The sequence below is a fragment of the Triturus cristatus genome, chromosome 11, assembly GCF_964204655.1.
Source record: "Triturus cristatus chromosome 11, aTriCri1.1, whole genome shotgun sequence".
NCBI lineage: Eukaryota > Metazoa > Chordata > Amphibia > Caudata > Salamandridae > Triturus > Triturus cristatus.
In genome coordinates, this window is record NC_140594.1 from 1,041,156,646 (window position 1) to 1,041,300,824 (window position 144,179).

Genomic DNA, 144,179 nt, shown 5'->3' on the forward strand with positions numbered 1-144,179 from the left:
CACCATTAACCAATTACACATACAAAGAATAAAATATAGGTAAAATCAATTGCTACAAAAAGATTGCTTTAAGTAGCACAAGTGTACATTACAAAGTTTATTTTTGCACATATATTAAAATATTCAATAAAAGATACACAACAAAGAAACCATTTGTAGTTAAAACCAATTCTTTGAGAGATAAAAGGAATTAGACATTTAATTTAGTCTTAATGAAGAACACATTCGTCTAGAAGAATTCTTATTGATTGGAACTTGATACTTATTTCTCATTCAGTATCTAATGGACCAGATCAAAAAACGAATTGTGTACACAGTTGCGTCGATGCGTTTCGATGGTGTCAATCAATTTAGACCATCTTTATCAAGGCAATGATATTATTCTCTCGTTGAAATTATTCATATATCTTAAGCTATATCCGCTTATATATAGAAACTCGCCATATAGGAAGTAATTCTATTAAAATCATAGGCTTCCCCTTTGTGTGAGATCGTATCGCTGTACCAATAAGGCTTTCAATTCCAGTTCCTTTAACAATGTTAAGGCTACGTTATTCACGGTTATTTGCAACGTCCCTTTGTTTCTTTTAATTCAATCGGCATAACACCTCCAGGGTCTATATATAGTTGAAGGATATCGTTAATCTGTTCCCAAGGGTATGCCTAGTGTATCTGTATGGGACTTGGATATAGCGTCCCCAACGAGCTCCTCCGGGTGACCAGCCTTCATGCTCGAGCCCCCCAACACTGCCCCAGGGACCACCACCTCCCCGGGGCATTGAATATGGTAATATGGGGGGCCGTTACGGACCCCCGGTCCCGGGGACCACTACCTCCCCGGGGCTATGCAAATGAAGGTAGAGGGGCTGCGCAGCCCCCTCCTGGAGCCCTTGATGGCCCTGGGGACCGCCACCCCCAGGACATTGCCGTTTGTTATGACAGGGCAGGCGATTGGCTCCCACCCTGTCATAGCAAACTCTGCTGTGCTTTTTGGATGCGAGAGCAGAAAACCTGCTCTTTCTTCCAAAAAGCAAAGCAGATTGCTTTTGGGCAAGAGGAGCTGCATGCCAGCAACTCCCCTTGCCCAAAAGCAATGCCGGCTCCTGCAGGAGGCGGGCAGCTGGCAGGACCGTGGGGGCATTGGAGCTCCCTCCATGGTCCCCAACTTGAGGATCGGCCCTGGGGGATGGGGTCCCCGTGGCCAGAAGTGGCCCGGGAAGGGGGCCACGCAGCCCCCTCTCTTTTAATTGATTATTTTTTTTATTTAAAAAGGAAGGCCGGCCCTGGGGATCGGGTCCCCGTGGCCATAATTGGCCTAAGGAGGGGGGCCAGGCTCCGGGGGATGGAGTCCCCGGGGCCAGAAGTGGCCAAGGAAAGGGGGGCCACACAACCCCTCCCGTACTATTTTATTTTAAAAAAAATTAAAACGAGGCAATGCCCCAGGGGATTGGGTCCCCGGAGCCATTATAGGCCTCAGGAGGGGGCCTCCCTCCAAAATAAAAATTTTAAAAAATTCTGGCCAGGCCCCGCGGGATGGATTCCCCAGGGCCAATAGCGGCCCTGGGAAGGAAGGCCACGCGGCCCCCTTTCCGTTATTTTTTTTTTAAAATGCTCAGGCCCTGGGGGATGGGTTGCCCAGGGCCCAAAAAATAGTAAAAGAAAGGGGGGCACACAGCCCCCTTCTACAAATATTTTTTTTTAAATAAAAGCGATATCTATCAGAAGGCCCCGCCCCCTCTTTGCACCCCTCTGCAAACGAGCCCCCTGGCGGGCTCTAAGTTGAGGAATTAAGTCCCCTTGAATACCGAGGGTCCCTGGGGGCCAACTAGTCCACCAGGAACCTCCAGTAAGCGCCACACAGCTGGATTGCAGAGAGGTGTTCCGAGGCCACGCCCCTTTTTACACCACTCTGCCAACTTGGCGCACTGCTGGTTGGGTGATGAGGTCCTCTTGTGTCCTGAGGACCTCATGACACAAGTCGACTTCATCCCCCGAGCAGCAGTGCGCCAGGCGGCGCGTTTGCAGAGTGGTGTAAAAAGGGAGCATGGCCTCGGACCACTCTCAGCAATCAAGCAGTGTGGAGCTTACTGGAGGTACCTAGTGGAATAGTTGGCCCCCCAGGGACCCTCAGGATGCAAGGGGAATTCATCCCCCAACAAAGAGTGCGCCAGGAGGCAGCTTTGCAGAGTGGTGGAGAAAGGGGGCATGGCTTCTGTCCACCTCTCTGTAATCCTACTGTGTGGGACTTACTGGAGGTAAGAGGTAGGCTAGTTGGCATCTAAGGACCCCCAGCAGTGAAGGGGACTTCAACCCCCATCCAAGAGCGTGCCAATGAGTGTGTTTGCAGAGTGGTGGGCAAAGGGGGCGTGGCCTTTTATGAGAACTTAGCAATCCTGCTGTGTGGTACTTACTGGAGAAACTAGGCGGGGTAGTTGGCCCCCAAGGATGTCCTTGGGAGCAAACTACCCCTCTTGTTACCTCCAGTAAGTCCTACACCGTAGGATTGCTAAGACGTCTTTGGAGGCCACTCCTCCTTTCTCCACCACTCTGCAAACGCGCCTCATGGCAGTGGGAGGGGGGATGAAGTCCACTTTACACCTGTGGGACTTTGGGGGCCAAGAAAGCCTCCTGGTACCTCCTGTAAGTCCTACGCAGCGGAATTCCTGAGCACTGGTCAGAGGCCCAGCACCCTTACTCTACCACTCTGCAAATGTGACTAGTACTTAAAGAAGGATCTTTCCACACCTCTGACTTAGAGGTAGTTTTAATCCCCCTGCCCTATTATGTGCTAGGGCCTTACAGATGAGGTCATGCCAATCAAAGGGGTACCCCAACGCATAGTAGAACATTGGAATGTGGAGCACTCCATTGAAGACAATGGAGTGCTCCGTTCTTCTAAGGCCCGCAAAGCAACATTCCAATGTTGTTTTCACAAAGGCCTCTCGGAGACCGTGGGGATTTAAAACCCCTCGAACTTCAAGTGGCCTTTGTTTAATTTGTTAGAACATTCTGCCCTCTAGTGGTAGAATGTTCTAATAGCCTTATAGCCCTTCCTAGCTGGGCTATACCAACTATTAAAGTCCCGCTCCATTGTTAAAGTCCCTCACCTCCGGCTCGGGTCTTTAACGCTGGAGCGGGCCTTTAATAGCCGGTATAGCCTGCTACGGCAGGCTCTAAGGCTAAGGTGTTCCCTAGTGTATGTAGGTGTTTTCACTGTATTTTAAGTATCTTTTAGCATAGCACTGGCTCTTAGTCAGAGTCACTTATCACCAGTACCCGTCAGCAAAAAGTTGGGGGCACAGGATGACTTTGCAACAAGGCCTCTTTCTGCACCTCTGTTGGTTCTTTCTGCATATCTCTTGCTTCTTTCTGCACTTTTCTTTGTCTTTATGGACTTCAGTTGCCTCTTTCTGCATATCTCTTGCTTCTTTCTGCACCTTTCTTTGTCTTTCTGGACTTCTGTTGCCTCTTTCTGCATTTCTCTTGCTTCTTTCTGTGCCTTTCTTCCTCTTTCTGCACGAGTCCTACCACTGTAGGCATAGTTAGAAATTAGCATTTAAAAAACCTTAGAAATTCACTGAAAAAACCTTAGGTTTCAGGGACGTTATAGTTAGAAATTAGCATTTAAAAAACCTTTGAAATTCACTGAAAAAAACATAGGTTTCAGGGACGTTTTAGTTAGAAATTAGCATTTACAAAACCTTTGAAATTCACTGAAAAAACAATAGGTTTCAGGGACGTTATAATTAGAAATTTAAAAAACCTTAGAAATTCACTAAAAAAACACAGGTTTCATTGACGTTATAGTTAGTTGGACATTTCACTCATACAAAACCAGAGAAATTCAGCCGTTATAGTTAGTTCAGCTAACTATAACTCGCGCCCCCGCAATGCACTGCTGATGACGTCACATATTACAGTATTCATGACATGGCCAGTGACATCACTGATGACATCACTGATGACACCACTGATGACATCACTGATGACATCATCCAGTGACTGTGTGTTTCTGTAAAGTCCTTCAGTCCAGCTTGCCTGCAGTCCACTACCCTCTGCTACCTTTGGCTTTGAGCCTCCACTGCTCTTTTTCTGCTTGTTTTTCTGCCTCTTCTCTGCTCGATGCTGCCCTCTGTTTTGCTTGGTTCTGCCCTTATTTTGCCTCTTTCTGCTCGTCCCTGACCTTCATACCCCCTCTAGCTGCTGGTTTCTGACCTTTATCCTGCCTCTAGCTGCTCGTTTCTGACCTCCATTTTGCCTCTTTTGCCTCATTTCTGACCTCTATTTTGCCTCTTTCTCCTCGTTTCTGACCTTTATTCGCCTCTTTCTGCTCCCTTTTGCCTCTTCGTGCTCGTTTCTAACCTTTATTCTGCCTCTTTCTTCTTTTTTCTGACCTTTATTCTGCCTCTTGCTGCTCATTTCTGACCTCTATTTTGCTTCTTTCAGACCTGTATTCTGCCTCTTTCTACCTGTTTTTCACTTTTAGTTTGACTCTTTCTGCTAATTTCTGACCTGTATTCCACCTGCTCCCTTCTGACCTTTATTTTGCCTCTTTCTGGTCATTTCTCCCCTTTATTTTTCCTCTTGCTGCTGGTTTCTGATATCTATTTGCCTCTTTCTGCTTGTTTCTCATCTTTAGTTTTCCTCTTTCTCATCATTGCTGACCTTTATTTTGCCCTTTTATCCTCGTTTCTAACCTTTATTTTGCCTCTTGCTGGTTGTTGCTATCTTTATTTTATCTCTTTCTACTAATTGCTGACCTTTATTCTGCCTCTTTCTACCTCTTTCTGACCTTAATTCTGCTTCTTTCATCTCGTTTCTCACCTTTATCTTGCTCATTTCTACTCGTTGCTGACCTTGATTCTGCCTCTTTCTGCTTGTTTCCCACCTTTATTTTGCTTTTTCTGCTTGTTGCTGGCCTTTAGTTTGCCTCTTTCTGCTTGTTAACGACCTTTATTCTGCCTCTTTCGGCTCATTTCTCACCTTTATTTTGCTTCATTCTGCTTGTTTCTGACCTTTATTATGCTCCTTTCCCCCATGACCGTGGGGGCCAAAACCCCACCTCCTGCAGAAGTCAGCAGTGCTGCTGCACGGAGGTAGCTGCTGGAAAGGCAGCTCACTCCATACAGAAGCAATCAACCTCTGCTTCCAGCTGACATCACTGATGACATCTCAAATGACATCACTGATGACATCCACGTGATAATCTGATGCACCTCCTCACATCCTAATATAACCTTTGATACACCCACTCAAAAATACAGACTACCATTTTCGAGACCATAGACACGCCAACACCTGCTACTACATACCCACTCACTGATTCCTAGGTCTACACACACATCCACTCATTCACCCATACAGTCACTCATACATGCAGTCACTCATCAATACAGCACTATCATATGTACTCATACACCTATACAGACACTCACACACTGCCACTCATCCATAGAGTTACTCACACACCTAGTCAGTGATGCAAAAGAATAAATCACACTCCCATGTACTAACCTATACAGTTATACACACACCACCTCACTTATTCATACAGATACTGGCACATACTTACTCTCTTATACAATCACTGATACAAGCACACACTCATCCATACAGCCACTCTCACAATCCCTCACTCTCACATATCGTCATTTATATACTCCCAACACTCACATATTCTGCCTTTCACACATGTACCACTGAGACATCCATTCACTCACCAACATACCTATGCACACACTCACCCACCCATACAGCCCTTCACAGAGCACTCTTGAACCCATACACCCAGTGAATCACCCACTCAAATATCTATGCACAGATTCACACCTCCCACCTACACAGACACTCAGGCACCCATACAGATAATAAACAAAAACACTTTCGGTCTAACGTTGTATATGACCCTAACACAACAAAAAAGTAGAACTAGAGATGTGATGGAGTCTAAACAGAAAAGTCTAAGTTCCCATCACCCACCTAGGTGGCTTGCTTCATCATCTGGGAACTATGGGAATTACCAGTGAACCACACACCTATATAGAAATGAAGGTAGTGGTTACACAGTTGTCCCAGAAGTGAGTACCAGTATACTTCTTATTTTATAAGAAGCATGGTGACTATTTGTAGGGTGATGGTTGCAGTGCTAGTGATAATGTGTGAAAAAAGTGCTGTTAAAATTGACTACCAAGACACAAAAGTATTTATTTGGGCGCTGTCTTGGTGTCAATATAAAAACAGTGCATGTACAGCTTTAACAAATAACTGTAAGATGTTCAGGTCTACATGTTTCAGCTGGTGGATATTAGAATCCAAGCTTTCGTCAGGACCTTGAATTGTAGCTACTGCAAAGAAAACTGGTGCTAATGAGCAAGAACAATAAACAAAATAGAGGTTGGTAACGATACAACCTGAGTACTTCTGTGAATCCAAAGAGGACAATTACAGACAATGGTACTGAAGAGATACCTGATGAAGACAGAAAAAGACTCACATAAAATCTAGTTTATAAATTTTGAAGCATCGGTATGGTCATATAAACATTTTAGTTAGATGGTCATATTGCGATGCTACTGATGTATCCAACACCCACAAGTGTGTTATACAACTAGAGCCTATTTGGCAAAAGTCAGAGCACTTACCCGGCTTTCTGCGGGTGCGCACCTCGCCTCACCTGGCATCCGCTCAGGGCATGAGGCACCGCTCTGAAATTGAAGTGTGAAGAAGTTTTATACACCAAAAATCAGGAAATGTTGCATCTGATTAAGGTGGTCATACACTCCATTATCTCCAAGTTACACAATTTAAAACCAAGGCAGAACACATACAGGGGCCCCTAGCTAGAGTGTTTAGCTATGGAAACTGCTATCATCATCCTTAGTATGAAAAAGCTCTATAACAGAATTTCATGTATTAACCTTTTATGCCCTCTAAACTATGAAAAGGAACTAGGTAAACACGTATTGATAGCTATGGTGCAGAACAGGAATAAATCTCAATGCGTCTCCTAAAGAAATTACAAGGAAAACTATCCACCACCAAACGAGAGAAAATATCCTCCGTTTAAGTGGAAGAGCATGTCTTTGTCGAAATGCACCAATAAGCCTACAAGGTGGTAAAACACAATAAGCCTTAACCTCGGAAAAGCGAGGACATTTCACAATGAGTAGTATCCCCAGAAAAGCCTCAAATGCCGACCGAAGGTGGCTGTAATCGGACATAAAAAAGGGGAAGTATAGCGTCCTGACTTACCTATCCGTCGGTACCCCTCTCTGGAACCGAGCTGGAAGGGGAGGTAACCGAAGGAGAGGCGGTCCGCTTTTAAATAGACCGCGATATGCTCGCCGCTTGTTACGCGCCACTCGCGCGGAGTGTGTAAACATCAAAGGCGCAGGAAGATGACGTAATCACGTCTTCCGTACGAGACATGACTTTGCTCTTGGGAGATGTAGTGCATAATAATTGAAGCAGATCGCGTGCACATAACGCGATCGTTTTCATCTAAAAATAATGTGTAAACAATGTATAAACACCGTATAAAGAGGAAATTATGATGTCAAATGATTCAACCAAAAGGTATATCGTATATCCTTCTTTATTGTGGTGGAAAATGAAGAGATATAAAACAATACTCATCCTAATAAAGGACAAGAAATTATTGATTTAGCTTCATCATAAAGATGTCAATGTGACAAAAATGATGATTATTGTCTATCCAGTCATTTTGATCTTATGCAAAAACAATGCTTGAAAAATATTGTTTTGATGTTATTTAAATCAAAGAAGTAGTTCGAGGAGCAAGATAAACTGCCATGTAATATAGGAGTACCTTAGAATGACAATTCTATTGTGGTGATACACATCTACTTCATTTATTACAATGATGGCCATGGTATTTCATCATTGAGTCCATGGCGGTCACTCTGAAGTTTAAACACCCATTTTTGTTCCTTTATGAACAAAATGTGTTTTACATCCATAACATGAAATGGAATGAAGGGTTGTTCCAAAATTAACCATCTTAGATCTTCCGGTTTGTGTTTTAATGTCAAGAAGTGATTTGTAAGTCTTGTTGCCTGTTTATTGCGCCTGATAGTGCTCTTATGTTCATTAATGCGCACTTTCATCTTACGAGTCGTCATTCCTACATATCTGCGGGAGCAGGGACACGTAATCAGGTAGATGACTCTTTCTGTTTTGCAATTAGTATGTTTCTTCAAAACCCATGGTGTATCTGTCCCGATATCAACAGTTTTGGTTTGTTGGGTTTGGGGGCACGCTGAGCAGGATCCACATGAAAAATGGCCCTGTACTGTTGTTATTGGAGGCTCTTTTCCAGGCCTGTCTGACCAGGCGTTTAGGGTATTTTCTGTCTTTTAATTGCCTAGATAGTTCTTCAGCATGATGATCAAAGGTTGCTAGGTCGGAACAATTTCTTCGTATAATTAGAAACTGCCCGACAGGTAAATTATCCCGAAGAGACTTGGGAAGATGACTGTCGAAGCTTAGTAATGAATTTATGGACTGAGGTTTCTTGTGCAGTTCGCTCCCAAGTTTACCTTGTATAGGGCAGATCACAATGTCCAAAAAAGGTAATTTGTTTTTAACATATACAACTGGAAATCTCAAAAAGTTGTTCCTAGTGTTCATCCATGCATGGAATTCTAGAAGCGTGGCAACTGTTCCATGCCAGACGACAAAGATATCATCTATGTATCTCTTCCACAACAAAATCTGATCCTGGAATGGATTGTGGTGGTTGAGTACACTATTCTGCTCAAAGAGATGGACATAGAGATTGGCCAGACTGGGCGCAAAAATGCTGCCCATTGATGTACCTGAGATTTGGAGATATATTGTCTCTTCAAACTTAAAAAAGTTTTCCATCATGGCCAATCTGGCCCACTCCATTATGAAGTGTGTTGGTGTTATAGTATCTATAACCCTGGTATCTAGAAGACCTCTGATTGCCTCCAAAGTTTCTTCTTGTGGAATGCAGGTGTATAGAGATTCAACATCGAAACTGTCCAAAAGGTCAGTCTCGATATCAAAGGTGATATCTGGTAATAATCTAAGGACATCTTTCGTGTCCTGAAGGTAAGTAGGCATTTCTTTAACCAAAGGTCGTAAAAAGAAATCCACAAAAGTAGATAAAGGTTCCAGCAGGGACCCTATACCTGAAATAATAGGCCGTCCAGGCGGTGGCCTTTGAATTTTGTGTATTTTGGGGAGAACGTAAAAATATGGCATGATGGGGTATTTGGTAATTAAGAAATCAGCCTCTTGTGGTGTTACCCAACCTGCATCTTTAGCTTCATCTACGAGATTCTGGATTTCCATAGATAATCTCAGGGTAGGGTCTTCAGTCAGAGCACTATAAGACGTAGTATCATTCAATTGTCTCAAACACTCTGCCAAAGATAGATTCTGATAGACATTGTCTCTCCTGGCACTAAGTGGTATTAAATGAGCAGGTGGATTAAAAGTTGAAGGTAACTTAAGACCTGTGTTGCTAGAAGGGCCGTCATTGGAAGGATTCTCAATCACCATTTCTTTAGATTTAAAGAAGAAATTTAAACGTATTTTCCTAAAGAATTTAGCCACTTCACATCTCAGCTGGAATATATCGCCTACATTAGTCGGGACAAAATCTAGACCTTTGTTAAGAGTTTTCTGTTCATCAGATGTAAGGCTTCGGATACTCAAGATTACAACTAGGTCATTGTCTCTGTGCTCGTCCCTGCTGGCTGTAAACCTTTCTTGCTGCGAGTGTTGGGTGGGAGTTGTTCTGTCTGCCAATGCACCTGAACTTGTCCTCTTCTCCTGCCTCTGTTGCGTCCTCGACCTTGTCCTAAAAAAGGCTGTTGACCAAAGAAATGAGGCTGAGGTGCAAAATGAGGCATTGATTGAGGAAATGATGGGTGCTGATAACCCCAAGGAACTGGGGGCCACCACGGACCTTGTTGTTGATAATGGTTTTGTGCACCACGTATCCGATTAGAGCGGTGGTACTGACCACTGCCTCTATTTGGTGGTAGGGTCAAACTTGGAGTGTCCGAATCACTCAAGTAGGTGTCAGATCCTGATGAGGAATAGTTTGAACCATATCTCTTGCCTTTCCTGTTAAATTCTGGTGGGATATATTTATCACTGGTATATGGGTATATTCTTTCTAGTGAAAAGCGTGCTATGTCTTTCTTAAACCTTTCAATCTTTGTCAGGAGAATTGTGTCCTTGTGTTCTTTGTTAAAGCTGTACATGCACTGTTTTTATATTGACACCAAGACAGCGCCCAAATAAATACTTTTGTGTCTTGGTAGTCAATTTTAACAGCACTTTTTTCACACATTATCACTAGCACTGCAACCATCACCCTACAAATAGTCACCATGCTTCTTATAAAATAAGAAGTATACTGGTACTCACTTCTGGGACAACTGTGTAACCACTACCTTCATTTCTATATAGGTTTGTGGTTCACTGGTAGTTCCCATAATTTCCAGATGATGAAGCAAGCCACCTTGGTGGGTGATGGGAACTTAGACTTTTCTGTTTAGACTCCATCACATCTCTAGTTCTACTTTTTTGTTGTGTTAGGGTCATATACAACGTTAGACCGACAGTTTGTGTGTGTATTATCTGTATGGGTGCCTGAGTGTCTGTGTAGGTGGGGGGTGTGCATAGATATTTGAGTGGGTGATTCACTGGGTGTATGGGTTCAAGAGTGCATCTGTGAAGGGCTGTTTGGGTGGGTGAGTGTGTGTATAAGTATGTTGGTGAGCGAATGGATGTCTCAGTGGTACATGTGTGAAAGGCAGAATATGTGAGTGTTGGGAGTATATAAATGACTATATGTTAGAGTGAGTGATTGTGAGAGTGGCTGTATGGATGAGTGTGTGCTTGTATCAGTGATTGTATAAGAGAGTAATTATGTGTTAGTATCTGTATGAATAAGTGAGGTGGTGTGTGTATAACTGTATAGGTTAGTACATGGGAGTGTGATTTATTCTTTTGCATCACTGACTAGGTGTGTGAGTAACTCTATGGATGAGTGGCAGTGTGTGAGTGTCTGTATAGGTGTATGAGTGCATATGATAGTGCTATATTGATGAGTGACTGCATGTATAAGTGACTGTATGGGTGAATGAGTGGATGTGTGTGTGGACCTAGGAATCAGTGAGTGGGTATGTAGTAACAGGTGTTGGCGTGTCTATGGTCTCGAAAATGGTAGACTGTATTTTAGAGAGGGTGTATCAAGGGTTATATTAGGATGTGAGGAGGTGCATCAGATTATCACGTGGATGTCATCAGTGATGTCATTTGAGATGTCATCAGTGATGTCAGCTGAAAGCAGAGGTTGATTGCTCCTGTATGGAGTGAGCTGCCTTTCCAGCAGCTACCTCCGTGCAGCAGCACTGCTGACTTCTGCAGGAGGCGGGGTTTCGGCCCCCACAGTCATGGGGGAAAGGAGCATAATAAAAGTGAGAAACGAGCAGAAAGAGGCCAAATAAAGTTCAGAATCAAGCAGAATGAAGCAAAATAAAGGTGAGAAATGAGCCGAATGAGGCAGAATACAGGTCGTTAACAAGCAGAAAGAGGCAAACTAAAGGCCAGCAACAAGCAGAAAAAGGCAAAATAAAGGTGGGAAACAAGCAGAAAGAGGCAGAATCAAGGTCAGCAACGAGTAGAAATGATCAAGATAAAGGTGAGAAACGAGATGAAAGAAGCAGAATTAAGGTCAGAAAGAGGTAGAAAGAGGCAGAATAAAGGACAGCAATGAGTAGAACGAGATGAAATAAAGATAGCAACAACCAGCAAGAGGCAAAATAAAGGTTAGAAACAAGCATATAAGGGCAAAATAAAGGTCAGCAATGAGGAGAAAGAGGAAAACTAAAGGTGAGAAACAAACAGAAAGAGGCAAATAGAGGTCAGAAATCAGTAGCAAGAGGCAAAATAAAGGGGAGAAATGACCAGAAAGAGGCAAAACAAAGGTCAGAAGGGAGCAGGTGGAATACAGGTCAGAAATTAGCAGAAAGAGTCAATCTAAAGGTGAGAAACAGGTAGAAAGAGGCAGAATGCAGGTCCGAAAGAAGCAAAATAGAGGTCAGAAATGAGCAGCAAGAGGCAGAATAAAGGTCAGAAAAAAGAAGAAAGAGGCAGAATAAAGGTCAGAAACGAGCACGAAGAGGCAACATAAAGGTCAAAAGGGAGCAGAAAGAGGTGAATAAAGGTCAGAAACGAGGAGAAAGAGGCAAAAAAGAGGTCAGAAATGAGGAGAGCGAGGGAAAATGGAGGTCAGAAACGAGCAGCTAGAGGCAGGATAAAGGTCAGAAACCAGCAGCAAGAGGTGGTATAAAGGTCAGGGACGAGCAGAAAGAGGCAAAATAAGGCAGAACCAAGCAAAACAGAGGGCAGCAGCGAGCAGAGATGAGGCAGAAAAACAAGCAGAAAAAGAGCAGAGGAGGCTCAAAGCCAAAGGTAGCAGAGGGTTGTGGACTACAGGCAAGCTGGACTGGAGGACCATCACTGGGGGAGATGGCACGAGGACCTGCTTCCATGTACCCCCTACTTTTCTATACCACATTCCCACTGACAGACCCACTCATACACTCAAGCACCCACTCACAGACCCACTCACGTACCCACTCAGAGACTCATGCACCCACTGACCGATCCACTCACACTCATGCACACTCTCACAGATCTATTCAAGCACTCATTCTCCCACTCACAGACCCACTGAGAAACTCACACATGCAGATACATTCAGAGACTCACACACCCACTCACACAATCATGCACCCACTCACAGACCCACTCTCAAAGGTTATAGGTTACAGTTAGGAAATTTAAAAAAGTAAAAAGTCGAAATTCACTGAAAATAACAAAGGTTACAGGGACATTTTAATTTGGAAATAGAATTTTTTTTTAAAAGTAGAAATCCACTGAAAAAAACAAAGGTTACAAGGATGTTATAGTTACGAAATAGAATTTTTTTAAACTTAGAAATTCACTGAAAAAACAAAGGTTACAGAGACATTATAGTTGGGCTCAGTTTTCACTTGTACAAAACCAGTGAAATTCAGCAGTTATAGTTACCTGAGCTAACTATAACTTACACCCCAGCAATGCAAGCTTATGACATCACATATTACATCACTCATGACATGGTCACGAAAATCATTCATGACATCATTGATGACATCACTGATGATATCACTAATGACATCATCCACAGAATCACTCACACACCCACTCGCACCTCATACAACCTCTCATACATCCACTCACACACTCACACAACCACTCACATACCCATTCACAGACCCATACAACTACAGACACATACAATCACTCTTCACACAGCCACTCACTCGCCCATACAGCCACTCTCACAGCCACTCACAGACCTATACAGCTACTCACACACCTAAAAAAACACTCACATACCCACTCACTGACCCACACAGCCACTGACACACTCACTAACACACCAGTACAACCACTCATATAACCACTCACTCACCCATGCAGCCACTCACACCACCACTCACTCACCCATACAGCTACTAACAGAGGTACTCACTCACCCATATAACCACTCACACATCCATTCACTCATACACAAAACCACTTACATACCCATTTACACATCAATACAATCAATCATGCGCCCACTCACACATCATTACAGCCACTTACACAAATACACACTGTGCAAAATAGCCACACACACACCTGCTCGCTTACCCATACACCCAGCCAAATAGCCACTCACTTGCCCACACATCCATCTACACACCCAGTCTCTCACCCATAGAGCCATTAACACAGCCACTTAACCACTCATACAGCCACTCCCCACACTCACCCTCTGATAGAGCCACTCACACAGATAACACAGTCATGGATACAGCCACTCACACACACCCATACAACCACTCACAAAGGCACTCACTCACCCATACAGCTACTCACACACCCATGTATTCACCCATACAGCCACTCACACACCCATACAGCCATTCAGATACCCACTCCCACACTGATACAGTCACAGTGCCACTCAGATGACATAAATTAGAAACAGTATCACTCAATAGTACTGCAAAAAGAATAGTAATTTAACTTATGCAGTAGCTTAGTATATATCTTTAACTCTCAGAAACTTTTACTAAACACTTACACTCACTGGATGATGACATCAGAGATGTCATCAGTGATGTCATTTGAGATGTCATCAGTGATGTCACTGACCATGTCATGAGTGTAATATGTGAGTTCATAAGTAGTGAATTGCAGGGGTGTAAGTTATAATTAGCACAGATAATTATAACTGCTGAATTGCACTGGTTCTGTATGAGTGAAATCTGTGCCTAACTATAACGTCCATGTAGCCTTGAGTTTTTTCAGTGAATTTCTAAATTTTTTAAATTCTATTCACGAACTATGACTTCCCTGTAATCTTTGTCTCTTTCAGTGAATGTATATATATATATGAGATAATTTTACCGATTCCTAAATACCAAATTTTACCGATTCGTTATTTAAGAAGCGGTAAATAGAATGTAGGTAAAAAATTGGTAAATTTTACCGATTCGGTAATATTCGTTATTATCCATTTGGTATTTACCGAATCGGTAATAAGGCATACCTTCCCATTAATTCCTATGGGCCTGGAGGCCCATAGGAATGAATGGGAAGCCATTCACTATTACCGATTCGGTAAATACCGAATCGGTAATAGGGGGAGCATATTCAAGGGTGGCAGGGTGTCACATTGACACCCTGTTGCACCCCTGAATCGTGCATGTGTGCACATGTTGCGCACGTACATGCCCTAAGGGCATGTATGTCTGCCACATGGCACTTTTAAAAAAGCACAAAATTGCTTTTGAAAAGGTATTCGGAATCTACCATCAACTTGTAGTTGGTGGTAAATAACGAATCCTTAAACCAAAAATGCACTCACTTGAGTGCTCCCTACATAGGATTTAAGGATTCGGTAATTTACCGATTCGGTATTTTACCGATTTCTTAAAATACCGATTCGGTAAATTACCGAATCCTTAAAACCTGCCTCCTACATTAGAAAGGGCTAAATACCGGTCGGTAACGGGAAAATAACTGATTTTCGGCCGTTACCGACCGGTATTTAGCTATCTACATCTGGCCCAATATCTTTTGAGCTATACACATAATCAGGTGCATAAAGTGTTTTTGACCTGTGGCAGGTATAAGAGGCACATTTTGTTTCCATTAAATATTTCTATACCAATACAGTACATCACGTTGAAGATTAGGGTACTAAACCTAGATTTTGTGAAAATTAGAATTAGCTATGAAACACAATTTGAGCAAGTCCTTTTTCATTTAGTGCAACTATTTAATTCAAATAGTAATGCATTTTAATACTTACTTTTAATCTGGATGGTGGTGAAATCCAGAGTCTTTTCTTTATTTTTGTTACTCCAAAAAAAGCACTTAATCCTGTGTAACGAAACTGTGGTCATGTGACCAAGAGCTGGATAGCTCGAAACGCGTCTTCTTTGTGCCCGTGAATAAATAATTACACTCGAGAAACTAGATCGGTGTGGCTCTCCTTCTTTCGAATGGATTGGAAAGATTTTCCTGTTTGATTTCCAGAGCGGTGGCGCAAACTCAGCAACGAGCCCCAGCCCGTTTGGAAGGGAGGAGAATTGCGCTGTGTACTTTCACTTTGACTCGTGAGTCAGTTTTTCTCCACCCGCCGGCAGCACTGAAAAAACTCATCCGGAACACTGACCCTGACTCTCGCAATCACCGGTGGAGACCACGGAAGGTGAGCGATCACTGTGAGGGTGAGAGAGCTGCCAGGGCGCGTCAGAACATTTCGTTTGAAGACGCGATTCAGTTCAAAGACGGTCTGCTGACCGCAGTGTATTGTGGGCAATGGAGTTCCTGAAAGGGCGGAAGGCCTCAGCAGAATTGATTTTTAAGAAAGCAACAACAACAAGCGACAAAAGGGGAGAAAATGACATGAATAATGCGCAAACAACATACAGCCTTAAGCAAAAAGGGAACCTACTTGAAAGGCTGCGCAAAAAAGAACTAAGTCGCTGGTGGGAAGCTACTTCGCTTCAGAATTATCTAGAAGTGGATCGCATACCTAGAGGGCTACGTATTTTTATCGTGCCTACTCTGAACAAACCAAAACCAGAAGTGCTGGAAGCGTGGCTGGACAACACGAGTGCACTGCTGACTTCTGCAGGAGGCGGGGTTTCGGCCCCCATGGTCATGGGGGAAAGGAGCATAATAAAAGTGAGAAACGAGCAGAAAGAGGCCAAATAAAGTTCAGAAACAAGCATAATGAAGCAAAATAAAGGTGAGAAATGAGCCGAAAGAGGCAGAATACAGGTCGTTAACAAGCAGAAAGAGGCAAACTAAAGGCCAGCAACAATCAGAAAAAGGCAAAATCAAGGTGGGAAACAAGCAGAAAGAGGCAGAATCAAGGTCAGCAACGAATAGAAATGAGCAAGATAAAGGTGAGAAACGAGATGAAAGAAGCAGAATTAAGGTCAGAAAGAGGTAGAAAGAGGCAGAATAAAGGTCAGCAATGAGTAGAAAGAGATGAAATAAAGATAGCAACAACCAGCAAGAGGCAAAATAAAGGTTAGAAACGAGCATAAAATGGCAAAATAAAGGTCAGCAATAAGGAGAAAGAGGAAAACTAAAGGTGAGAAACAAGCAGAAAGAGGCAAATAGAGGTCAGAAACCAGCAGCAAGAGGAAAAATAAAGGGGAAACATGACCAGAAAGAGGCAAAATAAAGGTCAGAAGGGAGCAGGTGGAATACAGGTCAGAAATTAGCAGAAAGAGTCAAACTAAAGATGAGAAACAGGTAGAAAGAGGTAGAATACAGGTCCGAAAGAAGCAAAATAGAGGTCAGAAACGAGCAGCAAGAGGCAGAATAAAGGTCAGAAAAAAGAAGAAAGAGGCAGAATAAAGGTCAGAAACGAGCATGAAGAGGCAACATAAAGGTCAAAAGGGAGCAGAAAGAGGCGATTAAAGGTCAGAAACGAGGAGAAAGAGGCAAAAAAGAGGTCAGAAATGAGGAGAAAGAGGCAAAATGGAGGTCAGAAATGAGCAGCTAGAGGCAGGATAAAGGTCAGAAACCAGCAGCAAGAGGGGGTATAAAGGTCAGGGACGAGCAGAAAGAGGGAAAATAAGGGCAGAACCAAGCAAAACAGAGGGCAGCAGCGAGCAGAGAAGAGGCAGAAAAACAAGGAGAAAAAGAGCAGAGGAGGCTCAAAGCCAAAGGTAGCTGTAACGCCCTGAACGTCTCAGGATCGTTTAACAGACACGATAATGAGAACGCAACCACTTGTGAAGGTTTAGTTATTTTAATGAAGGCAAAAATAATACAAGGAATAAACAAAGGTTATAGTCACTGGAATCCTCCAGGCTAAGTACGTTACCAGCCCACAGCACGGATGGTCCTAACCGTCCTCTGCATATACGCCGATCCCGGCGTATGCCAACAGAGGGCAGAAATGAAATGGCCGACAATACCAATCGGTAGGCTGTGAGGGGCACGAAGAGTGTTGGGGAGAATCGAGGAGTCAGGGAAACACCCAGCCGGGGTCTCTACCTGAAGGGAGCAGCCGCTCAACCTCTTCCTCAGACTGCACCGGGACGCGGAGTCACCTCCTGGTGATGCGTCACCGATACCCCAATCACAAACAAAGAAGACTGAACCGAGAGCAGCCGCTCGATCGATCCCGTGGACTTCCGAGTCTGTAACGCGGCAAACACCTCCTGGTGTGCGTTACAGCTGGCAGTCCCTGTATCTCTGGTCGGGCTGGGAGTTACGACTCCAACCAGCAAAAGCGCCACTGCGCTTTGACTCAGCCGAGTCAAAAAGCGAAGCTCAATGGTTATCCGGTAGAGCTTCCGGGTCCTTCACAGGTGACGATGGGGCAAGACACGGCCCAGGGAGTAACGACTCGACCTACCTCCGTTCTTGCCTTACTGGAGCACCACTCCGGAACACTGCTCTTCACTAAGCAGGTACGTCGGTGTAAACACAATATCCGACAGCGTTGTACCTCCCGGTTCCTCCCTTTATAGGGCGTGTTTTCCTTGAGTTATGTAACAGCTCTCCTGTTTACATAAGGGCGTGTTTTCCTTGAGTTATGTAACAGCTCTCCTGTTTACATAAGGGCGTGTTTTTCTTGAGTTATGTAACAGCTCTCCTGTTTACATAAGGGCGTGTTTTCCTTGAGTTATGTAACAGCTCTCCTGTTTACATAAGGGCGTGTTTTCCTTGAGTTATGTAACAGCTCTCCTGTTTACATAACCTCTCAACCGCTAAGCATCCTGGGAGATGTAGTCCGTTTTCGCTGGTTACCGTTTTCCTCCCCTCGCATGACAGGAATTCTTGACAGTAGCAGAGGGTAGTGGACTGCAGGCAAGCTGGACTGGAGGACCATCACTGGGGGAGATGGCACGAGGACCTGCTTCCATGTACCCCCTACTTTTCTGTACCACATTCCCACTGACAGACCCACTCATACACTCAAGCACCCACTCACAGACCCACTCACGTACCCACTTACAGACCCACTCAGAGACTCATGCACCCACTGACAGATCCACTCACACTCATGCACACTCTCACAGATCCATTCAAGCACTCATTCTCCCACTCACAGACTCACTGAGAAACTCACACATGCAGATACATTCAGAGACTCACACACCCACTCACACAATCATGCACCCACTCACAGACCCACTCTCAAAGGTTATAGGTTACAGTTAGGAAATTAAAAAAAGTATAAAGTCGAAATTCACTGAAAATAACAAAGGTTACAGGGACATTATAATTTGGAAATAGATTTTTTTTTTAAAGTAGAAATCCACTGAAAAAAACAAAGGTTACAAGGATGTTATATTTACGAAATAGAATTTTTAAAAACTTAGAAATTGACTGAAAAAACAAAGGTTACAGAGACATTATAGTTGGGCTCAGTTTTCACGTGTACAAAACCAGTGAAATTCAGCAGTTATAGTTACCTGAGCTAACTATAACTTACACCCCATCAATGCAAGCTTATGACCTCACATATTACATCACTCATGACATGGTCACGAAAATCACTGATGATATCACTAATGACATCATCCACAGAATCACTCACACACCCACTCACACCTCATACAACCTCTCATACATCCACTCACACACCCACACAACCACTCACATACCCATTCACAGACCCATACGACTACTGACACACACAATCACTCTTCACACATCCATTCACTCGTACACAAAACCACTTACATACCCATTTACACATCAATACAATGAATCAGGCGCCCACTCTCACATCATTACAGCCACTTACACAAATACATACTGTGCAAAATAGCCACACACACACCTGCTCGCCTTACCCATACACCCAGCCAAATAGCCACTCACTTACCCACACATCCATCTACACACCCAGTCTCTCACCCATGGAGCATTAACACAGCCACTTAACCACTCATACAGCTACTCCCCACACTCAACCTCTGATAGAGCCACTCACACAGATACCACAGTCATGGATACAGCCACTTACACACACCCATACAACGACTCACAAAGGCACTCACTCACCCATACAGCTAGTCACACACCCACGTATTCACCCATACAGCCACTCACACACCCATACAGCCAATCAGATACCCACTCCCACACTGATACAGTCACAGTGCCACTCAGATGACATAAATTAGAAACAGTATCACTCAATAGTAGTGCAAAAAGAATAGTAATTTAACTTATGCAGTAGCTTAGTATATATCTGCAATCTGTGCCTAACTATAACGTCCATGTAGCATTGAGTTTTTGCAGTGAATTTCTAAATTTTTTAAATTCTATTCACGAACTATAACTTCCCTGTAATCTTTGTCTCTTTCAGTGAATGTATATATATATATATGAGATAATATCTTTTGAGCTATACACATAATCAGGTGCATAAAGTGTTTTTGACTTGTGGCAGGTATAAGAGGCACATTTTGTTTCCATTAAATATATCTATACCAATACAATACCTGACGTAGAAAATTAGGGTACTAAACCTAGATTTTGTGAAAATTAGAATTAGCTATGAAACACAATTTGAGCAAGTCTTTTTTCATTTAGTGCAACTATTTAATTCTAATAGTAATGCATTTTAATACTTACTTTGAATCTGGATGGTGGTGAAATCCAGAGTCTTTTCTTTATTTTTGTTACTCCAAAAGAAGCACTTAATCCTGTGTGACGAAACTGTGGTCATGTGACCAAGAGCTGAATAGCTCGAAACGCGTCTTCTTTGTGCCCATGAATAAATAATTACACTCAAGAAACTAGATCGGTGTGGCTCTCCTTCTTTCGATTGGATTGGAAAGATTATCCTGTTTGATTTCCAGAGCGGTGGCGCCCACTCAGCAACGAGCCCCAGCCCGTTTGAAAGGGAGGAGAATTGCGCTGTGTACTTTCACTTTGACTCGTGAGTCAGTTTTTCTCCGCCCGCCGGCAGCACTGAAAAAACTCATCCGGAACACTGACCCTGACTCTCGCAATCAGCGGTGGATACCACGGAAGGTGAGCGATCGCTGTGAGGGTGAGAGAGCTGCCAGGGCGCGTCAGAACATTTTGTTTGAAGACGCGATCCTGTTCAAAGACGGTCTGCTGGCCGCAGTGTATTGTGGGCAATGGAGTTCATGAAAGGGCGGAAGGCCTCAGCAGAATTGATTTTTAAGAAAGCAACAACAACAAGCGACAAAAGGGGAGAAAATGACATGGATAATGCGCAAACAACATACAGCCTTAAGCAAAAAGGGAACCTACTTGAAAGGCTGCGCAAAAAAGAACTAAGTCGCTGGTGGGAAGCTACTTCGCTTCAGAATTATCGAGAAGTGGATTGCATACCTAGAGGGCTATCTATTTTTATCGTGCGTACTCTGAACAAACCAAAAACCAGAAGTGCTGGAAGCGTGGCTGGACAACACAAGTGCATGTTCAAAAATGATGCTGCAGATCAGCATGGGAGGAGCACAAAGAATTGGTGGAAGAGATACAGAAAGTCCTAGATGATTTGGCAAAAGACTCAAACCAGAACGAGGTGAAGAAGGTCTTGTCTGCAGTAAATGAACGTGTCACCAATTTCGAAAAGGATATTATTGCAAGGAAACAAAGAAAATTTGAGAGAGATGAAAAGGACTATAAATCCGGCAGAATTCTAGCTTTTGCAAATAAATTTGACAAACGACGCACAATCCTCATTAAGGATCGAGCTTTGGGGGCTGCTGACAAAGATAGATGGGAATCCGGTACGAGCTTAAGCTCTGAAGTTGGCTCAATTGACAGTAATACCTCCTACCCCACAGATGTGATGTTTTTTTCCGAGGAAATGCGCCTCATGTTAGAGGCGAACGAACAGTCAAGACGTCGAAGAACAAGATATCAAGGCCGCGGAGGAAGAACAAAAGCAAAAGACGTCGGGAACGACGGAGCAAAGAACGACAGTACTGGTGTGGGAATCAAAGGCCAGACCCAGAGAGGAAAATAATGGAAGAACAAGGACAAAAACTAACGGTAATAAACCTTTCCAATAGACAGTTAACTGAAAGTGAAGAACAGGTTCTTAAACTTAGTCTGACTTTTTGCCCAGACTTTCCCATTGACTATGCACAGACACGGATAGATATGTATCTATTTGTGCGTAAGCTAAAACTGTTCAAAATTCATAAGAATAGGCAACTAGGGGGTAAAGTACAGGGAGACAATCCTACCAACATTACCCCTTCCATCGGTGATATAGAAATCCTCCAAACACTTGATAGCCTCATGAATGAACAGCAAACACACACGACACAAACCATGGATTTACTAGATCCCAATATTATCACTACGGTAGAAAATCTAGGATTTAATCCTATGACACCAGCTGTTACACCTTTTAGAGCCAAATCTAAATATCGACCCCAGCTCCCTAGAGATAATATTGATGTCTTTCACGAATTGGTTAACCAGGATGTCCTACAACTCCTTAAAAAGCCCATCATGAGATCAAATCTAACTGGAGTACAAAGGGAAGCCCTAAAGAACCTCCAGAATGATGATACTATTATTATCAAACCGTCCGATAAAGGCGGTAATATTGTTCTCTGGGAAAAGAAGAGTTATATCAAAGAGGCTATGAGGCAACTGACTAACACCACTTGCTACATTAAGGTAGACCATTCTTATACTTTGAAATTGCAGACCAGACTCTTTGACCACCTCAAAGAATGGTCCGATGATAATCTATTGAACTGGGATGAAGTCAAATTTCTCAGAAATGAAGCACCGACTATACCAACCTTCTATCTCCTCCCCAAGGTGCACAAAGACTGTACACAACCACTGGGAAGACCTATTGTGTCCTCCAAGAATGGTCTGCTGGAGAATATTTCACGGTATGTGGACTATTTTCTAGCTGACTATGTCAAAGATCTAACATCATACATCAGAGATACTAAATACTGTCTCCAAAAAATTGAGAATATACACTGGGAGAAGCACTTCTGGTTGGTATGTTTGGATGTCGAAAGTCTATATACCAGCATCAGACACAATGATGGGCTAAAAGCATGCGAACACTTCCTTAAATCCAGAAGTATACATCTAGTAGCTCACACTAAAATGCTGCTACAGATGATCAAACTATGTCTCGTGGAGAACATCTTTATATTTAATGGCGTTCTCTACAAACAAATACAGGTAACTTCGATGGGCTCCTGCTTTGCTCCCAGCTATGCCAATCTCTTGGTAGGCTGGTGGGAGAAGCAGGTGCTCTGGAGTGAAACCCTAGAGTACTGGACCAACAAGTTCAGTATTTGGCTCAGATATATAGACAATGTCTTCTTTGTCTGGGAAGGTACTGAAAATGATCTCCTCAGCTTTGTCAATGAACTGAATAACAACTCAATGAACCTCAAATTTTCTATGCAACACAGTCAAAAAAGTGTAGATTTCCTCGATATTAGAGTCACAGCTCAGAGGGATAAACTTGTAACTGATGTATTCAGGAAGAAAACAGCTGGCAACTCAGTGTTACACACCACTAGTTGCCATCCACGGAATTTTAGGTGGACTATCCCCTTTGGTGAATTTCTCCGTGCCAAGAGAAATTGTAGCTCAGAAGCAGCATATAAGAAAATCAAAACTGAAATGAGCAAAAGATTTTGCGCTAGAGGATATCCTAGTGGTATGCTGAGAATGGGAGAGAGGAAAGCTGACGCAGTAAGGAGGGAGGAGGCACTCTATAAAGCACCTAAGATCAATCAAACTAAATCTGATTCTACTATCAGACTTATCACCACCTACAATTCACAATCCAATTTGTTCAGTCAAATAGTCAGGAAAAGATGGGACATACTACTTCAAGATAAAACACTTAAAGAAAAACTAGGTCCCCATCCTTCAATAACATACAGGAAAGGCAAATCCATAAAAGACCAAATAGTAAGAAGCCATATGGAAAATAAGCAACTGACTTGGCTGGCGAAAAAGGGAGGCTTCCACAAATGTGGAAAATGTACAGCCTAATGTCACAGTGACAATGTAAGCGAGGTGATATTACAGAGAACTAACAGAAAATGGTGCATACGTAAAAACATACAATGTAATACAGAATTTGTGGTCTATGTTATCACTTGTCCATGTGACAAGTGTTACATAGGCTCAACTACCTTCCCTGTTAAGAAGAGGATACTCGAGCATTGGCGAGCCATTACCAGCAAAGACTTTACCTACAGTACTGCGAGACACTCGACCAGCACCATGATGGTGACTGGACAAAGGCCAAATACTTTGCGTTGGATACTATCCCTAAAAATCCTAGCGATGGCAATAGAATTTTGGCTTTACGCAGATCAGAATCCAAGTTCATTCTTAAAGCTGGAAGTGTCGCCCCTATTGGGATGAATATTGATGAAGAAATGCATGTGCATCTCTAATTTTTCTAATTTTTCTATCTGTAAACCTCCTGATGCCCGATGAGAACTTTCTGTTCCGAACTGTTTTTTAATATTCTTATTTTTTCCTTAGGACTTACTTTGATGTATTTCACGATGAAACAACTATGTTATAGAAAGAAACATGTATGATCAACCTGCCTATATCATTAGTGTATAGTTCTCTGAATGTGAAAACTTTAACTAATCATATTTCTATCTCTGCTTGCCTCTATATAGATTGGACCTGATGGAGTGAATGTGTCACCGACTACCGATAAAGCTACGCGCACGGAGATTAGGTGTTTGTACCCATAAACACACTTTCCTCTAATAGACAACTAATTTAGGCATCCGTTAGTAGAACTCTTCAGCTATTAAGTGTTTGATTTAATACCTGATATGTGTATATTTAATAATATTTTTCTTGATGGCGGTTTATTTAGTTTACCTTTTATCTTTACACTTTATAGCTGTGATCTAATGAAGGTACTAGACCTGAGATAATATCTTTTGAGCTATACACATAATCAGGTACATAGAGTGTTTTTGCCCTGTGGCAGGTATAAAAGGCACATTTTGTTTCCATTAAATATTTCTATACCAATACAATACATCACGTTGAAGATTAGGGTACTAAACCTAGATTTTGTGAAAATTAGAATTAGCTATGAAACACAATTTGACACAAGTCCTTTTTCATTTAGTGCAACTATTTAATTCTAATAGTAATGCATTTTAATACTTACTTTGAATCTGGATGGTGGTGAAATCCAGAGTCTTTTCTTTATTTTTGTTACTCCAAAAAAAGCACTTAATCCTGTGTAACGGAACTGTGGCTCTCATTCTTTCGATTGGATTCGAAAGATTTTCCTGTTTGATATATATATATATATATATATATATATATATATATATATATATATATATATATATATATATATATATGCCACCAGATCCTGCGAAAGGAGAGTCGACGCCGTGTCGTTCAGTTAATCCACTTTATTGTCAGCTGGTAATGTCAGACGCGTTTCGCCTGTCCCGCAGGCTTGCTCACTAACATTGCAGTAAAGTTTTTCTTTCAATTTAACTGAAAACTGTGCCGTGTCACATGAAAACTACAAAGCAATTGAGGGTGAAAACAGACTCGTAGTCTGAAATACATTTGAGGCATTTTTTCACATCGTAAAACTTTATGCATTTTCATTCAAAATTACGTTTGCAAGTGCAATAAATGCAAATAGTTAAAAATCCTAATTACCCCATATATTACTGTGCATTTTTATGCTTGATTATAAACTTCATAGTTATCCAAATTTATTTAACCATGAGCGAGCAATACAATCTATGATAATCATGGTGATTATTACAGTGTCTTTCAGATCTAGCCCCAACTATAACACCCCTGAAACCTATGTTTTTTTCAGTGAATTTCTAAGGTTTTTTAAATGCCAATTCCTAACTATAACGCCCCTGAAACCTTTGGTTTTTTCAGTGAATTTCAAAGCTTGTTTCCGGTCCAGGGAAGGCATGGCTTGGCAGTTCGGGCTGGACTGTTCCCATGAGGCACAGGGTCAGACTGATTTGCATATGGCCATGTCTGAACTGGGGTGGCAGAGTGGGCTAAAGAACGGTGATGGATCAAACCCTGATCTGTTGACTGGGTGTGAGTGTTTGATTGGTTCTGATGCTCCGTCCATCACCACCCCCTTTTGTACCACTTTGGTCGCCATAAGTTGGCAGGGTATGCTCAGACGTGAGTCCCTTGCTCACTTTGCCACTGGATTCAAGCAAGCCTGGCTGAAGACGGCTGAAATGCCAGAAACCGGTCCTAGGAAGCTTGTTTTCGGTCCAGGGAAGGCATGGCTTGGCAGTTCGGGCTGGACTGTTCCCATGAGGCACAGGGTCAGACTGATTTGCATATGGCCATGGCTGAACTGGGGTGGCAGAGTGGGCTAAAGAACGGTGATGGATCAAACCCTGATCTGTTGACTGGGTGTGAGTGTTTGATTGATTCTGATGCTCCGTCCATCACCACCCCCTTTTGTACCACTTTGTTCGCCATAAGTTGGCAGGGTATGCTCAGACGTGAGTCCCTTGCTCACTTTGCCACTGGATTCAAGCAAGCCTGGCTGAAGACGGCTGAAATGCCAGAAACCGGTCCTAGGATGCTTGATTCCGGTCCAGGGAAGACATGGCTTGGCAGTTCGGGCTGGACTGTTCCCATGAGGCACAGGGTCAAGACTGATTTGCATATGGCCATGTCGGAACTGGGGTGGCGTAGTGGGCAAAAGAACGATGGATTTAACCCAGATCTCTTGACTGGGGGAGAATGTCTGCATTGTCAGCATTCCGTCCATCATTTGTTTGTTGTAACGCTTTTCGCCCTAAGTGGGATGAGTATGCCCAGTCGTGGGTCCCGTGCTCTCTACGGCACTGGAGTCAAGCTATCCTGGCTGATGACGGCTGATAGCCAGAAACCGGTCCTAGGATGCTTGATTCCGGTCCAGGGAAGACATGGCTTGGCAGTTCGGGCTGGACTGTTCCCATGAGGCACAGGGTCAAGACTGATTTGCATATGGCCATGTCGGAACTGGGGTGGCGTAGTGGGCAAAAGAACGATGGATTTAACCCAGATCTCTTGACTGGGGGAGAATGTCTGCATTGTCAGCATTCCGTCCATCATTTGTTTGTTGTAACGATCATCAGTGATGTCATTTGAGATGTCATCAGTGATGTCACTGACCATGTCATAAGTGATGTATTCTGTGACGTCATCAGCAGTGCATTGCGGGGGCGCAAGTTATAGTTAGCTGAACTAACTATAACAGGGGAATTTCTAGGGTTTTGTATGAGGGAAATGTCCAGCTAACTATAACACCCCTGAAACCTATGTTTTTTTCAGTGAATTTCTAAGGTTTTTTAAATGCCAATTCCTAACTATAACGCCCCTGAAACCTTTGGTTTTTTCAGTGAATTTCAAAGGTTTTTTAAATGCCAATTCCTAACTATAACGTGCATGAAACCTATGGTTTTTTCAGTGAATTTCAAAGGTTTTTTAAATGCTAATTCCTATCTATAACTTATCTCTGAAGATATCATGAAAAGCATTCTTTTTTAAAAGTAGGGTGCACATTAGTTTTGTGGAAAAGCATCTTTGTGATTGGTTAAGAAAAAACAGTTTCAACGTGGAGTACATATCATAGGATAAAATTTGCTCAGCTCAACCACACCTGCTACTTGCATTTGGAAGGCACTGTTCGAACTTAAAACAATCGTCAACTTTTAAGCTGCACGTGTCGTTAAATGTTCAAGAAAATGTTACAAAAAAATATCGTAAAGTTTTTAAAAAGTTATGAACTTTTAAGCTGCACTTATTGTAGAATGTTCTAGAAAGTGTGTTGATAGAATACGTTGCACTTCTGACTTCTATGTGTTGTTGAATATTTAAAAAAACGGTTCATATGGAAAATTAAAAAGAAACCAATAGGGAAGTTTTGAAACCTAAAAGAATCAATAAACTATTCTAATTTATTCTTTACATGTATTTATGTGTGCAGCAACAAAATTATAGACACAACAGCACTCGGAAGAGGAAGAAGCAGGGAGTGGGGGAGTGGGAGAGATGGGCAGAATGGCACACATGCACAATTAAGTACAACACACATATAGACTAACAATGGCCAAAATGAAACACACCAACAAGGAGCACAAGTCACAAATCCTGCCAACATCACACCACTGAATGAGCACAGAAGTTAAAACCACGCTGCATTCATACAGGATGTGTACAAAGGCCAGTCGTTGGTGTTGTGGGATGTCTGAGACCGTGGTCATCATGGATGAGATGCCCAGCATGTGGCACATGGTCGAGTTCACTGTGTGTTATGTTGCCAAACGGCTGCTCCTCCCTCCCACGAGCCCCCACACTTTTGTACGGTGAGCTGTTGTATCTCGTGCACTCGTACGGCACGCCATAGTAATGCCTATTTGCGCATGTCCTGCTACATTCCAACTACAACATCACAGTGCCGTTTGGAGGTGGTGCATGCCACTTTACAACATCGACTGCTGCAGCTCTTGTAACAGGCCACACCAGAACACAGAGACACACTTACCGGACCCCCTGTACACGGACATGTCCGAGACACCCCGTTCCCCTTGCCGGATAGGCACACCCCTGCACTGACCTGTGAACGACAGACCAGCACACGCCAGTTGTGCATGCAGGAGGATGCGTACGTAGCTACACATCCAGCCTCACTGCCAACGCTGAGGTGACAGCACACTGTGATGTTGCAGGGCTCGTGCCTATCATGCTAAGACAATGACCACAGGAACACACTTACTAAGATGTGGGTTTGGGGGGCATTGGCGGTCCTGGAGTTGTTGAGATGAGTCTTCTGGCCCTCATGGGTATCCCTGTATCATGCTCATTGACTCTATGGCACCTGTTCTGGTGTGGCTCTTGGCTGTGTTCCCTTTCATGGTGCAGGTAGTTGTCCTGCTTAACACCAGCAGAAAGCAGGTGTAAAATCCCCGGTGCTAACGTGTCTTATCGCCGGAATTTGTGTTGCATTGCAATTGGTGTGAAAGTTGTGATGTGATTTTTTTCGTGTGCACAACAATATACGAACTGAGCAGTGTATCTTGTCAAGATCCAGCACGTGACGCACTATTCCCAATCAATATAAATACAATGACATTTCTTAATAGATTTTGTGTGTACACTGTAAGTGCAGCCAATACCTCAGTGCAATACAATTCAGAATTTAGGTATTTAGAATAAATCGCAAAGGTGCACCTCGTGTCTTTTTGCACGGGAACGGCTACTCTCCATTTCATTATCAACACTTTAACGGAAGTAAAATTGAGATAAATCTAACACACTATTCACAAGTTGGTGCAAACTGCAGATATCACCAGTATTCCAGCGATAAGTGCCCCAAAATTTAACACCATGGTGGACTCCCTCAATAACAGTAATAAGAACAAGAAAGAGTCACACAGCAGTTAAGAGAACAACCAAAAACATTATTAATTTTTTTTTCACACTTTATTTTTTATAATAATAAATATATCAACGATAAACTATTTTCAAACTTTCTTTTTTTATTAACATAAATATAAACAATAAACTAATAAACAAAATGTAACAACAATAATACAAAACAACAAGGCGGAACACTCCTGTGGGAACCACGGATGTCGACGACAGACCTGAAAAATCTGAAAGATTGTTAAAAAAAAACAATATGGTATTCTCAACAAAATACCACAAGAAACAAATCACAGATATATAAAATGCATACAGCTAACAAAATTTTATAAGTTTAACTTACAAAAACTGTAAATGTTGGCGCTTTAAAATATTTACCGAATCTGAGGAAATTTTTTTGCAGAAGGCACCACGCCCAAAACGTTTTTCTTCAGTGGTGAAGAAATGTTTAACTTTTTCCAAGGGGCAAAGAAAGACCAATGCCACCTTCTTCATTCGCAAGATTTGCCAAAGAGTTCTGTTACGAGGGGATCCTAACAAAAAATACTCGTGCGGCACAGCAAGAATGACACCTAAGGACCCTTCATCCAAACAATCCAAACAAGAAGAGTGCAAACAGATGAGAAACACTCCTGTTCTGTATCTGTAAAAAAGAATCACAAATAAATGTATATTAAAAATTTTCAAATTTATACTATTCCATTACTGTACAAACACATTTTATATAAAATCTGACTAAGAAACTATAGCCCTGAACCACAAGTGTGACGATGGTTAAAACACTACATGCATAGTGCATACTACTTTGAAGCAGTTCATGCCCTAAAGCCTACCTCACTAAAAGACTACATGACATGCTAACTGACTAAATGTTTACAGTACTATAAGGAGACACACTGGGTGAGTGACAGGGTGTTTGCTAGAAGTGTATGAATACTAACTAGGGAATTGAAGGTGTGAAAGACAACTGTGTAGGTGGTTAGAGGACTGCATCAATACTGCATAGGCATTTAAAGCAGTCCATGTGCTAAGGCCTGGCTCAGTGCATGAATACTTAGGCACTGACTGAATGATTAGAGTACTGCAAGGAGAGTGCCTTGGTGAATTTATAAGTGTTTGGGTTTTGGCACAGTGAATGAATTAGTACATGGTGCTGAAGGGGTCACTAGAGGAGTGCAGAGGGAGTGACAAGTGCTGGACTGTATGGATACTGACTACGAAATTGAAAGTGTGAAAGACAAGTGTCTAGATGATTAGAAGACTGCATGCATAGTACATAGGGGTTTGAAGCAGTCCATGTGCTAAGGCCTGGGTCAGTGTATGAATACTTAGGCACTGACTGAATGATTAGAGTACTGCAAAGATAGTATCTTGGTGCATTTATAAGTGTTTGGGTTTTAGCACAGTGAATGGATTAGTACATGGTGCTCAATGGGTCACTAGAGGACTGCAAAGGGAGTGACAGGGTATTTCCTGGAAGTGTATGGATACTGACTAGGGAATTGAAGGTGAGAAAGACAATTGTGTAGGTGGTTAGAGGACTGCATGCATAGTGGATAAGGGTTTGAAGCAGTCCATATACTAAGGCCTGGGTCCCTGGATGAGTACTTAGGTACTGACTGAATGATTAGAGTACTGCAAGGAGAGTGCCTGGGTGAATTTATTAGGGTTTGGCGCAGTGAATGAATTAGAACATGAGGCTGAATGGGTCACTAGGGGAGTGCAAATGGAGTGACAGGGTGTTTGCTGGAAGTGAACGGATACTGACTGGGGAATTGAACGTGTGAAAGACAAGTGTGTAGGTGCTTAGAGGACTGCATGCATAGTGGATAGGGGTTTGAAAAAGTCCATGTGCTAAGACCTGGCTCAGTGCATCAATTCTTAGGCAGTGACTGAATTATTAGAGTACTGGAAAGAGAGTGTCTTGGTGAATTTATAAGTGTTTGGGTTTTGGCACAGTGAATGAATTAGTACATGCTCTTGAATGGCTCTCTAGAGGACTGCAAAGGAAGTGACAGGATGTTTCCTGGAAGTGTATGGATAATGACTAGGGAATTGAAGGTGTGAAAGACAAGTGTATAGTATGTTAGAACACTACATGCATACAGCATAGACATTTGAAGCAGTCTATTTGGTACTTAGAAACTGACTAAATCATCAGACTACTTCTAGGACAGTGCTTGGGTAAAACTTTTAAATTTTCAGTTCTGTCACAGTGAAGAGAATAGTACATGGTACTGCACCTTAGTGTCAACCCCTGACTCATTTTATCAATGCATAAACAAAGACTAGCTTCTAATGCTAATAAAACTTGACAACATGAGAGGTTTTAAATTAGTTATCTGTCAGCAAATACACGATGTTACCAAATGCTTCTCTCACGGTGGTTCTCAAATGCACACAGACTCACAGTGTGATTCTAGACAACAACCACTATACCTAGGAGTTTACCAAAAATTATTCACTACTGTGGAAGTCGTAAGCGAACTGCACACAATCTTCATATTTCAGGACTGCACTTTTATGTCAAAGCCTGACTCATATAATCAAAGCATAAGCAAAGACTGGCTTCTAATGCTACTAAAACTTCACAACATGACCGGTTTTAAAACAGGTATATGTCAGCAAATACACAATGTTACCAAATGCTTCTCTCACAATCCTTACCCAAATGCACACAGACTCACAGTGTGATTTTAGAAAAGCAACACTATCCTAGGAGTTTACCAAAACTCATTCACTACTCTGGAAGAGTTAATGGTACTGCACACAATCTACATATTTAAGTACACCACATCAGTGTCAAAGCATGACTCATTTAATCAACGCATAAGCAAAGACTGGATTCTAATCCTACTAAAACTTCACAACATGACAGATTTTAAAACAGTTATCTGTCAGCAATTACATGATGTTACCAAATGCTTCTCTCACAGTGATCCCAAATACACACTAACTCAGTGCGATTCTAGACAAGCACCACTATCCCTATGAGTTTACCAAAACTCATTCACTACAGTACAAGTGGTAAGGGAACTGCACACAATCTACATATTTCACAACTGCAATTTACTGTCAATGCCTGACTCATATAATGAAAGCATAAGCCATAACTGTCTTCTAATGCTACTAAAACTTGACAACATGACATGTTTTACAACACTTATCTGTCAGCAAATACACGATGTTACCAAACACTTCTCTCCCAGTGGTTCCCAAATGCACACAGACTCACAGTGTGATTTTAGACAAACAACACTATCCCTAGGAGTTTACCAAAACTCATTCAGTACAGTGGAAGTGGTAAAGGAACTGCACACAATCTACATATTTCACGAATACACTTTAATGTCAATGCCTGACTAATTTAATCAACGCATAATCAAAGACTGGCTTCTAATGCTACTAAAACTTGACAACATGACAGGTTTTAAAACAGTTATCTGTCAGTAAATACACAATGTTACCAAATGCTACTCTCACAATCCTTACCCAAATGCACACAGACTCACAGTGTGATTTTAGACAATCAACACTATCCTAGGACTTTACCAAAACTCATTCACTACTGTGGAAAGGGGAAGGGGACTGCACACAATCTACATATTTAAGTACAGCACATCAGTGTCAAAGCATAACTCATTTAATCAACATATAAGCAAAGACTGGATTCTAATGCTATTAAAACTTCACAACATGACAGGTTTTAAAAAAGTTATCTGTAAGCAAATACATGATATCACCAAATGCTTCTCTCACACTGATCCCAAATACACACTAACTCACACTGTGATTCCAGACATGCACCACTATCCCTAGGAATTTTCCCAAACTCATTCACTACAGTGCAACTGGTAAGGGAACTGCACACAATCTACATATTTCAGGACTGCACTTTTGTGTCAAAGCCTAACTCATTTAACCAACGCATAACCAAAGACTGGCTTCTAATGCTACTAAAACTTGACAACATCACAGGTTTTAAAAGAGTTATCTATCAGCAACTACAAGATATTACTAAATGCTTCTCTCACAGTGGTTCCCAAATGTACACAGACTCACTGTGTGATTCTAGACAAACAACACTATCCCTTGCACTATACCAAAACACATTTCGTCATCTAGAAGTAGTACTACATTTTAGTATAGTAACATAACATAACTCATTTCACAAATTCACAAACAATGACTGGTTTCTAATTCTACCAAAATATAAAAACAGCACAGTTATCTTTTTACAAACACATGAAAAACACAAATGCTTATCACAGAATGGTTTCTACATGCACACACATTGTAGAGAAAAAAAGTACTCCCTACACTTTAGCAGGAAAAATACATTAGTCTGATTAAAATCAAAATAGTCTACATACATCCCCTCACAATTAAATAACTCATCTTTCAAGTTCTTTTGTAGATTAAGAAGTATATCACTCACCATATTTTCTTTTACAGAATCTCTGCACTGTGCACCTCTCAGCAAAAGCAAAGAATGGAAAAGTTTCCCTTTCATTTTCCACACATATACATGTAAACATCAAATCACAATCCTTCACACATAAACTCAAAAGCAATCACACATTTCTATTGGTTAAACATTTCAACCCTTTCCAACTGAAATACATTTCAACCCTTCCCCCAATCTGCCTTCTGCCTGTTACCATAGAAACAGGTCATGGAACACTGCACTGAGCTCACAGGTCACAAGTTCAGCACACAATGTTCCTACACAAGACTTGACTTTTCAACATATCAGCTTATCATATATAATGTTCCTTACAATCTGTTTTTGTTAACCAATAACAATCATACCTTTAAAAAACAGAAATATACACCCTACCTTTCAGCGTAGAAAGTTGTCATACAACCAATGTCTTGTCGTTTTTCAAAAAACACTGCCGTGGATCCGCGGACCCACCGCGAGAGAATCCGTGCATCCAACGCGAGAGGATGCGCGCACCATGCGTGCATTTCGCCGTTTTTAAATTTTTTTAAAAAGGGGGGGCCCCAGGGGGTCCTTCTGTGACCCCCTAAGCACCTCTAGAGGTTCAGAGTATTTCCACTCTGCCCCCTTTATATCTTTTACACACTTATTCCCCTTCCATCTTCAGCCTCGCTTGTACCGAGGCAGAAAATGGCCGCCAACAGTTCCTGGTTTCGAATGTAGAGAGACGCTCGACAGCCAATTAGCATTCAGCGCGCGATCGGGAGGGTGCACGCCAAATATGCAAAAGGTACGAGTCCGAACTGAGGACTACCTCTTTGCCAAATTTGGTGTCATTCTGTTCAGTGGTTCGGGCTGTAGCTGCGACAACAGATCCTATGGGAAATTGCATGGGGAAAACGCGTTGGGACCCCCCTTTTTTCTCGGCTCCCGCTTCACGGATCACCGCAAAACTTTCAGGGTAGGAGCGGAGCGGAGCTGGCCAAACGTTCGAAAAATTTTGCGAAGATTTGTCAATCGGCGCCAAAGATATTCCCAATAGAATGTTGCGGATTGCCTATGGAAAATAGGTCCTAACTATAACTATCTACTGGCGACCGCCAGTGGATAATATATATATAGAGAGAGAGAGAGAGAGAGAGAGAGAGAGAGAGAGAGAGATAGATAGATAGATATTTATTCCCCACCAAGCCATGCATACTGTTGTGTACATCAACTTTTCTCTATGTGAAGCAGCATATAATTACTGTCAAATATAGTGTAAAGGGATAAAACTATATTCTCTAAATAGCTATTTTGATTTTTCATTCACTTCAACACTGGCATAAGATGCCTATGTATTTTAATGCAGCAAATCCAGTCAAGGCCCAAATCACTTGATTGTCTCTCGTAAAATACAGAAACAGGTCTGAGCCCTAATATGTAAATTGCCACCTGCCTGAGACCATATGCTTCAAATTCGCAAAAGGAAACAAAACTGATAGCTTCCTCGCAATGTTCTCTCATCTTGAATGAAACAACGCGTTATTACCTTCACTGCTGCACCAACCGTGTCTGTCTGAAGCTGTTACTACCCTGACTGTAAAGTCTGCTAAAAGCATTATTTCCCACGTGTTTTCCCAGCATGTCTTTATTTCGGAAATCATCTGGCTCATGTCTCTCTTAAGTAAATTTCCAAAGCTCTTATGAGTTAACTGTTCTTAGGTGTGAATTGTGTCAATTAAAACAGGAGCTGTGCTATGTTGCAACCAACTTCTCATGTGACAACTCATAAACAGTGCAACTGTGGGGCATATTTACAAGCCCCTATCGCCACCACAACGTAACTTTCAATGACTTTGTGATGGCGATAGGCCTTACTTACAAGGCAGTGTTAAGCCACTTAACGTGACTTCACGCTGCCTTGTAAATAAGGCACCCTTTCACACTGTGTTTAGTGTGATTGGCGAGGGCAATGGGTGTTGCAGTAGGCGTTCCATCACAGCACCCATTGATTTTGACGCTGCCCCCTATTTACAAGGTCTACCTTGTGCAGCACACATAGAAACAGCATATTGCCTATGATGGTTTATGTGCAGGAAGGTCCACCCTCCTGCACATCAACAATCATTTAAAAAAAATGCTGTTTTGCAACTTCTATGTGTGCTGCATTAAGCAGCACACATCGAAGTTACAAAACTGCATTTAAAGATTGTTTATGTGCAGGAAGTGGGACCTTCCCGCACATAAAGAAACTTCCCCTCAACACAGGCATCCTTGCACTATGGTGCAAGTGTGTCTGCATTGGCCCTAGGCAGCTAAAGCTAGCGCCAGCGCAGGGGGAAAGGCAGGGCTGCACTATATTCTAGTAAATATGGTGCAGCCCTGCATTTCTAAAGTTACAAAGCGTATTGCTAGCCTTCTTCATTTAACGACACACTTTGCCATTTTATTGTAAATATGCCCCTGTGTGTCACACAGTATTGGCTCTCTTCACATGATCTCCCAGGGCTGAACCCCCTATATAGTGGGTCACATGGTCAGGGGCTCAAAGCCTGCCCCCACTCCTACCACCTTTCTCACAAAGTAAAATTAGGTCAAAGTTGGCAGGCCTGTAACTGTGCAGTGCCTAAATTGCCCAGGGCTTGCTGTTGGGGGTCACCGGCACTTATTTATGGTGACCAGCACTTATTCTTCCACTTCAGACATTTCCCGATAGCAAAAGCAGGAAAAACACCTAGGGGCTTATTTGCAAGCCCCTTGCGCAGCCGGTAGGTCACCTTTTCCCATTTTAAAAGTGATGGATAGGGGCGCTAGGGGCTTGTAAAAAGCCCCACAAAGCAGAAAGACAGAGGAGGAGAAAGATGGAAAAACCGTGGCAAAGGGAGAAAGCAGAAACCTACAAGAAAGCGATAAAAGGGCAGGGTCTGCTTGCAGATTATAAAGGCAGGAGGTGAGGTGAAGACTACACAGCCTCGGTATTCAATGCTGTTTCACCGGAGGTGCTCCTCTGTTTGAACTTAGGAGTTTCGCCCAAAAAACAGACGCCCTAGGCAAGAGCTGAAAAATAAAATGACAATAAAGTTTATTTATATCCATTTTATTTTTCAGTAACCGACCCATGCCGAACTGAGGGGGATATTTACAAAGAATTCACAGAGTGAGGCGTTAGCCGTCATGGCTTAACACCTCACTCCACCACTTCAGAAACGCAAGGCTGCACCATATTTACAAGGATATGGTGCAGCCTTGCGTTTCCTCCTGCGCTGGCGCTACACTTAGCAGTGTAGCACCAATGCAGGCACCCTTGCACCATAGTACAAGGGTGTCTGTGTGCAGGGGAAGATTGTTTATGTACAAAAAAGGTCCCCCTTCCTGCACATAATCTTGAAAAGCCATGTTCTTCTATGTGTACTGCACACATGGAAGTTACAAAATGTCATTTTTTTAAGGATTGTTTATGCGCAGGAAGGGTCATCTTCCTGAACATAAACAATCTAAGGCATGTTGCTTTTTTCCATGTGTGCTGCACAAGGCAGCACACATGGAAAAAGCAAAGACGAAGAGAAATAAAGCATTTCTCCTCGTTTTGCGAAGTTAAGACCAGGTTTTCATTAATAAGGCAAAGCCCCTATAGCCATGGAAACATCACAAAAAGTGACGTTTCCGTGGCGATAGGGGCTTGTGCATATGCCCCTGAGTGTCAGGACAGGGCGGGTCTAATGCTGCCAGGATTTGACTGGCCGTACCGTGCATCTGGTGTTTCCTCGAGAGGCTGGAAGCGTGGGGGCTGGTTTTACAGTGGTGGGGGCGGTTTTGTTACTGGTGGCCGGTTTTGCAGCAGTGCTGCAATATCGGACTCAATAACAAAAGCAACAAGCAAGCTTTTCCAGACATCCGGGACAAGTCAGTGGCTGGTCCGAGAAAATTGCCAGGGCTGCTTTGGGTTCCCAGTCCAGCCTTCAGCATTGCCGAGTTGCAGCAGCAGGGAGCTGGGCGTTTTGAAGTGCGCATGTCTCTTTGACACATTCTGTGGTTCTCGAACCCAGCTGTCTTAAGACAGCAGTAGGGCATGAGTGGGGGGTACACGGCGTCCACCCACTATTTTCATAGGATGGACACCGTCCCCCCTGATAAAAAAGTTGGCCCCACAGAAATATGTTGAACTTGTCCCATTGTAATTTCGAAACACCGTGACATGTTCATCAGCTCCCGCATGTTGTCTGCTTTCGATTCCCGTGCATGCAGCGAGGGAGCTTTGTTTTTTTTTTCACCTACAGCTGGGCAACGATAAAGACAGAAGTTAAGGGGCCATCAGGGCTCCCTTTGATCAAGTGTAGGAACTGGAGGCGTCCCGGAACCTCACAAATGCAAATGCACCCGGCAAGGAAACAAAAGCATACAGTCTGTCCTCTGTTCACAAGTACTTAAGAGATGCATGCTTTTTACTTTGTTGTATATAACTACATGCACTGTAGGAGTGTCAGATGGGTTAGTCTGTCTCAGTATTTACACAAAAAACAATTTGAGTAGCACTATTTTATTTCTTTTATAGCGCTACTCATCCCAATGCAGAGTGTTAGAGCGCTTTACATAACATACACATTATCCATTCCAAATAAATCATGTAAGCGTGTAAATCAATGTTCAAGATGTGTTACTTGAGACAGTCAGGGTTGCAAGGTGTAGGAGTCAAATGCTCGTCATAGCTCACTGTGGTCATCTAGAAGGATTACAATTTATGACCTGCAAGTAACAAAAGGATCTCTGTGTTCATAGCAGTAATCCACTTACCTATCCACATAAAATAAAAATCTGTGATCTGCATGTAACATGATGTGCTCTTGTAGGAGACAACTTTTTTTTTTTTTTTAAAAACACATTTTATTGCATTTTCAGTTGGCATATGTTATAGTATACACATATCAGAGCATCACTTCCAGTGAGGTCACGTCCTGTGATGCCACATGGAATGTCATGCGTTGTTACGTCATGTGCTTTGATAGCACGCGTCATGATGTCACTTAAATTGATTGATTGATTGATTGAAATACTGCCTGACTTGGTCAGTCCCCCCACTTCTTTTTTAGGTCTCACCTGACCCAGCGCATGCGCTGGTCTGGCGAGACTTATTGAGAGGGCTCCAAAAAGTGCTACCAGGCCAGCCTAGAGCTACAGTGCATGTGCGCGGGCGCGCTCGCCGCGCTTTACCGCAATTACTTTCACTTTCACGGCCGCTTTGATGTTTGATCGTGATCGCTTTGCATAGCCAATAGGTCTCGCTTTTGGGACCTTATAAGTATTTAGTTATGTAACTGTTGCATGGCTAAGCACTTATAAGGTCCCAAAGGCGAGACCTATTGGCTATGCCAATGCTTGTTTAGGACTTGTGCCCTGGACAGCAGGGTTAGAGAAAGCACAGGCCTTCAGTGCTCTTGAGAGTGAGGCCACTCCCACCAATCCTAGGGCTGCTCTCATGCTGCATGAGAACAGCACCAGGATTGGCTTGAGCGTCTCGAGCCTGCAAGGAGAGAAGGCTCGAGGAGTACGTCACGCTGCTAGAAGAGGTAAGTGCCTTTTATTTATTATTCCCCTTGGTTTCCCAGCTCCAAGGTCGGCTGTCTAGCCGTGAGACCACATCCTCTCCCCAGACGCACAAGGATTAACATTTCCGATTCAATGCTGAATCCGTTAAGTCTTAAAACGTGGCATCGTATGAAAGTCCTTATCATTTCAAACAATTCAGCGGCGAAAGAATCGCATAAAACATGCAACATGAGTCTACAATTTGTATTCCTTGTACTTCAGGGTCCGACCTGAAGTAATGAACATTTGATAGGAATAGGGAGGAAGAACTCCCTGGTGTCGCCTTAAAACAGGCTGTTGAAACACAATTTCAAACATCACTTCACAGATAAAATATCCTTTATGCTGTAAATCATCTTCTGAATTCCCAGAATTGTCGCGAGGTTTATTTAAATGCTCACACCGTTTTCAAAGGCTTTGGAGCAGCGCCAAAACGTTCCTCTTTGGAGGCAGGAGGCCAATATTGACGCAGCAGTGACACCTACCGGTGAGGAAAAATTAACACCTAAAAGGGAGCTCAAACACCGCTCTGTCTGTGAGAAAAAGGCGAGCGAAAGAGGAAAGCTGTCAATGCCGAAGAAAGTCTTGATTATGTGTTATTATGTGTTGACTTGTAATTAGTTGACTTCCTGTTCATCACACACTGTCAGTTGGTTACAAAAGAGGGTCCCATCCATTCTAGGCACATTGCAGGGTGAAACAAGTCCGAGCACTGGAGTGCTAGACATTTCTTCTTCTCTCAAGTCCTGTACACATTTTTGAAATTGAAGTTTTCAGATTGTAAATGCAAGAAAACTGGATGGGGGGGCGCAGACCATATACCATTTTGTTGTGTGTAAAAGGCCGCTTTGTTGAAGCAGGTGCACATAACATTAAACATCCCTGGCAACCCCCATTCAAAACTTAAAGCCTCACTAATACATCCAAATCCCTGACCCCTGACCCCGCCCCCGCCCCTAAGATTCCACTGAACCTGCTCCCACCCTGACATTACAATTTACACAACAATACAAAGCATTGCATTACAATTATCCCCTTTAATTCTACACTTCCCTTAACCAACATCCCCTGCCTGCCTCTCTACAACAGTAAATCCACCAACTTGTCTAATTGAACTTAAAATAACCTGCCTACCCTTTCCCTCTCAATAAACCCAACTTCAACAATGACCAAAAAACGTCTGCCAATCCTGGCACACTTTCAATAACCCCCGCCAACCAGAAAGTGGGCGGAGAGAATCTACCCCACCTTTCTGCCCCGCAAACTGCTAGCTCACTTAAGTCTTATGTTAACTGCTTCTGTATTTTCAAACATCTGAACAAAACCTCCCTGATCTCCAATAAATATAAATCCATTCCTAGCCTTGACAAATGCACACCGACGTCTCTAAAAAAAACTCCACTGAGTCAAAACGATTGTCCTTATGGCTGACTCTACCAAAGCCCAAGCTTCTACAAAAACGGGACATTTCAGTATTCACCTTCCGCCTAGCTTTGTAAATAGCATTCGGGTGCAAGGCACCCCTCCACACCCTGCGTGGAACAAATTCCGTCCACAGCACTTGTCAACCGGCCCACTGTTCTTTTAATAAAGACAAATCGTTTTTCATTGCCCTCATCAAAACAACTGTTTTTTCCCTGCACAAGTCATTTTCACCAAGATGAACCAACACCGTTTCTGGGCACCGACCACCTACCATTCATCTGTTCAGACAAGGGATCAACTCCTTCCACAGCATTCCCCCTTTTCCCTTCCGGACAACCTTAAACAAACAATCACTGAAACCTAGGTGGGCCCTAAAATAACTCTGCCATGCTTGTACTTGCGCCCATTTGACAAAAGAGTGACCCACTATCCAAACGGTCAATTCCTCCGCCTGGGGGTAGGGCACAGAACCTGAAACGAGAAAAAGTAGAATGAGACTCACAAATGGGGGGCTGACACATGCACCGCCCCCGAATCCCGCCTAATATAGCGCCGAAAACAATCAGAGGACCAGCGCCCCAATTAGATGATATTCTCCCGAGCCCAATCCCTGTTGCATGCTTCTGTTGCTGCACCAATCCAAAAAGAATGGGTCCCATAATGCGCCCCATCCAACCCAATGTGCTGTAATGCCTTCCTCAACACTATCCATATCGGATAGTTCGTCACCTTGCACCCATTTACATGTTTAAACACTGCCCGCTCCCCGGACCGCCCGGACAAAGTGAACCAACGTCGGGCCCACCTAAGCGGAAATGTCACCGGAGGAACAGCTGCCTCTAACCTGACCATCTGCCCCTTTCCCTCTGGTCTGTTTTAGATCTAGCCAGCCAAATCTGTAAACCTGACTCCTGCGGATTCACGTCCTGCCACCCTACCCCCCACCCACCGTCCTTATTGCCCAGAAGCTCAGACACCCAAAAGGCCCCAAAAAACATCCAAACCATTAGTGTCAAGAACAAGCACGACTCAAACTCATCCCTGCAGACCGCTGGTAAAAGTGCAATCACTTGGGACAAAGTCTGTCAAGAAAGAGGTCTCTGCAAGTGCCGCCCCCCAGTCTGTAGCCCATCCCTCAAGTATCCTTCTCCCCAGTTCACCCGCCGACGGGGGGTAATCCCATAGCAATTAACCCATGAAAGCTATGCCCGCCAATTTCCCAGCGATTGTAAACCTGGACAAACCCCGCTCAATAAGATGAAGAATGAACTGAATTACATCTTCTGACCGACGCCAGACCTCCCCGTGCCGTTGGGTACCAGATGCCAAGAAGTCCCTCCAAGCCAATCTGTATGATGACCAAGTGGCTGCTGACAATGAGCCTACCACCAATTGTAGCATCCTACGTTGCCTAGGTACCACAAATGAGCCTCCTTGGCCAGCCCACGTAATCTCCCCCACTGTGAACGAGACAAAGCATCGGCTATGTCATTGTCCACACCAGGTACATGTAAAGCCCTGAAAGCAATGTCATGTCTCAGGCACCCGACACGAAAACTCTTAACAACTTCAGTATTTGCTTGTCCCTTGCTGGCTGTCTATTCACAATCTCGACCACTGCCATGTTGTCAACTCTGCTGAAAACCTTCTTGTGAGCCACCTCCTCCCCCCAAAGTGTTATTGCTACCACTAAAGGGAAAAATTCCAAAAAGGCTATGCTTCTGCCGCCACTTTTCCACTGTGTGAAGGGACCAAAGAATGGATATTATTGACCATATTTTGCATATTTCGCCTACTCAAGCTTTTAAACATCAGTTCGACAGAATGGGGAAGGAGGCGGTGCGTAATCTGGAGCACTTGGGCTTCCGAGTATTGAATGGCCGAGTATCTGTTGACATTCCTGCACAGCCATCACATCACTCTGTAAAATCCCATACAGTCAAAGATTATTCCTTAGTTTCACTTCCTTTATATCATATGGTTACAAGTTATAGTTTGGGTAACAGGTTGGAAAGCGACCATCAGCCGCAAATGATCAGTTTTAATTTTAATATTACATTAAATGACCAACCAGCCCCACAAATAGGCTATGCTACGATACAAAACTATAAAAAAAAACTACAGTGGTCGGTAGCCTGTATTGAGAAAGTTGAACACCTAGCTAGGGAGCTGTGGGATAATTTACATGACGCAAACCAAAATCCCTTGATTCACTGGGAACAATTTCAACGCTCTTATTAGAGAAAACGCCATTCGCCGTACAGCCAGAACAACAATAGCAAATTCTTTTCATAGGAAAATTTCAGCGCAACTTATAATAGCTAAAAAGAAAATGAATCACGCTTTGAGGGTCTTAAGAAACAACCCGTCCTCAAGTGTCCGGTGTGAGATTTTGCTAAAACTAAGGAGCTCTACAAAAAAAGCGGTATGGTACCAAACAAAAACTGAGCCTGACCAGTACTGGCGTAAAAATTTTCATGCTTCCAAACGCAAAGAAGCAAGAGAATTCTGGAAATGAATAAATCAATCTACCAGTTGGAAACTCGAATGTTGAACGACAAGTATATCGGAAGAAGCTTGTAGAAAACACCTGGGTATTATGTATGGGACTACGGACACGGTAACCAGCTTTTTAAAAACAGCCAGCCAAAAATATACTAGGAATAACTTGCCTATTGTGATCCATTCCAAAACTGTGGAGACAATCATCATCAATAGCTGTCAGGATGGGGCCCAGGGGCCGAACGGCCTCCCTCAAGAGCTTTATAAGGAGAATCCCCAAAATTGGGCAAAGAATCTAACAGCTTTATTTAATCATATCATGGTGAGTGAAGTAATACCGGTTAATTGAAAGGGATCAATCCTGCAACACAAGATAGCTCTGCACACTTGTGAATATTCAATTTTAACAACCCACAGTAGGGTACAGTTATAGTATAGTTATAGTTATAGTTATATGCTTAATTAAAAAACAACGTTATTCAGTTGGTGTTGAGTTTTCATCTTTTATTCATTATGCAACCGCCAACGCGTTTCGTCCACACATGGACTTCTTCAGGGCTCAAAAAGTAGGATTTCTCTATTATCAAATATCCATATTCAGTATTACTAGCCGATTCAGTTTGTGAAAGAAGTTTATCCAGACATTGTCCATCTTATATTTCCATATGGGCAAAGAGTAAATCGATAACAGTGTTCGTCCGTCCTTCCACACTCGTCCAGTTCAAAATAAGGGATCAATCCTGGCCTCTATTTATAAATCCGGACAAACTTCGGACCCCGCCATTTACCGGCTAATAGCCCTAATGGATTGTGAGGCCAAGTTTTTCGCCAGATGTTTGCTGGTGGATCTAACGAGTTTGGTGGACTTTAAAAACCTGTTGCCGAGAAATCAGACCGGGTGTATTAAATGCCTGGGTACATCTATTAACATCCAAATGCTAGCACTTAAAATTTAATTAGCCAGGCGTCGCTCGCCAAACCTTAATTTGTGTTTTATTGATTTTCGATCTGCTTTTGATGCAGTGCAAAGGAATATCCTCTGGGAAAATTGGGAATTTCCCCTAATCTCCTGAGAGCGATTTAATTATTGCACACGGATACATGGACAAGAGTTAGGCTGAGCCAAGGCACAGCCATCTAAAAAATAAATACCAACAACGAATGGCCTAAAACAAGGCTATGTCGGCCCCTCTCTTGTTCAATTTGTATCTTGATGATATTTCTTCTGATTTGAACAACATTAATTGGCACTCCCAGTCTGTGGCCGGTTTTAAGGTCTCCCATTTTTTGTACGCTGACGATATTGTCCTGCTGAGCTACACAATGGTGGGGCTGCAGCGGTTAATTAGTAAAACCACTTTGTATGCCTTGTCCCATAGGTTAAATGTCAACTTAAGTAAAACAAAAACCATGCTAGTGACAAAGTGCATAGCAGCCCACCAAAATTCCGCATAGAAGGGACTGAGCTGGAGTCAGTTTTAGAGTACAAATATTGGGGGGTAATATTAGATGTGAGGGGCTCATTTAAGGAACAGTGCACTGCACTACAAAGAAGGAATAATTCTTTAATTGTAGCATTTGCTTCCCTACGGAATATCTTAAAAAGTCTGCCCCTTAAGCCAATACTACAAGCTATGACAGCGAAACATGTTCCATCATTGACATATGTCGTGTAGATTTTGAGAGGGAAGGCTGATAATTTCATAGATAAGGTTGTGACAGATATTTACCGCCGTCTGTTTAATCTCCCACAGTAAGCCTCGCCGGCACAGATCTGACTAGAGTTTGGCCTCAGAAGACAATATTTAAATAGCTTTGGGGCAAATTTGAAATTTTGTCACAAACTTAGAAACAATAATAATTCCACTCTTATGTCAGTTGTTTGGGAGGCAAAAAGTGATTGTAAACACACGAAGGCTCATGAACATTTTAATTTGGCTATATCCACGTTTAAGGTTGAACAATTATAGGCCTTACCCCTTTCACAGTCTGCACTCAATAGAGTTATTAATGGGAGCGGTAAAAAAATGTCATCACTATTGGATAGAGAGACGCTGGCGAAAAGATCACACGCGTGGATGGTAATTGCAACATATGGCCAGCTAAAACCCCAGAATTATCTGGTGGGTCTGAGTGGATTAAATGCAAAGCTAAAGCTTTTGATACACAGGCTTGGCAATTTTCAATTTTGCTGTGACGTTCCAGCCTGGAAAAAATTGAGGAACACAACGTCATGCTGTCTCTGTAATTATAACAGAGAAGATATTTGCCATATAGTTTGTGGTTGCCCAGCCTTAACAGCTGAACGCAGAAGTTTGTTAAGGTGTGATTTTAATCATTATGCTATATGTACACGCCGCCAAGCAGTAATAGCCGGCCTGCAGGGAGAAGATTTACAATTTACCGGAAGATTCTTAAAGTTTGTAGATATTGCAGAGGGGAAATTAGCTAAATGTGCACAGTAAAGGGCTTTCATTTTTTATTATCCTATTAAATTAGGAAGAAACCGCCTGGAAGGACAAATAAACATTGAAAGTTGAGCTGTCTCCTTATTACTCGAGCATCTGGAATAACGAGAAAGAATTAGGGCTCAGCATTTGTCAAGCCTTGAGATGATTTTACAAAAGGCACATCGCACTTTGGGGCAGATTTACAAGAAAGTGAAGCATCTTACTTTCCCTGCGCCACCCTTAGAAACCCTTGCGCCACCATAGATGCGCAGTATTTACAATACGGCGCACTATGGCGCAAGGATTGACAGATGCGTCGGAAATTCTGACGCATCTGTTGGCGGAAAAGTCACGCATTTGCTGGAGTCGTGTCGCAAGCACGACGCAACTCCAGCAATGCGTGTTGAGGCCTATTCCCACAACACTGCGTCACTACTTACGCCTGCTTGAAGCAGGCGTAAGGTTTTGACGCAGTGGCGTCCTAAAAGTGGCGCAGTGAAATCTTGTAGATTTCACTGGCCACTTTTACGAGGCCTTCCTGCGTGGGAACGCCCACCCTGCATACATTATACCTGACGCAGGTATAATGTGACGCAGGGCTGTACAACGTGACGCATCTCCCTAGATGCGTCACGTTGTAAATAGGCCGCATTGTTTGCGCCGCTGTTGCGTCATAAAAGTGACGCAACTGCAGCGCAAAAGTCACGCAAGGGGCTTGTAAATCTGCCCCTTTAAAACTTATACGAGGCAAACTCACTTTATTTAATGTCAGGGGTTAACAATAGGCTTGCTAAGACTCCCGGTAACCCACACCATAGAACTGAATGGGATTACTCATAGCACGTAGCACGACAAATAATCAACAGAGGAAACAGGGCCCTGTAGGCAAAGTGGAATTAGTAGGTGGATTTTGTCTCTTGTAAATGCACTTTTTTATCTTGAGGAATTAATTGGTTTTATCACGGGAATAACTTTTATTTTAATTGTGCTTTTATAAAGTTGCCCAACTGTGATATTACGTATGAAATGTGTATAAATGTGTCATATTGTAAGTTTTTATTAACTGAACAATAAAATAATTTCATTCATTACTCTGAGGCATATTCCTCTATCTCTGTGTGAAGAGGAAGTAACGAGGAGAAATGAACATATTGCTACTCGTTACACCTCACCTGGGAAGGGGTAGCATTTTGGCTCATTCCCAGGTCTACCAACAATGGTAAATCTGGGAATGCGTCAAAATTCATGGGAGCTGCGTTTGAACACCAAGGCTCCCCCCACGAACGCCTTCCTCGGGCCGAGTAACGCAAGCAGAGATTTGCGCTGTGTTGCTTTACTCCTGATTTACCAAGCCACGCAAGGCCATTCACAGCGGCCTTGCATGGCTTGATAAATCGCATTTTAGGGTTTGCGTGCCGCATGCACCACGTTGCCTGATGCGAACGCAATGCAAACCCTTGATAAATATGCCCCCTAAGTCTTTGTTGGCAAACAAGGTTCATCAGAATGGAAGTGGCTAATGCCTTTATCCTCATGAACTCGACTCCTCCTGCAGCTTTACGGAAGGAGGCTCCAACCTTTTCTTTACTACGAGATACTTGTGTTCAGGGTAAATCATCGAGAGCAACTATTATTAGTGTTGCAATAATGATCACATTAGACACAATTACATTACTGTCCACTATATGCAACATTGCCAGTAGTAGTCACTTCGTGCATCAAGCAGGACTGCCAGCAGTAATGTAAAAAATACTTTAGCAATTTGGAATGTCTCTGCATAGGTAACACTAGCCACTGCTGCAATCCCTCTGGCACGAAGGTAATCGTGTTAGTAATAAGTCTTTCCCAAGTTGCCTGATTTATCACTCAAATATCAACATTAAATGTATTTTAGATGTCATGCTCCTCATGACTGTCCAATGGGTGGGCACCATGCCCATTCGGTACACTATAAAAGAAACCTGTGCTTTCAAACAGGATATGCTTGGCACAATCTTTTAGCACATGTCATGCCTTATAATGGTCATGCTCTTATCCCACACGCCTCACATGTCTGAGCCCATGATCAAGAATAGGCTCAGCTCAGACATGCTTGGGGCAGGAAACTTACACTTGTAATCCAGTTGAGTAACACTTGTAATGGGAAAACAAGACTGTATTATGGACCTAACTATCTCTTTGTTTTGTTTATGTTCCTTTTTGTTTTCCAAAGTGAGATCTAACGAGCACATAGTATAACAAGATCTTGCAAGATATCCCAAAGTATCAGCCACCATTTTGGTTACTGCGGCTATATAAGGAAGCAGAGCTCTGAGCTCTGTGCCTCTTTTTCATGTTGTTGTTTGGTGCAGCAGCAGTCAGGCAAGTTTCTTCGGCTTGGCGGCGCTCCATCTCTTCTCTCGTTGCGGTAGCCATTTTCCAGGAAGAGAGACCAGTTTATACTCTTCATCTCTTCAGAATCATTGTAGGAAGTTCCATTTTATAATTCCTGCAAATCCAAAGATGGATTCTTGCAAACCTGATGTTTAGATTCACTTGAATCTAGGATCTGTAAGTCTCAGTAGAAGAGGACTTTGTCATAGGCGCTGCCACTGAGGTTCTTAAGTGTATACCGATACTAAGTCCCTATGGTTATAGCCCTATTAATAATGGAACTACAAGTGAAGCCATGAAGAAGTCACCAGTGGAAGCCCAGCTCCTGATAATTTGTTGGTAAAGGCATTGAGGTATCCGAGTTGACTGGTTTGAATTGCTATTGCAAAATTGGTAAAAAAAAGTTCACATTAAATGCAGTAATTCTAGTATTCATAGTGGTTCACAGAAAGCTGTAAATACAAGAGGATATCAGTAAGATCAGGCTTCATCTTGTTCCAGATCTCCCTCCCTACAATAACCTCCCTAAAAACCCCTCCCTCATCTGACCACTCTGAAGCTCTGTTTCTTTTAAGACACGCAGAGCCGGTGCTGCCGGAAGGCTCTCGAGTAATTGTAGCAAAGGACATTAGAAATACAACCAATTTCCTCCAAACATCAGGATATGAGTTCCAGAAATACACATTTGTGTCTTGAATACACTACTCAATTTTTTGTATGCATATATTAATTCAACCAAGCATGCAGAACAGCTACTTAGATGCAGCTCAAGAGCTACCAGTAGCTCACAAACTACTTGTTGGAGAAACCTGCACTAGGGAAAGTGATCATGCAGGCCCACTTGTGGCACAGTTCAACAACGTTGATATGATAAAAATACTCAAAAGATGTGCTCCATAATCAAACCATCATGTGAACACTAGCAGAGATGCATTCCTGAATTCATAGCACAGAAATGGGTCATGCCCACAAAAAAGGGTTTGCACCATTCACACAAATATTGCTGGTCAGAAGTCGCTATCCCGAAAAGGCGGCCGATAGTGAGTGGCCAAAACCACTATCCAAATGCAAATCTATAATACTAGGATTGGAAATTGTGGCCCTGATTGATACTCTGCCATCAGTAAACATAACAGGGTAGCAGGAGTGATAAATTAAGTTTGCCCCAACCCTGTCATGGACATCAATGAGGATCAACATATATGTAGACCTGGAACCATTCCCACTATAACAGGGTTTCAAAACAAGTGTACCGCCTGATAAAGAAGAGATATGATGCAAATTATTTGTAACCTAGATGGGAACAAGAACATTCCTCATACATGATGGTATGTGGCTGTGAGACTGAAGACAACTTGCATGAAAATGAGCATTGGATTCCAGAAAAAAATTATCTGTGATGCTACACGTTAATCCCGCAATAAAAACTGCTGCTATTCAACAACTTTTTTACTTACTTCCATCAGTAGAGGCAGAACATAAGAAATTGAAAAGTTAAGCAGTCATTGACAAGGCATCAGGACCCACAGCCTGGGGGGTCTCCCAGTGTTGTTACCAGATATCCAAATACTCATCTAAATGAGTACTGCCTCACAGCATCATCACACACTGAGCTCAGTACTACAGAGACTTCTGGAGTGCCTGCCAGCACAAGTGCTTATGAACTAGCCATCTGCCAGTTGGAGCTCAGAGACAAGCAATCAGCAAGGGAGTTGCAGACAAAACTGGGACCCATAGGCCTGAGGGGGAGAAATAGGCAATAGAAAAAAGAAACTGGCCTTTGCGGAAAAGAGGGCCAGGCTGGGCACGATGTCTAGTGAAGATGGGGGTAGCAATGGTGAGGTGTCTACAGGGAGCCACACGCCCCTGCTTGCCCAAGGGTATTGTGCGTAGCTTTGTGGTGGGTGTCAACATTGACAAATAGTTTGCCACCTATGAAAAAGCTTTGAGAATGTGCTGTTTGTGTAAGCAGGACTGGGGCCCCCTACTGTGAAAGTTAGTATCTACACTGGGGAGGTATACACTACTGTAACTAGAAAAGGGGGTAACTGATGCCTAAACTCACATCAGGGATGCCTTTGTGCAGAAGTTTGGTCTCATACCTGAAGAGTATCAGACGAAGTTTCGAGAAACACACAAAAACATACCACAATCGTGGATTGACTGTTGATGCTACACTAAACGTGTTAGAGGGCTGGGTAAAAGGTAATATAGTCACTGTTTATACTGGGCGACAAAATCTGATCGTGAAGGATATCCACTTGAGTCATTTTTATTCAGAGTTACACCAGCATGTAGTGAATTCCAAGTTGTCTGACCCCAGGCTGCTTGGCAAGGCTGCTGATAAGTGGATGCACATTAGGGTGTCTAAAACATGCAATGGTGATCTAAAAAAAGGGGGTCAGGCACCCACAAGGGAAAGAAGGGGAGCAGCAGCCCCCAAATAGAAAACTCCTTAGGGCCCCAAACATCTGACAAGGGGAAAGAGTCCCAACCCACTCTTGACAAACAGGAAAGTTGGAATCCTGCGGGAGAGAAACACTTTGAGAGGGGTAAGTGCTTTGAATTCCAGAAGCCGAGGTATAAAAGAGGGGTGCCTCAACCCCAGACTGAAGGCTAACACTAGCGGACATGCTATGGAAACTACCAGTACAGCTTTGTGGGAGGATTATCACAAGGAGCCTTGATAGCCTTTAGTTGGGAAGTAGACCCAGAAGGTAAGGGGTGGGTAAACACTTCCACAGGATCACAGTGAATGGGGTCCCTGTCACTGCTCTAAGGGATAATGGTGCCAACCGGACCTTGGTGTTGGAAAGGTTAGTTTACCCAGATCAGTATCTGCCAAGAGAGGTTTGCATGATAAGGAAGGCCCATGGGTAGAAATCTGTCTGCCCTGTGGTTTTGGTATCCCAAGAATGAGAGGGGGTACTTGCTCAGAGGAGGGTAGTTGTCAGCCTGACCTACCTCAAGACTGCATTCTTGGCTTGAGTTCCCATAGAGCTAGTTGTGGTGGGGCTGCCCAAGGCACCCCAAAAACCAGATTTCTGGGGATACTATGCCTAAGCGAGGGGTACAGAGGCCTTAGAGAAGTGGAAAGGGTAGAAAGAGAAAGCCACAGGAGGACTAGAGAGCCAGTGGTTACACTCCCCCCCGCCAATAATTATCCTGTTTCTCACAATAGTTTACAAACATTTCCTGAATTTTCATTTTTTTTGTTTAATCCTGCTATTGCATGGTATTGTTTGAAAACACAGAAAAATGCAATGTCCTCAACCTGTTCTTCAGTGGAAAAAAACGGAAGATTTGACAGCACATCAACAACACTAGGCCTACTTCATCTCTTAAGCCAGACCCTTCCCACAGAATCCCACAATGGTCAACCTTCAAAGCCTGACCTATCGCAGATCTTGCTGGCTGACATACTCAATGCCCTCAGACCTACTCTAATGAAGATGATGTCTTACTCTTAACCATCATCAAATCACTGTGGGGATGCTCTGTCATCCCTGCTCACCGCTGTCAATACCTTCCTCACTCAAGTCATCTTCCCAGAAGCTCTTAAGACAGGTCAGATCCTCCCACTCCTAAAGAAACTTACACTGGACCTGATGAGCTTGCCAGCAACCGGCCTATCATCCACTCACCATTCATCGGTAAGATGATTGAAAAAACAGTCTGTGATCAACTCCAAGATCACATCAATGCTAACCATCTTCTGCATAGCTACCAATCTAGCTTCAGGTGACACTGCATCACAAATGGTAGACGGTGCTCTTTTGAACACCAATGAAGATAACCCCTGCCTAATGACATTTGACCTCTTAACGGCCTTCAACACAGTTCACCATCCCACCCTTATAGGCACCCTGTAGTCTCAAACGGGATTCACTGGTTCTCCTACCTTTCCAAACAATGTCAATCTGTTCATATGGGCTTCTTTAGGTACCACAAGATCCATATCTGCTGTGGGGTCCCCAAGGGTTTCATACTGTCTACTGTCATTTTCGGCCACTACATGTAGCTGCTTGGTGCTCCGCTTACAGCTGAACAGCATCAAGATTCATCTACATGCTGATGACACGCAACTCAATTGGAAAGTCTTTTACGCATCAGACTCCAATGCCTCAAACACTTCCTGCACATCATCCAGACCTGGATGTCCAGACCTGATGCTCAACCCACCCAAGTCAAAATTCCTCGTATTTGCCAAAAACAACAAACAGTAAACAGTACAAACCTGACTCAGTGCCACCGGTTCTGGGGAAAGTGAGGGTGTTCTGAAGAGCTGCTTGGCTGAAGCTGTGCAGTTGTGGCTGCATTGAAACTGTTTGAAAGCATTGGAAGCTTTGTCTAAAGTGAGAGATCAGTATGTATATGTGGTTGCACAGGTGGTCCATTTTTCAGTAGACTAAACACTGGTCCCAGTCAATGTTCCCTCTATTTATTTTTCTCTGTTTGCGGCAACAGTGTGGCATTGTGCACACATTTATTTATTGCCTGTAGACTATTTTACTCCTAATTCAGCATCTCTAATGCACTACCATATATCTCACCCTATTACTTTACTCTTAATTACGCCTCTCCAATGCACTACCCTATTTCTCACCCTATACCTCTCTCAATATATCATTTACCTCCACTCTCTGACTCATCCCAAACCCCATTCTACTACTAGGACCCCCAAAATAACCCTTTCTAGACTCTTCTCTCCTATACCACTCCATGCATTATCTCAAACCTCTTCTACTAATCATATCTCCCAAACAAGCCTTTCTAATACTCTTCCCTCGTGTATCCCTCCAAGACTCATCCAATACTTAATCTGTCTCCCTAATCCACTTCTGGAGACTCTTCCCCCTTCCATCTCCCCTTTACACATCCCAACCCACCTCCCATTGCTATGATCTCTAAAAAAAAACACTTTCTAGACCCTTTCCTCTTCTATCCCTCTACTATCCTTTTCAATCCAACTAACAGACTCACTTGTCCACCGCTCAAATTAATTTCATATTTCCCTATACTAATTCACCACTATTCCTTTTTGGGATCCGGAGTATCATGCTACTCACTGAAAAGTGCATTGACGCCTAATCAGGGGTAGCAAGGGCTATGTAAATGCAATTACAATGCAATTCAATGGTTCTTGAAAGCTTCGAACTCCAACGTTCGTCCAATGCTAAGTCATCAGGATTCACCCTGGAAACCAACCTCACCATCAAGGAACAGGTTGGCAAAAAACAAAGCCAATCTTGTACTAGCTCTCCCCTCTAAAGAAAGTGAAATTATTTCTTCCAAAAAGCAACTTCAGAACTGCTCCAGTCTTGCATCTGGATGGTTGCAAAGCCCTGCCCCATAGGCTCCCAGCCTCCACCCTGGCAGCCCTCAAGGGCATTCTAATGCTGCAGCATGTATCACCGTGGGCCTGAAGAAATATTAACACTTCACTTTTATCCTGATGGAACTCCATTGGTGTGACTTGCTGGCCTGTACCATCTTAAAAGACAGCTGCAACATTTACAAAGTCATCACGTCTATCATTCCTGCTTATTTCGTAGACAAGCTCCCATATCTGGTGGCTATCGGCACACCCACAGCCTGGACACCATCATACTGCAGATCAAGAAATGTAAAAAAGGAAAAGAAAAGCAGCAGGAATTTTCCATCTCAAAATGGTATAATGGTGTATTTCCTCTGCCAAATTGTTGGTTGTGGTTAAGCACAGCTGGAAACATGGTCTGAGGAGGACTGGTGGTGGTGCCTTGTGTGTTCCTGAAATGCTGTTTTGCCGTCTCCTTCAGTTGTCTGAAGTAGCACAGTCCATTGACTGACGACAATGAAATGAGAAAGAGTTTAGAAAATTTGGAGATTTGTATAGGAATGGTAATCTTGGAATGTTTGATAATGTTAGAGAAATTTATGCAGTTTGGGCCCGCCATTTTTATAGTACGGGCTGTTATCTTAGACACCTCGGAGGACCTGGGAATGTGAGATTGTTGAACCTGAAGTACAACCTTACCTGGTGCTGCCTTGATTGCATACATTTTATGGTGTGCAATCGGGAGTATGCCCTAGATGTAGACCTATATCATATGCTATGGACCTGCCCAAAACAGCCTATGCAGATGGAAGACAATGCCTGATTTAACCAGATATGTTCCTGTTGGGGTTGTTTACGTACCCCAAGAAAGCTAAACAAATATGTTGATGTACACATTATATGTCAAAATATCATTGACAAAAATATTGGCTGAAATAAATATTGTGTACTAAATATCGTTTAAAAAAAATATCCCTCCATTGGGTGTAGACTTTCTAGGATTAACCTCAATCAAGCTATATTTTCGTAAACAATATTTAGGACACAATATTTTTGTCAGATAATATTTAGTCCACAATATTCTGGTACGATACCCAGTTTACAGATTTGGAGCTCCTGTTCGGAAAGCGCCACATAGTGTTGTCCTAAAAATCAGAGAAGGGCCCTCTTCTTGCGCTGTAGCAGGCTAATATGAACAGAAGGGTGACTTTCTATATGCTGTAATCAATGGGCAAATATTCTAGGATTTGTAATGCTTGATGTGGGTCCTGAATATAGAGTGGGGAATATCTTTATATAAGGGATAAAGTACCACCTACCATATATTATAAGGATATTGCAAGTCACTGAGGAGTTCCATAACCATTTAGAGGAATGAGGCGGAATGCTAAGTTCCTTTATAATGTTATGGAACTCTGAGGTGATTTACAATTTCCTTAATATGTTTGCCTGGAGGTACTTTATCCCATATAATACATGGCATCATTCCCACAAACCACTAAAAACCTTGGTGCTTAGCTCTTTCATATGAAAGAGCAAGCATGTTTGCAAACATACTGGGGCCGATTACAATGTGGCCGCATCTCGGTTTAATTTCCGACTGCCGCATTACAATAGGGGTGGTTGGAAATTAAACCGGCCGGATATGACAGCTGGCTTCCGACGAGCTCAAGGAACCTGTCAGCCAGTCGGAGGCCAGCACGTAATCCCAAAGGGCAGTATTTCCGCCCTTGGGATCACAATACTCAGTCTCCGGCAGGCTTTCCATGTCGGACTTTCTGACATGGAAAGCTGTCGGAGAGCGATTATGGGGGCCCCTATCAGGGCCCCCTTGCCTCTACGGCCTCCATTTGGGGACCCTGCACCGTGTGGCAGGCACCCTGAGGTACCTGTCACACGGTACAGGGATGAACACGGATTCCCATTCCTCTATGTTTGTTTGTATTACAGCCAGTTTACGTCCGTAACACAAGCTCTCATAAAGGAATCGGAGTATGCGGCCGAACAGTGTTCGGTTGCATCATAATGAGGCAGTTAGGACCGCCGACTATTCGGTCGGTCCTGCTTATAAGACGGTGTAGGGCAGAAGTAAGTCCACCCAACATCGGCATAGGCCCCAAAGAATACAAATAAAACCTTGAGTGCGAAATTAAACACATCAAAACCTGTTAGATATTTGTGGCACGAGGATAGTAGAAACAGTTCAATACAAGTCAGTTTAAAAAAACAAAGCTGCAGTAGCTCAGACTCTGTACAAACATGTAGAAAGAGTCTAGCTTTTCTCTATCTAAGGATTGCAAAAAATAAACATATTATCTCTGCTTGTAGAGCAGAAGAAAGAAAAGCTGCGTTCAATTCTCATTTTATTAAACAGCTGCTTCAATTATGCTCTGTGACCTGGCCTGCCTTTCATCTGGGAGCTTGCTCTGGCAGCAGGCACTGTGACGTCAGAACTCGACTGTCATAACTTATAGTCGAGTTCTGACGCCTTTTCTTTATAATCGACGCTTCGGTGCGTCATCAGAAACTGCAGTTTATACAGGGATTACAGAACCCCATGTATTATACCTTAATATCATCGCCATATTATTGAGGACAGAAATAATGGTTGGTGCCTTGAGTGGATGAGTCTACCGAGTAGATTAACAATTGAATGGATACCAAATAGGAATTGACCAACAAGAGGTACGAGGTGCAAATATCCTTGCATGATAATTACTTTGTATAGTGTCACTTTATTGTGCAATTAGACAACTTTAAACCTGTCACTACAGGCTTTGATTTCTGAATTTTTAATGTTATTGTTTGTATTGTTTCTGTGCAAAACTTCATAAATATATTTTTAAAATGTACGACCCATTCATATTGTGGAGGTGAACTCTATGACGTTGTATAATTGCACTTTTGTTTTAGTACATTTCTGTGTAGTTTTGTGCAACACATTATTTACATAACTTGCATGGTTTCTACAACAGCCATGGGTGAATCTCTTTGATCTTTGGTCATAGTACAGTACAGAATGTTCCTCTCTAGACACTAACTGAGTCACCCCTCACGCTTATGGTATGTTCCAGTTACTGGGAAAATTGTTTCCCAAAATAGTTGTTCTGAGTTCCAACGTGATAATTGGCTAGTGTGCATAAGGGAACAATATCTTTGACATACGCAGTGACATACCCAACAAAAATGAAGAAAAACAGGTGTTACAAAAGGTTAAGTTGAGCTCTACACATCATCAATACTCCAGCCACATTTGTGGGATTGCTGCTAATTGTGCAAACAAAAAACTTCAAGGTAGTAAAATAGTGTGGGTGTTATTACCTCATATCATATAGGTTTAAATTGCACATTTGATGAGGGCATCATCAATGGCTTTATCTATCCCCCTCGGAACTTCCATGGTGCCTAAAACAAGCTAATTAAACCGATTGACTCCATCTTGTCACAAAGTATATGGACCAACAAATTATTTTTGTGGATGTCATCACTCCAAGCCAGTAAGACAATTGTAAGCTTGAAAAATAAGCTAAATTACATTAGACAGGTAAAGAGAGAGGCAATGTAACAAAGAAAGTAGAAGGTTGGTGGTGCCTGTATGGCACTAGATGTCTGGTGCCGACGTAGTTTTGAACAAATATTTGAATCAATTGACCGGTACAAAATATTGTTTTAGTGCTATAGCAAGTTTTTTGTTGCAGATGTCTAACGGTGCAACAGTAGAAGCGAAATCTGTTAATGCTAATGCAAAATTGCACGGATGTAAGACATTACCCCGCATGATTACAATGCATCCCTTTAACAAGCATGCAATACTACCACGTGGAGACCTTTACAACGCGTGGCATTACATTATGGACCTTTACCATGCATTTTTGTGTGTGTGTATGTATTTATTTATTTATTTATTATGCAACTTATAACGCGCAGACTAAACCCGAAGGTATCAAGGCGCCTATCAAAATCAATAAACAATAAACAGAATATACAAAGCACCACTACGGGAATGCACGTGTAAAAAGGTGAGTCTTAAGCGCGGATCTAAAAGTTTGCAGAGAGGAACTGGATCTTACTTCCAAAGGGAGGGCATTCCACCACTTAGGTGCCAGGAAGGAAAAGGCCTTACCTCCCCATCTTGCTTTTCTGACACGGGGTACAGAGAGGAGAAGTTTGTGACTGGAGCGAAGATTTCTACTGGGGTTATGCCGAGAAAGAATGGATCCCATGCTTGTAGGGCTGGGTTTAGCTAAGGCTTTATACACCAGGCACATGGATTTGAAAAGGATCCGGTATTCAACGGGGAGCCAGTGCAGTTGTTTTCGGGCTTCGGTGGCAGAGGCACGTTTTGGTAGGTCAAGAGCAAATCTCGCTGCCGCGTTCTGGACCACCTGCAAGCGCTGTAGAAGACTCTTGTTCAGCCCTGCATACAGCGCATTGCAGTAATCCAGTCGCGAACCCAAAAGGGCGACAGCAAGTTGCTTTCTTGCCTGGGGAGACAAAAAGTGCCTGATTTTCCTCAGAATGTGGATAATCCCCCAGCAGGTCGAAACAGCTGGGGGATTAGCATATATATCTATCTATCTATCTATCTATCTATCTATATATATATATGTATTTCAAAGGACCACCGTTTCAAGACCCACTCACAAGCGGCACGATTACAGCACCCAGCGTTTCCTTTATTCAATTATTTTAAAATTAGCCTTACGCGTTGTAGAGCATATCGGCTCCTTGATCACAGGCAGTTCAACATGGAGGAGCAAAGGGTCAAAGGAGGCGTCGTCCAGCATGTTCTTTTGTAACGCCCTCCATTAGGCAGCAGGTGTTAGCAGCTTGTATAGCATGCTGGTACTTGAAGTTATAGTACATTCCCTTTGTAGGTTACATGCCTCCTTTGTTAACATTAATTTCTTTAGTAAGTTCCGCCGCTCCATGCAATTATTGATATTGTTCATAGCCCTCCAGTAGGCTTTGGATCAAAGGAACGCCGTATTGCGGTATAAGCCATTCACCGCTTTTGCCAACAGGAGACTGCGCCAGGTTCTGTGTCTCCATGGTCCCCTCTATTTTCAACGGGGCGGTGCAGTCTTCGCGGCTCGGTCTGCCGCATGTCATATGTATTTCAAAGGACCACCGTTTGAAGACGCACTCACAAGCGGCACGATTACGGCACCCAGCGTTTCCTTTATTCAATTATTTTAAAATTAGCCTTACGCGTTTCAGAGCATATCGGCTCCTTGATCACAGGCAGTTCAACATGGAGGAGCAAAGGGTCAAAGGAGGCGTCGCCCAGCATGTTCTTTTGTAACGCCCTCCATTAGGCAGCAGGTGGTAGCAGCTTGTATGTTTACAGTCATGTAACCACCAATCAGAATTAAGCTCGCTCACGGCAGCGTGCTCGTACGGTAAGCTTACCGTACGCGCTCGGAGCGCGCCTATCGATATATATATTGATTTAAATGCTATTTTCTCAGGAAATACTGACCAGATTTACACCAGACCTGCAAAAGGCACATCCCTGACCTGAGGACTACCTCTCTGCCAAATTTCAAGTAATTCTGTTCAGCCGTTCGGGCTGTAGCTTGGACTAAAGGTCCTATGGAAAAATGCATGGGGAAAACACGTTTTGGGACCCCCCCTTTTTCTCAGCCCCCGCTTGACGAATCCCCCCGAGACTTTCAGGGTAGGAGCGGAGCGCCCCACCTATTTTGAAAATTTCGTGAGGATTCGTCAATCGGCGCCAAAGTTATTCAAAATAGAATGTTGCGGATTTCCTATGGAAACACGGTCCTAACTATATCTATCTACTGGTGACCGCCAGTAGATAATATATATATATATATAGTGAGAGAGAGAGATATTCACTAAAAAACATTGGTTTTAGGGAAAGTTATAGGTAGTTGGACATTTCACTCGTACATAACCAGAGAAATTCCCCCGTTCTAGTTAGTTCAGCTAACTATAACTCGCGCCCCCGCAAAGCACTGCTGATAACATCACATATTACATCACTCTTAACATGGTCAGTGACATCAATGATGACATCACTGATGACATCTCAAATTACATCACCGATGACATCACTGATCGCAACATCCAGTGACTGTGTGTTTCTGTAAAGTTTAAATATGTTTAATATATATAGGGAAAGGAGTATTGAAGAATGAATGGTTGTATACATGTCTGAATGGATGATTTAGTAGGAGCGTGACTGACTCTATAAGTGAGTGATTAAACGTATCTTACTGAATGCATGGGTTAGTGACTAAACCGTGTGAATTTCAGTACCCGTTTGTCTGTTGGTGTGTAAGCGGTTGCATGGGTTTGTGAATAGCTACATGAGTGTCTATATGGGTTATTGATTGGTTGTCTGAGTGTCTGTATGGGTGCCTGAGTGTTTGTGTGGGTGGGGTGTATGTGACTGTGCATAGATGTGTGAGTGGGTGATTAACTGGGTGTATGGTTTCAAGAGTGCTTCTGTGATGGACTGTATGGGTAAGTGATTGTGTGTATGGGTGAGTTAGTGAGTGAATTTATATCTATGTAACTACATATGTGAAAGGCAGTATATATGTGTGTTGGAGTATATAAATGGCTATAGGTGAGAATGTGTAATTGTGAGAGTGGCTGTATGGATGAGTGAGTGCTTGTATCAGTGGTTGTATAAGAGCGTAAGAATGTGCTAGTATTTGTATGAGTAAGTGAGCTGGTGTGCGTATAACTGTATAGTTGAGTAAATGGGAGTGTGATTAATTATTTGCATGACTGACTAGGTGTGTGAGTACCTCTATGGATGAGTGGTGGTGTGTGAGTGTCTATATAGGTGTATGAGTGCATATGATAGTCCTGTACTGAGTGACCGTAAGTATGAGTGACTGTATGGGTGAGTGAGTGGATATGTGTGTAGACCTAAGAATCAGTGAGTGGGTATGTAGTTATTGGTGTTGGAGTGTCTATGGTTTTGAGAATGGCAGTCTGTAATTTAGAGTGGGTGTATCAAAGGTTATATTAGGGTGTGAGAAGATACATCAATTTATCACATGGATGATGTCATCAGTGATGTCATTTGAGATGTCATCAGTGATGTCATCAGTGATGTCACTGACCATGTCAAGAGTGATGTAATATGTGACGTCATCAGCAGTGCATTGCGGGGGCATTGAGTTATAGTTAGCTGAACTAACTATAACGCCGGAATTTCTCTGGTTTTGTATGAGTGAAATGTCCAACTAACTATAACTTTCCCTAAAACCTATGTTTTTTTCAGTGAATTTCTAAGGTTTTTAAATGATAATTTCGAACTATAACGTGCCTGAATCACATATCAGCTCAGGCCCCGCCCCCTCCCTTCACCACTGTGCAAACGCACCCCGTGGCGCGTAGTAAGTTGGGGGATTAAGTCCCCTTGAATCCTGAGGGTCCCTGGGGTCCAACTAGTCCACCAGGTACCTCCATTAAACGCCACAGAGCTGCGTTGCAGAGAGGTGTAAAAAGGGGCGTGGCCTCTGAACACCTCTCTGCAACGCAGCTCCCTGGCGCATACTGGAGGTTCCTGGTGGGCTAGTTGGCCCCCAGGGACCCCCAGTACTCAATGGGAATTATTTCCCCATCTTACAACATGCAAGGGGGCGCGTTTGCAGAGTGCTGCAGGGAGGGGGCGGGGCCTCCGGCGCAATGCTGGTCTCCTTTTTATATTTTTTTTTTAAGAAGAGGGGCTGTGTGCCCCCCTTCCTTTCCCATCCCCCAAGGCCTGACCCCTATTTTTTTTATTTAAAAAAAATGGAAGGGGGCCGCGTGGCCCCCTCCCGAGGCCATATTCGGCCCCGGGGACCCCATCCCCTGGGGCATTTCCAGGTTTTTTTTTTTTATTATTGGAGGGGGGCTGTGTGGCCCCCCTCCTCAGGCCATTTATGGCCCCGGGGACCCCATCCCCGGGGCCGGCCTTTTCGTGTTTTTTATTTATTTTTTTATAATGGAGAGGGGACCGCCGTGTGGCCCCCCCTCTCGGGCCTCTTATGGCCCCGGGGACCCCATCCCCCGGGGCCTGGCCTCTCGTTGGGGACCATGGGGGGGTCCCCAATTCCCCCACGGTCCCGCCGGCTCCCCGCCTCCTGCGGGAGCCGGCATTGATTTTCCACACGGGGAGCTGCTAAGATGCAGCTCCCCGTGTGGAAAAGCAATGTGGTTTGGATTTTGGAAGCAGGAGCAGGTTTCCTGCTCTCGCTTTCAAAACCCAAACCAGAGTTTGCAATGACAGGGCGGGAGCCGCGAGGCTCCCGCCCTGTCTTTGCAAACAGCAGTGTGCCGGGGTGGGCAAATATTTATAGAAAGCCCCGGGGCTGCGGGGGTCCCCCTGGAACCCCGCAACTATATTTTTCATATGCCCCCGGGACTTGGCCCACCCGGGGGCTAATTAATAACGAAGCGCGGGAGCCCCCCTTTTTTTTAAATGGTGTGAATCCGTTCAGTAGTTGCTGAGAAATTAAAAAAATAAGAGTCAAAAAATCAATTTCCCATAGGAAAATTTATGCAAGGCTACAGCTGAAACTACTGAACGGATTTACCCCAAAAATGGCAAAATGGTACTGCTTGGCTCAGAAAGCAACCTTTTAAAAAATGGTGCAAATCCGTTCAGTAGTTGCTGAGAAAATCAAAAATAAAAGTTTTGATATTTAGAGGCACGGAGGATACGCGCACCCTCCCGATCACGAGCTGCATGCTAATTGGCTGTCCACACTCCAAACCAGGAAGTGTTGGCAGCCATCTTGTGCCTTGGTAGAACCGAGGCACAAGAAAACAGTGAAACAAACGCGAAAAAAGAAAAAAAGGGGGCAGGGTAGAAACACCCTGACCCCTAGGCCTGCTTAGGGGGTCCCACAAGGACCCCCAGGGCCCCAAAAAAATGTTGTTGTTTTTTTTAAATTGGCAAAATCCGAGTTTTAAGTTGGGAAATTAATTCCCCTTCAATACTGAGGGTCTCTGAGGGCCAAAAAGCTCACCAGGTACCTCCAGTATGCTCCAGGGAGCTGCATTGCAGAGAGGTGTTCAGAGGCCACGCCCGTTTTTACACTTCTCTGCAACGCAGCTCTGTGGCGCTTACTGGAGGTTCCTCGTGGGCTAGTTTGACCCTAGTTTGCCACCTATGAAAAAGCTTTGAGAATGTGCTGTTTGCGTAAGCAGGACTGGAGACCCCTACTGTGAAAGTTAGTATCTACACTGGGGAGGGATACACTACTGTAACTAGAAAAGGGGGTAACTGACGCCTAAACTCATATCAGGGATACCTTTGTGCAGAAGTTTGGTCTCATACCTGAAGAGTACCAGAAGAAGATTCAGGAAACAAACAAAGACATTCCACAATCGTGGATTGACTGTTGATGCTACACTAAACGTGTTAGAGGGCTGGGTAAAAGGTAATACAGTCACTGTTTATACTGGGCGACAAAATCTGATCGTGAAGGATATCATCTTGAGTCATTTTTATTCAGAGTTACACCAGCATGTAGTGAATTCCAAGATGTCTGACCCCAGGCTGCTTGGCAAGGCAGCTGATAAGTGGATGCACATTAGGGTGTCTAAAACATGCAATGGTGATCTAAAAAAAAAGGGGGTCAGGCACCCACAAGGGAACGAAGGGGAGCAGCAACTCCCAAATAGAAAACTCCTTAGGGCCCCAAACATCTGACAAGGGGAAAGAGTCCCAACCCACTCTTGACAAACAGGAAAGTTGGAATCCTGCGGGAGAGAAACACTTCGAGAGGGGTAAGTGCTTTGAATTCCAGAAGCCGAGGTATAAAAGAGGGGTGCCTCAACCCCAGACTGAAGGCTAACACTAGTGGGCATGCTACGGAAACTACCAGTACAACTTTGTGGGAGGATTATCACAAGGAGCCTTGATAGCCTTTAGTTGGGAAGTAGACCCAGAAGGTAAGGGGTGGGTAAACACTTCTACAGGATCACAGTGAATGGGGTCCCTGTCACTGCTCTGAGGGATAATGGTGCCAACCGAACCTTGGTGTTGGAAAGGTTAGTTTACCCAGATCAGTATCTGCCAGGAGAGGTTTGCATGGTAATGAAGGCCCATGGGTAGAAATATGTCTCTCCTGTGGTTTTGGTATCCCAAGAATGAGAGGGGGTACTTGCTCAGAGGAGGGTAGTTGTCAGCCTGACCTACCTCAAGACTGCATTCTTGGCTTGAGTTCCCATAGAGCTAATTGTGGTGGGGCTGCCCAAGGCACCCCAAAAACCAGATTTCTGGGGATATTATGCCTAAGCGAGGGGTACAGAGGCCTTAGAGAAGTGGAAAGGGTAGAAAGAGAAAGCCACAGGAGGACTAGAGAGCCAGTGGTTACACACCCCCCCCCCCAATAATAATCCAGTTTCTCACAATAGTTTACAAACATTTCCTGAATTTTCATTTTTTTTTGTTTAATCCTGCTATTGCGTGGAATTGTTTGAAAACACAGAAAAATTCAATGTTCTCAACCTGTTCTTCAGTGGAAAAAAACTGAAGATTTGACAGCACATCAACAACACTAGGCCTACTTCATCTCTTAAGCCAGACCCTTCCCACAGAATCCCACAATGGTCAACCTTCAAAGCCTGACCTCTCGCAGATCTCGCTGGCTGACATACTCAATGGCCTCAGACCTCCTCTAATGAAGATGATGTCTTACTCTCAACCATCATCAAATCACTGTGGGGATGCTCTGTCATCCCGGCTCACCGCTGTCAATGCCTTTCTCACTCAAGTCATCTTCCCAGAAGCTCTTAAAACAGGTCAGATCCTCCCACTCCTAAAGAAACTTACACTGGACCCTGATGAGCTAGCCAGCAACCGGCCTATCATCCACTCACCATTCATCGGTAAGATGATTGAAAAACAGTCTGTGAGCAACTCCAAGATCACATCAATGCTAACCATCTTCTGCATAGCTACCAATCTAGCTTCAGGTGACACTGCATCACAAATGGTGGACGGTGCGCTTTTGAACACCAATGAAGACAACCCCTGCCTAATGACATTTGACCTCTTAACGGCCTTCAACACAGTTCACCATCCCACCCTTATAGGCACCCTGTAGTCTCAAATGGGAATTACTGGCAATGTCTTTCACTGGTTCTCCTAGCTTTCCAAACAATGGCAATCTGTTCATATGGGCATCTTTAGGTACCACAAGATCCATATCTGCTGTGGGGTCCCCAAGGGTTTCATACTGTCTACTGTCATTTTTAGTCACTACATGTAGCTGCTTGGTGCTCCACTTACAGCTGAACAGCATCAAGATTCATCTACATGCTGATGACACGCAACTCAATTGGAAAGTCTTTTACGCATCAGACTCCAATGCCTCAAACACTTCCTGCACATCATCCAGACCTGGATGTCCAGACCTGATGCTCAACCCACCCAAGTCAAAATTCCTCGTATTTGCCAAAAACAACAAACAGTAAACAGTACAAACCTGACTCAGTGCCACCGGTTCTGGGAAAAGTGAGGGTGTTCTGAAGAGCTGCTTGGCTGAAGCTGTGCAGTTGTGGCTGCATTGAAACTGTTTGAAAGCATTGGGAGCTTTGCCTAAAGTGAGAGATCAGTATGTATATGTGGTTGCACAGGTGGTCCATTGTTCAGTAGACTAAACACTGGTCCCAATCAATGTTCCCTCTAATTATTTTTTTCTGTTTGCGGCAACTGTGTGGCATTGTGCACATGTTTATTTACTGTCTGTAGACTATTTTACTCCTAATTCAGCATCTTTAATGCACTATCATATATCTCACCCTATTACTTTACTCTTAATTACGCCTCTCCAATGCACTACCCTATTTCTCACCCTATACCTCTCTCAATATATCATTTACCACCACTCTCTGACTCATCCCAAACCCCATTCTACTACTAGGATCCCCAAAATAACCCTTTCTAGACTCTTCTCTCCTATACCACTCCATGCATTATCTCAAACGTCTTCTACTATTCATATCTCCCAAACAAGCCTTTCTAACACTCTTCCCTTGTGTATCCCTCCAAGACTCATCCAATACTTAATCTTTCTCCCTAATCCACTCCTGGAGACTCTTCACCCTTCCATCTCCCCTTTACACATCCCAAACCTCCTCCCATTGCTATGATCTCTAAAATAAAACACTTTCTAGACCCTTTCCTCTTCTATCCCTCTACTATCCTTTTCAATCCAACTAACAGACTCACATGTCCACCGCTCAAATTAATTTCATATTTCCCTATAATAATTCACCACTAATCTTTTTTGGGTTCCACAGTATCATGCTACTCACTGAAAAGTGCATTGACGCCTAATCAGGGGTAGCAAGGGCTATGTAAATGCAATTACAATGCAATTCAATGGTTCTTGAAAGCTTCGAACCCCAACGTTCGTCCAATGTTAAGTCATCAGGATTCACCCTGGAAACCAACCTCACCATCAAGGAACAGGTTGACAAAAAACAAAGACAATCTTATACTATCTCTCCCCTCTAAAGAAAGTGAAACTATTTCTTCAAAAAAGCAACTTCAGAACTGCTGCAGTCTTGCATCTGGATGGTTGCAAAGCCCTGCCCCATAGGCTCCCAGCCTCCACCCTGGCAGCCCTCAAGGGCATTCTAATGCTGCAGCATGTATCACCGTGGGACTGAAGAAATATTAACACTTCACTTTTATCCTGATGGAACTCCATTGGTGTGACTTGCTGGCCTGTACCATCTTAAAAGACAGCTGCAACATTTACAAAGTCATCACGTCTATCATTCCTGCTTATTTCGTAGACAAGCTCCCATATCTGGTGGCTATCGGCACACCCACAGCCTGGACACCATCATACTGCAGATCAAGAAATGTAAAAAAGGAAAAGAAAAGCAGCAGGAATTTTCCATCTCAAGATGGTAGAATGGTGTATTTCCTCTGCCAAATTGTCGGTTGTGGTGAAGCACAGCTGGAAACATGGTCTGAGGAGGACTGGTGGTGGTGCCTTGTGTGTTCCTGAAATGCTGTTTTGCCGTCTCCTTCAGTTGTCTGAAGTAGCATAGTCCATTGACTGACGACAATGAAATGAGAAAGAGTTTAGCAAATTTGGAGATTTGTATAAGAATGGTAATCTTGGAATGTTTGATAATGTTAGAGAAATGTATGCAGTTTGGGCTGGCCATTTTTATAGTACAGGCTGTTATCTTAGACACGTTCGGAGGACCTGGGAATGTGAGATTGTTGAACCTGAAGTAAAACCTTACCTGGTGCTGCCTTGATTGCATACATTTTATGGTGTGCAATCGGGAGTATGCCCTAGATGTAGACCTATATCATATGCTATGGACCTGCCCAAAACAGCCTATGCAGGTGGAAGACAATGCCTGATTTAACCAGATATGTTCCTGTTGGGGTTGTTTACGTACCCCAAGAAAGCTAAACAAATATGTTGATGTACACATTATATGTCAAAATATCATTGACAAACATATTGGCTGAAATAAATATTGTGTACGAAATATCGTTTTAAAAAAATATCACTCCATTGGGTGTAGACTTTCTATGATAAACCTCAATCAAGCTATATTTTCGTAAACAATATTTAGGACACAATATTTTTGTCAGCTAATATTTAGTCCACAATATTCTGGTACGATACCCAGTTTACAGATTTGGAGCTCCTGTTCGGAAAGCACCACATAGTGTTGTCCTAAAAATCAGAGAAGGACCCTCTTCTTGCGCTGTAGCAGGCTAATATGAACAGAAGGGTGACTTTCTATATGCTGGAATCAATGGGCAAATATTCTAGGATTTGTAATGCTTGATGTGGGTCCTGAATATAGAGTGGGGAATATCTTTATATAAGGGAGAAAGTACCACCTACCATACATTATAAGGATATTGCAAGTCACTGAGGAGTTCCATAACCATTTAGAGGAATGAGGCGGAATGCTAAGTTCCTTTATAAGGTTATGGAACTCTGCGGTGATTTACAATTTCCTTAATATGTTTGCCTGGAGGTACTTTATCCCATATAATACATGGCATAATTCCCACAAACCATTAAAAACCTTGGTGCTTAGCTCTTTCATATGAAAGAGCAAGCATGTTTGCAAACATACTGGGGCCGATTACAATGTGGCCGCTTCTCGGTTTAATTTCCGACCGCCGCATTACAATGGGGGTGGTTGGAAATTAAACCGGCCGGATATGACAGCTGGCTTCCGACGAGCTCAAGGAGCCTGTCAGCCAGTCGGAGGACAGCCCGTAATCCCAAAGGGCAGCATTTCCGCCCTTGGGATCACGATACTCAGTCTCCGGCAGGCTTTCCATGTCGGACTTTCTGACATGGAAAGCTGTCGGAGAGTGAGTATGGGGGCCCCTAGCAGGGCCCCCTTGCCTCTACGGCCTCCATTTGGGGACCCTGCACCGTGTGGCAGGCACCCTGAGGTACCTTTCACACGGTACAGGGATGAACACAGATTCCCATTCCTCTATGTGTGTTTGTATTACAGCCAGTTTACGTCCGTAACACAAGCTCTCATAAAGGAATCGGAGTATGCGGCCGAACAGTGTTCGGTTGCATCATAATGAGGCAGTTAGGACCGCCGACTATTCGGTCAGTCCTGCTGATAAGACGGTGTAGGGCAGAAGTAAGTCCACCCAACATCGTCATAGGCCCCAAAGAATACAAATAAAACCTCGAGTGCGAAATTAAACACATCAAAACCTGTTAGATATTGGTGGCACGAGGATAGTAGAAACAGTTCAATACAAGTCAGTTTAAAAAAACAAAGCTGCAGTAGCTCAGACTCTGTACAAACATGTAGAAAGAGTCTAGCTTTTCTCTATCTAAGGATTGCAAAAAATAAACATATTATCTCTGCTTGTAGAGCAGAAGAAAGAAAAGGTGCGTTCAATTCTCATTTTATTAAACAGCTGCTTCAATTATGCTCTGTGACCTGGCCTGCCTTTCATCTGGGAGCTTGCTCTGGCAGCAGGCACTGTGACGTCAGAACTCGACTATGATAACTTATAGTCGAGTTCTGACGCCTTTTCTTTATAATCGGCGCTTCTGTGCGTCATCAGAGACTGCAGTTTATACAGGGATTACAGAACCCCATGTATTATACCTTAGTATCATAGACATATTATTGAGGACAGAAATAATGGTTGGTGCCTTGAGTGGATGAGTCTACCGAGTAGATTAACAATTGAATGGATACCAAATATGAATTGACCAACAAGAGGTACGAGGTGCAAATATCCTTGCATGATAATTACTTTGTATAGTGTCACTTTATTGTGCAATTAGACAACTTTAAACCTGTCACTACAGGCTTTGATTTTTGAATTTGTAATGTTATTGTTTCTGTGCAAAACTTCATAAATATATTTTTAAAATGTACGACCCGTTTATATTGTGGAGGTGAACTCTATGACGTTGTATAATTGCACTTTTGTTTTAGTACATTTCTGTGTAGTTTTGTGCAACACATTATTTACATAACTTGCATGGTTCTTAAAAGAGCCATGGGTGAATCTCTTTGATCTTTGGTCATAGTACAGTACAGAATGTTCCTCTCTAGACACTGAGTCACCCCTCTGCTTATGGTATGTTCCAGTTACTGGGCAAATTGTTTCCTAAAATAGTTGTTCTGAGTTCCAACGTGATAATTGGCTAGTGTGCGTGAGGGAACAATATCTTTGACATACGCAGTGACATACCCAACGAAAATGAAGAGAAACAGGTGTTACAAAAGGTTAAGTTGAGCTCTACACATCATCAATACTCCAGCCACGTTTGTGGGATTGCTGCTAATTGTGCAAACAAAAGACTTCAAGGTAGTAAAATAGTGTGGGTGTTATTACCTCATATCATATAGGTTTAAATTGCACATTTGATGAGGGCATCATCAATGGCTTTATCTGTCCCCCTCGGAACTTCCATGGTGCCTAAAACAAGCTAATTAAACCGACTGACTCCATCTTGTCACAAAGTATATGGACCAACAAATTATTTTTGTGGATGTCACGATGTCATCACTCCAAGCCAGTAAGACAATTGTAAGCTTTGAAAACTAAGCTAAATTACAGTAGACAGGTAAAGAGAGAGGCAATGTAATAAAGAAAGTAGAAGGTTGGTGGTGCCTGTATGGCCCTAGATGTCTGGTGCAGACGTAGTTTTGAACAAATATTTGAATCAATTGACCAGTACAAAATATTGTTTTAGTGCTAATAAGGCAATAGTACTTTTTTTTTGCAGATGTCAGACGGTGCAACAGTAGAAGCAAAATCTGTTAATGCTAATGCAAAATTGCACGGATGTATGACATTACCACGCAGACATATTTAATAACTCCATTACCTCGGGCACTATCCCGACCGCCTGGAAAGAGGCGGTTGTGCGTCCCACATGGAAAAAAGTATCGGCAGACCACCTGATCCTGGCAAACTACCGGCCCATCTCCCTGCTACCTCTCCTAGGTAAAATCCTGGAAAGCTGCATTAATAGCCAGTTAAGCCTGTACCTGGAGGAAAACCATCTTTTAGATCCTTCACAGTCTGGTTTCCGTCCTGGTTTCAGCACGGAGACTGCTGTGTTGGCCATAACTGACTCCCTCAGACTAACTGTCGATAAAGGAGGTTCAATAATTCTGATCCTCCTTGATCTCTCCGCAGCTTTCGATACAATCTTCCACTCGAAGCTGTTGGAGAGACTCCAGGACTGTGGCGTAAAAGGGTTAGCCTTGAAATGGCTAGAACAGTATTTACTGGGACGAACTCAAACTGTTATGTTGGGACCATATGTCTCTCGAAAAATGTTGCTAGACAGGGGAGTCCCGCAAGGTTCTTGTCTGAGCCCCACTCTTTTCAACCTTTATATGGCTCCTTTGGCAAAAATAGTCGAGTATCTGGGTTTTGAAATTATATCATATGCGGATGACACCCAGCTTATGTTTACCATCGGACCTAGCCCAGAACTCGACAAACTCCGTTTTGCCTCTGGAATGCTTGCCATCTTTGACTGGATGTCAAGAAATTGCCTCCAGTTCAATCCAGGAAAAACTGAGGTTATGCTTTTAGGTAAAGCCAAACAGCTGGTCGGACGATTGGTGGCCTAGTCAACTTGGTCACCCCCCCATTCCCAAACAGTCTGTAAAGAATCTTGGGGTTCAATTAGATCAGGCTCTATCCATGAAAGATCAGGTAGCAGCAACAACCAGCTCTTGCTATTATGGACTAAGGTTGCTTAGGAAGAATTTTCCTTACCTCCCCATATCTCAGCGCAGAACCTTAGTCCAGGCGATGGTTGTTAGCCGCTTAGACTATGGGAATGCGTTGCTGGCTGAAGTGAGTCAAACCCATCTGGCTAAACTCCAGGTTATTCAGAACACGGCAGCACGGCTTGTTCTAAATCGCCCTCCAGGCTCTGCTTCAACTCCTCTGTTGAGGGAACTGCACTGGCTAAATATCAGAAACAGATCCATTTTTAAGATCTGCTGTCTGACCTATAATGCCCTAAGGGGTAGAGGTCCCCTCTACCTTCGAAAGAAACTAGTCAAATACTCTCCTCACAGGAATCTTAGATCCAACACGTTAGACCTCCTTCAAGTTCCCAGAATTCGTCTCACACGCACGAGAGGTAGAGCTTTCTCATACCTAGCCCCGAGCTATTGGAACAAGCTTCCGATAGCGGTTTGTAAAATTCAGTCACTGACTATCTTCAGGAAGCAACTAAAAACTTTCCTGTTTTAAATGTCTATGCGATGCTGGTATTTTCTTCTCCTTTATCTCCCAGTTTAGCGCCTAGATGCCCCAGGGTGAGTTGTGCGCTCTATAAGAAATCCATACCATACCATTACAATGCATCCCTTGAGCAAGCATGCAATACTACCACGTGGAGACCTTTACAATGCGTGGCATTACATCATGGACCTTAACCATGCATTTTTGTGTGTGTGTATGTAAGCATATATATCTATATATCTTTTTTTTATATATATATATTCACTGAAAAAAACATAGGTTTTAGGGAAAGTTATAATTAGTTGGACATTTCACTCGTATAAAACCAGAGAAATTGCCCTGTTATAGTTAGTTCAGCGAACTATAACTCACGCCCCCGCAATGCACTGCTTATGACGTCACATATTACTTCACTCTTGACATGGTCAGTGACATCACTGATGACATCACTGATGACATCTCAAATGACATCACTGATGACATCATCCAGTGACTGCGTGTTTCTGTAAAGTTTAAATATGTTTAATATATATAGGGAAAGGCGTATTGAGGATTGTGGTTGCCAAAATTAACATATATATATATATATATATATATATATATATCACCTAATGGCGGTCACCAGTAGGTAGTTATAGTTAGGACCTATTTTCCATAGGAAATTCGCAACATTCTATTCCCAATAACTTTGGCGCCGGTTGACGAATCTTCGCGAAATTTTCAAAACTCGTGAGGCGCTCCGGTACGCTCCTATCTTGAAAGTTTCAGGGTGATTCGAAAAGCGGGATCCGAGAAAAAAGGGGGTCCCAAAACGTGTTTTCCCCATGCAATTTCCCTTAGGAAACTTTAGACACGGCTACAGCCCGAACTGCTGAACGGAATTACACCAAATTTGGCAAAAAGGTAGCCCTTGGTTCAGAAAGATCCCTTTTTGTTAAATGGTGTAAATCCGTTCAGTAGTTGCTGAGAAAATCAAAATTAAATAACATTCGATATCTATGGCCGCGGAGGATCCGTGCACCCACCCGATCACAAGCTGCATGCTAATTGGCTGTCAACACTCCAACGCAGGAAGTGTTGGCAACCATCCTGTGCCTAGAGCACAAGAAATCAGTGAAACAAACGTGACCCCCAGGGACCCAATAATCTGGTTTTTTTTTTGAATCTGCAAAATCCGCATAGGATCCGCCCGGAAAAAAAAAGAAACGAAGCGCGGGCTCCGGCGCTTCGTTACTATTTAGCACCCAGGTGGGCCAAGTCCCGGGGTCAATATTTTTATTGTAATGGGGCCCAGAGGGGCCCCCAGCCCCGGGGACCGCCACCACTGGGGCTTTAAAGAAATATGTGAGGGGGGCTCAGAGCCCCCAGCCCTGGGGACCGCCACCCCCTGGGGCTTCTAAAATACATGGGTTTTGGGATCAAAGCCCCCCCAAGCCCCCAGGACCGCCACCCCCGGGGTTTGACGAAAATATTTGCGGGGGGCTCACGGGGCTTGTGTTATGCTAAAATAAAAAAACCTGTGTGGGGGGTTCAAGCCCCTCACATGCCCCAGGGACCGCCACCTCCGTGGGGCTCTAAATATTAAAATTGGGGGGTCCATTACGGACCCCCCAGCCCCGGGGACCTTTGGTAATGTTGGGAGGGGGCCCACACGGCCCCCCTCCTTGAGCCCTGTCATGGCCCTGGGGACCACCACCCCCTGGGGCCGGCTCCTGCAGTGTCCCGGGGTGCCCACACCTGGGACACTGCAGTTTGCTTAATCTTGACCTCCATCAACCCCTAAACCCTAAAATCACCCATTTACCTCTTTCCAACCCTAAAGTCACCTATAGTCCTTATCTCCCTTTACGACTACTAGCATCAAAACCGCTATAAGTTATATTAAAAAAATGACCTGTGTTGTAAAGTACTACATGATAAAAGTACAGATACTTATCCGCATAGTACTTACCTCCATGGTAGAGACTGCGTAGTAAAGGGCCTGCGTAGTGAAGGTTGTGTGGAAAAGGCTCTTTTCCAATAGCATCAGTGCAAACAGTGTAATCCGACCCATGACAAGATCTACTTCAGACATGGGGGCACTTGTTAGGGAACAGTTTCATTCACTAAAGGTTCTCAGCAGCATTGATAAATACACAAAAAACTAACAGAAAAAAGAAAAAGCAATTCACAAGCAATTTGTAGACAAGGACATCTTTGGAGAACCTTTGTTCTCTTTATTAACTCTCTGTAGAGGAGTTGGTTCATGTTTTTCATTACTCCTAGTTATAGTTTTATAAAGTAATGATTCATGGCAGCCCGTAATCCTTGTATAAAATTCCCTCTCTTAGTTCCTTTTTACAGGTGACCTGTGACGCACCTAGTCGCAGTGATGTGGCTGCACTTTTAACAAGTATTGGCAAAGCCAATAGGTCTAGTGTTGGCCACCAGCCTTCTGACAATTCTCAGTTTGATTTGTTATGTTTTTTGTAAAACTTAATTTTTTAGAAATATGCCGGGTCCACGTCAATCTAAAAAAAACATTGCTATAGGCAAAAAAAGTTATTTTGGGCTAAAAATAAAACCTACCCATTACCATAGTACTGCCTGGCACTGATGGAAACTACTTTGTGTGTTTAAGTGTTCCTTGTGAAAGGGCAGCATGCCATAAGTCATAGTGAAGTCAGCCAATGGCTAAAGTGGACGGATTCATTGCCTCCTAATTCATGCTGGAGTGGGTGGAAGAAAAATTTTAAAGACTGGCTGAAACCCTTATAACTTTGCTGTACACATCAGCTTAGAAAAATCAAAAGGTGTTGGCTAACACAGACCAAATAAGTTAATCAGTGTAGCTTTGTCTGAAAGCCACTTGACTTTAAGAAAGAATGAAAGAAAAAAACATACAAGCAAACAAAGAGAGAAGGAAAGAGAAGAAAAAAGAGCGAGGAATAGAACAGAGAAGGGAAGACAGAGAGAAGGCAAGAGAAAAGGAAAGGAGTAAAGCAAGAAAGAGAAGGAAAGAACAAAGAAAAGAAAGAAGCAAGAAAGGAAAGAAAGACACAAAGTGAAGGAAAGAGAAAGAAAGGGAGAAGGAAAGCAAAAGAAAGAAAAAGAAGGAAAGAAGGAATGAAAGAATGCAAGAACGAAAAAGAAGGCGTAAGAAAGAACGAGAGAAGGAAAGAAAGAAGGATAGAAAGAAAGAATTAATGAAAACATGAACACAAAAAGAATGCAAGAAAAAAGAGAAAGAAGGCTAGAAAGAAAGCAAGAAATATAAAGTCTAGAAATAAAGAATAAAAGAAAGAAAGAAATAAAGAGGGAAAAGAGAGAGAAGAAAAGAAAAAGGAAAGAAAGTAGGAAAGAGATAAGGAAAGAAAGAATGGATTACAGAAGATTAGGAAGAGAGAAGGAAAGAGAAAAAATAAATAGAATGTTAGAAGGACAGAGAAGGGAAGAAAGAAGGAAAGAAAGAAGGAGAGAAAGAAAAAAGTAAAGAGAGATTAATTTAATACAGAACAGTTTCAAATGGACACAATCTGATCTGGAATGCTGTGAAATACCAGCAGCTGGAAAAGCAAAACACTCCAAAAGGAATTTACAACAACATCCGCAGGAGATGTGATCGGATAATGATGGAATGAAGTGTCCTGTTATCAAATCAGGCTCTAAACACAAAGACAACACTAAAGTAATTCTGAAGTAAAACAAAAACACTGGCACTGAAGGGAATTATCTTGTGTGAGGATGTGCTCATTGGGGGAGAACAAAATGCAGTCACTCAAAGTGAAGTTAACCAGTGGCTAAAGTAGGTTTACCCACTGCCCCATACTGTATGCTATAGTGAGCGCCACCAAAATGTAAATGACATAACAACAGACCAAAGGATGAGGAGAGGTGTTTGAAAGCCCCTATATGTATGTATAATTTTACATATTTTAGTAAAACCAAACGGTTTTGGCTAACCACATACCTAAAAAGGAAAACAAAAACCTGTTTTTTTCTTCTTTGATGACACAAAGAGTACAGCGAGCACACAGTGCAGCAGTGCAGAGCCGAGGAACAGCCGGGAGCATTCACACAGTGGGAGTGGATCAGAGCAACAGCAGGCGGCAGAGCCGGGCAGCAGGGCACCAACGAGAGAGGCGCCTGTAGGTGCCTGTTGCTGGAATACAGGGAATTTGCCGCTCTGACTCTTGCAACCTCCCCCCCACCCCTCCACCCTCCTTCCATGAACCTCTGAGTTAAAAGGAGGCCGCGGCGTGTGGCACGGGAAGGGCAGAGTGAGTATTAGCACTCTAGCCCCCGCCTTGTTGTTGAGCTCCTTGGGCACCCCTACAATAGGGCAGTGTAGACCAGCTGTCTCTTCCAACGTGCCTGCCAGTTCACTGCCATCTCATCCACTCCAGCCCCCACCCCAAACCAGCCTGTTATCTCCCTGCCACCAAGTCTGCCCTACTGGGCCTCCCAGAACCCATGCCCTCAGCGCCTCCACTGAATTTACAGGTACACTGGCCGGGACAGGGGGTGGAGGAGAGTGAGGGGGGGGACTCTCACTGGAATGGTATAGGGCCAAGGGAAAATGATGGAGGGTCCCCCAAAGAGACCAGAACTGGCCTGTTGTGTGTGGGAGCTTAAAGCCTAGAGTGTCCAAGGAGAGCAGCGGACAGTGGGACAATAAAGGAGTGGATAAGGCAGCGGTCGGTGCCTGCTCCACTTGGTTGAGCCCAGGATCACAGAGGCGACCTACCCAGGTGAGAGTGAGGCTTGCGGCCTGGTGTTTGATCCCCCTTATCCGCTGCCCATCAGATGGCCTCATCTCCCCCTACTTCCCCAACGGAGAGGGTGACCTGGTGTAGATGCGCGAGCGAGTTGACGTGCATTTTCAAAAGCATTTTCCCACATAATCTCTTTTCACCGGTCATCCATTTGCCAATGCACTGATTCTAGCACCTCAACTACTTTGCAATTGGGTAAAGATCAACTTGCGAGCTAGTAATATTTTTTTTGTCTACTCATCAATCTATCTGGCATTTCTTGGTAATTCCCGCTATATATTGAACTTTTGATTTTTGGCTGGTGAAGAGGAAGATGACGGCACGTGAACTGCGTTCAGAAAAAATAACTGCTCACAGAGTCTGCCGGAAAAGTCTAACCCAATGCATAACAAGTTAAGACTAGTTGGGGTCTTAAAAGGTTTAGCCCCAATCCCTGCCTTTTGTGTTGAAAGGGAGAAGGAAGCAACTCAATTACAGTGGGCTCATGTTACTCACAACATGTTGGCAAACACGATTCTGCGATCTCAGAAAAAAAGACTTTACTGGATGCTGGTCCCCTTGCAGAATGGTACCCTTCTAGGATATCCACAACGAGATTAAGGACCTAACACCATGGGCTGGCCAGGTGAACATATAAGGAAATAGAAGCAGGGTCCCGGGAGTAAGATTATAGTTCACTACTGATTATACTCTTCCCGATATAAACTGGGATATCAACCTGGCTGGGAGGGGGAAATCCCCAAGGCTCGCTGACCCCAGTGGTGTCTCATGAAAAGAAACCAACTAATATCAAGCTAAACTTATTTATTAGCTCTCCCTGTTCCGACACACCTTCCATATTCAACCAATCACCACAGTCTGTGGCGCTGGATCAACCCCCTTGTAATCTCCCGATGGGTATGTACAGGTCTCAGAAACACTTCAATGGCCGGCATGGATTTTAAGTTCAGTTTTAGCCTTATTAGAAAAATCAACAGAAAACTCTGATCATGTACTAGAGCCTCTGTCACAATTCTTCAGTGTTTATTACCTCTTAAAGAGGAGTTGAGGAAGACAGCTAAGAATGCAAATCCCCCAGAACACAGAGTGGAATAGTTAATGTGCAAAACTCTTTGCTGGCAAATAGGGACAACACCCCAACAAGAGGGAAAAATTGAGCCTCCCTTAAGCAAGGCTGCTTCCACCCATATTGGAACTCAGGCTGGCCCTCCGAGGTTGTCTTCTCAATATGATGCACAGAGGGAAGCCAGGAAAAAAGATAATGTAGTCTTCTCTTTCAAGAACTTATTCAGATGTAGGGAAGAGGAAAAAAACAGAAGTCAAGGTGCCCCCGCTACGCCTCTCTAGGGCATATTTTGCCAGAAGACGGCAACCGCAACAGACATTAAGGAGCCATTGAATTACCCGAATGGCCTAATATCAAATCAGGAACTAATAAGAAAAATCAGAAGATGTCTCATCATAGATCAAGGAAAAAGATAACTAAAAAATAAGCAAAAGAAGACCCAGGAAAATCCGTTTTCCTAAAGAAGAAAGCAAGGGTTCTTCGTAAATCGTTCAAGACAACAAAGGCACGCCGACTCAAAACACGGTAAGTCATGATCTCTTAGAAGCCATTCCCATAGTCACCTATTTGACAGTCGTAGAGACCTCCAGCACCGATCAGCACTTTGAAGATCCCTGTGAAAACGGCGGAACAGCCTATAAAAATTTAAACCCATGGGCTAATCCGTTCCATCCCCCAGAATCACCGAAACCAGTTAGCTCTAACATCTTACAGAAAAATCAGAAAATCCCTGGTCCACAGTGGAATAATCTGGTGGACTTGTTTCCAGTGCTAGATTTTATTACCTCATTCAATGAGAATGCTAAAACTGTGAAGAGATCCTTTCTATTAAGGTGTTTGCTGAACCTGAAAGATTTGCCCTCGTAAAAAGCATCAATATTCAATCAGTATACCTCTTGCATTCACACAAGAGTACAATTCTATTCAGTGATCACAGCTAATCTGGTCTTGGAAAATTGTGAGTACTTTCTCTGCAGAGGAAAAGATGTTACACCCACTCAGCAGCCCAAGAACTTGCTCATGGTCCACCCTGCAGCCCCCAATATACGAGAACTCACTGATTTGAACACAAACATGGATTTAAAAAGAGAGTATTTAATGCAGAGAGCACAGAACACAATAGTTACTCTAAAAGCCTCAGGGAGGCTGGTGACAGTTCCGACTGCAGAAATATTTTACCCAGATTCCCTTGCTGAGAAATCTTCCAAATTGGAACTGGCTGGCAAAATCATTGAATTCCTGCATGCCGCTATCTCAAAGATTTGGTAATTGGCTCTAATGGAGGTTTAAATATAATCCTTTGGAATATTGCAGGGAATAAAGAGTTAAACCTAAAGGCGGTTCTCCTAGCCAGTGTGAGGGCTGATATTATCTGCTTCCAAGAGACATGGAGTAAGCTAAGTATCCATATAGATAATTATTTTAGAATTACTTTACCAGATACTCCTTCAAGCAGTGTCCATGCAAGTGCGAGCATCTTGATATTGCTAAGAATGGAGCACAACTGGTCATAGACCTCCTTCTTGCATGCCTCTAATCTAATCATAGGCATATAGGGCCACATGTACGACCCTTTTGCGCTCGATTGCGATTTCCAATGTGGTCGCAAATTACGAGGCTCATGAATATTAATGAGTCTCTCGCAATTTGCGAGCCCATTGGGAATGACAGGCCCTCCCAGGGATGGTAGCCTGCTGGGCTCAGCAGACCACCATGTCTGGGACTGCTTTTAAATAAAGCAGTTTTTTGCTAAATGCAGCCCGTTTTCCTTAAAAGTAAACTTGATGCATTTAAAAAAATAAAATGAAACATTTTCGTTTCATTTTTTAAGAGCAGGTAGTGGTCCTTGGGACCACTGCCTGCCCTTAAAAATATTTTTAGAGACAGTCACAAAGTGGAAGGGAAAATGCAACTGCATTACCACCCTCTCGAAGAGGGTGGTAATTTGTGAGTGTTTTGCAACCGCAATTGCGGTCACAAAACATTCATACATTGCTTTGCGGACGCTATTAGGGAGGGATGCCCCTTCCTAATAGCAAGTGGCAATTCCCAAATAACGAGTCGCAAATAAATTTAGTCTAGCTATTTAGGAATTGTACATAGCCACGGGCCGCAAACACGTTTGCGCATGCAATTTAGGGTCGTACATCTGGCCCATAATTCTCAGGGTAGCGATCACACTGAACGGAAGTTCCAAAAATTATTTCTGCATTTAAATATCTATATACCGCCCGGTTCAAAGAACAATAAGCTGGGCCAAAAAATGTCTCGCCTACATCACCAATGCGACCAATGAGGAGGAGGAGTCACATGTCTTAATTGTAGGGGATCTGAACACCAAAGTATCAAATTTAGCAGTAGAAGAGTTTGAGGACTCAGAGAAATTGGAAACCATGAACAAGGATCATATATCAGATGACTAGATCTCAATATTTATTTTATTCATCCACAAAGGAAAACTTAATTAAGAAGCTGAAGTAAAAATGACAAAGATAAAGATTTATAATTCAATAAAATCAAACAGATATTAGATGGATTGCCCTGAGGGAACATGTGGTCTCGAACAACACTAAGAATCTCTGGTCTGTAATTGCCGAAGCCTGCAAAGCAAGAACAACAGAAAAGTTGACCCCAATCAGCAATACTGAATGGATCAAATACACCCAGGCCTTTTACGCCCAAAACAGCAAAGACCCTGAAGAATTTAATCATGGATATCTAAAGCCTGATACTTCTAACATGGTCCGGGGGCCCCCACTGCACGCATCACAAAATGATACAACACAAAAGCCAGATGCTCCAGTCCAATGGGCCCGGACGAGGTCCCAAATTCCGTCTTAAAAAACAGAGCCCTGGTTCTAGTCTAAACTCTTAGCTCCCATTTCCAAGCATTGCTATGAGCATTCGGAGGTCACGCCTTCATGGAGAGGAAGCATAGATCTCACCCGAGTAATTACCGACAGATAGCACTGGTTGAAGATGTTGGTAAGATATTTGCAAAAAGCATTTTAGTCCACTTCAAAGTTGAGTCTGTGAAACAATTCTCCTCCTGAGTGAACAGGCAACACGGATTCAGACCAAAATTTTCCAAACTTGACAATATTGCAATTATCCAAGCAATTACTGAAAATATCTATGGACAAAAAGGCAATTTGTACATGCAGCTTTCACAGATTTCTCCACCGCATTTGACCGGTTTGGCAGACCCATTCTTTGGAAGAAATTAGCATCTCTTGGCATGCTCCAATTTCTGTTGCATAACATACTAGTACTGCACTCGTCGACCTGGTGTAAAGTGCTGGGTCTTTCTACAAAAGTAGAAGCAAATAATGGGCTAAAACAGATGCACCTGCTAGCCCCAAAATTGTTTTCACTGTATGTCTATGATTTACCAACAGCCCTCACGTAAATCAAGGGGGACCCCCCCCAAAAGTTGGTGGTAAAGAAATAAGTTGTTTACTATACACAGATGCATAGTGTTACTAGACCTGACCCCAAAAGGTCAGCAAAAGAGGCTAGATCAGGCTTCTCCAGTGGGTAGCTCATGAACTACAGATAGCTTTCCAACTACCTGTGAGTAGCTCTCCTGTGTGTAGCCCAGCCTACTAATCTAGACTCTTTTCCTCTGTTGTATGAATATATGTCTACCAAAATTAAAAAGTGAGTATTCAAGATCAATTTTTCCCCCCAAAAACCCTAATTTCCATGCTATATTTAAAACTGATATTTGAATCATAAATAACACAGCATTGGGAGATTTATGACTAATAATATTACCTTCGTGCCAAGGGCATCACAGATGTGGCGTTATATATTACCCTTGTGGAGGCATTCAAAATTTTAAAAAGCCTTTTTTACATTAATGCTGGTAATCCTGCACTGAAGTGATCACGGCTGGTGATCTTGCATAGGGTGGCCACTAATATCATCTTCTCTTATGTGTATGGCACTGATATTAGTAGCTTGAGATGATTTTCATTGAACATAAGTACCTCTTATTATTATAAAGGTTGAAGACCCCTGGGCTAGATCAGCTCCAACTCTATTCCGTTGAACATTTTCTAAAAATATATATATCCAAAATCAAAATACTGCCATTCAAAGGAAAGCATCACTTAAAGAAAACACACCTTTGCTGGAATTTGGGGAAAGAAAAAACAGATGTGGTCAAAAACTGTTTAGCTGGGGAAGGTGTTCAGTGCTAACCTATTGGAGAAGGACCATGATTTACACCTAAGCCCCAAAGTGTGGAAGCAAGCAAACGGTCTGCAAAGGTTTTACAATACCCATGGGAGGACACGCTTTGCAACACTTCTCCTTTTGTTTCGTTTAGAAATATTGCCAAGACTATTGTATGCAACGGAGATTGTGGGCACAGATTGCTGGTCTATTGTGAACTCTTTTGAGGGTAAAATCCTCCACAAACTTTGCGGCTTGTACTGTTTAGCTTCTGTAAGTGGCCTCTGTCTGGAAACAGGTCTACCCAGCACACATGTGTTGGGTCTGACGCAGTGGCGGCTACTCCGCTATGGCGGAGGAACGTCGCCCCACTGCTGTCAAGCAGTGCGAGAACTCGAAACATAAAATGATAATAACTTTCAGTTATTATCATTTTATGTTTGTGCTGCTTTGCAGGTGGGTGGGGCTGCTCTGCTCTTGGAGCAGGGCAGGTGGGAGTGGTTTGTCCACTCCTAAGTGCTCAGTGATTGTTTGGTCGGCCCTCTCAGCGGCCCAAACAAGTCATTCACACTTTCCCCGTTCTCCATGTAAGCTGTATTACAGCTGGTGTGGAGAACATGCCCAGGCCCCCATTCCCTGGTTGAGCATTGAACCAAGACGCTCAAAACCAATCACAACGCTGCATTACAGTATTGTGATTGGTCAGGGGAGCCTGGGTACCTACCAATCAAAACGCTGCATTGCAGCATTGTGATTGGTCAGTGGGGCCTGGCTGTGCTTCCTGTTCCTTGAGGAGAGCAGGAGCAGAGACGCGGGACCTGGCGGCAAGGTAAGTTAATTTTATTATAATTTTTTATGCGCACCCTCCCATAATCGCGACCTCCCCCACGACCGCCCTGCCACCCGCGAGCCATGCCAGCCACCACTGGTCTGACGACTCTCATCCGATGGAGATATCATTTACCACACTCGGAGGGGCGTCCCTTAAAAAAGGTACTTTGGAGAGAAATATTCAGTGAGCAGCGATCTGATAGCATCCTAAGGGAAAACTTTATTAACGCCCTAGACCTATTTAAATTAAAGCATGACTCACTGGAGGCTATGTCTGCACTGGAGTTAGAAGTTTTCCTTATGGGTTCAAGTCCCGAGTTAAGCATTGAATTAGATAGGGCCTCTTGCTCTCGTAATTTCAGATGTGAATGGGTCCGATCCTCATTCACTATAAAACAAATGCAGCCCCATTTGTGTTGGAACATAGAGCACTGAGGCACCCTTGCACCATGGCGTAAAGGAGACTTTGTTGTTCACGGCAGCTGATTTCAGCACCGGCGCAAGGGGACGGGAAAGGGGAAGAGAGTGCCACATTCCAGTAAATTTGGCGCTCTCCTCTTCTCTCCTTTTCACGCAGCGCAGTGCAGCATTTGAGGCTGCTGCAGCGCGCTGCATGATTATCTGGTAAATCTACCCTGAAGTTTGCCGGCTGTTCTTACTTATCAGGCTTCAAATGCTGCCTCTAAGGACTGTGGCTGAGGCCTGTGAAAATATCCATAAAAATGAAAGACTATGCCCTTTATATTAAGAGGGAATCCAGAACTTAGATCACGTCATTTTAATCTGTCCAGTGATATACTTTCAATGAGTAAAGTTGTTAAAACCATTATTTATCTGTAACGAGATTTCCACTGTATATGAAGCACGCCAAATGAAATTGTGCGCTATAACATTTTAAAATTCTTTAATACTTTTTTACTATCTGGATTGATTTTGTATGGTATGCAGTTTTTATACTATAAACAGAAGGATTTTAAATTGATGAGCTCAACCAAACGAACAGTATGTCGCGCAGCCGCAATGTGTTCGGAGAGGGTATTTATTCTGTGATCTTATCATTTATTATGTTGTGTTCTCAGATCTGGGATCAAAATCAATAAACAAATTTGACTCTTGTTAAACTCTTGCTTCTGCTCTATTTTTTTTAGTTGAACAGTGAAAGGCAGAAAGGAGATATTTATGGCAACATGATTATTTTGAGTATAAAACAAAGGAGGGAGAGAGATGCAGTTGAAAAAGATTCAATCGAAAAGAAGGGGGAGAGATAGAGAAAGGAATAATTCAGGGCAAAAGAATTTCCTATTTGGAAAAAGACCCATCACTCACCAACCTGGTTGGTGACATGCTTCATCATCTGGGTCCCACCCTGACCGCCGAATGCCGTCAGGGTGTGCTTCGACGCCTGGAATTCCAGGGGAGCGGGATTTCGTGTGTGTAGGTGAGTGAAAATGTGAATGATGAAAAATAAAAGTGATATATTAAAAGTGTCAGCGGTGTGCTTCCTAATAATTTAATATGAAGCCACTTGGCACGATTAAAACCTGTGAATAGATATCGTAACTGGTATTAATGGCCAGTGATATCAGTGTTGGTATGTGTGTGTGGTCAACATGTTTCAACCTTTCTAGTAATTCTTAGGTTTTCGTCAGGACCAGGAATTTGAGGAACGGGGGGTCTGCACTCGCTAAGGTGCACCCACACCCTGAACCTCTGTGTACTACACCTTTATTAGAGAGTAGTTTGTTGTGCCTTCAAGCCGTTCTTGAAGGATGATTCGGATGTTAAAAAGGCTAAATATAAAGCCTCATGGTTCCCGTGGGGAGCGTGGGCTCTGAACCATTGGTTCTCTCACCGGTACGCCCGTTTACACACCTACTTCGGGGTCCCACAGTTACCGAATGCTGGCCATGCTTCTGGTAATGATAGGAAAGATAGAATCTCTCTGTATGGTTCTAGCCTTGTAAGTTGCACTGTTTATGTATTTTTTAATCTGATTTGTACTAAACTGATTCTAATACCTTTTTTTCACTAATTTGTAATAATTTTTAATTTTGTGGTAGAGATTTTAATATTATTCTTCATGTTTAAAAACATCATATCTTTGTCATATGAAAGAGCACCAGACAAGAGATATAAGTGGTTTGTGGCAAAGGTTATGGTATGCCCATATAACATGAGGAATAATGTACCCCTGCCGTGCATTATAAGGATATTGCAAGTCTCATTGGAGTTCCATGATCTTATAAAGGAACCCGGCCTCCGGCCTCGTCCCTCTATAGGTCACAGACCTCCTGAGTGACTTCCATAGAATGCATCCTCCCAAAGGGAGAGAAAGGCTGGGGTAACATGAAAACATCTAACAAAAATAATGTGTATTTGCATATGACGGGATAGGCTGATGCAAGAAGTGACTTGCAATATCCTTATAATGTACGGTAGGAATTTACTTGACACCATATATCTTACAGTGTCTGCTATTGGTATCATTTGAATTTGTAAGTCTTTTTTCTTTTATGTGGAACACTGGCACCATTATATTCAGTAGTTAATTTGTGCCAGTGGGTTCTGGTGTGACACACCAGCACTTATTTTAGAGGACAGGAACTCTTTGGAACATGAGATGCCGATGATAATCCGAACTACAATACCCAGGGCTTCATGAATCAGAGCTGCTTTGTCTCATACTCAGCGGCGAACTGAGGTCCATGTCCATGTATCACTCGTAAACAAAACAGTCTCCACAATGCAAACAGTACAAGATGCCAAAGGTGCCCCTCTGGTATGATATTCTAGTGTGTGGGAGTGATGCAAGCCATAAAAACCCCTGCAGGTGACCAAATTCAAATATGTTCTTAGATCCAAACAGGGCACTCCCCAAAGCAGGTTCTGCACCTCCTCTGTTGGTGAAAAAAGAGGTGACTTGGACTCAGAGCACGTGCCGGCATTCAGCGACTTTTGTCCCTATGTGCATGCTGATCCTGATCTTGAGAAGAGCCCTTCTGTGTCCTACACCCGTGTTCTGTGGCAATGCAATTAATCTTGGTGGCATCTGAGCCAGCCTCAATGCCCAAAAGTTGCACAGGATAAGCCATGGCATAAGACTTCCGGTCCCTGACATAGTATCTGCTGTAGCTTAACTAGACCTTGAGGACAACTGAGTGCCTGCCTGACCTCCTAGGCTGCTGTACAACACCAATGGCAGTGCAAGTCAGGCAAGACCCAAGCCAGAACCCCCAATAATACACGGAGCTGGCTTTGTGTTGACAATCATCATCACATACACTGTTACATGGAGAAAATAACCTGACTGAACTTGATTGATGTTAAAATGTGGATGGGTCAGAAGAATGGATGAAAGGATGAACAGCTGGCATGAAAATGATAAAAATTGAATAGCACCAAATAATTCTGCTTGATGGTTTAGGGTTTGATGTACAAAGGTTTTTACCAGTCACAAACAATCCAATTTGCAAATTCACAAGGTTTTCTAATGGCCCAGTTAGCGACTGGGAAGGTTTTTTTAAAATCGCCACATGGGTTTAGAGATGGTTTCAGAATCGCTATTTGAAAGGAGTGTGCCCCTAGGACCCAGATATGTCATTGGTTGTTTCTGTATTTCCTGTCATAAAGCGCTGACCATATAACGACTCCCCAATTAGGGAAGTAACTGACTAGCAAAGCTGTTAAAAAAAAAGTTTTTGTTCCAGAAAGCAATCACAGGGATTGTGGCCTGATGTCCCTTGCAGACCACCATCCCTGTGATTCTAGCCACTCACATGGGGTCATAAATAGCAAACTGCCTTATGAATACCAAGTATGTCATTCTGCTACACCTTGCAAGTCGGAATTTTGTGATCTGACAAACTATTCCAGGATTGGATCACAAAATCGAATGGAATTCTCAAAGAGTCGGTGAGCTATTTGGGACAACTGTTTGTGAATGTAAACTTTGTACATAAGGACCTCAGGGCAGACATACTGTCATATATTTGTGGCAAACTGATATTAGAAACAGTTCAATATAAGTCAGTTTAAAAAAAAAAAGAAATAGCTAGGAATGTGCGGAAACATGGAGAAGGATTCTAGCTTTTCTCCTTTGAAGGAGTGCACACAAATAAACATATTATCTCTGCTTGTAATTGTAAGCTATTCAAATAGAGCAGAAGACAGCATAGCAATGTTCCTTTTAGTTGCTATAAACAGCTGCTTCAGTTATGCTCGTGACCTGGCCTGCCTTTTGCCTCATCTGCTGGCACTGGCACCAGGCATTGTGATGTCAGAACTCGACCGTAATAACCTAAAATAGTTCAATTCAGATGTCTTTTCTTTATAATCGGCGACTGAGTGCGTCACTAGTTGGCGATTAAAAAGAAATTAGAGATGTGCATTTATACATGAATTAGAGAATCACATGTTTTGTAATTTTATTAGGTTCTGGTGTTAGCCAAAAACATTTGATTGTACTAAAAGTATATACATAATATCCTTACATAGGGTGTCAGTCGGCTCATTTCATCCACTGGTCACTTGTCTGATATGCATTTGTCTTCCACACACTAAAGCATGTAGCATGGGGCAGTGGGTCAGCCCACCTCAAACATTGGCTAACCTCACTGGCAATGGGGGGCTACTTTTCATGAAGTGTTAGCGTTCTCCGCTTTTACAAGGCGCACATTAGCACACAAATTAATTTCCTCCCCTGGCAATGTGGGACCACTGGTGCAATGTGGTCTTTCAGAGACCAAAAAATATTTTTTCTTTTATCCAATGTTTTTATCTATATAGGTAAGGACCTGGCAGCTCTCCCTAACAATAGAATTTAAGAAATCAAAAAAAAACAAGCTCTGACCAAGCAAAAAGGATGGAAGAGAATGCCAGACACATTGGCTTAGCTGGTGCTTTTTTGCCATGGTGCTAGCCCACCTAGTGTAATGTTGTTTTCAATCTCCGAACCATAGTCTTTCGAGCCATTACATTATACATTCAAACTAAGGTCATTGTTAAGCCCATGCCTTTAAAAGAAGTGGTAAACGGTGCACGTTGCACAAAATATTTATTTTTGCAACCCCAGCCGAGGTGGGTCAAATAAAGCCCAAAGTAATTTAAACCTGCTTGCTGCACATCAAGACGTGTCATTTAATTACAGAGCAATAAGCCAGATTGTCTTCCCAAGCCTCTTGCTTCCACTTAAGTCTCAAAAGACAAAAAACAATTATGTAAGCTATCATGTTCTCAAGGGAACATCTCCTCATGGTTATTATGGTATACAACTGACGACCTTGCGCAATTTACTAACACAGCAAGCAGCCCCTACTAGAGGGAACTTGGGGGCATATCAGCAACAACCGGCGATAATTATCGCTCAGCGCTCTTAGAATGAGGATAATTATCGCCGGGTAACGTGGATTTTTATCGCTGAGATAGCGTGCTATTAGCAACGCTTATCTCCTCAGCGATAAAAATCCTCACGCTAACTGCCTAACGTGAGATTATCGCTGGAAACCCAGCGATAATCTCACGTAGTGTGGCGTTAGCTTGCTGATAGGGACTCACAAACTTAGCCATGACATCCACCTTCCATAGGATATCATGGCTAAATCAGTCCTGAAGCAGGCGTAAGGAAAGCAGCGATAACAGGGGTTATCGCTACTTTTCCTGACGCTATGCTTCATAGCGTGGCGCTTGATGATAGGAGAAATGTCACTTAGCGGCATTTCTCTTGTCATGTCAGGTCAGGAACGCCCACTTTGCATCTCATTAGAGATGCAAAGCTGGGCGTTAGGAATCCTGACGCTAAAGCAAGGTTTCACGCGTTAGCGTGAGCTTGCTAATTAGGCGATAAAATTATCGCCGCTTTTCAGGTGAAAAAACGGCCGCAAAAGCGGCAATAATTTTTTATCGCCAGCTTGTAAATATGCCCCTTATTTTGTCGCTGGTGACTCAGTTTTCAAGAGAAAATATATTTGCTAAAGTTTAATTTGCAAGTAAAGGCTTCTTGAATGTTGCGGTCTAACTACCTTTTATGATATTCCGAAAGCAGAAGCGGGGTGTAATGGTAGCTATCCAATAAGGCTTTAAAATGTATATCACTGCATAGTATGACATAGTCATGCAAAGAACATTCTGTTTACCTTGCAGAGTTCTCAGGAGAAGAACACGACAACAACACAAAACAAGAGGGACTCAAGTGTTTTCATGCAGTGTTGCAGGATGCCTAAGTGTTTTCGTCAAGTGATATAGAAATAGACCCGGAAGAACGGAAGAGGTGACCTTGGGTTGAACTTGGAGATGCGGCAGAACATCTATTTAGGGCATCTAACCCAATGCAGTTCTCTTTCTTGGTGGTCTTTATTGACTGTTCATGTTCATCCAGTCAATAGGCCCCCACAGCCTCTTTAAAGCACCACCAAAGTATGGTCTCAAAAACCTCTCAAAAAAATTCTTTGAAATTCACTTCCGCCTACTATGTAAGATGTAGGAAAAAAGTACTGCAAACCGACAGATGTCCGATTAGGAATTTCGAGTGGTTCTCCATGGGCCCTGTTTTGCTCTGGAGAATCACAAGGTGCACCAACCGTAAAAATCGGCCCATTTTTCAGATTGATCTGCCAGGCAAGTTTGGGGTTATTGCAGCTGAATTTCATTCACTCCACAGGCAAAGTTTTTAAAAAGGATTGATTTTGCCTGTCTTACGATTGCAAAAATAGTTCTGTCCACTCTTAGAGAGAACATGCGGGAGGCAGTGGCGGCTCCGTGAGGGAGTGCTGCAGGTCGGTGGGGCGGGGCGGGGCGGGGCGGGGCAGGGTGGGGGGTAGTAAATTCCGTCATACGGCCAAATGGAGTTGAGTGAATAAATAAATAAAACAAATTACATTGCGCGCTGCATCGCCGATTTGGCGTTGCCGCGCACGCAATGTAATTCGTTTTATTTATTTACTCAACTCCATTCGGCTGTATTCTGGAGTTTATTACCCCCTACCCTGCCCCTCCCCGCCCCACCCCTCCCCGCCCCACCACCACGCAGCACTCCCTCGAGCAGCCGCCACTGCTTTTATGTGTTTATGCATAAAATGATGATGATGAAGAGAAATGTTATTGTTGTTAATGGCGGTCAATGCCTTCATTGTTCCATGACATATCTCAAGAAATCCTATGTATTTCAGGTGATGTCATCATTATGATAATTAGTAATTTTGAAACTGACAAATAATACCCATTGTTAATGCACATTTCGCATTTCACATTTTTTTTACTGTAGGTGGGAGATTCTTTTTTAATTTAAACTTCAGAAAAATAATTTCAATTTAATTTCTTTCCATTAATTAATGTTTAATTTAAAATGTATTTATTAGTACTGTGGCATTTTCATTTAATTTTTCATTCAAAGCAAATAAGTAAAATTCATTTACATTATTTAAGATAAAACATATTTTTAATTTTTTTTAAAGTGCAATCAAAACTATTCAATGCAATTATAGAATTAATTCAAATTAATGTAATGGTTTTTTTCAATAAATTTTTTTTTATTTTTTTTATTTCAAAATATGTTACTAAAATATGTTATAATTAAATAATACACATGCACTATTTTTATGAATTACTTTATCATTAACTTATGTATATTTATATTTTTAACTATTTTAAATAATTGTATTTAATTTAACATTATTTGCTATGGTGTTTCATTTTAAGTCCCTACCACCATCATTTTCTGTTGGAGGGTGTGCAGAACCTGTGGTTGGCCAAGTGTACTGCTGGACTTTTTAGTCATAAATTACAATCGGAATTTGTGACTACCAAAAAGTAGCAAATATACTCAAAAGCTTAAATGTATTAAAAAGTGTAAGTTATCTTTCTCAATCAGGCCCAAAGAGTAGAGTAAAGGGACGCCTATGGGAGAAGCGCATCATAGCACTCATTTCTATCAATGCTATTGCCCTAACCTTAAACCCAAAAAGTTGAGGAGCCAAGGTAGCAATCGGGACGTGATACACAAAACTAGCATAAGGCCATCCCTTGATTGTGGGAAATCTGAGCAATAAGAGCTCCACATGGGAAATTAGATTTTCTTGCAAAAAAGGAACTCTAATAAATGATAAGTTTGGGAAAGGATCACCTATCAAAAATGAGCATCACAACACAAAAGTAAACCAGCAAGAGATACAATTGTGATATATGAACAGTCATGGCACAAGTGAGCCACAGACAAATCAGAAGCTCAGTGTAGATGCAGCAAAATTAATGATTTTCTTCCAGGAATTAATGAGCCTTGCAGCAAGGTTGAGCACCGCTTTGATTGGAGCTAGGTGTACTTTGGGGATTCCATTAAGGATGGCATTACCATAATCAATACGTGACAGAACAAGTGACTGAACTACAAGTTTGAAATCATCGGTGGGTATGAATGGTTTAATTTTCTTGAGGTGACGGAGAGTGAAGAGGGCTCCTTTGGCAGAGTTTTTGATGTGAACATTAAGGGTTAGGGTGTTGTCGATAGTGATGCCAAGAGATTTGACGGAGTTGGACAGGGTGAGTGAGCAATTGAGGTCAGGGATCCATGTTTGAACGGGTAGAGGGTTATTTTTGGGGGAGAAGATTGGAATGGAACCAGGTTTGGATCTTGGTAAGGGTGTTGTTCAGGTGTAAGATGTCAGCATGAGTTTTAATTTTGTAATAGATGTTGGTGTCATTGGCATAGAGGTGGTAATTTATGCCTGCTTGGTTAAGAATGAGGGTGAGGGGTTCCATAAAGAGGTTAAAGAGGGAGGGAGAGAGAATAGATCCTTGGGGGGCTCCAAGGGAGACTGGAGTGGGGGTAGAGAGACAGTTTTGAATTTTGATTTGCTGAGTACTGTGTTGTAGATAAGAGATGAACCATTTGTAGGCGGTGCCATTAAGGCCGAAACGGTTCCTAAGCACATTAAGTAGGGCTGAATGGTTGACTGTACCGAATGCTGCGGAGAGGTCAAGAAGGATAAGAAGGCAGGTCTCGCCATTGTCAAGTGATTGATGGATGTCATCAATGACATTGAGCATTGCCGTTTCGGTGCTGCAGCCTTTTCTGAAGCCAGATTGAAAGGGGTCGAGAAGGTTGAAATTTTCTATGTGTTTGTCTAGTTGAAGTAGGACACATTTTTCAAGTACCTTTGAGAGAAGGGGGAGGTTAGTGATGGGGCGGAGATTATTTAGGTCATTGGGGTCAGCATTGGGGTTTTTGATTATGGGCGAGATTTGACCAAGCTGAAGGGAGGAGGGGACACAGCCCGTGGAGAGAGAGGTGTTGATGATTTTGGTCATGAATGGGGTGATGATGTGCTTAAGGGCAGGGACAAGGTTGGAGGGTATTGGGTCTTTTGTGTGAGAGGATGGTTTTAGATTACCAATTATATTGAGGACTTCAAGCTCAGTGACGGGGAGAAAGTTGAGCAAGGAACCATTGTTCTTAAATTGAGATTTAGGGGAGTTGGTTACTGGAGATGTGGAAGGTGAAAGGCCTGTGGAGTGGGGTATGGAAATGGGTGGGTGAGGAGGCTCGCTGGGGAGCGGTAGGAAAGAGAGCAGAGGAGAGTGTGTGTCGTCTGGAAGGGGGGATGTGGAGTAGATATTAGATGTGAGGAAAGGATTGGATTGGGAGTTGGAGGATAGTTGTGTGGGAAGGAATGATTGGTCAATTTTGGCAATTTTTTCCGAGAAGAAGTGGGCAATTTCTTCACATCTGTCTGATGAGGCTGTCATATTTGGAGGTGCGGTTGATTTTGAAGAGTTCCCTGGGTCTGTTTTTGGCACGGTCAAGTTAAGTGCGGAAGAAGGATGCTTTTTCCTTGAGGATGTGTTTTTTGTAAGTGGATCTGGCATGTCTAAGAAGTGCAAGATGGGAGGGTGAGGGATGGTGTCTCCAGGTTCTTTCCGCCAGTCTGAGTGCCCGTCTCTCATTATTTATCTCTGTATTAAACCAAGAGTTTGAGGGGGTGTGTTAGACGGACCGGGAGGGTCGGCCGAGGTCAGGGGGAGAGGTCTCCGGGGAGAGCCGTCTCCAGCGATCGTACAGACAAGTGACTTCCCCCCCACAGACAGACACCACACAAGGATAAGATTTAGTGTTCTTTATATGCACTTCTTAAGGTACGATGAAATAGTACAAGGAGGTCTGGACTCAGGGGTCCCCTCGATTTAGGTCTCTTAGGATAGGGGAGGGGAAGCGGGACAGTCTGTTTACCAGTCAGGTAGTTCGGATGAGATGATGGTTAGCCCACAATCCTCGAGCTTGGTGGTGTAGCTGGTACGGGCCGCGGCAGCGCCAGCAGGTCCCGGTAGAGATGGTCGATACACGGTCCGCGGCAGCGCCAGCAGGTCCCAGTGAAGATGGTCGAGGTACGGTCCGCGGCAGCGCCAGCAGGTCCCGGTGAAGATGGTCGAGGTACGGTCCGCGGCAGCGCCAGCAGGTCCCGGTGAAGATGGTCGTTACAACGGGCCGCGGCAGCGCCAGCAGGTCCCGACGAGGATGGATGTTGCAGAAGGCCGCGGCAGCGCCAGCAGGCAGGACGATAGTTCGCAAGATAGGGCTACGGCAGCGCCAGTAGTCCGTCAAGGCTGAGTTCTCTCGGTGTCTCTCGACTCCAGGATACAACTCCCATCCTGCTCCGGAGCTGCTCCAGTTATAGGGCAGGCGCCCTTTGATGTCCGGGTCCTCGCACTTGGAGGTCGGAGGGTCCGGGATGAAGGTGTCCAGACACCCAGCAGGGGGTGGAGCCAGCGCCTGGGGGAGCTGGAGGCGATCGGCACCTGGCGGGGGAAGAGCTCTTGACGCTTCGTTCTCCCATTGACCTGCCAAGCGGTCCGCTCACCTCCTGGGTGGATGGTGGTGCCGGGATGTCGGGGCCGGCCAGGCCCAGGGTTAGGGTCGGGGGGAGGCCACGCGGCCTCGTGGTGCAGGGCCCAAGATGGCGGCTTGACCCGGCCGGGGAAGCCGGTGGGGCTGGGGCCCGTGATGCATGGAGGTCCGAGGGCAGAAGTTCCGTCGGGAGACGGGGTGCAGGTGCTTTTCGTGGGTCACGCCTGGCGGGCCGGAGCTTGGGCCCTATCGTGCGGGGAGGGAGTAAGCCCTTCGTGTGGCCTGTCCAACATGCGTCCCCCCCAGCTGAAGGCGGGGAGAGTCACCCATCTTCTTGGGGACTCTCCTCGTCGAGGCGGAAAAATCGTGACAGGCCATCCGCGTTGGCGTGATCTTGGCCCGGTCGGTGCTCCACGGTGAAGTCCATTCCCTGCAGGGAAATGGACCAGCGCAATAGTTTTGGGTTCTCCCCCCGCATCTGCATCAGCCACTGCAGGGGTCGATGGTCGGTTTGTACCCGGAAGTGGGTACCGAAGAGGTAAGGCCGGAGCTTTTTGAGGGCCCATACCACTGCGAAGGCCTCCCTCTCGATGGTGCTCCAGCGCTGTTCTCGGGCCAGGAGACGTCGACTGATGAAGGCCACCGGCTGGTCATGACCCTCGGGGTTTAATTGAGAAAGAACGGCCCCGATGCCGTGGTCGGAGGCGTCTGTCTGTACCACGAATTCCCGACTGTAATCGGGGGCCTGGAGCACAGGGGCGGTGCACAGGGCGGCCTTCAGCCTCTCGAAGGCCGCTTGACAATCGGGGGTCCAGTTAATCCGCTTTGGTTGGTTCTTGGACGTGAGACCCGTGAGGGGCCCCACGATGCTGCCGTAGTCCTTCACGAACCGCCGGTAGTAGCCGGTGAGCCCCAAGAAGGCTCGGACCTCGGTCTGGGTGACGGGGGGCTGCCAGGACTGGATGGCAGCAATCTTAAGTTGCAGCGGGGCCACCAGCCCGCTTCCCACTTGGTGCCCAAGGTAGGTCACGGACCCTTGGCCAATTTGGCATTTGCCGGCCTTAATTGTGAGGCCGGCCCGCTGGAGGGCCTGTAGGACCTCTTGGAGGTGGAGGAGGTGGTCGGACCAGTGGCGGCTGTATACAGCGATATCGTCCAGGTAGGCAGCGCTGAACTCTTCGAGCCCCGCCAAGACCTGGTTCACAAGGCGTTGAAACGTGGCGGGGGCATTCTTCATGCCAAAGGGCATGACCTTGAATTGGTAGTGGCCATTGGGGGTAGAGAAGGCTGACCGTTCCTGGGCCCGGGGTGTGAGACCGATCTGCCAGTAGCCCGCTGTTAGGTCGAAGATACTGAGGTAGCGGGCGGCCCCCAGCCGGTCGATCAGTTCGTCCGCTCGGGGGATCGGATGAGCGTCGGTCCGGGTGACAGCGTTCAAGCCCCGGTAGTCGACGCAGAATCTCAGTTCAGGTGTGGTGCCGGGGGCAGCGGCTTTGGGAACCAATACAACCGGGCTGGCCCAGGGACTGTCCGAGGGCTCGATGACCCCGATCGTGAGCATTTTGGCCACTTCCTCCTGTATGCAGGCCCGTACCCGATCTGGTACGCGGTAGGCCCGGTGTCGAATAGGGGGACTGTCCCCGGTGTCCACGTCGTGCAAACACCACGGGGTGACCCCGGGGGTGAGGGAGAACAGTGCAGCGAACCGCAGCAGGAGGTTTCGGCAGCCCTGGCGTTGCTCCGAGGTGAGGGCGTCAGAGAGTCGGACCCCGTCCACGGAGCCGTCATTCTCCTGAGTCTTCAGGAGATCCGGGAGGGGTTCGGAGTCTTCCTCTGCCCCACTGTCCGTAGCCATCAGGAGGCTGAGTTCTGAGCGCACAAAGTGTGGTTTGAGTCGGTTGGTGTGGAGGACCCGAAGGGGGTTTCGGGAGGTCCCCATGTCGATGAGGTAAGTGACGGGGCTTTTGCGCTCGACCACTTTGAAGGGCCCCGTCCACTTATCTTGCAAGGCACATGGTTCGGTGGGGGACATCACCCACACTTGTTGACCAGGCTCGAACTCAACGGAGGAGGCATTGTGATCATACCATCTCTTCATGTCCTCCTGGCTGGCCTCGAGGTTCGCCTTGGCCATCTCTCTGAAGCGCCGGGTCTGATTGCGTAGGGCCAGGAGGTATTTGAAGACGTCTGGAGGGGTCTTTAGGGGGGCCATCTCCCAACCTTCCTTGACTAGGCTGAGGGGCCCTCGCACAGGGTGCCCGTACAGGAGTTCGAAAGGGCTAAAGCCGAGGGACTTCTGGGGGACTTCTCGGTAGGCGAAGAGGAGGCACGGGAGTAGTACATCCCACTGGCGACGGAGGGGCTCTTCCAATCCCCCAATCATCCCCTTGAGAGTGCGGTTAAAACGCTCCACTAGTCCGTTCCCTTGGGGGTGATAGGGGGTCGTGAATCTGTAGGTGACCCCGCATTGTTGCCAGAAGGACTTCATGTATTTGGAGATAAAGTTCGTGCCTCGGTCGCTGACGACTTCTCGGGGGAAGCCCACCCGGGAGAAGATCCCCATTAGGGCCCGGCCAACCACCGGAGCTGTCACGGTCCGTAGGGGCACCGCCTCGGGGTAGCGGGTGGCATGGTCCACTAGTACCAGGATGAACCTGTGTCCTTGTGCCGTGCGGGGGTCCAGAGGCCCCACAATGTCTATTCCTACCCTTTCGAACGGGGTGGTGACCACAGGGAAGGGTTGCAGAGGGGCTTTCAGCTTCCGACCACTCTTCCCGCTGGCTTGGCATGTGGGGCAGGACCGGCAGTGGTTCAGGACGTCGTTCCTCATTTTCGGCCAGAAAAAGTGGGTCACTAGGCGACTGTAAGTTTTGTCCTGGCCCAGGTGTCCAGCCAGGGGGACATCGTGGGCCAGGTTGAGTAGGAAGTCTCTGAAGCGGAGAGGTACCACCAGCACTCGAATGGCCCCTAGCTCTGCGATTCTTTGTTCGCTGTATAGCAGGTCGTTATCCCAGTAGACCCAGTGAGATCCGGTGGGGTCCCCTGCGTTCTGGGCGCTGGCTTGTTGGCGGAGTCCCTCGAGGGAGGGGCAGGTCTTTTGTTCCTGGCGGAACTGTTCTTGGGTGGGCCCCCCTTCTGGACGCCACTGAGCCAGGCCGGGAAAGTCCTGGGGTTGTGCGTCCCCTTCGGTCGTTGGCTCTGGGGGGCTGGCCTCGTCGTTGTCTTCTACTGGGGCGACCGGGGGCGGAGGTGCTGGCCATTCCGGTTCTTCTGATCGGGGGACGGCATGGGCGGCCATGGACCGGGTGGTTATGCAGGCCCAGTCCGGGAGGCCCAGCATCCCCAGGTGCTCTCTTCTCTCGACGGTGGCCCACGGGGAACTTTCGAGGTCATTCCCCAGGAGGCAGTCCACGGGGGCATCGTCCCGGACCGTCACCTTCAACAGGCCGGAGACCCCTCCCCATTCGAATGGGACGCAGGCCATTTGACACATACTTTCAGAATTGTCGGCTGAGCGGACGGGGCAGAGAATGTTCGGCAGGATCTGCTCGGGCTTCACCAGGTGACAGCGGACGGCCGTCACACTGGCGCCTGTGTCACGCAAGGCCTCGGCCCGATGTCCATTAATGGTCACCCACTGACCGTATTTCCTGGTGTTAGCGGGTAGGGGAGCCCGCGGGACCATGTCTCTTCCCCCTAGGCACGCCAGGACCATGGCGGCCGGTTCCCACTCTTGCTGGGCCGGCTCATACTCTTCCTGTTCCTCTGATAGTCGCTCTTTCCCCAGGGCGGCGGCAGCTACCTGGCGGGGCTTGGGTGTTTGGTTCTGCGGGCAGCTCGGGTCATTGGCGTAGTGGCCGACTCGCTGACATCGGTGGCACGTGACGTTGGCTCGGAACCCAGGACGCATCGGGGGGTTGCCCCGGCCGGCCGGAGGCGGGGTGCTGGCCACGGGGGTTGCCGGCAAGGCTTCTCTCCCTCGCCCCTGGCCTCCTCCTCCTCCCCGAGGACGGTGCTGGCCTTGGTTGCTTCGGTTCTGCTCGTGTGGCCCTCTCCGGCCCACTCGGGTGCTTTCCCATCGGTCAGCTTCAGCGGCGAGCTGCCGGGGGTCAGTCAGCTTGCTGTCGAGGAGGTGCTGCCTGAGCTCGACGAAACAGTTGTTCGACAGGTGCTCCCATACCATAAGGTTAAAGAGTTGCTCGTAGGTCGTGACATGGCTCCCCTTGATCCAACCCTCGAAGGCCCGGCTGAAATAGTTAACGTACTCCACCCAAGTTGTACCCGGGATCCGGGTGCAATCTCTGAACCTCTGGCGGTACATCTCGGGTGTGAGGCCGTAGCGGGTGAGGAGGGCAGCCTTCATGTGGTCGTAGGACGACATTTGGTGATCTGGGAGCTGTAGCAGGGCATCGCGACCTTCGTTGACGAACCTCCCCCATAGTCCGGCTCCCCAATCACTCCGGTCGATCCGGTGGGAGGTCATGGCGATCTCGTAGGCTTTGAACCACTGTTGTATGTCGTCTTCTCGGACATACTCGCGGACAACATCCTTGGGGATGTGTACTTTTTTCTCGGTTGGCCCCGGGGTGTGCGGTCTCTCAGGCACCCCCCGATTCTTTATTCTGTTTCCGAAGTTCTATTTCCGCCAGTTTGCGCTCGTGTTCGAGTGTTATTCTCTTTTCCTCAAGCTCTCTCTGTCTCTGCTTTTCTTCACGCTCCTCTCGGAGCCGCAGATGCTCTAGATTTAGTTTCTGCTCGGCTAACTTGAGTTCACCGTCCATCTTGAGCCGTGCCATTTCCAACTCGTGTAATCTGGTTCTTTCCCTTTCCTGGATCTCCTCCTGCGAGAGGCCCGTTCCCCGCTCCTCGGGAGCCGTGGCGTTCCCCTCTGGTGCGACACTGTTTCGGTCGGAGGGCCCGGCGATCCCAGTTTCTGTCCACGACTCAAGGGCGTGCTTCAAATCATCTTTGGTACTCAGGCCGGTGGTAGCAATGCCTAGTTCCATGCAGAATTGTTTCAGTTCGCGGTGGCTGTATTCTTCTAACTTATCCATTTGGAATTTTTCAGTGGAACCGCTATCTTTGGCCGACATCGTGGTTTTGTCGTGGGGTAAGCTACTCTCTGTACGATTACGCGTTGATTCGGATCCCACCGCTGCCACCAATGTTAGACGGACCGGGAGGGTCGGCCGAGGTCAGGGGGAGAGGTCTCCGGGGAGAGCCGTCTCCAGCGATCGTACAGACAAGTGACTTCCCCCCCACAGACAGACACCACACAAGGATAAGATTTAGTGTTCTTTATATGCACTTCTTAAGGTACGATGAAATAGTACAAGGAGGTCTGGACTCAGGGGTCCCCTCGATTTAGGTCTCTTAGGATAGGGGAGGGGAAGCGGGACAGTCTGTTTACCAGTCAGGTAGTTCGGATGAGATGATGGTTAGCCCACAATCCTCGAGCTTGGTGGTGTAGCTGGTACAGGCCGCGGCAGCGCCAGCAGGTCCCGGTAGAGATGGTCGATACACGGTCCGCGGCAGCGCCAGCAGGTCCCAGTGAAGATGGTCGAGGTACGGTCCGCGGCAGCACCAGCAGGTCCCGGTGAAGATGGTCGAGGTACGGTCCGCGGCAGCGCCAGCAGGTCCCGGTGAAGATGGTCGTTACAACGGGCCGCGGCAGCGCCAGCAGGTCCCGACGAGGATGGATGTTGCAGAAGGCCGCGGCAGCGCCAGCAGGCAGGACGATAGTTCGCAAGATAGGGCTATGGCAGCGCCAGTAGTCCGTCAAGGCTGAGTTCTCTCGGTGTCTCTCGACTCCAGGATACAACTCCCATCCTGCTCCGGAGCTGCTCCAGTTATAGGGCAGGCGCCCTTTGATGTCCGGGTCCTCGCACTTGGAGGTCGGAGGGTCCGGGATGAAGGTGTCCAGACACCCAGCAGGGGGTGGAGCCAGCGCCTGGGGGAGCTGGAGGCGATCGGCACCTGGCGGGGGAAGAGCTCTTGACGCTTCGTTCTCCCATTGACCTGCCAAGTGGTCCGCTCACCTCCTGGGTGGATGGTGGTGCCGGGATGTCGGGGCCGGCCAGGCCCAGGGTTAGGGTCGGGGGGAGGCCACGCGGCCTCGTGGTGCAGGGCCCAAGATGGCGGCCTGACCCGGCCGGGGAAGCCGGTGGGGCTGGGGCCCGTGATGCATGGAGGTCCGAGGGCAGAAGTTCCGTCGGGAGATGGGGTGCAGGTGCTTTTCGTGGGTCACGCCTGGCGGGCCGGAGCTTGGGCCCTATCGTGCGGGGAGGGAGCAAGCCCTTCGTGTGGCCTGTCCAACAGGGTGTTTCTTTGGTTTTTGAGTTTAGGCGGGGCTAGTTGGTCAAGAATATTTGTAACAGTATTGTTAAATAGTTCAGTGAGCTCATTCGCATTTTGGGAGGGGGGAATGAGAAGAAGCTGAGCTTGGAGTTTCGATTGTAGAACTCCTGGGGGGATGCCTTTTAGGTTTCTGGTCAATTTCTTAGGTCTGGTAGTTTTAGGGGCAGGGAGGTTTGCTGAGGTAGCAATGGTGAAGAGTATACGGTGATGGTCGGACCAGTCAGTGGGGATGATATTGGTAACGGAAGTCAGATCATCGTTGGACATAATGACGTCAAGTATGGATCCTAGTGTGAGTTGGAGATTGGCAGAGTAGTTTGAGTTTGTTGATTTCAAGAAGTGTAGTGAGGAGGGAGATGGTGGGGTCATTGTTATCATTCCAATGGAGGTTAAGATCCCCAAGAAAGAGATTTTTTGAGTTGGATAATGCTGATTGCGCCAGTAGATCAGATAAGTCCTCAATGAAGGGCTGTGGTGGTCCCGGGGGGCGATAGATGTTATGTAGACAAATTGGGCAGGAGTTTTGAGTTAACAGTTCTGCTTCCAGATATTCGCATGAGGCGTAGCCTGGGTTAGTGATAAGGGAAATCTGAAGTTCCTTTTTGAAGATAATTGCTAGCCCTCCCCCAACTCTGTTAGGTCTGTCTTTTCTAAGACTAGAGTATCCCGGGGGGATAGAAGGTCAAGTATGCTCGTTGAGTGGTCATTTAGCCAGGTTTCAGTGAGGAATGCAATATCAATGGATTCACTCAGGGTGGTTTCCAAGATTTCCGTGGCGTGTAGGACCGCGGAGCGACAGTTAACTAGCATGCATTTCAGTGGTGTGGGGTTAGGTATGGAGGGTGGGCAAGAGTGGATCAGCGAAAGTTGAGGTTGTGGTCTGGGGGAAGCGGGGGAGGAGGGGGTTCTATTTGTCCCTATGATAACAGGGATGGGGGCATAAGGGAGTGGAGGGTTGGTGGTTGCCAGATTAGTAAGGTAGGAGTTACAAAGGTCGGCAAGGTCGGACGGGGAGAGATGGTTCGAGGTGCGGAGAGGTCTATGCTTACGGCATCGGAGAGGGAGTGATCTCCACAAGTTGTGTTTGTTATTGGGGATGTTTGAGGGAGGGAGGATGGTGGTTTTATGGTGAGGGAGGGTTCTGGTGCTGTGGACAAAGAAGTCTTTTCTGAGTTGGGCAAGTTCCGTTGTTAAATTAGATAGGTCACATTCAATGTTGTGTAGGATCTGGGCAATTGAGGAGAGGGGAGGTATCGGGAGTGCGTGGTCTGAGTTATTTGTAGAGGGTGGACTAATGTGAGAAGGGGGAGATGTGGTAGATGGTGTGGGGTGAGCGGTGACGGGGCTGGGGGGAGTGAGGGGTTCGGAAGTTAAAGTAGGTAGGACGAGTACAGTGTTGTGTAGGCTCGGGGTAGTCCGGGTACAGGGAAGTGATGAAGGGGCATGGGAGGTGGGAGGAGAATGGTCTGGGGATAGGGAGTGGTCGTGATTAGTTGCGGATGGAGGCCTACTGTGTGAGGGGGGAGATAGGGTAGTAGGTATGGAGTGATGGCTGGTGGATCTGTTAAGTGAGAGTGGAGGGGTTAGGTTTAACAGGGGGCAGAAATCTGCAGGTGATGTGGTAAGAGAGGATAAAAGGGCATGAAGCGAATGAGAAACGAATATATTGGTGTGATGGGGATGTTTGATTATTGAGGGTTGGGGTGAGGGGGTGTGAGGAAGATGGGTGTTTATTGGGGATTGAGGTGCGGGGTTGGGGGGTTGGGTAGGTAGAGCCTGAGGGGGGGTGGGTAGAGGGGAAGGGGAGGAGCAGAGAGTGTATGGGATTGGTAGGGGTAGGGGGGTGAGGAGTTGTGATAGGTGATTGCGAAGAAAAGACGGTGGAGTTAGTGAGTGGTTGGTTCAGGGGGAGGGAGGTTTGCGGACAGGGGAGGGCAGGTCATGGGACGGGAATGATAAGTAGGTGACAGGAGTTTGGGGCTACCGTTATTCAAGGAGGGGTCCGAGGAGTAAGGGTTAAGGGGGTTAGGGGGAGAGAGAGAGATAAGTGGGGGATGAGAAGTAGGTAATTGGGGATGGGGTAGTCGTTATCAAACGGGGGGGTCAGGGGAGGGAGATGGTGAGGTCATTTTCTGGAGGTTGAGAGTGAAGGTAGAGTGGGGGAGGGGGGAGGAAGAGGTTTGAGGGGTTCTGTTCACTTGGGGAGGAGGAGTGGTAGGCGCTGAATGGTTAAGGAGGAGAGACATAGTGCTAAAGTGGTGTTCAAAGATATAGAGGTGGAAAGGCGAGGCTTGTATAAGGATATTACCTGTTTTGAAGATGGAGATATCAATTGTTGGTCCTACAACATTTTTTCTTTCATGAGTTAATGGACACCAGTCTGGGAAAAACTTATATTAATGCAGTGTTCGGTCGGGAATACCATCACAGTAGATATAACTGACTTGTTGATCATGTTATAGGTGGGGGCAGAGATGCTTCATTGGAGGCAGTGTATACACATTCCTTATCTTAGTCTAAACACTTGGCCCTAGTTTACTAAGATTGCAGAGGCGTTTATGCAGCGCTGTGCAAATTTGCGCTACACCCGACCGCTTTTATAATGGTAAGTAAATCGACACAATGCGTTGCTTTGCCCTGTGCAAGCACCCACAAAAAACCTTAGCGAAGAATGCTCTCAGTTGACATTACTTGTGAAGCAAATCATATTTTAAGTGCCCTTTGTACATTGAATTTTACATTTGGGAGACAAGAGACTCAAGAAAGAAGTAATTAATGCTAAAACAACCCAACTAAAACCGAAGGGTACCCAGAATCAGCTGACACAATAGCTTGGACATTCTAAAGAACTGCATTGAGGTTTCCAGGATTTACCAGAATTAAAGCAATTAGGGGCATATCATCAAGGACCGGCGATAATTATCACTAAGCGCACTTAGCGCTAGGATAATTATCGCCGGGTAACGTGGAATTTTATCTCTGAGATAGTGTGCTATTAGCACCGCTTATCTCAAAAGCGATAAAATTCCAAGCGCTAACTGCCAAATGTGAGATTATCGCTGGAAATCTAGCGATAGTCTCACGAAGTTTGGCGATAGCTTGATGATAGGGCAAGGCATACTTAGCCATGATATCCACCTTCCATAGGATATCATGGCTAAGTCAGTCCTGAAGCAGGCGTAAGGCAAGTAGCGATAACAGAGGTTATCGCTACTTTGCTTGTCGCTCTGCACGTTAGCGTGCCCATTGATAATTGGAGAAATGTCGCTTAGCAACATTTCTCCAGTTATGTCAGGGCAGGAACGCCCACTTTGCATCTCATTAGAGATGCAAAGCTGGGAGTTCAGAATACAGGCGCTAATGCAAGGTTTCACGCGATAGCATGACCTTGCTGATTAGGCGATAAAAGTATCGCCGCTTTTCGTCCGAAAACTGACGCAAAAGCGGCGATAATTTTTTTAGCGCCTCGTTGATGATATGCCCCTAACACTTTAGTGAGCTTGGTTGCATCTTGATGATTAATTAGAATATTAAAATTAGTGGTGACTTCACTCCACTGGAACTGAGAATGGTTGGCATTTAACAATATCTGTATGTGGTCAGAGGTGGTAAGTACACATGTGGGCTTATCTGATGTAAGATAGCTTCAGAAACAGAAACCTACATGAACTTTACATCTGACCAATGAATCCTTTGCAAATGTTTGAATATTTAGCATAAGTCAGTTCCCCAACAACATGGGGTGGGGGAGAGTGGCAGTAAGTTCTTATGGCAGAAATGATGTGCCCCTATGATAGCAGTGGTAGGAAGAACCCTACTATGCACTACTTTGTGTATGTTTATTGTATCCTGATTTCAGGAAAAAGGACATGGATCTTCTTTGTCCTCATTTTGATGTGTGCATGACAACTGAAGCATTTGCGGTTTTCATGAGTCGTGTCCACGTCATGCGTTTTTGGTTTTGCAAAACAGAAACCAAATCAGAACATTTTGCAAGTTACAATCGTTTCAACACGATAAAGATTTTATATGTTTGTACTGTTAATGCATACTAATAAAAATATAAATTAAGAAAATGTAAACTAGGAGCATTTAGAATAAACTATAGGGTGGTAATCTCTTCAGAGAGAGAAATGCAAACAAAATTGTACAAAGGAGAAGGAAGGACTCTGTTGTTTCATGTGTTCTTTGAAGATAAGTGGTTGACTCTTTAAGTGCTCACTCAAATCTCATGGTAAGAGTTGGCCCTTACTGGTGAAACAACCGCGCCCCACACCTGTGATGCTAAAACACATGCAAATGGATTCATTACAATGTAATAGAAACATTGTTCTATACTAACCCTTCCAGATCAAACAAATATAAAGAAATCACACCAAACACCACAAACAGTACAAACAAGTTACATTTATTTATTTTGGAAAAATATGCTGCATGTGTCAGTCTTTGCCATGTATGTGTGGCACCTCTCAGGCATATAGAGCTGAGTCATTTTGCCACGGGTGGAACTCGTGATCCTGACACTGCACACCTATTTTGGTATGTCAAAAAGTTGAACTCATGTAGCTACTGTACATTTTTGGTCATTATCTGGGTTTGATGTTTCACTACAGGGCATTACAGCAACAAGAGTTACTGGATGACACTTTGAATTGCTGTCACAAGGTTTTGGTGGGAAGATCACAAGATTCACAAGGTCAAAATTAGCTTTCTTCACCCTTAGCCCTGATAATTTCCTCTCTCACCATCTTACTTCCACACTCTTGTTCAGTAACAGAGGCTAACAATCAACCCTACTTTTTGCAGAGTTCATGTTAATGATATTGCAGCATGGTTCTTAACTCCTTACAAAGGCCTTCAAATCATTCAGCCTTTAGATGATGTGGAGCCTTTCCTTCAAATGCAATGCTTCCCTTTGTTGTGAACCATCACTTTTCTGAAGACACCCCTGGTAGATTTCCCAAGCCCGATAGGCGTGTGCATAGCCTCGCAATATGCAGACAAAAGGAAAATAGAGCGGTATTTCCCACCCCCATATTTAGGCTATACTCATAGGAATATGGGGTGCTCGAAATTCAAAAGATCTGACAGAAAAGATCTTGGAGGATATATATGAGGAGTCGCACCCCAACTCCCCCACCCCCCAATCAGCAGTCACACAAACCTTGCTATTTTATAATAATCCATGGTTATTATGTGTTGGTCTGATATATATCAAGTGTATTAGTATTATCACTATAAGACATGATGAAAACTGAAAGAATAGTATATAAACCCCAAACATTGCTCATCACTCATTCCTAATCAATTGGTTTAGGAAACTTCCTATTTTCATTCCTTGCAGCACTTATTGTGATGCCTTCCTTCCAAGCCATGTAGTACACCCGGGGTATCTGCTGCAGACCTGGTGGCTTTTAGAGTTGTGTACCAATGGGCGGCATGTCCCACGTCATCTTGTTTCTCACTCCCCTTCGCTATATTGAGGGCAGCTTTAACACACTTTGGGGCAGATTTTCAAACAAATGTCAGAGCACAATGCTACGCCACATTTAGCAGCGCTGCACTCCGACATTCTTTGAACTCAGGGATGCATGTGTTCACAAGAATACGGCGAACCCCTGTGTTTCCCCTAGCGCTGGTGCAAAAAAAGCTGCCTAGTGCCAGTGCAGGCACCCTGCGCCATGTTGCAAGGGTGCCTGTGTTGCAGGGGTGACTGTTTATGTGCAGGAAGAGACACATTCCTTCACATAAACAATCAATAATGGTGATTTGCTCATTCTATGTATGCTGCAGAATGCAGTAACCATGGAAGGGGCAAAAAAAGGAGGAGAATCGAATAATTTCTCCTCGTATCGCCTTTCTAAGACCAGGTATTCCCTGGCGTTAGTTTTTGGCGCTGCCTCAGCCTCGTAAATCTGGGGCAGCGTCGAAAAGCAAAGGGTGTGGCAGTGGAACGCCCACTGCAACACTCATTGCACGCCCCTTTGCCGCAGAGGACTGAGGTGGAAAGGGGCATATTTACAAGGTGGGAAATGGCGCTACGCCACCGGAGCATCAAAAAAGTGATGCTCCGGTGGCGATAGGGGCTCCTAAATATGACCCTTTTTCTCTTAGTATTTCTATGGAGCTGGAGGGGGCACTGTTTACTCAAAACAAAGGGTTGGGTTAAACAGCAACATTTAGCTGAACTCAATCCTGACATCTGAAGTACTGGGAAGCACTAGTAGTTACATTCAGAATCTTGTTATTATAGAAACTGGAGCTTCAGCAAGGTCATTCTGCTGGAAAGGTTTATCTCCTTATTGTTAATGTTGAGCAGGGAGTGTGGCAAGTTCCCCTTTAAAGCCAGCAGAGTGAACAGAAAGCATGTGAGAATTTGCACACACACATTAAAAAACCTCATTTTTACTCCCACTGCAAACCTATACCAAATGAATACACTTAAAACCACAACTAAAACTGGGTTAATTGATATTAAGGCCTATAACTTATTATAAATAACACAGTAACTTGATCACTTCCCCACAGGACATACATTTAGCTGATAGCTGGAAGAAATGCTGTCTACCCATTGTGAACTGCAGACCTTCTTTTTGTTTAACAATGTGTATTTTTCACACCTGCAAGGTTCATCTGCTTGCTGAAAAAGCTTCAGCCTACATATGCTTGCTAAAATAGCTTTATCCTCCCTTCCATAGCTGCCTCCATTAATATTTTTAGATGGGACTAGCCTGATATTTTGACAGGTCATTAGGCTGGTGCTAGGGCTTGTCAAATATTAATGAACAACACAGAATATAAATCTACTGAAGAAGAGGGCCATCCCTGTTTAGTCATGCAGCTGAGAACTATGTAGAAATGTTCTCCATGTAACTAACTAAATGTGCCTGATGTTTTAATTCCATATATTTTCTCACTATGCATTACTGCTCACCACGCCGCTTGCAATCATACACTGCACTAATTTTTCATTATTGCCACCATTGTAATGGGTGTTTTCTGGTGAACTACTGCTCAATCAGCATTATTTTCAGGAATAAAAATAACATAGTAGAAATTAACTTGCACACACTAGTTCCTTCGCATATTTTTACATTTATTACTGCTGATTTCACACAGTAAATTCCAATAGTTTTCAAAAACATTTGGTAAATGGTCTCCATGGTGAACATAGTCTTTTGTATAAAGAATACCCAGTTTCCATACGTAATATTGGGCTGTTCTGTTGGAACTCAAGCACCTGTGAAAACATGCAAAAACCTCAATTCAGTATGAACATAAGTTGGATGCTGAAACGATAACACTGTCCACGGCTCCTTTCTTCTAACCACTGTACGTAAATTACAGTGTACTCTCTGCCACGCTTGGTATCAAGATTGTTGTGAAGTTAATAGGGTCTGTGCACAAACGCTCCCATATTTACATGTTCATGTTTAAAGATGACTTCTTTTTAGACAGTGACTTTTAGCATATTTTGCTTGCGTGCTTGCATTCAATAGTGTACTCACTAAGTGTTTGCTTACAACTACATTTCCTCATAGGCATATTGTCATACTATCGTACATTTTATCTATACTAAGTACACTGAGACTAAGGGGCACATGCATCAAACCATTTTGCGATCGCAAACAGTGCGATTTGCAAAAATCGGCCATTTGCCATCGCAAAATGTCCTTTTACAATTCAAGAAGGTTTGTGGGACTCGCAATTTAGGTAATCACAATTTAGTGCGATTTCCTAAATTGCGATTGCATTTAAGGAATCGCAATTTGCAATTCCTTAAATGCAATGCTAGAAGCTATTTAAAATGGCGATTTCGCTATTAGGGCACGCAAATTACCGCAGGGGAAAAGTGGTCGTTAAATTGCAAAAACTTTGAAAAATGCACTAAAGTGCATTTTTCAAAGTTACATTTCACACACACACATGCCCTTGGGGCATGTGTGTGCGCAATATGGGTTCACATTACAATTTCAGGGGTGCAACAGGGTGTCATTTTGGCTCCCTTGAAATTGCATGCGCAATTTGTGAGTACCTATTTGGTACTCGCAAATTGCGCATGCAATTCCCATTCATTCCTATGGGCCTGTAGGCCCATAGGAATGAATTGGAAGCCATTCCTTAATTGTGACTCGCAATTTGCAAGTCGCAATTAAGGAATGTGTAGGAATAGCTATTTTTTAGTGATTCCTACATGCATAGGCTTTTGCGATTCCTTAATTGCATTTCCTTACTAATCGCAATTAAGGAATCACAAAAGCATACCTTGATGCATGTGCCAGTTAGTACCCTGTGCAAACTGCCCTTGCATATTGTTCTCTGTTTGGAGACCACTCTGAATTGGTAGAATCAAAAAAGGCAGCTGGAGCTGAAATCAGGCACAGTATGAATGGTTCCAGTTTTCATTATAAAAATTGCCCCAAGCCTTTCTTTGACAGAGGAGCAATTCCATGGATTGTCATGGTCGCCCCATGCCTGAATTCTAGCCCAGTTGAATTACATCACTACCCTGCGAGGGATAGTGGCCTGTTCTACACCGGGCTGGCTTCCGGATGAAACACGCACGCAGATAAATGGGGAGTTAGATTACTCCTAGGTATCTGGTAGAGTTACACTCTCCCTATGCTCTCTAGGATAGGTTGTGCTAAGTAAGAGTACAATTATATGTATTCATTTAATCAATTTAATAATTATAATGGTTGAATTATTTATCTTTTTCACCATTCTTGTAATGATGGTTACAATGCTCTGCTTCCTATACTAATTATTGCAGCACATGTATTTTACATAGGAATCCAATTGCTTCAAAAATGTTTGAAATGTCAATTTGTGTATTCATTGTGTCTCCCTTTGGGCATGCCTGAGATAACAACAAAAGGGTACATCTGTTTCCATGATTTCCTTCGGGGAATTAAGGTTGTCATGTTCCTAGGTTGCAGTACCCTGTGAGGTTTAGGGGTCCAGATGACACACTGTGAGCTAGCTAGGAATCACGTGAACATATTTTGATGGTATGCGTGGACGGAGTCCTCATAGTTTGACGCTTATGTTGCCCAAACACACAGTCTTACTGAATTCGTTGGAACCGCACAACATGTCACCACCAACGTAATAGGTTAGATACTTAATTATTGGGTCTCCTGAGTAGTTTTCTTACGTGTGACTAAAGCCACCAGTCACCTTTCAACGGAGACATCCGTGGTGTTAGGGAATAATCTTACTCAGCCAAAATAGGGAACCGCTATTTCTGTCTGTAAGTTGTTCAAGCGTTGTTTTTTCTGTGTTTTTCCACTTTGAAGTCCACCAAGATTAAAGGAGAAGGTCTGCTAGACCGGGCTGATTTGTACAATCATTAAAAGCTTACATAGCTTTGTTAGTCTTTTTATTTTGGAAACTGGAGCCAGGTGATGTGTGACATTTCAGCCCTGCTTCTGCTGCACCTCGAAGACAGACTGATATGCGACACAAATTTACACATGGAGATCTTTCAGGAGTTTACCGGGACAAATGCTGATGCAGTTGGACGTGGAGACACAGCGAGATAATTAATCTTATTGGGTTAGTTATTTCAAAAATCATGCTTTGGTATGCGGTAAACATTAAGATACGTACTATACTGGATAACTTCTTCAGACTCACTTCCGTGGGCTCATCATGGGCCTGGGCCCGTGTCAGTCAAGGAGCAGAGGCTATTGCTTTCATCTCCATTACCCTCATGCACAATGCGATCACAGGCGCTGTGCATGAGGGGAAAAAGCAGCGGCTTTGCATTACATGATAAATCATTGTGTGGCTTTAAAATAAAGCCATGGTGATTGGTCATGTGTGTTCTGCCCCCTCCCTGCCTTGAATGCTTGGGCCAGCCTGCCCAGAACCAATTCAAACTTTGCACTCATGCTTTTTATAATTAAAGCTGCATGAGAGCAAATCAAGGATTGGTTCGGACAGGTGAACCCAGCACTCCAAAGGAGAAGTGCTCATGTCAGGTTGGCTACAGTCAGAGACCTGTTCAACCCGATAAGCGCACTAGAGACTTCAGCTGATGCTGCCTGTCGGCCCTGCCAATCACCTAGATTGGTCAACCCACCACACAGAGTACAGAGTACAGAGCGAGTAGCCAGGGGACGGGGCACAGTCCTTGAACAGGACAGGAAGAGTAAGACTTCATTTTTAAATTATGCACGGTTAGACGCCTCACTCTGGAGGGTCTATGCCCCAATATCCAGTGGAGAGACCGCCCCTGTGCCAGTGTAATCTTGAACAGTTTCTGGCATTACGCATTACGTTTGTTACTCAAAATACCTGAAATAATGCCACTATAACATGGGGTATCACTTTTCATCCAAACAGTGAGAATCCTATTGCAGGAGCACAGGAACATCATGAAGGAACAGAACACTAGCTGCTGCTGTGTGTGTCATGTAAGATTTAGGATTATATTTTAGTGGAAAATGCATCCTCACAACAACATTTCTTGCTAAACACCAGCTTTGCAGTTTACGTCGTTTATTTAAGGCATCGGGTTGGGATTAAAATCAAATCCACAGTAGTTATTTAGTGTTGCAGGGATGCACTGGAGTGTGGTATACAATGTTCATAGTCTGCAAATAAGTATGGAGGATCAGTGCACGTAAGATGCTTTGTTGTACATTTATTAGACTGGCACAAAAGTTAAAGTTTTCTTTATCATGGGCACATTAATCAGATGCACAGAACAATTCGCTCCTGCACTAATTTGTATCTGCTTTTGCATACATGCTTGTAAATTTACAGAAATTAGGTTAATACTTTCCTTTAATTTCTCAATTGTGTTTTGAAATTCTGAAGCTAAGTGCATCAGAGATGTTTCCCTGAAGGTTTCAAAAGGAAGCTTTATACCACATCTCTTGTTTCTTGTTCATCTGCATTACAATACTGGCCCTTGTTTACAAAGAATTAGCGCTGGAGTTGCATCCCTTTTTGGATGCAGCACAAATGCATAATCCTTTTTGGTATGGTATCAAGCCGCACAAAAGTCGATTTGTGTGCCTTTGTAATAAAATGTTAGGCAATACAGCATATTTCGCTACCTTGCGTTACTTTGCATCAGGGATGCATTCCTTGGGTGGTGCATGTACATTCCTGTGCATCAACCCATGGATTTCAATGCAAACCTATATATATAAAGAGAGGTAGACATGGGTTTGTGTCAAATGGTGCACTTGCCTGAGACTGGCATAAGCAGAGGAATATCTTTATTTCTTCTCAATATTTCCCGATTAGCGTGTGAGCTGCATTCTGCAGCACTCATAAAAAGAGGAAGTAGCCTCCAAGGACAGTATTTGTCCAGGAAGTTACCCCATCCTGGATGAAAATTATTCTGTCCATAGCACAGGCCCCCTTGCACTATCACGCAAGGGTGTCTGTGTTGGTGCAAGGCAGCCACAAGTGTCTAGAACTTGGAGAGAGCAGAACTGAGCCATTTCTATGAAAATATGGTGCAGTCCTGCTCTGTCCCTTTCACACAACACAGTGCAGCAACTTCACTTGATGCCCTAAATTGTGTGAAATGCTAGTAAAGCCAGGCCACTGTGATCAAACCTTCCGGAAATAGATTCTCAAGGCATGTAGCAAGTTATCACGGATAAGGCTGGAGACCACCTTGCAGTGCACTATACCATTATTAAAACTGAAAGGGATATATTTCTGTGGGTTCCTATCTGACATTTGTGTTAAAATTATCGCATTTTAGGTAGGTATGCCCAGGATGTAGTGTAGTGTGGCGAGTGCTTAATTTGGGCCAGTGGTTTCCAGTGCTCAGCACTGGCACTTAATTGTCAACACTGGCACTTATGAAAGTTTGCCACATGGTGGCACTGTTTGTTTAATATAGAGACGGGCACAACAACAGTTGTTTGTTAATTCAACTTGCATTAAAAATGACTAATAACTGCTGCCCAAGCCATTCTTATAGCTTTGGGGCCTGGAATAGTCTGAATTGTCACACTTTCAAGAGTGTGATGGTTAGTAGTCCTGTTGGTACTGGTATCGGCTGTGCTAGCAGGAGCAGTGGGTGGTGCAAGCTGCAGTGGCCCCTTGACAAGGGCCCTGTCACTTATTTTTTCATAAATGAAGTACTGATTGTGGCGTGTTACTGTCCTGAAGGTTCATTGCTCCTAGTGAGTTAGTATAACTAGGATTCAATGCTGTGAGATACTATTCCTAGAACTCTGGACAGCCTGCTGGAATAGGGTCCCTTGGGATTTAGTGTGCATTGAATTAGTGTCCAGAGGATAACGTGCAGCTTGGTTGGTATGTTGCCTTATGATGCAAGATAATATAGCGGCTTAATGTCCCAGCCATGCCTGTTGTATTTGCATTTTGCTATATGCTAAGCTTAAGCTTTTTTTAAGACAGATCTAAGTGACCTGACAGAAAAAAGGTCTCTCTTTTGGAACCGTTGTAATAAGCATTCACGTGGATCTCGCCTAGAGTAGGCACTAAAGCTTCCTTCAACCAGAAATAGTGAACCAGCAATTTAAAAAAAATCATATTGTTCTTTTTTGTGCAAGCAGTTTTCTGACCATTTTTAATTCTCCTTTTCATGAAAGTTCTTGCATGAAGGAAAGTCCTATACATTCTTCCATCAGAGTGCTTTTTCTCTTGCTGTTTGAAGTGTAGCGTGTTTTCTGAAAGAAAAACGCATCCCCGACCACAATACTGACAACAAGCCAATGCAGACTATCCACTTCTAGAATACTGGTTTCCAAGAATTTCAGGAAACCGTGTTTTCTTTAAATACATGATTTAAGTAAGATTGAATCCTGGAATTAAAAAATGTTTTAAATTATAATCAAATTAGGTTTAGTAACAATATGCATATTAAAAAAACAAGATAATAAGGGAAACCACTTTTGTGACTGAAAGACGCAAACTTCCTTTGCTACAGCAGGGGTTCACTTGATAGATAGATAGATAGATAGATAGATAGATAGATAGATAGATAGATAGATAGATAGATAGATAGATAGATAGATATTACATTTTATTTAAAGTTATAAATATTAAACAAATAATGTTACTAAATATTTATGTTATTATAACCTTAAGATTAATTTTAATTTTATTTTACTGTAATTTGATTTTAAACTTCCCATCCTTGAACACTAAGAGCACTCTACTACCCCTAAACACTTTGCATCCCTGAACCATAGAAAAACCTTTTACCACCCGTAAATACTGCCCATCCCTGAATACTAAAAACCTCTTGCTAACCGTATACACTACCCATTCCTGACCATAAACACTTTTTAATACCCCTTCACACTACTTACTTCCAAAACCAAACTTCTTATAACGCCTGTGCAATACCTATCCTGAAGCCATCCAAACTCCTTACTACCCATATACAAAAACCCACCCATGAACCCTTAAAGCTCCATCCTACCCAACACACTAGCCATCCCCGAGCTCTAACTCCTTCCTATGCCTCTACACTACCCACCCTGAACCCTAAAACAACTTACTACCCTCTGCAATAAACATACAGAAACAGAGTTTCTGTGTGCCCTACTGTAAATAATCCCACCCTCTCTATCTAAATCTAAAATGGTGAAACCCTTCTCCTCATGTGCAGAGCCTGTGTGCACATCCCAGAGCTGCAACAGAAATTAGCAGCCCCTACTCTGTGGTAACTCTAAACCAGTTCTGGGGACAGCTCCTGTCCCACTGTAATTGGAACCTGCACAGCTGGTGAAACAAAGAAAGGCCCTGTCTAGATGTTAGCTAAATTGGGTAGGCTTTCCTTGAAGTTCGTCATATTCCTGGGCCCAGCCCACTGTCATCGTATCATAGGAACAAGAACACATCCCCACACCCAAGGCCTTTGTCTCTGCTCTGGGGGCAGTTCTCACACCTCATCAAGAGGGCTGTTCAGCTACTGGGTTACAGTTGGAGCTCATTCAATTGGGCCTCTAGAGGACTTATGCAAGGAGAATGTAACTTTCTAAAAACAACTTTTCCTTAATAGTTACAATAGTTTGAAACACAATGTTACCATGAATTGAATTTTCGATAACTATTCAAAAGAGACTTGGAATTTTACTTCTAGCTCTTTCCTAATCAATGTTATTGTAAAATGTAATAATTTAACCCAGTGTTTTCCTATGGAAAAGTCAGCCTTGCTACAGTACAAATAGGTTTTGGGGCTTTAGTACTGTAAGGACATGTTTATCATTAAATTCCTACATGTCCTACTATTAAATACCATGCATTCTGTTTTTTACCCATCAAAAGGGGTTATTTTGACACGTTGAATCGCAGGATTTAAAATGCTACAGTCAGGCTATGCTAGGCCTGAAGTATGAAGTTTACATCATCACTGTAGTGGATGGCACAATAGGTGCTGGGGTCCACTATTTACATTTATGTTACAGGCCCTGTGTACACTTTGTTCCATATACTAGGGAGTTCTAGGTAAGTTAAATGTGCCAATAAGCATTATACCAATTTCTTCACGCTGAAATGGAGAATACAGGCACTTTCCCACTAATTAGCATGGTTAAAGTACAGAGTTTTAAAGTGAGCAAAAACAATCAAGGCAAACATCTGAGGGTATACCATGCGAAAGATGACCATTCCAAAAAGTCCTAATGAACAGTTGGTTCCATTATGGATTCAGCTGTATTGATTAGGAGCCCCACAGACTTCAGATGATGGCACACAAACCAAATATCCTCCAGGGTTTTCTTTTTCCCAGGTGAGTGAACCATCCAGTCTAAATAGGGATTAATGGTGATACCCTTGTTGTGGAGGAGGGCTACAACCCGAGCCTGATTCGTAGTAAAGACCATGGGGGCAGAACTGAGCCCGAATGGGAGAACTTTGAACTGATAAGTCCTTGTCAGCCTTCCTGGAATGTCACCACCTTCTCCACGACCGGCAAGCAGGTTTCCGCGCACATCATAGCACGGAGCTAGTAATGCTGTCGGTACTGGATGAGCTAAGGTGCATGGCTGACGGTAAAAAGCCATGCGCGCTGATATTATTAGATCTTTCAGCAGCGTTTGATACTGTCAGCCATGCACTGCTCCTGGGTAGGCTGGCCGGGTTCGGGATAGGGGGACAGGCGCTAAAATGGTTCACAGCCTTTCTAACAGGAAGGACGCAGAGGATCCAATTGGCAGACCAGGTCTCAGAGGTGGGCAGGTTAGTTTGTGGGGTTCCGCAGGGGTCAGCGCTTTCGCCACTGCTATTCAACCTCTACTTGCAACCACTGGTAGAGTCGCTGGCTAAGATGAAGTGCAAAGTATTTAACTATGCCGACGATACGCAGCTACTGCTGAGCATCGACAACACTTCATCGGCACAATCAGAGGCCAAAGACATCCTACGCTTCACAGTGAATTGGATGTCGTCTAATCTGTTGAAAATCAATCCGGATAAAACAGAAGTCCTGGTTGTCTCAACTGCTGTGTCCCCTTGGAGTGATCTATACTGGCCCCAAGAGCTAGGCCCTGCCCCTAAATCCTGCCCCAATGTCAAGAGTCTTGGGATGAAAATCGATCAAGATCTCTCAATGGCTAATCAAGTCTCTGCTGTAGTTGGCTGCTGCACTAACTTAATCAGGCAACTACGCAAACTTGCCCCCCTGCTCTCGAGAAATATGCTGCAAACCATCGTGTCAGCCACAATAGTGTCTAGAATTGACTATGGAAATGTGCTGTACCTCGGCCTTCCGAAGTATTCCATCAGCCGTCTCCAGGTCATTCTAAACGACGCAGCACGCCTGGTCTTTGGAGTTCCAAGGAGGACCCATGCCTCCCCCTTGCTCCATCGATTACATTGGCTACCCATGCAGCAGAGAGTGGAGTTCAAAAGCATGTGCATCTGCCATAAAGCATTACATGGACAGGCGCCAACCTATATAAAGGAAAGGCTCGAGCTCCACGAACCCAAACGCGTCTTGCGATCGTCGGGCTCTTTCGTATTGTCTCAACCACGCTTTAAGCTGACGACCAAAGGAGGCAGATCGTTCTCAGTACAGGCCCCCATCAACTGGAATAAGCTGCCAGAGGCTCTTCGTAGAGAGCCCAATCTCCTCCGCTTCCGGAAGGCCTTGAAGACTCTACTCTTCAAGAACGCGTTCCCACTTCATTAACAAATTGCTAGACCCGTTACCTTCTATCTCCTCCATCTTTGTTCTGTACTTGGTCAGTAGCGCTTTGAGACCTGTCGGTGAGTTGGCGCGATACAAAACCCAGATACAAATACAAATACAAATACAAATAATGAAAAGATATAATTGCAATTCTTAGGAATTTGTGATAAGGAAGTCAAACAGGAATGTGACTGTAGGCTTCCTCCTAAAAACAGTGTCCCCAGAAATTCTACCACTTAGGTCACGGGGATGATAATACGGAGCGTATCCATCTTGAAATTAATGGTTTTGATGAATTGGTTCAACTTTTTCAAGTTGATGATTATCATGAAATCTAGCTTGGCCATCAGCACCAGAAAAACTCCATAGTTGCACTCCTTTTGGGGAACCTGGGAAATTGCCCTCTTGTGCAAAGGCAACTAAAACATGATCACAGAGCTTGCTGTTTGTCCATTAGATGAGGCCAAGGAGTCAACAGGAGACCAAAGTCAGGAAGCAGTAAGGAGAAATGCACTTTGAATACTCCTAATTTCCGAGCATCTGCACTACGTTCCAGCCAGTGCATGAAATAGGTTTAGATGCGGCCTACCACTGCAATGGAACCTAGATTAATAGAACAGTCTAGAGCAAATAGGGAGTTTTGAAGATTTATCGGAAGAACTCTCGTATAACTATTCCTAGTTCTTGGCCATAGAGCCACAAGTACTGCTTCATATAGGTATCTGGCAATAGCACTGTTTAAAGTGATACATTTGAAGGACCTAGCAGGTTCAACAGACCATCCAGTTGGAGACCAAATGAACTCTGACCCAGGAAAGGGAGAGGGAGAACCGCAGACATTCTGAAGATCTTCTTCCTTCAATCATGAGTATAAATGTGTTAGTGACCGCCCACAACCGCACCAGAAGCAATTGCAGCTGTTGAAAGAGTGTCAGAAGAGGTCTCTGCCAGAATTGAGCATGTAACTTCATCCTGGCCAATAGATCCAAATAACCCTTAACAGATATTATAGCATGACACACCAGATAAGAGAGCACAGAACCTACAGTAATATTCTCAGGGACATCATGGCCAAATACCAAAGAGTGGTAGTCTTTTCCATCTTTTTATTCCTGAAGGATAGCATTATTTACTACCACACAGATAGTACACCAAAACCAGGAAAACAGATCAGACTTGGGGATATTACCAGAATCCGTACAAGAAGTTTCTTCTGAGGGAGAAAAATCCCTTCTGCCTGTCCCTGAAGTATTAATCTCCATACTGCAGAGGGACAAGCCAGGGCAACTATAGCCTACCTATGCCATGTTTGCTTTAAATATGGACAAGTAACCCCTCCTTCCATCTATTAGTGCAAAACATGTTGCTGAAAGTAACAAAATGACCTAAGAACCATTGAAGACAGTCTTCTCTTACTTCAAACAAAGATGGCCATTAATGCGGACTATTGAGGTGGGAGTTCCATGTCTTGGCTGCCAGGTAGGAGAAGGATCTTCCTCCGGCGGTGGCTCTGGGGATGCGGGGGACGGTGGCGAGAGCGAGGCTGGCGGAGCGGAGCTGGCGGGTGGGCTTGTGGAAGGTCAGGCGGCTGTTGAGGAACTTGGGGCCCAGGTCGTGGAGGGCCTTGTGTGCGTGGGTGAGGAGTCGGAACGTGATTCTTTTGTTGACGGGGAGCCAGTGCAGGTCTCTCAGCTGTCCGGAGAAGTGGCTGTGACGGGGAATGTCCAGGATGAGTCATGCTGAGGCGTTCTGGATCTGTTGGAGTTTCTTCTGGAGTTTGGCGGCGGGCATAGGGCAGTCCTAGCGCGAGGACGCTCCTTTAGGACAACCATTTGCGCTTTAAAAATTCTTTAACATATCGAACATCTTTTTTCCTCCTTCTTTATTCTTTTTTTTGTTTCTTTGATGTACCATCAACTTACCTAATGTTTCCAGACGTGCATGCACTTATGTTAAATAAAACAGTGTGCAATGAAACACTGAACACTCTTTCAGCATGCGATCTACACACTGACTCATGTGAATTTATTTAAGGTTATGTATTGCTGACATTATTAATGAAAGAAGCCAGGGAAAAGAAAGATGGTATTACTGGTATAGAGCATCATGTTGAAAATGTAGCAAGGAAAGAAAAGCAAACTTCTTAAATATTTTATTGGTCATCCTCTCATGTGTTTTCATGCAAGAGAGCCACACTTCACTACTGTCATCTCTCTGTCAAAAACACTTGTGCAGCCACTGTTCCCTCTGGGTTGTCGAAAGCAGGAGATGAAACACATAGCAAACCTCTCAAGGGGTGTACTTTCATGTATGGCTCTTTGTTCCAGTGTGTATTTATGCTTTCAGAGGCATCAGAAGCATTTCATACATACTGTACCCGACAACCATTTAGAAGTATGGACTTAGTGTACTATGAAAAATAGAAGGTTTTAATAATTTACCAATAGAAAACACATGAGAGGAGCTAAAGAAAGGCACTGAGCAAAACCAGCTTAAAGCTGTGATATACAATTCAGGACGACTCCTCGTGCCTCCGGCTGTGCTGGCCTTAATTGCAGTCTTGGAACAAAAACAAAAATGTGTGTTTTTCAGCACCATCATTTCGCTTTCTACTGCCAAAGTCTGAATGCTTTCTATGCATAGTAATGTGTTCTTCGGGCTAATGGTGTCTGTGTGACACTATCACACCAGCAGCCATAATAGTTTGCTATGTTTTCCAGGTCAGATTTCCATGTCAAATTTAGCGGACATACTCAACTCTCTCAAAGCCACTTCTTATAAAGATGATCTGTTACCCAGCGCGGGTGAGGTTTGTAGAAGATTCTGTGGCGCTCTACAGAAGTACACTTGAAAGTTGTCGTGAACGTATTTATGTGCAGTGCTTTGAGGTGGAAAGATCACCCACTTTCCAGTTGGATGACCAAAATCACCCAGTGTGTACAAAAAAATTGGTTTTCCCAGCACACGCTAATGTCAACATGTATTGCAACATGTATTACATAAATAACAGATATCAACAATTCTTGTCTTTGTTAGTTTTTCTCTCCCAATGGTATCAGTATTATCCATTATTATTTGTTGTCATCCGTTTTACCGCCTTCCGAATGTTTGCTCGTGCAGCCTTCCGCCGTCCCAGCAAGTACGCTTTGACAAGGAACTATTTGGAGAAACTGAGACAGAATTACAACCAGTAAAAAGATAATACTAACCATACTGACGTAACAGCCCTTAGGAAGTCGCGCACACTTGCCATAGGTGACAAAACACGAGTTGGCTAAAAAGAGGCTTAAAAAAAAGAACTAAACAAGAACATATGAGAATAAACTTAACAAATACAAAGAAAGACAAGAATTGTTGATATCTGTTATTTATGTATTACATGTTGACATTAGCCTGTGCTGGGTAAACCAATCTCTTACCCACATCCATCAAGCTTTCCCAAGAGATGCTGTCTCACCTGTACTCAGCACTGAAAATGCTTCCCTCCCTCAAGGCATCTTTGCAGAAGCTCTCAAGGCAGGCCTGATCCTCCTACTCCTAAAGAAGCCCACACTAGATCCTGATTACCTCGACAACCACCGGTTAGAGATGTGCAAAATTCATGTAATTTGCTTTCGTGCAAATTTGGCAAAATTTTGACAATTACACGAATTGTAGCAAAATGAAAATCTGTCATTAGGAGCTACATTTTTTCTTGATATGCATCCTTCCATCAATTTTGGATTGAGGACACATTTTGTGCTCAAAATTGTGCAAAAACAAAAGCACTGTGAACAGCAGCCACTCGCATTCTGTAATTTGCATGTGTTGGTGGTAAATGTTTACACAAATGGCGTGGTTGTGGAAACTTTTTACTGCGAATGGCGCAATTTTTTCTGAAATGATGAGACATGGTGAAATGGTGCAATTTCGGGAATTTTGATTAACAATCTCAAAGTGAAATCCCAGAAATAATATGAATTACGCCAGCATTGTATAAATTTCGTACAGGCCTACTACCGGTCCATTACTCACCTACCATTCATCAGAAAGATAATTGAAAAAGCAGTATATGTTCAACTTCAAGATCACAATAATGCTAACCATCTCCTGCGCAAATACCAGTTTTGCTTCATATTGTGCTGTAGCACCGAGACCACACTCTAACACATTGTAGATGAATGAATGAATGAAGCTTTATGTATGTGGTTAATCAAAACCATTACAATAGAAAAAGAAGAACACTGCAATTTAAAAGGAAAACAATGGAATTAAAATCTAGAGGTCTAAAATCCAAAGTCTAAAACGAGATGAATGTATATACACAGCAGTTGTTAAGATTTTCTTTTACATGCTTAGATAAAAACAATCAGGGGATAAAAGGTAGTGGGCAGCCGCAGCACGAGTGCCTGCCTGATTGCTTAGGGGGAGGTGTCCATCAATTTTATGCAGGTATGTTAGACAAATTTGCCAAAGGAAGCCATGTGCTTCACTGTGTCCAGCGTGTATAGTCAATGGACTGCCTCCTTTGCGGTGCGAGTGCCCAGTTGAAGTAGGATGGGCCTGAGGTAGATTCTGCGGGCTAGACGCAGAGCAAGGCAGCAGAGTAAAATATGGGCCAAAGACTCACGTTTGTATTTACAGAGCCGCCACTCTGTGATCACTGACTGGCCTTGCTGTCCCAGGGGGGGGGGGGGTATAATTCTTTAAGGGGGAGGGGATGTAGCCTGGCTGCTAGGATCCTATGTAGGGCCCTACATTGTAGATGAGGGAATATAAGATTTACCAGCAATAGCCTTCGTTGGTTCTCCTCCTACTTTTCCAACCAACACCAGTTTGTTTACATGGGCACCTAAAAGTCACAAAAGATCCTTATGACCTAAAGAGACCCCAAGTTCCATGCTGTTCACGATCATCTTCAACCTCTGCAAGGAGCCACTTCTCACAGATAACAACATCAAGATTCACCAATATGGCAATGATACCAACTCTACATGTAAGTCTTCTTTGATTCTGACATTGAACGACTCAAACACTTCCTCCACGTCAATCAGACCGGAGTGTCCAATGCCTACTTGAAGCTCAACCTAACAAAATCAGAAATTCTGTTAATGAACAAGAACAACAAACAAGAAACAGTACACACCTGGCTAAATGACGTGAACCCTAAAAGTTTCAAACCCCAACTTTCACTTATTATGGAGTCCTTTGGACACTCTCAAAATAAATATAACCTGGTACCAGCTCTTTTTTTAACATATCTTTAGTCAATCTTCAAAAGATCGAAAACAATGCAGGTCATACATTTGTGCAAGGGTGTTCATCGTATAATGAAGTAATATCACACCTGAGTGGGGTGGGGGTCCCTTCAGCTTCTGCACACAGTGAATCAACTCTCAAGAGCATGAACCAAAGTACTGTGCCATCCTGTCACAATGGTAATATGTTCCTAATGTTTCATACCGGTGTAACTAACAACATCCCCAATCATCGACCAGAGCAATGCCTACGCAGCCACATGGGTCACCCCGTTACACGTACTACCAGTCAAACAAGCAATACACTGAATCAAAGTGAATGTCAATAGGCATCCCTTCCGTGTCTTCACTTTTCTGTCTCGTCAACAGCCATGTGTCCGCCTGCTCCTGCGCATCTTCCATCGCCTCAGCCACACAGTTGATTACAGGTGTTCGTGTATGCTTTTGTGCCTTAGTCCCTACTTCTGCTGAGCCTCCTGCAGGCCATACAGGGCAATGTCCCCCAGCTGAATTAGCTCTGTTCATGGAAAAAAATACATAGAATTGATCATGGGGGATGCGCTTCAGATTTGGCTTCAAGTGCCAGTGCATAGTCGCCTGCCCACCCCCTTTAGTCATCCACAGAGCAGTAAGCAAACCCTTTCTGTCTTCACCCACCTCAGCAAATCACCCAGACACTGCTTCAATTCTGCCACTTTGTTGGACTTTCATGTAATCACTGTGCATTGTTATGCCAAGACTAGGGCTAGATCTATGACCCTCAAGAGGCATTTGAATCCTTTTGGTCTGCACATTAACCTCAACAGGAATAACTAGTGTTCCAACTGCAGTGTTCTTTCTACCAATTCACTTGTGACCTCAAGCACCTACCCCTATTACTGTAAGTACACAAGGCGCTGCCACACCATAAGAAAAAAAACCACCTGTGGGAATTGACACAAGGCCATCTGGAGTCTATGCCATCATACATGCTGGCGATGCAAGCAGGGTTAAGGTAGGTCTGGTGCAGGTATTTGAACTATGTATATTTTAGAAGAGCAGTGTGGGACACCCTTCAAAGAAACTCCAGTACCTGAGACCATCGGTCATCAGCTTTTTCCACCACTATTCTTTACTCTTAGCCGGCCTTGAGGTGCGTTGCTCGGGCAGCGTGCAAAGTCAATAGATATTTATATAACACTGACACTGCCTTCCGAGCTCTCACATGGGTAACCTGTGTCCTTGAGGCAAGTTTTGTTGCGGGCTCTAGGCTCTTGTACTACCATAACTGTCACAATGTATTGACTAATGCGTGGTATGTGATGAATTGCCCTGGTTCCAAATTAAGCTCTTATCAGAGTTCTGGGTGATGTATGAAGAGTTCCATGTATATAGAGGTCACCCAATGTAGTTATAAGTGGTAAGAAGACAGAGGGGATGAGGGGACCAACGTGGGAGTACCAGTGCGTATGGGTTTCCTTGATGTTTAGAGTGTATATATGTGCTCAAGCAGTGTCCAGCCATTTTGCTTAGTTAGTGTGTCTTTTGCTGATGCACTCGCTGTGTCATCAACCATTGTAGGATCTTAGGGGTCTGCATGTCACCAAAAATCTCCTTCCTTTCCAGATCTGAGTCTGGGTCAGTCAGCAAGCTACCCACTGCATTTTGGCTGTTGATTAGTATAGTTCATAATTGGGGGCACCAATGCCTCCAGCATCAATTAGGCGTTGCAGCTTCTCGACATCAACTCGTTTCCAGCCCAAGCCCCAAACTAGATCAGAGAGAATCTTGTGAAAGTCAGTGAATACCTTCCTGGGTAGCTGAATGGACAGTGCCAGGAAGAGGTAAAGTAATCAAGGGATATCCCCTGCACTGGGGGCAGTGCAAAAGACACCCAGAATTTCACTGGCTTGTATGTAGATCCCTTCAGTCTACCCAGATTACCAACAATTTAGTCCGCATTTGAGTGATAAACATTCACCTCCAGATATTTAAATGCCTGAAATCTCTATACTATCCCCATGAGGGGGCGTACAGTGTGTTCCTCGTCCAGCAGCTGTCGGAGAGGGAAAAATAGTCTTTGTTCCGGTTAATTTGTAACCAGGTCTTATTTGTAAACTCTTTCAAAATATCCATCACGCCTGGCAATGCTACCAACCCTCTTCAAAGATAAATCAGGCCGTCATCCACATATAGCGAAACAATCTTCCATCAGTCTCCAAGCAGAATTCCCCAGTCTGTCTCTCTACCATGAAGAGACAGGCCAGGGGCTCTAGGGAGATGGCAAAAATGAGAGGAGATAAGGGGCACCCCTGCCTACCATACTGGTATCTTTATTAGTTCTAGTCCAACTCTTACCCCTCACTGTCTTTGATTTCAGCAATTCCTAAGCTCTGAAGGCAAGAGCCTCATAGAAAACTTAGAGTATCATTCCAAAGGCACAGTGGAAATTTGTAGCTGCCTTTCTGGTGTGGTATCTATTTTCCAGCATTATTAAGCCTCCCTGTGCTAGAGATAGACTCTTGTTTTTAAGAAAGGACGGTGAAAGAAAAGAACTGGGACATTGAGTGCCCCTGGCAAGTAACGAGGGGGGTTTTATGTGGAGAAAAAAAAAATAACAAAGATTTTTTTGCACTATGTCCTTCCTAATGCAGATTTCCATTTTGCTTAAGTCACATGACATAGTCATTGATTTACATGCTCATAAGAATACACGAGGAAAGCAGGAAGTAAATAGATTATGCATTGCTTAATATAACCAGCAAGTGTATTCATTAGATTAGGACCTGACAATGCCATATAAGGTTTTGTGTTTCATTGTGGTCACACACATCCAACCCCCCATATACATCCAACTCATGCAAAGAGCAATCTGTGCATTGCAGTCCTGTTTTTAGTAAAACGCTGGAAATAGTAGAAGCCTGTAGTGACCCTCACACAGGGGTGCTGCAGACTAAATATCAGATGAGGAAGAAGATGGAAGGTTTATGTCCTGGGGTTCATGAAAAGAAGGTAGCAGCAATTTAGAGTGAGATTGTGTGTGTTGGACCTCATGAAAAAACCCACAAAGTACTCATATGCAATCATAAAAAATATATGTTCAACACTGTATGGCGTGGAGGCTGAAGCCTTACAACTCCTAATTTGAACAATATGGATAGCCTGTGCATATACTTCTTTAATGGCATAGTGTTTCCTGTGGATCCAACCTGTAGCCCTGAGGTACTTGTGTTCATGGGAGGCTGATGCAGGCCTTGGGCCGCTACTGGTAAGCTAGCACAAGGTTTGCAGCTCCGCAAGTGCACTACATCAGGGTGATGGTGTAGTCGTGTCCTCACAGTGTGTTATCACATTGTGTGCCAGCATCCCCAGGCACTTATATGCACTGGAATTGGGAACGGCGATCCTTCTGAGAGAACCATAGTGCACATGTGAAGTATGGGGCAGCTGAGAAATGGCTTAAAAACACTAGAAGCTGCTGAGGGTGTGTGATCCTTTAAGTGAAGTGGCTGCGCTGTCAGGTTTAAAGGGATGGAAATTAATAGGAATAGAATATCTGGGGAATGTGTGAAAGGGGGACTCTCTTCCTACGTTTGAATTTCTCCAAAAAGAGTACGATTTGCATCGCTCGCAGAGGTACCCGTGTCTGAGACTCTTGCACGCTCTGCGCACACATATCTACAGTGGGGTGTCCATTCCAGATTACTCCCCGTTAGAAGACAGGTTACTGCTGGATTCCATTCAGGACAAGCCAACCTCCACGATTTATCTTAAATTGATGAACAACACACCAGACCCCCTGACTGCTCTTAGAGAAGCCTGGGTCAAAGACCTGGGGGACATAGATGACGAGGACTGGCAGGAGGCGATTCAGAGCCGTAGAGAGATTGCCATACGCTCCAGATTTCGTCTAGTGCAGCTCAAGATCCTTCATTGCACGTACTATCCGCGCACTCATCTTTACTCTTGGGGTAGGGCACTCACGCGTTGTACGCAAGAGGTTGCGGGGAGGAGGGGACCTTTATGCACATACTGTGGGGCTGTCTTAAAGTGTCCCTATACTGGAGGGGAGTCAAGGAGACTATGTCAGAGGTGGTGGGAGAGCCTGTTCCATTAGAACCAAAATGGTTTCTATTGATGATTCGAGGTGATGCGGAATGGTACAGATACGTGGGAATATGGCTGGCTCTGTCAGCGAGTGTGGCGAAGCGCAGTATTGCAAGGAATTGGGGGACGCCTTCACCCCCACAGGTGGAAGAGTGGAAACGAGATCTAGATTGGTGCCAGAGGGCTGAGGAAACAGTGTACAAAAGTAGGGGATGTGTCAAAAAATGGGAAAAAGTGTGGTTGCCGTGGCAAAGGTATAGAGGGTTGGGAGCGGGGGACTAGCGATGTGATGGGAGATAGCACACCTGTCCGCTTTATTCATGAATGTGTTGACACTGATTCTCTGTGTTCAATAACTGATGTACTTACGGCAATACTTCTGTATGGTGTGGTCTTTCGAGCTTTGTTAATAAAAAAGACTTTAAAAAAAAACACTAGAAGGACCATATGGGTAGCATTGTAAGAAGGGCTCAAGAAGGACTGGGCAACATCGGAGATACATAGGCAGTGATGGGAGAAACAAGGAAGAAGACCCCAACCCTTTTTAATGGTTTATTGCATGGTTTGCAGGAACTGTACTCATGTTTTTATGACTGAAGTTGGACAGTTTTTATTTAGCTAAAGACAGGTTTTTTAAGTCTTGCTGACTGGCAGTGAGGCTGGTGTCATGCCACTCGGAGGACACATAAGACATGCCACCGAGTTTGAAAGGCGAAGGACTAAGGATTACATCAAGGATCCCTAAATTAAGGAAATAATAGTAGGGGTGGGGGTAGGATGCAATGGATTGAATCCACTTGGCCAGCAGTGACCCAAACAGATTGCTGACAAGTATCATGTATATACGAGTGCCACACCACAATACCATCAGGAGAGGAGCCCGGGGGGCCTTGAACAGGCCTCAAACCTCAGAACCACGCTATGGAACACTGAACATGCAAGACTGCAAAGGAGGTCACAAGCAGAAGCTAAGTTGCATACTACTGCACTGAAGTACCCTAGGAGGCCTAAAGCTGAAATACATGGGAACAGCGGCACCTAGAACATCCTTGAAAGCCTCCTCTGCTCAAGACTTTCAATGCCTTTAACACTACTTGCACTTCATCCAGACCGAGATGCCAGGGATACAAGGTGGAATCCCTGTTATTTGCCAAGACCAACAAGCAATAAATGTTTTAGATCTGCCTCAATGGCATGAACATTGGCAGCTTCACACCCCAACTTTCACCCAAAGGGAAGTCACCTTGATTCGCTCTGCACACCAATCTCACCCTCAAGGAACATATTTCCAAGAATATAAAGACAGCCTGGCACTATCTCTTTTAACTAAACAAATTGAAACCATTCCTCCCAAAAAGTAACTATAGAACTGCTTTCATGGCCTCATCTTGGGGTATCTGAATGGTGAACACAACCTGCTCCAAGGCCCATTCACTGACAAAATATCGAAACCCAAAATATTGTGGTTAAAAATATCATGTCCAAAATGCCGAGCACAAACATTTTATTTTTTCATACTTAAAATGTAAATAAAAAAATAAAAAAATATATCGTTTTACACTAATATTGAAATATATATACAAAAATATCATTTTTGAAGATATATATAATTAAACCTAGTAAACAATAAATATTTTACCATATGACAGTAATATAATGTAAATTACAAATACACATACACACATATATGTATGTGTGTATGTGTACACATAAAATGTAAAACTATTATTAATATAATAATTTAAATTTATAATATCATTTAATTTTTTATTTAATAATATAACAGTAGATACACACACACATATATATATATATATATTTTTTTAATCCAAAGTGCCCTCTCGAACAATGACGCACTCCCTTGCAGATAAAACCATCAGGTTTATTTCCATCGAAAAAAACCAGCAAAGACAGACCAAGTATTTCCAGCCTGACGCGTTTCGAGGTACAACCTCTTATTGTGAAGGGCAGCACCATCTTCAATCCTGTTAAGAGGCTGTGACCTGGAACTGTGCCAGAATGTCATGCAGCACTGCAGATACGAATAATTAAAACCGGAGGCAGACCGGGGCCCACTGAGGGTAAACAATGGATTTTACAATTATGTGCGATCACGCAGAACTTACTAAAGGAAAAGATAAATACTTCAATTAAGGACTACTAAGCCCAACATGCATTGCAAAAACTAACGTACTAACCTGGCCCACTGTGAGCGAGGCATGTATTTAAAATGAGCTAATTGGAGCCCCACTGCGTGCCGCATTGCCTATGAATAAGACGTTGTACCTCGAAATGCTTCAGGCTGGAAATACTTGGTCTGTCTTTGCTGGTTTTTCGATGGAAATAAACCCGATGGTTTTATCTGCAAGGAAGTGCGTCCTTGCTCGAAAGACGGCACTTTGGATAAAAAAAATATAAAAGCAAATTATATATTACAAATATTACTAATAAAAAAATAATTTAAATACAAAAACCGATAATTTTAACGCCGTCCTTGATAATATGCCCCATTGTAAGTCAATATGGCATGTTTGTGGAGAGCTCTCATTTTTCGATTCATCCAGTACAGATATTTTTCATTTTATTCTCTTATTTGTAGTCCTGTTTTCCCTTTATAAAACTAGAAGTACACATACCCGATTGCAAAGAAAATCCCTGGACTGGATAAGCAAATTACACCTGGATCTTAGAAACGTGAGAGCTCTGTCTTTGCCTTGTCCTACCCACATACAGAAGGCCCAATGGATTCCTCCACATTAATGTGTCCTGTTATCATGCAAATGAGCACATGTCCACTTGCAAATCCGACGCCATGTTACAAACAAGCATTTGCAATGCGATAGGCCTCGCATTTCGTAGAGTTTAAGCTATTGGCATTGTAAATGACAATCCTCTTTATTTCTGTACTGTTAATTAATACCTAAATAAAAGGCATTGTCATTTACAATGCCAATAGCTCAAACTCTTGTAAATGCAAGACCTGTTTAATTTCAAAGAAGCGGCCGCCATTGGCCGGGGCTGCTTGGAAAGTGAAAGCGTGCATGGTGCACTGAATGTTGCAAGAAAGCATGTTGTGCCTGAAGTAGGAGAAACTCATTAAAGAAAATAGTGTTTATAAAACTAAATAAAACATCCCGTGTAACAACAGAAGTAAAAAGGCCAGTCCTCAAGGGAGGTTACAAATGAAGACAAGACGGAATAAGGAGGGACTAACAAGCCTATTAACGAATCAGAAGCCAGCATTTCCGAAGGACAATGACACAAGCCAATGAAAAATATGGGCGGAGCTTCAAGGCCATACTCGAATTTAGCATACCCCAATGCATAAGTCTGAGTCGAGGATGTGAAACGGCATTTAAAGGCTATTTCTTTCCGGTCCAGGGTCAGCCGAGCAGAATACATAACATTTAAAAAATGTATTTTTCAATTTTAGAATGCGCATCTTACCACAGAGAACATCTTCGGCCTACTATCCCCGTACGCTTCCTAAAGTGGTTATTAAAAAAGATGCCTCTTGTAACCTTATCTTGCTGACGAAATATTAAAATAGCACACAATCTCTCAGCGGAAGGCACCCACGTGTCATTCATTCGGTTTGGTTGCGCGGGCAGCCCTTCTGCCCAATGGAGGACATTAATGCACTGCCTTAGCCGGGCCTAATGGACGAAAGAAGGACAAAGCTGTGATTCCATTATAGCACTGAAGGAAATCTCTCAACCCTTGTGCGTCAGACAAACTTAAATAGGCCCTGGGCTTTAACACTGAGGAGCTAATGGGCTCGACTTCGGTGAACATCAAATTCCTTTCAAATCACATTAATAGGGTCTTGCGCCAATTATATTACGCCACTGCTCATTTTTTCTGAATTTCATTTCAAGCACCACAGTTTTAAAAATGAGATGACGAAAAATTAATTTGTAGTGCTTTGTTTACATTTTTCCCATTGTCCGACGCATAACTACGGAAAGGAAGTCTGAGTCACGGGTAATAGGCCTCTGACCAATCACTGAAGTGCTTTTGCATGCTTACGAAAAAATAAGGCGGGTGTACAGCTGCCTGGCTCGCATTAATATAGATTTTTAGACCGAAAGAGAAGCAAAGGTCGAAAATATGGCAGGTTGCATTAACACTTTTTTGAGAAAAGCGCAGAAGTGTGTCTCAGGTGCGGTTCTACCGAGGAAGCCGAGTCCATTGACAGGAGGGAAAATTGAAAGGAGTCATTATCAAGTACAATAATTAAAAAAAAAAAAAAAAACGTTGTACTAATAAAAATAGCTGCAAAATAAAATTAATCAAAAACAGAAACATATTATGTTTAAGCGTGTTTGCAGCCTTCTCGTGTATCCTGGAACTCCCTGAAGGGCTAATTAGCATTTTTGATTTATGGGATAATTGTCTACAATCCGCTATTGGATTGTTGGAATATTATAGATATAAGCATGTGGTAAGGGACTGTTTCCGCTTAGGAGGAGGATGTTTGCTCAGGTGTCGGAGCAGTGGTGTAGCAAAGGGGGGGGCCGGAGGGGCTGTCTGCCCTGGGCGGCACTAGTTTTGGGGGAGGCGGCCTCCCCCTCTTACTGCCGCACGATTGATTCGCCAGCACCCCCAAACCCCCCCTCCACCCACCCCCACCCCACCACCTCTTACGTCCAGGGCGGGAAAAGCTGGGACTGCCACGGGCGGCAAAAGGCCTAGCTACGCCACTGTGTCGGAATTCCGAGTTGGGTGGTATTTACCTCACCTCCCTTAATCTCCCCAATGGCCCCCAGCGCCTTGAGACCCTTCGGGGTGATTAGTTTGCACTTTACAAATATGGGATTATATTATTATTATTTTAACAATTTACAGTAGGTGCCGTTGATCACACTTACGAAATCCCAATGTGTTGGCTTTTATCCGGTGTGCTAAAAAGTACCACTCTTGGAATCGTTATCACCTTAGTTCTGCATTATTTTAAAGAAGCTGCGTTCGTTATAAGTAAAGGAATCTGATTACTGCACATTAATATAAGGGATAAAGTACCTCCTGCCTTACATTCTAAGGATATTGCAAGTCACAGAGGAGTTCCGTAAGCATATGGAGGAACGAGGCTGGAGGCCGAGTTCCTTTATAAGGTTATGGAACTCCGAGGTGACTTGCTATATCCTTATCATGTACGCCAGGGGGTACATTGGTCCAGATGTACAAAGATTTTTTACATTCACAAATGGCTCGATTCGCAGAGTCGGGCCCATTTACGAATGCAAAAAGGACTCGAATCCCAATTTGGGTTTGGAATCGGTATTAGGAAGGGGTGTGTTTAGGGCGTCCCTTCCCTAATAATGAATCGCAGTAGCACGTATGTATGTTTTGTGACTGAAATACGGTTACAAAATATTTGCATATTACCCCAACTTCAAATTGGTGGTACCCGAATATTTTTAAAAACAATTTTGAAACCAGGCAGTGGTCTCAGGGACCACTATCACTGCCTACTCTTAAAAAATGAAAAGAAAACTTTAAATTTTTCTTTTTGAAATGCAACCGGTTTTCCTGTAAGGAAAACAGGCTGCATTTCTATTAAAAATCACAGACATGGTGGTCTGCTGACTCCTGCAGGCCACCATCCCTGTGATTTTTGTGATTCCCAATGGGTCGCAAACTGAGATCTACCTCATTAATATTCATGAGGTAGGTCTATTTGCAGCACACTGAGAATCTCAGAATAAGGTATACATACATATGTAATTGGTTGTTTGCTATTACCATGAAAGCGAATTGCAAACATTTGCTATTTGGTAATCGTTAACAATTACCTACGTACATCTGGCCAATTATGCCCTATAGTATATGGTCACACCATCACCTTTCCCACAAGCCATTTAAAACCTTGTTCGTAGCTCTTTCATATGAAGGAGCGAGCATGCTTGCAAACATGAAGAATAAAAATAAAACCTCTTGTGCAAAAGTAAACACATCAAAAACCTGTTAAATATTTGTAGCAAACAGATATTAGAAACAGTTAAACACAAGTCAGTTTTTTTTTTTTTTTTTAAATGCTTCAGTACCTCGAAATGGGAAGAAACATGCAGATATTCTAGCTTGTCTCTATCTAAGGAGAGCAAAAAATACATATAGCAAGATATGGCGCATTCCTGCGCTCTGCCTTTGCTGGCGCGCAATCCGCTGTCTAGCAACAACACAGGTACCCTTGGACTGTGGTGCAATGGTGTCTGCATTGCAGGAAGGATTATTTTTGTGCAGGAAAGGACACCTTCCTACACAAAAACAATCCTCTGAGGCTTTTTCCTCTTTTTAAGTGTGCTGCAGAATGCAGCACACATAGAGAGACAAAACAACACAGAGAAATAAAGATATTTCTCCTCTTTGCACCTCACGTGGGATGGCGTAGCATTTGAAAGCATTCCAGGTTTACCAGTATTGCTAAATCTGTGAATGCACCAAAATCCATGGGTGGATGTGTGGGAACATCCACGTTCCACCCTGAAACACCTTCCCAGGGTAGAAAAAAGTAAGCCAGCGACTTGCGCTGCCTTGTGTACCTCCAATTTTACCATTTTCCAAATTTACCTCCAAATTTATCAACTTCTCGATGTAGGCAAATAGCCACTGTAGTATTGCTCTTGCTTTCCACTCTCTTTCTTTTTTATAAGTGTTTAGACTCCCTGTGTTTTCTGCTTTTCCTCCGTACATCTCTTACAATTCCCAAGAATTGTGGGCGTTGGTGTTATCTACAATACTCAGTTTACAACCCAAAATACTACACAAGTCAATCCATGATCAACATGCAGGGTGGGAATAAAACATTTATGGAATATTATAGGGCACAGATGATCTCCTTCATGATAGCATCTAAGGTTTCTACTTAGCCTATAGATGGTGGCCAGTTTGGGTAAGCAGCTTGGACCCTAGCCTTAGAATGCACTAAGTATCAAACATAAGTGTTTTATTTTTTTTATTTAAGTGTGATCCAGCGTAAAAGTTCATCATAGGCATTATTTTTTTCTGTGCTTCCAGATACAAGTGCATTCTCTTTAAATGGTTCTGGAATAGTTGTATTTTCTGTATGTCTTTTTAGATTTGCCATTTTAAATGGTATTGCAATAGTCCAAGGGTGATGGAATTGGTGATCTCTGTATTTATATATGTGGCTCTGGAGTAAAAGGGGAATAAATGTCCAAAGAGTATTGAGTTGAAAAGGCATTCCTTGACCGCAATGTTTATTTTGAGGGCGGGCAGAGTAGTACCTCATAGATCAGAGTCAGACCTTACACCAGGGCTCTAAGCTTTGTATACTGAAGAGGGATTTCTCTCAGTTGTGAGGTCATTCTAATGGAAAGAAAGTACAATTCTAGACTCTTCTGTTTCATCCAAACTTTTTTCTCCCCAAAAGCACAGACAATCCAGGTAGTCATAAAACGTTATGATGTTTACCCATCTGTTCTTCAAGTCATAGGTGGGCCTGGTAATTCCTGAACATATCTGCAGCTGGAGGTAGTGTTGTGTGATCCTGTTGGCTAGGGTTTAAATGATCAGGAGTAAGGGTGGCAGGAAAACCTCTGAGGCCTTCCAAACTTTACCCAACTCATGGATGGGTGAAAGAGCCCATGTGGATAGGTTGGCTGTGGTAGTGAAGATGGACTGGTTCTACACGCAGTACCAGAAATGTACAGACACAACTGGTGAACCCTCTGTTCATTTTGAAGCTGTCTGGTGAATCTTCTTCAATAAATATACTGGGGTGATTGAGTAACAATCTGCCACTCTTGGGCAAGGCCTCGCATAGATGTCATTTTGATACATTTCTGACACAAAAAGCAAGGCAGTTTTCTCAGTGTTCTTAGATACTTTGAATAGTTTCTTGGATGTCTTCTGTTTGTATAATATATATGATTTTTCTGGAAAAAAACAATAGTCTGAAAGGCAGCCAAAGCGGTCTCAAAGACCAGACCCACAAAGAGATTTCCCATATATGCTATATACATTAAATAGTATACAAAACATCGCATCAACAGGCCAATCATATTTTTGAAAAATAAGAACCAAACGGTCATATTTCCAACCTTTCCAGTAAACATCTATTTTCAAACCCGCAGTAAATGTTGGGTTTTCCAAATAGATTTCATTTCACGCAATTGACTTTGCCCACAGAATCGATTATATCTATGTTTTACAAACGTCTGTAGATTAAATGACAAACTGTTGCCTGGCACACATGAACTGCCTGCTAAAATGACGACACACAAAGACGGATAATGCCAACATTTGTTTGAGCTGCTGATTCCGAGCTCTTATTTTGATTTCTTACTGCAGGAAATTGCATTGAACAAGTAGACTTTTTAAAATGTAAATAAACATTACTATTAGAAATGTTAAAATGAAAAGATTGAATTCGATTTTTCCACTTGACAATTTAATTTTAATTTACATCTGCTAAGAAGTATACAAAGAAATTGTTCTGCCGGATTCTGAACTTCATACTTGGAAGCCAACCAACTGGCTGAAAAGCACTGATGTCACTGACTGAAATACTCTATGCACATTTGTTGTGCTGAGGAATGAATGAGGTTGTTTCAATTGGAGTGCTAAATCATCTTTCTTTAACACAACAATAAAATAGGGGTCATAGTGGGTGGACTAAGCATAGGTTGTTTTCAATTATTTGGCCCTTATAATAAGTTGATTGGCATGTTTAGTCAGGATGCCAGCAGTGCTTAATTTGAGCCGGAGCTTTCCGGTGCTGGACACCGGCACTTAATTGGATTCCGGTGCTCGGATCCTAATTGTCAACACCAAACTTAGGGCGGTCTGACACAAGGTGGCGCTGCTCATGTAATTTAGAGGTGAGCAGTATAACAGTTGTTTAGGAAAACAATATACATTAAAACAATTGCAAATACCTGCCTCCCCAGCCATTCCATTAGCTTTGGGGACTGGAATAATCTGAACTGTCACATTTACATGCGAGAGAGATGGTTAGTAGTTGTTTTGGCAGCGATGACAAGGGCGATGGGGGGTGCAAGCTACAGTGGCCTCCTGGTCATAGCCCTGGCATTTAATATTTTACAAATTAAGCACTGGATGCCAGTCAAGGATGAGTCAAAATTATGAATAGGTAGATACTGTGAGGGATGTACGGGATCATACTGAAAGTGCACTACCACAAGGAATGCTCTAACTCCACACTTTTGTCAGTGCTGGGTGGAGGGATCAGAAAGCAAACAGGCAACAGAAGCATTCTACAATTTTTATTTTGTAGTCAGTCAGTCAAATCCACTTTATTCGGTTAATAAAAACCATAAAAGTACACAACAAACATCATATACAACAACATAAAAACGGATGCAAAAGACATACTAAATTAATCTTAGGCACCTTAAAAAACATTTTATCTGCAACTTAATAAATGTCTTTAAAAACGGACTTCATCCTTTCAATTTAAACGATAGAACACTCTGTGGAAAATGTCTTTGAGATTTCTCTAGGGCACAAGAGACAATCAAACATGAGAGCCACTTCTTCACATATTCCATAGAAAGGTATTCTTCAGTTAAAACAGCATTCATTTAAAACACAGTTCATCATGATTATAAAAGAGCTGGAACATTACTTGGCATAATGAGCCTTTTTTTCCTTTCTGTAACAGCAGCAACTAAAAAACTGGCAATATAAAAAATCTCCCATGTGTTATTCAGAATCTGTAAGTACACTCATGCAGGCCGTACCTGAATAAAACCTTTTCCTTTTAAAATAGGCACTAAAACCTTCTGCGAATTTCATGAAAGTGGTCGCAAAACATGATAAAGTGCATGGTGTCTTGGGTGGAGAAGTTATCACATGTACAAGGGCCTAAATCTTTCACCTTTCTCCAGCCCTGGGGTTCGGCCAATATACAGTACAGATTATTAAATCTGAATCTGGTTAAAAGAAAGCGGTGATATGACTTTGTCACAACTTTCAGGTATGGTTCTATCGATTTATGTTATTTTGTATGTTTATGTATGTGGGTTGCAAAATAGACAAGAAGTTGAGGGTGCCCGAAGATGGAGGAGACGTTCTCAACCTAGTCAATATTACTATTGCCATGGTCCAAGACTCGGCTATCCTCTTTACTGAAGCTCACTCTAAGGACAAAAGTCCATGACAACCCCCACAGCTTTGCCATCTCCACTATTTTTTCTTGTTCCTCAAAGTTCTTCTGCCTTTTTAGGTCTCGCCTGCGAACGCAACGCGAAGCGCTGTGAGCAAGCGAGATCTATTGTTGCTGACTTGCCTCGGAAGTGGGACAGGAGATGTGCACGCGCAGGCTTTTGGCGGATTTGAGTTGGTGTACGCGCCTACAGCCACGCGGCGTGCACATCTCCTGTCCCCCTTCCCTCGCAAGCCAGCATGCAGTTTCACTTTCGTCAACATGCACCTCCTAGGCAGCCTCATGCTATTTAATATTTTTTTTTAAATGCGCACGCGCGCTCCAAGCACTTTCCGGCTCTTGTTTATGGAGGGAGGGTGAACAGGAGCAAGCAGCAGCACAGACAAGCTCGCCCCCGCCCCTCCCGAGAGCCGTAGCAGAGTTCCTGTAGATTATTGAGAGCTCGTTCTGCTGCACACACATCTCTGGGAAGGCTGCACGTCACAGGCATGAACATCATTGGGACCGACCCAGCCTCTCGACCTTCTGGAGTCGGCAAGATGAGGACCACGGAACTGTCCGGTGATAGTCACACCTGTTACAGAAGCGTGCAAGTCAGCAGCGCAGTTTGTGGAATATGTGGTGTGAACGCTCAATGTGTCGAGCGTAGGTCACGCCTGGTTTTGTATTGTGGTATTGATGTGTAGGTAATGGCAGACAGCCGGTAGCAGAATTGAATGTTTGCGATTAGCAGCATGAACGCACGTGTATTAATTAAATTGTTACGTTTTTAAACAGCAACTGGAGCAATTTGCTAAATGTAATTAATGTGCTGGTTATATACTGTATTGCACAGAAGTAATAACTGACATTCAAAAACTGGAGTTAAAAAAAATCACAATTTAACACTGCGCAAACAAGCTCTGTTATTTTCGCCGCTATGTTGTTCATTAGGCTGAATACGTCACTCTTGAGTAAACAACTGATATTTTTATAGTTACTGGTTTATCTTTTCTCGTACATTCTGTGTGGCATATCTGCCCTATTTAAGCTCAGCTTACACAACTTCCCCCGTATCCGCTAATTGCAGTGTTCAGGGGTGCCCGTCATATTGAATTGATGATTTGAATTGGAGGCACTTGTTGAAGACCTGCAAAATACATGCTAACTTCACGTTACATTTATATTACCAAGCCAGTAAATCAGACAATGCTTAGCGTCACATGTATGTTAAGCTTACTCTTTTTTTAATGTCCAGGAAGGCCCGTGATGCCTTTACCTAAACAGGGCCAAATTCAACATCTTACTCAGCAGCTTAAATGTTTCACATTTGCCGACATGGTCAATGAATTTAGGTGTCTAATTTAGCGAGGAACCGATTTTCACTGTCCTGTCCCGTTTGATGTGTCGCTCATAACCGTGCTGAATTTTTAGTTCTAGTCATTGGACCTCGTGTGGTGACATTGCCTTCACTTGTGGCTTAATATTTATTTTGACACTAGTGGCCTTATAGAATAAAACCACGAGTTTCAAACGTTTAGTGACACACAGGAACTATGAAATACATTGAAAATCGAACAGACTGTTGTACAATTTGCTGAGAAAAGCAACAATGGTTATTTTATTTTATAGTGGTCCGCCACATGCATTGGATGTTTTCCTAATTGTAGAAGTAACAGCCCCTTTGGTACGATTATCCCAAGAATCAAAAGTCTTACTAGTTTGTATCTGGCTCCAACTTTTGCATCAAGGAATGGGGAATTATGTGGCCCTCTGCAGATTATTAGAACCCTGTGTCTCCATGTTACTGATCCCGCGTGCCCGAGTCTCTCAGAGAGCTTCTGCCTCGGGTGTTCGTGTGATCCGTATCTCAGCATGTGTGCGCCTCTACTCAGTGTGACAGTGTCTGGTGTGTCGGCTAGTCTGCCAGACCCACAGCTTCAGTGTGCCTGTGACTCAGTGTGCCTGCGTGTGTGTGATCACGTGCTTCGGTGCACCCGTGTGCCTCTATGTATTAGTGTGTCTGTCTCACGGGGTGCGTATGTTTCTCAGCGTGTGTATGCATGTGTGCCTGTTTGTAGTGCGGTTTCTATGTATGTCTGTATGCGGGGTTCAACAGGAGGTAGAAGACATTGTCATTTACAATGCCATTACTTGATTAATGATTCACGAAGGGGGGGGGGGGAAACAATAACATTTTCAATGCCAATAGCTCAAAACAATGTCATTGCGAGACCTATTGCATTGTAAATGCTTGTTTGTTTTTGGCACTAGGTTGTGGGACTGGTCTCGAGGAACACCATAAACTGTAAATTCATGTTCTTCAAAGACACACTTCCGGTGCACCGGAAGAGGGGAGGCCATCAATTGATCTCCACTAACTGGCCCTCATTACTATGCCAGTCGAACGTCTTTGCGGTAATGAGACCACCCGACAAGGAGTCGGAGGTCCCACCCACCAAATTACAATGCGACGGCCAGCACAGCGGTCGGAAACATACTCTTTACTATTGTGGCTTGTGCTGTCGGCCTGAAAAGGGACTCAGCACAAGCTGCAATAGTAAAGGGTATGTTTACAAAACATCTACGCACCCTGTGCCTGGCATGCGGTGCATGAATGTTTGATGGAGCACCACATGTGCCCTCCTGGGCCCATAGCGGAGGACCACGGGTCACGGTGGCCCTGCCAGGGCCCCAAAGTCCCATTCCATCTGCCTTTACATGGCGGTTGCACCGTAACTCTGTCACTTGATTGACAGCACCTCCAGTAATGTGACTGCCACACGCCACTCACAATAGAGCTGCAATAGAGACCAGTAAGTCCAATTCAGCAGCAGCCACATACCACTCAAGTAGGCCAAAAGAAAACTAAAGGAAAAAAAAAACAGTGTGCCCAAATATCCCTAATTGAACCCGAGAAATCCCTTTCAGATCTTCGCCCACCACCCATGAAACACCAAACAAGCACTATACAGACATTAATCGGCACTCAAAGCTCCTAGCCTAGCAAACAGGGAGGGGCGGGTCTAATGAATGATTGCAAGGCAAATAGGGGCATCAGAGGGGAGCAAACAGAGCAACTGGTGCGGGTCGTAACAATTGAAGCAAGTGGGAGCCCCTTTGGCTTCCTATTTTGTATGTTTGGCATGTTTGTGAATATTATGAGCCTATATTTCGCAATACTAATTGCGATCATCAGAATATGAATGCACAGTAAAAGCTTCATGAGCACTAACGGTGCACCGATTGTGAGAGTTACCTACAGCTGTAGATGGAGGATGGAGGCTGCGCATTGAGGTCATCAAGTACACTACACACCTATTCCAATGCTGTTCCCTTCAGAGCTGACTGGAGGGAACACAAAAGTTCTCCCAAGACAGCAGCCACTGCAAGATGTACCCAGTCGACTGGTCAAAGCCAATGACCTCTGCAATGGATTCCAGGCTGACAACCCAACCAGTCTTCTCTCTGGAGAAATAAATTGAGCACCAGGCAGATTAGCTAGATAGACCGAATCTGGAGGATGCACTGACTTTCATTGGCAGGGGGACAAAGCCCAAGTGTTAGAACATGCGCATATTAAGTAAACTTTCCTCCAGCCTGTAACATACCATTGACCCTGGACCTGCCTAGACCCTGCTGGTGTTGGTGCTTCCAGCACACAGAGCTGAGTACTACACAATTCCTCCTTATTAGTAAGAAGCTTGATGGCCCCGGCTGAACCTCTTCTGCTCTGCCTTGCTGCTGTTGCTAATATTTCCTGCATAGAAGCTCCTAACCAGCCGAAGGAGCCCACAGATATAGACACCAAACCATGAGAGTCCTGTTCATCCCTGTCAGAGATTGGAGAAGGGCTGCCCAGTTGTGGTGGTTGGGCACCTGACTGGCTTTTCAACTAGTCTGATCAAAAGAGGCGCGTATGGCCTCCGACAATTCTTTCTACACATGGCGTTAGAACCAATTCTATCGGCCAGACCATGGTCTGCCCACTTACACCCATCATCTTCAAGATTATCCTCTGTACTAGAGCTTTTAGGGTTATTTTCTCTCTAGAGTATTGTAACCATTAATGAAGATCTGCAAGGAAAGCTCCAATGAGAGCATGACTGAAAGTGGTGGATGAGCTTCTCACCAAAGCTAATAACGGAAAAGATACTGCTTATTGTTTGGATGTTCGCACAGCTGCAGCCTGAGGGTCCAATTCTGAGTCCAGTGTAATATGCTTGTATTATTAAATTAGGGTTTTCTTGTTGAATGTTAGTAAGACACAGAAGGGTTTTGGCTGTGTTTATATTTTCACCTTCTTTGACCTGAGATAATTAATAACAGTGTATTGAAGTGCCGTGTATGAGAAATGGAAGGGTCAGAATAATTATGTTTCATTCATTTTCATTAGTGCTAAAGCAAAATCACAGGAATTAGCAGCAAATGTCAAATTGGTGGGCTACTGTGGCCAGTTTTTTTTTTTTTATCTCCAGCTCAATCGACACAAGGTAGGCTTTCAGCGATGGGAGTGGGATAAGCTGTCATCTGCCCATATGCACATTTGTGTGTCATGCCCATGTGAATGGATGGCAACTCAGACCAAATAAGGAAAGCGAATGTAGAAAATAAAGTTTTCAAATATTCAGTAAGATCTGAAAGTGTAGATTTATTGAACCTGGGCCTTTCTGCAGGGTCATCCCAGATTTGTGTTTTTCTCTGCCTTCCTTTGCTGAACCCATTTTCTGTTGGCTTTTAGAACTCTGTGACCCCTTTCCCTGCTAATCAGCGCCAAAGTGTTCTCTCCCTAAAACATAAAAAATGGATCTACACCTAATTCATGCATTTAATTTACTTGTAAGTCCCTAGTATATGGTCCTATATGTACCTAAGACCTAAAAACTAAATGCTACTAATGGGGAGTAGGAATCATTGTGTCACCCACTAAAGTAGCCTTTTAAAACATGTATCAGGCCTGCCACTTCAACCTGTAGAGCAGTTTTAAACTGCATATTCAATCTGAGGAAATAAACCTTTTGCCATGCATAAACCTTCCTTATTAATACTTATAAGCCACCACGAATGTATGCCCAAAAGGATCATAGGGCAGGGAGATTTGTGTTTAGAAAGTATGACATGTGTACTAAGTTTTACATGTTCTGGCAGTGAAAAACTCCAAAAGTCATGTTTCACTGCTGTCAGTCCTACCTCTCCTATTGGCTAACACTGGGTTGCCGTATTACTTTTAATGAGTGCTAACTTCAGATAGAAAGCATATAGTGATATGCTATTTGCATTCAAATAATTTGTGATTTAACATCCTCTTTTAGAAAGGTTACAGCAAAGAAGAGCAACCCAGTAACCCTGTAGTACTAAATATGAACAAACCAAGAAAGGGTTGACAAGGCAATGATTCAATACCTGACTTGCTCAATAGTATTTGCATCCAAGTAAATGTTTACTAATCCTGAGCAACAAAGTGACAGATAAGATAATTCAACACTCAGTTCCATACAAGTACAAACGTATTTAGTCATAAGATATAAAAGACAAAATCACAAAAAATGAGGGGTTACACAAAATCAAGAATCCAACAGCTTTATGACCAATAACAATCCGATCAAGTCCATGAATGGGGCACAAGGTACCTTTGATCTAGTCTTACCCAACGGAATATCAAACACATGTAAATATCTCTAGTGAAAAATGTCAACAGATACCTAATTTAACTATCAAGTACTTGCCCCAAAACATGATAGGGTTAGCAATAGAATAGTAAATTAACTGTATCCTACAATAGGTGGGCAGAGAGTTTGGTGCCTAATGTCTCTAATTTGCGCAGCTTTATGATCACATGCTCAGCTGAATGAACGGTAGATACAAGGAAGACTTTGTATCTACTAAGGGCTTACAGGGAAGGAGCAAAGCTTTCCTGCTTCAGGTGGCCAGGCCAATCCCATTTGAGTTGTAGCACCTAGTAGCCAGCCCTTCCAACCTCCGAGGGTCATGCTGCAGTATGTGTGGGGAAAGAGAAGGATCTGTTAGGTGCAAGGGGGCCTTGGAGATTTAGTCGCAGGTGGAGGGATGGTAATCACACTTTCAGCCCTAGTAGTGCAGGGTAGAAGTCTCCACATGAATATTTATACTTGTTGTGCAGAAGAAAGCTAGATTTTTGCTAAAACTGTGCTAAATGCCTACTTTTGGTAATCAGTCCTGTCATTTTTAACTGTCTCCTACGGTGGTATCTGCGAAGTGTGGGGCAGTGGTGGATATTTGCAAAAGGAATATCTTTGGGCCTATGTTTGGATTACTACAAACTTTTTTTCAGCTCTTACATAAGCCTTGAGGGATTTGTTGTACAGAACAGGGAGGTGTACAACATGGTCATAATACAATGCATACTTCATAAACGTGTCCTTCAAGTTCACATACTTGTTCCAGTTAAAGAGGAAGGGCAGACAAATGACGAAGCCAAAACTTATGGAAATTGCTTACGTTGAGGAAAAAGAAAACAATGGTCATGAGGTGCAAATGGATGCACTATGATATGTTTTGCAAATTATTTTCTCTGAATAGTTTTAACATGGGCGATGTTGTTCGCTGTTAAACCTCAAAGGGGTGCGTGAACTACCTCTGCATGACTCTGTTGCATACACTATGCACTATGTTCCACTAATGATGTGGTTTTGTATTTATATATTAGCTGGAATAAATGGAAAGTTGTGTATTGTTCTTATTAAGAAAGTGGAACCAAGGTAAAATCCTGTTTCAGGATAAAAAAGACATAAAATACAAAAAGTAATGATGGCTACTGCGAATTTCATAATCCTAGGTATAATTGTATAGAGCCTAAACCGTAAGATTTAAAAACGCACCTTGGCCTTCCAACGTCATGCAACGGAATGATTTCAAATACCAGTACAACCTGGCTTAACACAACAAAAGTGAGCTTGTCTACTAAGTGTATCATTTCTTTTGTTGATTTTAGATCAACGCTACTAGAATTGTATCATTTGATAAGGACGTTGGATGTATTGAATATACTGAGAAAAAGCACCACTGGGCAACCCACAGGTGTGATCACTGCAACCATCTCCCCTAATCAGAGGGTCATGAATTTAATTCCAGACAAGTGTTACAGCAAACAAATGATGGACGGAATGCTGACAATGCAAACATTTGCCCCCAGTCAAAAGATCTGGGTTAAATCCATCGTTCTTTTGCCCACTACGCCACCCCAGTTTGGACCCAGCCATATGCAAATCAGTCTTGACCCTGTGCCCCATGGGAACAGTCCAGACCGAACTGCCAGGCCAGGTCCTCCCTGGACCGGAAACAAGCATCCTGGGACCGGTTTCAGGGTATGTCACCCTTCTTCAGCCAGGCTAGCTTGAATCCAGTGGCACAGTGAGCAAGGGACCCACGTCTGGGCATACCCATCCCACTAAGGGCGAAAAGTGTTAAAGCAAACAAATGATGGATGGAATGCTGACAATGCAATCATTCTCTCCCAGTCAAAAGATCTGGGCTAAATCCATCAATCTTTTGCCCACTACGTCACCCCAGTTTGGACCCAGCCATATGCAAATCAGTCTTGACCCTGTGCCCCATGGGAACAGTCCAGACCGAACGGCCAGGCCAGGTCCTCCCTGGACCAGAAACAAGCATCCTGGGACCGTTTTCAGGGTATGTCACCCTTCTTCAGCCAGGCTAGCTTGAACCCAGTGGCACAGTGAGCAATGGACCCACGTCTGGACATACCCATAACACTTAGGGTGAAAAGTGTTACAGCAAACAAATGATGTACGGAATGCTGACAATGCAAACATTCTCCCCCAGTCAACAGATCCGGGTTAAATCCATTGTTCTTTTGCCCACTACGCCACCCCAGTTTGGACCCAGCCATATGCAAATCAGTCTTGACCTGTGCTCCATGGGAACAGTCCAGACCGAACTACCAGGCCAGGTCCTCCCTGGACCGGAAACATGCATCCTGGGACCGGTTTCAGGGTATGTCACCCTTCTTCAGCCAAGCTAGATTGAATCCAGTGGCACAGTGAGCAAGGGACCCACGTCTGGGCATACCCATCCCAAATAGGGCACAGGGTCAGATTTGCATATGGCCATGTCTGAACTGGGGTGGCCGAGTAAGCTAAAGAATGATGATAGATTAAACCCGGATCGGTTGACTCGGGGTGAGTGCTTGCAATGATCAACACTCCGTCCATCATCCGCTTTGGTTTTAATTCCAGACAAGGCAGACTTAGATTTCTCTTTTTCCAAAGTGGATGAATTGAGTATCATAAATTGAATAATCAATGGTATAAGTTTTTTAAAAGTAAGAGATGAACACTTGTAAAAATGGCTGTTTAGCCTGAATTTTCAACTTCAAACACAAAAAATAAAACTTTTATCACTCTGACTCACAAAACGGACATATGTATAAACCCGGGGTTTGATTACATAAACTTTGCACTGATGCAAAAATCGAGCGCACAATGACAATGAAAACAATACTTAAGGCCTACATGTGGGACATGACTGCTGCAGCCTTTAATCCTGCAGACAGATCTGTCAAAATAAATATTTTGAGAGGAGGGAAACCATACTTTTCCAATTAATGGTCCGATTTATATGTTAGCTGTAAGCATATTTCATTGTGATGGGGTATGCTTACCGCCAACATAATGGACCGCTTGGCAAATTTAGAAATGGGTGGAACATAGTTTTGCCACGGCGGAGAGTACTCCGTCCCCACCTTCTCCAGAAGCCCGATGGAGTAAGGGTTGATGGACAAATGGCTATATGTCTGCCCGCCCAATTATTTACTGCCCAACAGCACCAGGCTTCCTGGCGGCAAGGAGCAGAAAAAACAAAAAATACCATCCTCACCATGGGAGATAGCTCCATGGTGAGGGGGGCATTGGTTTATTTTATTTTATAAAACAAAAACAAGCTTTGGGGGTTTGTTTTTGAAAATAAAAATATATTGGAAACTTTGCAGTATGGATATTTCATGCTTGACGGAACCGTAGAGCAAAGTTCAAATGCATTCCCAAGAACTACCTTGACAGTTGTTTCTGTGAATGCTTGAAATGTCCGTCAGGCTGACAAACATTTCATAATTTGGTGCTAAGGGCCCTCACTAGGACGATGGAGTAAATTACTCCATGGCCCTGGTGGAGGACAGCCCGACCGCCAAATTATAAATCGGGCCTTTAATAAGTCACTCATAAGTAGACCTTCCAGCCAACAAAGTAAGGTTACTGCCATTTAAAAGTGGAACATTTAAGAATTTAATGGGTGTATGCTCCTAAAGTGACAAACCCCAAATAACTAGTTTCATCTTCTGTACTGTAGCTGGTTCAATGACAAAAGCTAAAGTACAGTTAATGTGCTAATTCTGTATCTTTGGTTTGGAATGAGAAGCAGAGATGGCTTAACCACTGGTTTTAATATTTATTAAAAATCCAAGTCAATGGTGAAGTTGGATTTGTTTATAAATATAAAGGAAAAGTAACATTTAATAAGTTATACCTTCCCTTCTTGAAACCCCTGCAGGCTAATTTAGCATTGGACTGCCTACTGTTGGCAGTCAGTGCGTCTTTGACAGGGGCTGTACTTTTATAGTTTAGTGCCAGGGGAAACCTAGAGAAAAGGGGTATTTTGATCCCAAAATACACTTTAACCTCCTGGCTTTAATTTCAAGGAAGCTGGCCCCAGAGCTAGTTTGAAGTGTTTGGGAAGAAAAGGTCTGCTCTTA